The 139,987-nt window shown below is 49.9% G+C and overlaps 6 protein-coding genes across 13 annotated transcripts in view; 3 read left to right on the top strand and 3 right to left on the bottom strand.

The window, feature by feature from the left end:
- LOC128332832 (thrombin-like enzyme elegaxobin-1) overlaps positions 1–7,567 on the bottom strand; it is a 13,013-nt gene extending 5,446 nt beyond the window's left edge. The window contains exons 1-2 of the mRNA XM_053267598.1: positions 7,223–7,567; positions 866–911 (exon numbers count right to left, since the gene is read on the bottom strand). Coding sequence (XP_053123573.1) covers positions 866–911; positions 7,223–7,567 — 391 coding nt within the window. The remainder of the gene's footprint in view (positions 1–865; positions 912–7,222) is intronic.
- LOC128333150 (SCAN domain-containing protein 1-like) lies at positions 6,452–13,046 on the bottom strand. The gene is made up of 3 exons (XM_053268287.1): positions 12,911–13,046; positions 9,935–10,910; positions 6,452–8,811 (listed from the first exon to the last, which is right to left on the bottom strand). Exon 2 carries the CDS (start codon positions 10,812–10,814, stop codon positions 9,969–9,971), a length of 846 nt encoding a protein of 281 aa, XP_053124262.1. The 5' UTR covers positions 10,815–10,910; positions 12,911–13,046; the 3' UTR covers positions 6,452–8,811; positions 9,935–9,968.
- Positions 13,047–14,617: 1,571 nt separating this feature from the next.
- LOC128332982 (uncharacterized) lies at positions 14,618–26,391 on the bottom strand. 3 transcript variants are annotated; one of them, XM_053267866.1, is made up of 7 exons: positions 26,226–26,391; positions 22,692–23,642; positions 20,620–21,737; positions 19,678–19,795; positions 17,396–18,028; positions 15,996–16,156; positions 14,618–15,222 (listed from the first exon to the last, which is right to left on the bottom strand). In XM_053267866.1, the coding sequence occupies exons 2-7, from the start codon at positions 23,293–23,295 to the stop codon at positions 15,214–15,216; spliced, it is 2,643 nt and encodes an 880-aa protein (XP_053123841.1). In that variant the 5' UTR covers positions 23,296–23,642; positions 26,226–26,391; the 3' UTR covers positions 14,618–15,213. The 3 variants fall into 3 exon arrangements, with proteins under 3 accessions (XP_053123841.1, XP_053123842.1, XP_053123843.1); XM_053267867.1 differs by lacking the exon at positions 26,226–26,391 and adding an exon at positions 25,716–26,213; XM_053267868.1 differs by lacking the exon at positions 26,226–26,391 and having other exon boundaries at positions 22,692–24,610.
- A 1,812-nt stretch (positions 26,392–28,203) lies between these two features.
- PSMC4 (proteasome 26S subunit, ATPase 4) lies at positions 28,204–42,487 on the top strand. The gene is made up of 11 exons (XM_053267869.1): positions 28,204–28,353; positions 30,258–30,356; positions 30,909–31,095; positions 31,526–31,672; positions 32,421–32,530; positions 33,661–33,754; positions 36,439–36,606; positions 38,014–38,090; positions 38,946–39,114; positions 41,050–41,105; positions 42,246–42,487. The coding sequence occupies exons 1-11, from the start codon at positions 28,318–28,320 to the stop codon at positions 42,357–42,359; spliced, it is 1,257 nt and encodes a 418-aa protein (XP_053123844.1). The 5' UTR covers positions 28,204–28,317; the 3' UTR covers positions 42,360–42,487.
- Positions 42,488–49,816: 7,329 nt separating this feature from the next.
- GRAMD1A (GRAM domain containing 1A) lies at positions 49,817–106,188 on the top strand. 6 transcript variants are annotated; one of them, XM_053268080.1, is made up of 20 exons: positions 49,817–50,520; positions 68,392–68,418; positions 72,356–72,575; positions 73,873–73,893; positions 79,553–79,637; positions 82,034–82,137; positions 82,240–82,335; positions 86,167–86,247; positions 86,804–86,919; positions 88,135–88,288; positions 89,508–89,700; positions 90,363–90,506; positions 91,815–91,933; positions 93,563–93,705; positions 94,251–94,354; positions 95,712–95,897; positions 97,724–97,811; positions 102,209–102,316; positions 103,777–103,897; positions 104,492–106,188. In XM_053268080.1, exons 1-20 carry the CDS (start codon positions 49,832–49,834, stop codon positions 104,558–104,560), a joined length of 2,868 nt encoding a protein of 955 aa, XP_053124055.1. In that variant the 5' UTR covers positions 49,817–49,831; the 3' UTR covers positions 104,561–106,188. The 6 variants fall into 6 exon arrangements, 4 of the variants coding, with proteins under 4 accessions (XP_053124055.1, XP_053124054.1, XP_053124056.1 ...); XM_053268079.1 differs by having other exon boundaries at positions 91,815–91,939; XR_008310835.1 differs by lacking the exon at positions 104,492–106,188 and having other exon boundaries at positions 91,815–91,939; positions 99,010–102,316; positions 103,777–103,817.
- An 8,821-nt stretch (positions 106,189–115,009) lies between these two features.
- On the top strand, positions 115,010–139,540 carry SCN1B (sodium voltage-gated channel beta subunit 1). Its single transcript, XM_053268296.1, has 6 exons — positions 115,010–115,144; positions 131,134–131,300; positions 133,470–133,719; positions 135,186–135,327; positions 136,419–136,529; positions 138,055–139,540. The coding sequence occupies exons 1-5, from the start codon at positions 115,099–115,101 to the stop codon at positions 136,483–136,485; spliced, it is 672 nt and encodes a 223-aa protein (XP_053124271.1). The 5' UTR covers positions 115,010–115,098; the 3' UTR covers positions 136,486–136,529; positions 138,055–139,540.
- The last annotated feature ends 447 nt before the right edge of the window (positions 139,541–139,987 follow it).

Here is a 139,987-nt window from a genome sequence, read left to right as displayed (position 1 = left end):
TGTGTACTACAGACAGGGCTCACCCCCAATGAAATGGCTTTCAAGCTAGAGGGCAGTGGCCTGGCCTGCGTTCACCCTTTTCCATCTGCAAATGTGTGTTCCAGAGGAGAGGCTGGAGAGAGTAATGCCTACTGACCTGGAACACAGGAAACTGCCATATGCTGAGTCAGGCCATTGGTCTATCTAGCTCAGGATTGTCTTCACAGACTGGCAGTGGCTTCTCCGAGGTTGCGGGCAGGAATCTTTCTCAGCCCTCTCTTGGAGATGCTGCCAGGGAGGGAGCTTGAAACCTTCTGCTCTTCCCAGAGCGGCTCCATCCCCTAAGGGGAATCTCTTCCAGTGCTCACACTTCTAGTCTCCCATTCATATGCAACCAGGGCAGACCCTGCTTAGCAATGGGGACAAGTCATGCTTGCTACCACAAGACCAGCTCTCCACTCCTTGCCTGGCTACTGATAGGCTAACGTAAAACTCAGTGCTAGTCAGTTAGTAAATGCTTTTTTGTATTTTCTTTTGAATTCCTGTTTGTCTTCCTTTACTTCCAGTTTCAACCTATCCCCCTCCCCCCGCCAATTCCTTATTCTGTGCGCAATCCTTGTTTCTTAATACATTTCATATACTTAGAAGTGGCTTCAGTCTGATTTTACAGGTTCTGGGGGGTTACTTGCAAAACTCTTCCCCATGTGCCTGGTTAGGTCATTATTCAGTTGTTTTCAGAATAATGTCTTGTTGTCCAGAGCCGGGTTGTGTGTGGACTCTGGCTGTACAGTGCCTGCAAATCCCTAGTCAGACAACTCTAGGCTGTTGAAGTGTGTCTAAGCCTGGTCAGTGCCTTTAGATCAGTCTTCAACTGGGGTCAGCCTACCTTGAAGGAGCGGTGTGCTCCTAGATTGGGGATCAGCGCAATCTCTCTACTGATGATAGATTCCAGGAAAGCATAGAGTAATTTAACACACAATATAAAATAGAAGAAAAATAGTTTAAATTCAACAAAATAGAGTAAAAACAATTGCCATTGTTTAACCCCTGCTAACTGGGCAAAGAGGCACCTTTTAACGTGGGGATTCTCTTTATTGAGCAGGGGGAGAGTAACCGGCTCTATCCACCCCCAGCACAGGACCTCCAGTGACTGTAACATATTAAACAGTTTAAAATGAATTTCAATTAAAAGCCCAAGAAAACAGGTGCATCTTGAGGGTCCTCCTAAAATCAAACAGAGAAGGAGATACTCTTATTTCAACAGGGAGCATATTCTTGAGGAATGCCGCTGCTACGCGGTCAACAATTCAATGGCACATGAACCCACAACAGGAACTGGAGGTAGGGGTTTGGGGAAAGGGATGCATATAGTCCTTTCCTTCCCCAGTTCACAGACCCCTTCACAATCACATCACTATTCCATGGCTGTTCTTACCAAAAGACAGCAGTAGCAAGATCTTCAGCAATCTGAGATGCATAGCAGCTGGTCTGCCCGCTGGTGAATCCATACTTCTAAGTGGTGAACAAGCTTAGCGATTAGGAAAACACGATTTTAAAAAAGGTCGCTCTGCACTCGGGACCTTCTTTGTCTGGTTTCCACGCAAGAGCCAGAAGACAGGTGTCCAAGAGAAGCCAGGTTCTCACCATCAAACCAGTCCTCCTTCAACCAGACAGCCAGGGGAGTGAGAAGTGAGCAAGACGTTAATGTTAGCAAGAATTTTGCCAGTGCCGTCTAGAAGGGGAAACAGGGAGATGCCTACCTTGTAATCTCAAGATGTGACTAATCTTTTCCACGATGGCTGCCCTTTAAGAAGTCGAGAAACGCCCCAGGGTCCAGATTGCTGGGGCGGGGGGACCAGTTCTGATTTCGGTGGTGGAGGGAGATCAGAGAGACATCGGCCTTGGGGGGCATTGAGATTCACATCAAGTGTCTCGAGGCCTTATCTTGGATCTGGTAACGGCTAATCTGTGAGCATGCCATGCCCCTTGAGAGCATTTGGAGTCACTGCTTGTTTTCAATAGTTCAGGACTGGTCCCAGGTATTGCATTGCTTCAGGCAAGGGGCCAAACGCTGCCTTGCCCCATGGCCCTGGGCCCCATTCACCAACTGGCCCTTGCAAGCGTTGAAGGTGGCACGTGTGCCAGTGAGACTGCTGAGAAGGTAAAGGTAAAGTGTGCTGCTGAGTCAGTATCGACTCCTGGCACCCACAGCACCAGATGGTTGTCTTTGGTGGAATACAGGAGGGGTTTACCATTGCCTCCTTCCGTGCAGTTTGAGATGATGCCTTTCAGCATCTTCCTATATTGCTGCTGCCCAATATAGGTGTTTCCCATACTCCCATAGATACCAGCGGGGATTCGAATTCTTCCTTTTGTCCGAATGCAGATGGGAAAATGGGGTGTGTGTGTGGAACCGCAGGGCCATTGGACCTACAGTTCTGCGTTACGTCTGAAGGTGGTAGTCATTAGTCATATCTTGAGGTTGAAATGTTCAGCCCTGTCCTCTATTGTTGTGGCTGCCTGGTTGAGCCAGGTGGACTCGTGAGACCCGGCCCCTTCTGGACACCTGTGCGCTGACCTTGGGGCGGAAACCAAACAGAAGAGTCCAGGCACTGAGCCCAGATGAGTTCTTTTGCCCTTGTTTTGACCACCACTTATAACATCAGCTTGCACACACCACCAGGCAGATCTGCTGCTGCCATGGAACTCACAAAAGGGCTGGGTATCTTTCTGTCGCTACTGCTGACGCCTCTGGGTAAGGGCCATGCTTTTATGGTGACAAGATCATAATCATGGGATGGGGGGTTTCTATGCCTCCATTCTCTTCTCCTTCAATTCTTTATGGGAATTCCAGTGAAAAGAATCACTAGACATGTCCAGCGAAATCCTGTAAAATCACTGGACATGTACAGTGAAATCATGTGAAATCACTGGACATGTCCGGTAAAATCACTGGACATGTGCATGTGCACTGATTTCATGGTGAAAAGATCATGAGGAAGGAGCGTTTCTATGCACACTTCATATTCTACTCTTTCAATTCTATCTGTGAATTCACCTGGGCAGCGGAATCGTTAGGCAACTGAAGCAGCCATGTGGGTTACACCATCCCTGTTTTTGTCCATAAAGGTGTGAATTTGATGAGGATGATAAATTTGGTTTGTTAACTGTCCCATAACAAATTGTTCTCTGGGTGGCTCACAAACACAGCAATAAAACATCAAGTCAAAACACGTAGCCCACGAAACTGCACGTCTGAGGAAAAGAATGGCAAGTATTCCAATAGTCTAACAATGGCCTTTGGCATCCTTCCCTCTCCTGGTTTTATTGGCTTGTATTGCAGCATCCGCACACCATGCCCGCATCATCGGAGGCGAGGAATGCCTTGAGACGGAACACCCCTGGCTGGGGCAACTCTATGACCACCTAGGGCCCTACTGCTCCGGGCCATTGCTCAACCGAAACTGGGTGATCACCGCTGCTCACTGCAAAGTGGTGCCCAGGTGAGGAAAAGTGGGGGGGGGGGAGTCTGTTTTGAATCCCATTTCCGACCTTTCACATGTGCAATCTAGTGCAGCCTGTGGAGCACCGCTCTTTCCAGGTGGCAAGGCTACATGATAATCAGTTATCCACTCAGTGCTTCCAAGGACAAATCTGTGATAGGTCACAAGAGGAATCAATATCTATAAAGCGCTAAGGCGATGGGTGACCTGTGCATGCATGGCACGCTGGAAGTGCCCGGAGTAGGGATGTACGAACGTGTTTGACGTCGAATCTGTTCGGTTCAACCATTCGGGGTCGAATCGAACCATCCCCTGTTCGGTCCTTTCGCGGATTATGTGTGTGTGTGTGTGTGTGTGTGTGTGTGTGTGTGTGTGTGTGTGTATACACACCCTTCAGAGGAGTTGTTGGAGGCAGCAGCAGAGGTTCCCCCTCCCCCCGCCGGCCTCCTTTTATGTTGCCATCAGCCATTCGGCTGGCTCTTCAGCCCCTTCCCCCGCTGGCCTCCCTTTATGCTGCCATGGGTCATGCAGTGGCCAATTGCACAGGTGTGGCAGCCTCCAAAATGGCCACCTCCCCGGAGGGGGAAGGACCAAACAGTTGGGGTGCTCGCGGATTTATTTTTCAAAATATTTTTTCCCCTTACCCTCTTCGGGGAAGTTGTTGGAGGCAGCAGGGTGTGTGTGCCCCGTGGAGGTTTGTTTACTATATTTCTATTCTGCTCTTCCTTCAAGGTGCTCCGAGTGGCATATACTGTTGTTTATCTTCACACCAACCCTGTGAGGTAGGTTAAGTGTAGAGAGAAGCAACTAGCCCTATCCATCCCCAGCACAGCATTCCTCCAGTGGCTGTGGCTAGGGTCTATCTTGTATTTCTTTTTAGACTGCGGATAGGGAGCCATCTTATCTTGTATATACTTAATTCTCTTAGCCAGCATGCGTGGGGATGTGGAGATGCATAGCAGTGTGTGTGTATGCGGGTGGGGGGAGAGGGAGCGAGAGAGAGGTGGTGGGGCGGAGAGGGCGAGCGAGAGAGAGGTGGTGGGGCGGAGAGGGCGAGCGAGAGAGAGGTGGTGGGGCGGAGAGGGCGAGCGAGAGAGAGGTGGTGGGGCGGAGAGGGCGAGCGAGAGAGAAGTGGTGGGGCGGAGAGGGCGAGCGAGAGAGGTGGTGGGGTGGAGAGGGTGAGCGAGAGAGGTGGTGGGGCGGAGAGGGCGAGCGAGAGAGGTGGTGGGGCGGAGAGGGCGAGCGAGAGAGGTGGTGGGGCGGAGAGGGGGATGCCACAGGCTCTGTGCAGGGTCAGCTAGTTTATTAGTTCTCTCTGTTAACATTAGTTGAAAAGCAGTGTATAAACATCTGGCAGTGGTATTCAGAGGCATCTTGCCTCTGAAGCTGGAGGGGTTTATGGCCCTCAAACTAGTAACCATGGATAGACCTGTCCTCCATGAATTTATCTATAGAGGTGGGCTTGGACCACCCCATATGAACAATATCTAGGTCATTCATCAGGTGTTCTGTTCTCCCTATAGGGCGACTCTGGGGGCCCCCTGATCTGTAATGACACACTCCAGGGCATTGTATCACTGGGGGGCTTCCCTTGTGCCCAGCCAGGACAACCTGGCATCTATACCAACGCCTGCAAGTTTCTTTACTGGATCCAGGAGACTATTGGCGAAGATGAAGATCCATGCAATCCTGAAGAGGGCACTCCAGGAAAAGCTATTTGAAAGGTGCCAATGGTAACTATCCATGATCACATCACCTTCCAGCCCAACACTCTGCATCTGTACCTGCTAGTAGGTCTCATTAATCCGTATGAGTTGACGTCCCTGGCAAAATATGCATAGGGTTGTAGTTCTCAGGTCACACAAATGTAGGAAACATAGGAAACTGCCATATGCTGAGTCAGACCATTGCTCTATCTAGCTCAGTATTGTCTTCACAGACTGGCAGTGGCTTCTCCAAGGTTGCAGGCAGGAGTCTCTCTCAGCCCTATCTTGGAGAAGCCAGGGAGGGAACTTGGAACCTTCTGCTCTTCCCAAGGTGGCTCCAACCCCTAAGGGGAATATCTTGCAGTGCTCACACATCAAGTCTCCCATTCATATGCAACCAGGGCATACCCTGCTTAGCTATGGGGACAAGTCATGCTTGCTACCACCAGACCAGCTCTCCTCTCCTATGAAGAGACTATGAAGACACAATAATCATCCCAGGATAGCTATTTTTCCATCAGCGCTAGAATCATCTGACACTAGCATTGAGGCTTTGTTGTGAATTCCTAGTTCTGGACCAGAAAAAGAAATTGCCGACAGCAATAAAACTAGCCTTAATCACTGGATAAAATCCAGACTATCATTGATTTAATGTTTTAACTTTGATTTAATCTGTGCTGTTTTAAACTGCCCAGAGCCTGAGTTACAGGCAGTATACAGATATGCTAAATAAAATGGTAAGACTAGGCAGGCCTTTTAGGGCTAAAATGCTATTCTGCAGCTGATTTATTGTGTTTTGTTATGTAAATGTTTTATTGCAAGTGATGTAACTTTCCTGATACGAGATCGTCGTGAATTGTTTCCCATGATGAGAGTAGTTGAAAAGTGGGCTATAGACATATTATCCATATCAGGCTTCCCCAACCTGTGGCCCTCCACATGTTGCTGAACTACAATTCCCATCATCCCAGTCACAATAAATTGCAGCTGGGGGTGATGGGAATTGTAGTTCAGCAACATCTGGAGGGCTGCAGGTTGGGGAAGCCTGCTCTATATACCTAAAGTTGAATGTTTGTCGGTCTGTCTCCTATACATTTGAGCTGTCAGGACCAAACTTGGCACAGTGACTGCCTAGGATCCTACCTCACAGGGTTGTTGTACATGGTTATGTTTACCCTCACAATGCTCTGGGCACCTTGGAGGAAGAGCGGGATATAAATGTAACACAAGAACAACACCACAGAGAAGACACAGAATGCTAGGTTCTTGTTGGGCAAAGACCCTTTATTCCATGGGCTCATCCACGGATACACGCACCAGAAGTTTACACAAATATAAAGCAGGGCTTCAAAGCCAGCCCTCGGATACAAGTCAAAAGCGGAAGCTACATCATGTCAGGACATTGGAGAGATTTAAAAACTTAGTTTCCACAAGGAGAAAAACACTCAGCTTGTATCTGAAGCCTCTAATATAAACCTGTGGTGGTGGTGGTAACATGATTCTTTTTCCTTCCCATCCCATCCCTCAAAGCAGCCCTTAAACCAGGGCTGCCCAACTTTGGCCCTTTTGCCAGACTACAACTCCCATCATCCCCAGCCAGAGTAGCCAATAGTCAGGGATTATGGGAGTTGTAGCCCAGCATCTGGAAGTGGGTCCCAGTCGTGCCCGAAATGAAAACCCACATGAAGGCATGCCAATGCTGAGCCAGCAACTGCCTCTTCAATCACAACCACGCACGAAGAAAGCACTGTCAGGGCCAAATCCCCTCAGAGGCATTGACCACCAACTATAAAACGGGAGCTGGCAATGAGGGGAAACACTGCAGATTGGGATATCAGTTGTTACAGTGGGGTACCCATCACAGGCTGTTCTCGGGCGCATCACGGCACTCTCAGCTGGCTTTGTACGTCTTGAGTGCAAAATGGACAAGACGCTTCCCCATGCCAATGATCGGGCAGGACCACGTGGGAGGCAGGGGGCCTAAGATGGGCTCGTCAAACGGCCGGCCCGCGGAGCTCAGCAATCCGGCCCGACAAGCTGCTGCTTCCCTCCCTGGCACCCGGCGGCAGAGGGGAAACACTCCGGGCAAACAGCCAGCTGCTTCTGGCCACCACATTTCTCTTCCCCGCCGCTGCTGCTTTCCTTCCCCCCCGCCTCACCGCGCTCCCAGTCTGCCGGGCTCTGCTTTGGATCGCAGCGAAGCAGTGGGAAGGAAAGCACCAGCGTCGGGGAGGGGAGACGCTGCGGCAGCCAGAAGGCGCTGGCTGTTTGCCCGGAGCGTTTCCCCTTTGAAGCTGACAGGTTGGGATGGCGGCCACTTGCAGGCCAGCCCTTGCTTTGGCAGAGGGGCTCAGCCAAGCCGATTTCCTCCTCCCTCATTCAAGGGTCAGCCCTTGAATGAAGCGTCGTGCTACAAAGCACCAAGTATTATTTGGAAGTAAAAATAATTTTCTCCATTCTGTTGGCGGAGCCGAAGGGTGCAGTGAAAAAACTGCCCGAGGGCAGGAGCCCAGTGGTCAATGCTCAGCCGGAGTGTTTTGGAGGGGCAAACGAGAGACTTCCAGGGTCTTTCCCCACCCTGTGCATTAATTCTCCCACCCCAGAAACTGCAGGTCAGACAGCCCTCTACAGAGGTGGGGGTAACCGCAATAATGCAAGGGGAAACACGGATGCCACCATGATCTTGGCCAGGACTGCATAACTTCGTCCCTCTGGCAGATGTAGGACTACAGGTCCCAACATCCCTATTGGCCACTGCAACTAGGGATGATAGGAGTTGTAGTCCAAAACCAGTTGGAGAGACCAAGTTGTGCAGCCCTGATCTTGGCCGTCGCACACAAGAAGATGGGCAGGATAAGGCCGACTTGCTTACATACCTATGTGGGTGAGTGGAATAATTCACAGCAGGGCACCCTAGAAAGCTGGTTCAGATGCCTGCAGCAGGCTGTGGGGTGTGCGAACCGGCCCGGTTCAAACCAGAACTGGATTCGAACCGGCCCGGTTCGAACCAGAACTGGATTCGAACCGGCCCGGTTCAGAGTTCAAATTGGGCCGGCTCACACATAACTTGTTCTCTTTCACACACAAGACCACCAGGAGGCTCCTCCCTTTTGCGACCTTTCAGAATGCTCTACTACACATACATGCCGCGCTCTTCCAGTTTCCCAAGTGTCTCATCACAAGCCCTCTGCCCAACATGCTGTGTCCTTGCTCCAACCTATCCCTGTGCCACATAGGAGCATCCCAGTGGAGGATGTAGCAACGACCCAACACAGGCTAGGCCAGGGCCACGCAACTTCAGCCTTCCTGCAGATGTCGGCCTACAACTCACATCATCCCCGGCTACTGGCCATTGTGGCTGAGGATGCTGGGAGTTGTAGTCCAAACAGATGGAGGGCTGCAGTTGAGTAGCCCTGGGGCAGGCAATCCCCTTCGCCACCCCTTAATATATACATATGGCGGATGAAGCATAAGGTCCCTCCAAGAATAGGTAGGTCTTGGAGTGAAGAGTTGTGTTATGGTCTTCTCATGCCGAGTAATATGCATGGTGGTTTCTGGCTTGTTCTTGCTCAGCTAGGATTCTCTCTGGCTTGGTAGATAACTAGGTCTTTGATTCTCTCACTCTGTAAGGGAAGCCAAAGATTCATCAGAACCAGAAAACAAACAGATTTGCCACCCACAGTTTAAGCCGGGACTGTAGAAGTCTCCCTCCAACATGGGCAGCCCAAGGCATTATGGGGCTTGAGGCAGAGAATCCAAATGGCATTCTAAGTGGTGCTCAAGTTTTTATTTTAGAAGATTACCCTGGCCTTTAGACCCAGAGGTTTCCAAGGCGACTGAAGAGCACAGTAAACCAAAAGTAGAACCATCTAAAAACAGGACTGCCACCATACAATCATAAACTGCAGGAAAGCACCAAAGAGATCATCACCCATTAAAAGCTCAGGAGAACAATATTGGTGTTGGGTACCGGCTAAGATTTAAGGCCGCACAACGCTGGCCTTCCAGCTGGACTGCAGCTCTCCTCACAGTGGCTGGGGATGATGGGAATTGTAGTCCAACAGCAGCAGGAGGGTCAGAACATTTCTAATGGACCCCACCCCCAAGTCAACTTTCTTTAGTAGCAAAGGCCCTATTCACATGTTCAATGTGTGTAAAATCTTTGTATAGATTCTCAAAATGAGGGTTCCCCTGATGGGATACTCCCTTAGGGGATGGGGCCGCTCTGAGAAGAGCATCTGCCTGCTTACATGCAGAAGGTTCCAAGTTCCCTCCCTGGCATCTCCAGGACAGGGCTGAGACTCTAGCTTGCCACCTTGGAGAAGCCACTGCCAGTCTGTGTAGACAACACTGAGTTAATGGTCTGACTCGGTATATGGCAGCTTCCCATGTTCCTTTGGGAGCTAAAATCCAACATCATCTGGGGGCCCAAATGTGAGAACTCCCAGTGAATAGTACACGGACGCACAGACCTGTGCGAACGTACTGTCATTCACACATTGCATTCAGCACAGATACACTTCTTGTCTGTACCAGGTTCATTTTCAAAATGAACACACACAGTCATTCACTTTAAAAAGTGTACATGTGTACCAGGACTGCAGAACCTCAGCCCTCCAGTTGTTGGGTGTTGTAGTCCAACATCTACTGGAAGGCCGATGCTGCGCATCCGTGACGTAAACCAACACTTTTATGCGTGCACAATGCAATGTCTGAATGAGCAAGGCTTCCTGCTCTTCTACTCACCGATAACCAGTCCTGTCTGCCGACTCGGGGAGCTTCAGCGGAGCCAACTCCGTGCCGAAGCCCTCTGCCTTGCCCTCCCCTCGGGGAAGGGCCGCCTTCCAGGCTCCGGGTGCAGGAACTGGTAGTCTTCTGCCAGGGCCACGGCCTCATCCCCGTTTTCGGGGTGGCGCTCCCGGACCCAGCGCTGGACGTCTTCGGGGAGGAGGTTGAGAAACTGCTCCAGCACCAGCTGCTCAACGATCTCCTCCTTACTGCGGGCCTCCGGCTTCAGCCACTGGAAGAGCAGCTCCTGGAGCCGCTCGTAGGCCACCTGGGGGCCTTCAGTCTCTTTGTAGGCAAAGCCCCGGAAGCGTTTGCGCTGGTTCTCCGAACCCATGTTGGAGTGGCACGGGATGGCCTGCTCCACCTTCGCGCAGCCACCGACCCGGCCAGCGGCCAGGCTGCTGTGGGCCTCCTGGGCCTCCCCAAAGAGATCGGGCAGGAGCATGGCCCTCCCGGGCTCTCTCGCTTCCTGGCAGACGTCGGGCATCTCTTTAAAGGCATCGCCATCGTCCTCCATCATCCGCTTGGACCCTTTCCCTTCTCCCAAGGGGGGCACCGGCACCGGAGCAGCAACCTCTGCAGGGGGAGGTGCCAAGGATGCCTCTGCTTTCGGCAGCTCCTCTGGTTTGACCTGCAAGCTGGCTGCCGGACGCTGCTCGGCGGCTTGCTGTGGCATCTCTGAGCGGTCAGCCACTCCGCCTGAGCGTTCACTAGCCCCTTCGGGCTCACCGCCATCCAAGTCTTCATGCTCAACTGAGAGGCTGCTAGTTGGATCCTTTTCCTCCCCGGGGTCGGCCTGGGAGGTCTCCAGGTTCTGCTCTTGCAGCTTGGTGCCCATTCTGCACAGGGATGCCGATTGCCAAGTCAAAGGCTGTGTCCGGAGGATCTGGAGAACTGCCTCAGGTGCTGCTGCTTATTTCCTTCAAAATGGGATCTGTGGGGAGAAGGAGAGAGCAGCTCTGAAACACACACCATTCTCATGCAAATCACACTCCAGGAGAAGGTTTTGTTTCAGATAATCCCCAAGTCACAGCCATTTGAACAAGGGTTGGGGTCTAGGAGGGAGCATAGCCTGCAGAGTTCAACAATATTGGTGCTGGACTGCAGCTCTCCTCATCCCTCACTATTGGACACAGTGGCTGGGGATGATGGGAGTTGTAGTCCAACAGCAGCAGGAGGGTCAGAACATTTCTAATGGACCCCACCCCCAAGTCAACTTTCTTTAGTAGCAAAGGCCACATTCACATGTTCAATGTGTGTAAAATCTTTGTATAGCTTCTCAAAACATGGGTTCCCCAATGGGATACTCCCTTTAGGGGATGGGGCCGCTCTGGAAAGAGCATCTGCCTGCTTTCCTGCAGAAGCCTCCCTGGCATCTCCAGGATAGGGCTGAGCCTCCTGCCTGCAACCTTGGAGAAGCCGCTGCCAGTCTGTGCAGACAATACTGAGCTAGATGGACCAAGGGTCTGACAGGCCATGTCCCTCCAGGGAGGAGAGCTGGTCTTGTGGTAAGAAGCATGAATTATCCCCATTGCTAAGCAGGGTCCACCCCATTTTGCATCTGAATGGGAGACTACACATGCATGCAGAAGGTTCCAGTTTCCCTCCCTGGCATCTCCAAGATAGGACTGAGATACTGCTGCCTGCAACCCCGGAGAAGCCGCTGCCAGTCTGTGCTGACAATACTGAGCTAGATAGATGGACCAATGGTCTGACTAGGTAGAAGATAGCCTCACACAGACCTCTGCCCAGAGAAGCTCATTTGAAAACCAATTGCTCTGCAGAGATTTTCAAATAAAGTACTGTAGAAAGGGAAGGCCAAATGGTTGGATGTAAGAACAAAGGCTTTCCTGAAGAGGCCCAAGTATGGACCAAAGAAAGAGAGGTATCAGATTTCTTTTAACTAGATGCTCTGGCCATGCAGATACAGCACACCTTCCCACCTCTTTGAAAGGCAAATACAATAAGTGAACAAAGATCGGAGCTTCTTTTCTCCATAAATACCTTGCCCCTTCCTTCTCAGGGGCAACAGTCGATCAGAGCCCAAACCTATACTTCTCCCCCCCCGCCCCCCACAATCCTTTTGGTCCATGTTGCCTCAGCCTAGTCCCCCCAGAGATGATAAACCTCCAAGTTAGACTGCTGCATCTTTTCATGTGTACACACACTGAAACAGCTGCATTTAAAATTCTGAGCCTTTTGGAGGCAGGTAGCCCTCTCATTCATTTATTTTTAACCATTTTTTTTGTCATTTCTTTCTATGGAAACCTCTTCTAAAGCTGGTTGAAAAACGGTATATAAACATTCATAGTTACAGAGAACCCTGCATGGGACCAAACCCCCTAAATCCAGCCTGGTTTTTTGTGTGTTTTGTTTTAAAAGCCACTTTGGCAAGTGGACACCTGCCACCCAGCCTGCTAGACGTCCACTCCGAAATAAGTTCCAGCAGCTCAATGGCGTTTACTCCCAGGTGAGTGCTAACAGGATTGTGACCCGACTGTGACTTGGAGACCACCCTGCCTGCGCCTCTCTCACCCCACGTCTGAATGCAGCTTAACACGGGAGGGGGGGAGCAGAATGCAGGTTCTGCTTCGCAGGCTCTTTGGAGACCCCTCTGGCTCTCAGTCAAGCGATCTCAGCCAGCCGGGGGTGCCCAGAGGAGCCGGCTCCGACCCAAGGCGCTGGCTCGCTCTCGTCCCCCTGGCTCTTTCTTTACCCGCAAACAAACACCCCTGAGCGGAGCATCTGCACGCACGCCACGAGGCCCCAAACCGATTTAAGCCTCTCTACGTGTAAACAGAGAAACTGGATTCCGAACCCGGCTGCCACAAAGGGCGGGGGAAGCCGAGACCGCTCCCCGCCGCCCTGGAGAGAACCTCAGGCCGCCCACTCCTCCTTGGGGAGCCACCAGCGGGACCCCCAAGCAGCACCTACCTGAACCTAGCAACGTCCGGCTGCTAAGCCCGCCTCCGGAACTGCGCGGGAAGGCTTGTTGGCTGCTTCCGCCGCCTCCTTCCTCGAGAGGAAATGCAGGCGTATGCTTCCGGGAAGAAACCAATGGGGCGGCCGGCGTTGCCATAGAGTCAAGAAAGTGAGAGAGTAACCCATCGCGTTGCCTTGATAAGGGATTCTGGGGGCACGTTATCTTCTAATTAATCCCAAAAGTGAATGCCCGGCAATTGCCGATCCATCTCCAGGATTCAGCAGTAGCTCGCCAGGTGACTGCTGAGAGCAACCCTGGAGATTTCCATGTCTTAATATTGTGGGGGAAAGAGTGGCCAAAGTGTTTGGGTTTTTTTGTTTTGTTTTGTTTTAAATCAACGGACTCTAGGCGTATCTGCAGCCAGAGTCCTCAGCTTCTGGCAGTGGGGTGTGAGCTGCAGTTGAGGCGGCCTGGGACAGAGCACCACATTCTGAGATCTGGGTAAAGATGGAAAGCAGCTGGGACACAACAGTCCTGTGTTGCTTCAGGGAGACTGTCAGTATGTGATGAATCCAGGTAAAATGAGAGGAGGAACTGCTGTGATTAAGTGAGCCTGGAATAGTTTGCAGAAAAAATAATTTAGATATATTTCTTTTTGGCTTGGATATCCAAAAGTTACATTTGTGGTAACTAAAGGCACTAATGTTGACTAGAATCATTTATTTATCTGCAGAAGAAGTTTATAGGATATGTTTCCTAGATACTTTGAAATGATTTCAAAGTAGTGTATAAAAATAAATTTAACAATTGATCCAAAGTCTGAATGCTACATTTTCCAGCACCTGTAATTACAGCTTGTTTAGTGGAACACATAACTAAGTTCTCTGGAACAGATTGACAGATGGTTTATCTTTCAGTAGCTGTAGTTCCCACATGAGGTGATATAAGAATTTCTAAGAAAAGGGAAAGATGGATCCTTCTCCTAATCCATTGTATATGGATCACTGGCTAGTATAAAGGAAGCCACTGATGATGACCATGTCTTGAAATGCAAAGGATCTAAAAGACTAATATAAAAACTTGAGAGTGTGGCTAACATTTTGGCACTTTTAAGAGACTTTATCAAAGCCAGCAATAGTACATTATGTATCTATGAATTAGATTATTGGATTTTGTATTAATGTTTTCAAGTTGTTTATTTTGGAGGAATATTTAGTGAACATCTACTCAGATTTATATATTATATTATGAACATTAATTTCTAATTCATTTTAACAGAATATTTTTAAATATTGCATTCTTGATCCTCCTCATTCTATCCAGCTCTTGCTCAGATCAGATATACATCCAGTGAGTTGTTTGACTTCCTCGGAGCAAAGACCTATATTTGTTAAGCACTATGTATATCATTGTCATCGTCGTTGTAGTAGACGACCTTGCCATGTAAAACTTTAAGTGTCTGACAGCGGAAATCACGGGGGTGGGGGTGGAATGTTTAGCTGTAGAATTAAAATGAGAAATATTGTGATTTGGCATCAATACGAGACCAGACCTTTTCAAAACATTTGTCTAGCTCAATATTCCTTCCAAAGGCCTTTCACATTAGAACTTCACCTTTGATTTCAGGCTTGAGCAAAGAGGTGGCACCATGTCCACAGGTATCTGTGTAAACTGGCCCATTATACAAAACATATATTGCCCACAGATGATATACAAAAGACGTTCCCAATTGCTTTATTTAGATCCAAGCAGGAAAGGGAAGAGACAGCTGCTACTGTATAAAAAACAGACAGACAAAATCTATGGTAACATTAAAAAGGCAAAGAAAGTAATGAGAGTCAACATCTGCACCACAGCAGGAAAAGAGCATCAGCTCCTGAGCATCTAAGTCTTGCTGCAGTTTGGACAATTTACATGAGGCTTAAGGAGCAGGGAGGGTGGAGAGGATGAAGGAAGCGAGGTCAGTTGTAAGCAGTGTTCCCTCTAAGGCATGCGCATGTGTGCGCGCACACAAGTTTTCTTGATGTCCACTCAGTTAATTTTAGATCCTGCTCAGGTTGAATCAGGAAGGCCCCATCCTGAATGCATGTACGCACACACTGCCTTGATACTGCCACCGAGAACAAAACTCATTCCACACACAAAAGAAAAATTAGAGGGAACACTGGTTGTAAGTCTCAGACGACAAGAACTGAGGATGTTCTTTCTTTGTTTTCTCCCTCTTTAAATTCAGCTCTTCATCCTAACGTGGTCAGTTTTGCTGCTGAATTTCTCAGTTGCCTTAGCGCTGGGGAAAGTTGAGCCCATTTGACATTCAGAAATGCTAAGGAGAGGGGGAAATCTGTTAGCATCTAAGCAAGTTTTGTGTAATTATATATTTCCACCTTCCCCCCCCAGAGGCTATGGAAACAACTAGCATCTCCTACACTCTACCTACCCACTAGGATCGCCAAAGGAAGCCTTGTTCTGTGTGCTACCACTATCAGAAGTACAGCTGATTGATAGATATTCTTCATTCCAGGCTGCAGAGCCCAAATTATGGAACTCCTTAGTCCAGAATATTCATCAGGCCCCTTTCTGTTTGACATTCTGTGAGGGTGTCATAACATTGCTCTAGACCAAAAGGGAAAGGGAACCCTTTTACCCTCATCATGTCAGATAACCTGCTTTTTCAGAACTCTCTACAGCAGGGTTTCTTAACCTTGGGCCCCCAGATGTTGTTGGACTACAACTCCCAGAATCCCCAGACATGGCCTCTGTGGCTGGAGATTCTGGGAGTTTTAGTCCAACAACATCTGGGAGCCCAAGTTTAAGAAACCCTGCTCTACACTGTCAGAAGTTTGTGCAGGCAGCTACTCAGGAGTGAGGAGAAAGCAGCAGACCCTCTCATACAACATCTGCGAAGTCAAGTGCTTAGGGAATGGTGCTTCCACTAGTCCCTCGAGCTTGCTGCTGAGCTGCCTTCTTTTACCTGCCTGCAATATGGAGAGCTATGGCAATAATACTTTCATTTCCAAAGAACAAGAGGAGGGGCAGATAACTCAGAATGAACAATCTGCTTTTAAAAACAGAAACTACTGAAAAGGGGAGACTTACGTTTCTTTCTCGCCACAGTGGCCTATTGGGGATTTCAGCAACATTCTGGGATGTGTTTGTTATGGACAGGGACCTGCTGTTGTTGAGGATGTGCACAATTGTGCCAAGAGCCTCCGACAGGTCTTGTAAAGAGGTACCACTCAGTCCATACAGTGTGGAAGCTGTGCAAGGAAGAAAAACAAGTTCCATTGATCTGTGGGGTTATCAGTGCATGTGCAGCAACCTTTTAAGACAGCATTACCAACAGTCCTTCTTGGATTCTGGAACCTTCCCTCCTGTCACCTCTTTCTAGTCAACAATCTCTCTCTCTGGCCCTTATGATATACCCCCCACCCTTCTCTTTATAACACTGCACTGGCTGTGTGATTTAAAAAAATGATGTTTTGCATTTTAAAGTCTACCCAGAAGGCTCTCCACTCCAAACTATGCCTTCTCTCTTTTCATTGTTTCCCCAAGAAAAAGTGCTGACTTTTTGCGGTCTGAAAAAACTTACCTGCAATTGTTGGACTCTGTCTCTCTGCACTTCCAATCATGCCATTCCCTACATCGGGAATAGCCTTTCCTTTCCTTCAGATCCCTTCCTCTTCAAAGCATTTCCTAGGCCAGGGCTGCTCAACTTCAGGCCTCCTGCGGTTTTTGGGCTACAACTCCCATCATCCCCGACTACTGGCCACTGTGGCTGGGAAGGGTGGGAGTCCAAAAACAACTGGAGGGCCAAAGTTCTGCAGCCCTGTCCTAGACCATCAAAGCGCGGCTTCTGTGCTTGCTGTCATCAGTGGATTCTCCCCAATTCCATCCTCAGTACCCCTTCATCAAGCTCTGTGCTTGTGTTCACCGGACTTTCGATTACAAGCCGATTACAAGCCCTTTCCATGCCATGACATCTAGGAGCACTCACCATGTCAGTCAGCATCATGGCATTATCTTTCCCCAAGTATTGGATGTGTAACTAGTGTGGTGTGTGTGTGATGCTGGTCGTTGACCTTAACAGACTGAACTAAATTCACTGGTTGCTGCTGATGGGCGTAGTCACTCACAATGCACTGGTGTTGCATCACATTGCAAGTGCGCTCAGACTCTATGATGAGAGGGAACAGGCTTTGGGGGTGCCATTTTCAGTGAAACTCTCAAGGGTCGGCTGTAATACGCAGCCCAACTCTGCATCTTCCAGGCAGAGTCCGTGTGACTTCAGTTCTGTGCTTACCCCTGTGCACTGGTCATGCTACAAAGTGGAAGCAGCAGGAGCAGGAACATCAGGCATTAGCAAATTAAAAGCAGGCCCCCATCTGCCACATAACAATCTATTTGCTATACAGCTGCTGGCAGGCAGGCCTGAGGGATCACATGGCAATCTCCACCATGACGACTGAGGAAGCATCTCCTCAGGCCCATGGAATTACCTTGAGTGACTCGGAGCTCCTCGCGTACAGTGTCCAGCTCCGCCTTCAGCACGGTGCAGCCGGCACAGGACGGTGGCCCCCTGGAGCCAGATGGCCCGTTGTGGGCCACGTCACCGCTGCCATTTCCGCTCCAAGGAGAATCGAGCAACATGTCAGTGCTGTCACTGAGCGAAGGTCCGTCTGCCTCGGGAGACAGGTGGCCATCATGCCTTTGCTGGGGGCTGGACACTGTGCCCTCCTTGTCAAAAACCAAGCGAGATGGCCCACGGCCAGTTGGGGTCTTCTGCTCACATGATGCATTGGAAGAGATTATCCCATTCAGAGTTTCAGAAATGCTGCCACTGCCTTTCATCTTGGCTTCCCCTTCAGCAGGGCTCTCCCCAGCCACAGCCATAGTATGCCCCGACATCGATCTTCCCCGCCCTCTTGCTTTCCCAGCATGCTTTCCTGGCACAGGGGTCGGCGTCTGCTTGGCTTTATCCCCCGCCTCAGTTGCCTCCTGCTCCTCTAAGCTACGGTCCTGCCTCCTTTGCTTTGTTGCGGCCTCTCCACATTCTCCATCTTGCTTGGACACAATCCGTTCCCTCGGACCCAGCTTTGGCCTCTTCCGCAGCTGAAGGTGCGCTTCTGTACCTGAAGATGGAGAATAAGTTTATCTTGAGAGACCTGCCAAGATAGAAAAATAACAGATGGGCTTGTGGTTAAGGCCCTGGGCTGGGAATCAGAAGATCTGGGTTCCGGGGCCACAGGTGCAACAGGCCTCAACTCATCCCAAGACGATCATGTTTCCTTCCATAACAAGCAGCTTTCCAAGGGCACAAATCCTTAGGAAGAGCCTTGATGAAGCAAAAGCATTCGTGAACACAGCCCTTGGAACAAAAACCACTTGAGGTGGTTACCATTATTCCATATAAAGAAGAGGTTCCGAGAAAGAATGACTTGCTCAAGACCCACTAATAAGGGTACTTCGTATATTACAATTTTCTACAAAGAGCTCAATCAAAGTAACAAGCATGTCCTTTAGACCAGGGATCCTCAACATTGGGCCCCCAGATGTTAGTGGACTTCAACTCCCATAATCCCAAACCCCAGTGGCCTTTGGTTGGGGATTATAGGAGTTGAAGTCCAATAACATCTGGGGGCCCAACGTTGAGGATCCCTGCTTTAGACCATTCTCATTGCACTCAAAGCAACTGCCTTAATCAAGATTTCCCTTGGGGTAACTCTGTTGGTATGTTTGATTCATGTCAAGGGGTTAACTGACTGGCCAATGGAGAGTGAGGCAGGATCAGACTAGAAGTGTGAGTACTGGAAGATATTCCCCTCAGGGGATGGAGCTGCTCTGGGAAGAGCAAAAGGTTCCAAGTTCCCTCCCTGGCAGCATCTCCAAGATAGGGCTGAGAGAGATTCCTGCCTGCAACCTTGGAGAAGCCGCTGCCAGTCTGAAGACAATACTCAGCTAGATGGACTAATGGTCTGACTCAGTATATGGCAGCTTCCCATGTTCCTATCAAATTGGCTAGTGACCTTGGAGATATTTTTCTTCCTGTAGTGTGAGGCTTAGCTCATTTATGTGAACCATCCTGAGTTATTTTATTGGCTCATGGTTCTTTCCAAAATTCCTGCCTTCCAGTTGTGGTCTGGATTGTGTGAATTTAGCACAAGGGATTGGAATTCTGAATCCCTTCCAGTTATATCAGAATTACAACTCAAAGTGCCTTTGCAACTATTATGCTAAATCAGATTAATGCTGCAATCCGCACACACTTACCAGGGAGTAAGTCCCATTGGATCCAGTGGGACTTACTTCTGAGTAAACATACTTAGGATTGCGCTGCATGTCAGTGTTGACACTGGCAATCAGCCCAGTGGAAAAGTCAGAAATTCTACATGAGTGCTTTGGTCCTGCTCACCAGAAACAATAAGCAAAATGGTCGCCATCATGTAGTTCCAAGTAGTCTCTGCTTATTTGCACCAGCAAAGACAATAGAGTCTCTTGCAGTATGAAGTGTGCAAAAGCGAAAGTGGTACAGATGGAACATAGCTCCCTTTGGAGTCTTTACAGTATGGCAAAAACACGAGCAGATTTATTGCCAGCAGAACAGAATCAAATATGATTATTTGGGCGTCTCAGAGAGGGAGAAAAGAGCACCACATGGGCATTCACTTGAATGAGAGCCCCTTATAAACGGAGTCTACAGCAACTAATCCTATAAAGCCCAGAAAGATCAAGGAAGAGGTCCAAGACACCACCTAATACAGTATAATCAGCAAATCCTTACCGAGTACACCAGTCCTCCTGGGCTTCTCTGGACTGTCTTTGATGCAGGGTTGTCTTTGATCCTCGTCCAGTTCTCCTTGAGGAGAATCTGTAACCATGTCCTCAGAGGCTACCCGTGTCTGGAACAAGAACACCACACCTGCATTCAGCACTGGCTGCTCCAGGTAGCAGGCCCTTTAGCTCATCAGTGAGCCATGAATTGATATAGTAGACATGAACTTGCAATTTGTTACCAGTGATCTAAATTTTGGAATGCTACTGTGAAAACCACCTTATTCCTCAGTTTCTTTGAAATCCTGGATTCTACTATGTATGCCTCCGAGTCCTTTGGATTGGGTGAAGTGCATTTTATTCAAATTAAAGTCCTGCTTTTTGTTCATGAGAATTTCCAATATTTTTAAAAAGCAGATTCTAACCACCACGAGTGTCTAGAACATGTGATGGTGGCCATACAGTAGGCTTGTTCACACAGTCATTTGAGTCTAGCTTTAATGTGGGGTACCAACATTGAAGTGATTGTGTTAACCCATGCCAAGGTGGTTTATAACCAGAGATTCCCACTTTGCCATGGGTTCACACAATCACTTCAATGTTGGTAACCCATATTAAACCTTGTTCATACAAATCGTTGTGTGAATAAGGCCAGCATTTGCCAAAGGAAGGCATAGGAATAGCTTCCAGTAAACAGAAGGTAGGCTTTTGTATCCAGCAGAGCCTCCTGCTCCGCCCCATGGCCTGAAATCTCTCTCTCTCTCCCATTTTTCTGGAACTAAGGGCTAGAATCTTCCATTGAAAATAGATGGGATTCTCCGGATTCCATCCCAACCCCTGGCCAATCAGAAAGATGTGTGAGGTTTCACATCTCTCCCCCCCCCCCCGCCCCATTTCCTCCTCCCTACCCACACCAGCTCAGAAATAATCTGAGCTCTCAACATGATCTCACCCTGTCCCGTTGCCTCTTGGACTCAAAGTGAAGCTGGAACCTTTCTGCCAAGGCCACAGCCTCCTTGCCGTTTTCTGGCTGACACTCGCGTACCAAGGTCTGGATCTCTTCGGGCAGGATACTCAAAAACTGTTCGACAACCAGCAGCTCCATGATCTGCTCTTTCGTGCAGACCTCTGGCCTCAGCCACTGATGGGAAAGTTCCCACAGGCACCTGTACACCTCTTGGGGGCCCTGGGCTTCCTGGTAGCAGAACTGTCTGAAAGACCGACGGTGTGTCTCTAGGTCTACATTTGCTTCTGGCGCTTTAGCACAGTTGCTGCCACAGAGCTGCTGGATCCTGCTATGAAGTTGTCCTTTACCTAGCTGCCTAGAACTCTGGTAGGAATCACATAACGGATTCAAAACCGAGAGATCTGCCTCTGGACTGTCACCCTTTCCACTTGCTCCTACTTGCCCTCCAGCAGGAGGAGGCCTGAGGGCTGACAGAACCTCTTGGCCTTGATCCCCAGGAGACTGCTGAGACAGCAGCCACCTTAGTATCTCTTCGGCAGTCCAATACTGCACTTCTGGAGGCACTTTTACAGCTCCTCCGAGTGCCTCCTTCCCAGCAAGCCTGCTTAGACCTTTCCCTGAGCCTTCAGCTTGCATGATCTGCTCCAGCAAAGCCTGCAACTGTAAGCCTGGGCCTGTGGTTGTTCCTGCTCCACCCTTAGTGGGCACCTGCGTGGTCTGCACAGCGTTAGTACAGGCAGTGGAAGTAGGACTGGCAGGAGGCCGTTGAGTCAGTGCCTGGACCAGCTCAGTCTGTTTCTGCAAAAGCTTCTCGAAGAGCTGGGCATGGAATTCCCGGTCCTCCCGGCGCATCTCCCTGTCGTGCTGGATGAACTCCACTAAACTCTGCTTCTCCTCAGCTTGGCTGGCCACCTGTCTCTGCATCCTCTGCAACTCCAGCTGATGAGAACGGTTGTATTTCTGACCAGTGCCCCTTTGGTAGCCTGACTGCCCATCCCCCTGAGCCTTTTGCTTCCGGGTTCGGAGGTGAGGGCGTTGGTCGAGCATAGAGATGAGATGTCTTGGCGCAGGCTGGGTCTCCATCACTATAGGAGAGGCCACATCTATAATGAAAGCAACACAACACAGTGAATGACCAGAGAAATGCAACTGTGCACACACGCCCAAGACTTTCTCAGCCTTAGTGACAAAGCAGGATGGTTCATAAGGACTGGAAGCCAACTCAAAATTCAGAAGAAAACAGGATACATTCCTCACAGGACTAAATCACTTCTGAATGAAGGTTAGGAAACCTGTAGTTCTGCTCACCTACATAAAAAAGACTCTCTATAGGCACAAAGCTAGCTTGTCATAGAGAACGGCTCTAGCATTTTCATCTGGGAAAACATCTGGATGCAGGCCTCCCTTACCTGAAAGCTAGAGAGGTCCGGCTCTATGCTCTAGGACTGTACCATTTGCTTTTTTCTTCTAAATAGGCATTTTAACAACTGGAAGTAGAGAAAGATTGTCTGTTGTGGGAATCCAACTGCAGGGCCACAGAAGTTAACTCCTTATATAGAATGCTAATCCAATAATATATGCATCCTTTATCCTCTACTTATTAGGTATGATTGTGAGAGAGCATTCATTGTTTGAAACAATTCCATGAACACATGAAAACACAATGGGATGGAATTGGTTATCTGTGGGGTTTTTTTTGAAGGGTGGGTTCATGGACAGTTTCTCCTAAGATTTCAATCCAATCCTGAGTTACCAACTCAGCTCTGGAAAGTTAAACGGATAGCTAATTCCATGGTATAATTTCTAGAAGAGAGTGTGAAGCTTAGTCTTCTCAGAAGACCCAGAGCCAGTGCTTGAGATATATGTGGCTATCAATGATACAGGAATGCCTAGATTAGAGGTCGTGGAAACTAAAGACCTAGTGAAAGGCTCAAATTGAGCAGACTGAAATAACTGACTGGTATATTCCACAGGGAAAGGATGCCACCTCACCTGAGGTATCCTTCCACAGGGGCTCTCCTCACACAAACCCAGGCAAAATGAACACGGGAGCTTACCGAGCTCAGGTGATATTTCATCCTCCGATTCTTCTTCCTTCACCTGAACTGGGATGACTTGAATCTCACCAAAGGCATCCTGAGACTCTGCCTGGGCATAGCTGAATTCATCAGTCCCTTGGCTTTCTGAAGCAGCAGTCTGTGACAACCAGTGTCCAGAAGACTGGGATCCCCAACGGTCAGAGATGCCAGACTGGGCTCCCCAGGGCTCAGAGATGGGGAGGCCTTCTTGTCTGTCTGCAATGATGCTGGACCCTTCACCGGCCTCAGAGGGAAAGCCTGGCCTGCAATTGATATACTGCGTCATGATCTGGTCGATCTCATCATAGAAGGGACACTTGATGGGTGGCCGCCCCACAGAGTTATTTTCTTTGGCTTTGCGGTAGGCCACTTTCAGGCCTTTCATCTTCTCCCGGCACTGGTCTCCAGTCCGGTAAATGCCCATTTCCGCCAGGCGTTGGGAAATGCCATCATACACTGCGCGGTTCCTCCCATGGGAACTCAGATCGTGAGTGACTGCTGCCTCAGTCCACAGGGCAAGGAGCACCTTGATATGTTCTGCTGGCCAGCTGGCTGCCCGCTCTTGTGGCCTGTCACGCCTCATAATTCTCAAGGAAAGGCCAGGCTTTTCGCTGGTGAAAGTTAACGTGCAAAAGGTTGGGCTTACGAGAGTCCAAGAGCCAGTGATGCAGATACAAGGGAAGGAAAATTAAATGCAAAGAATTTCAGGGTTCCTTCCTAATCTCCATGCAGGGAATGTCAGTAAATGATGCTTGACCCACCTCCATATGTCGTTTATACAGAGGCTGTAGATCACCAATCTACGCAGCCTCCAATCTGAACACAGAGCAGCCACAATAGTTACGACTTTCAGCTCATATTAGATGAAGAGGACTCAATCCAAGGCAGGACACCAGTTCACAAGAAAATGCCATCAGAACACAGCTGCTCCTGTGGGAAGGAGGCTCAGTTTACAACATAAACCAACATTTGTGTAACAATGGCCTTGGTCTTCTACCTCTCACCCAGTTTCAGAAAAGTAGAACTTCATCTGCTCACATTACAGTAGACATTGCTATCAACCAACCACAGTATCTACCTCATTAAAATAGAAAAAGCTGCCAAAGTCTCTAGTCAATAGTGGGGAAAATCCTAGATGCCCAGGTGCCTAAAAGCTTGATACTAATGATAGAAATAGGGGCTAAATATGTATTTATTGACTTTGTGTCCTACTCTTCTTCCAAGGCACACAGGACAGACATTTTACATGTGATTTTCCCCATGTTATCCCTACAACAGCCCTGTGAGGTAGGTTAGGTTGAAAGAAACTGACTAGCCCAGGAACTCCATGGCTGAGTGGGGACTGAAACCCAGGTTTCCCCACTCTTAATTTGACATTTTGCCCACATCAGTAGTCTTTCAGATCCATTCTGCACTACTTTGCCAGTTTAAATTTTTGGCCCTTTCTCCTTTCTCTCAGGTGATTAGCTGCAAAGGAGAACAGAAGGAGTTCTGCACCTTTAATAGTGGTGTAGAGATGGAATTTTCCTAGATGTTGCTTTTTTCTGTGTAACAAGCTAAAGTTGCTACAATCCCCCTTCTAGATAAACAATAAGAGGTGAAGGACCTCTATATTTCTGTCCTTTCTCATTGTTTCTCTTAAAACAAAACAAACAAACAAAATAGTGGCAATGCCACTGGGTACAATCCACATGTGGGTCCTGATCCACCAGTTGAATGACCAACATACTACACCATAACGGCTCTTTTTAAAAGGTGTAATCCACAGTGGCTAATGTTTAACCCACTGAGCCATGTTTTGCTGCATTTGTGAGAGTTTAAACATTAAAAAATAATTCCAGCCATGCCTACAATACATTTCCAACCCTACTAGATTAAGCAGGTGGAGCTGTTTTGCATGCTGTGCTATACTTACATTGGATTTCCCACATGATGCACTTTGAGGTGCAAAGAGGAAGCCAACAGCACACATATTTGATTAGAAAAAGTAGCCTGCATCCCACAGTAAAGCAGAGAAGCCCATCAGAAAATTAACATATTGAAACAAGGCACCATCATGCTTGCTAAAGGGCAAGCTGAATGCAAAGAAGCATACTGCTTCTATATCAATCAACAGTTAATTTGCTATAGGCCACCTCCAGCTTCAGAAGCAAGATGCCTCTCAATACCAGTTGCAGGGGAGCAACAGTCGGAGAGAGGGCATGCCTTCATCTCTTGCCTGTGGGCTTCTCAGAGGCATCTGATGGGCCACTGTGGGAAGCAGGGAAACTAGGACTGAAAAAAGCAAGTACAGTGGTCCCTCTACTTACGAAATTAATCCGTTCCGAATGCACATTTGTAAGTCGAAAAATTCGTAAGTCGAAAAGCGGTTTCCCATAGGAATGCATTGGGAACGGATTAATGCGTTCCGGAGCCTAGAAAAAAGACCCAGTCCCCCAGTAAGGCTTGCAAACTGCACAGGAACATTTCTTTTCAAGAATAAACAGGCAGTAAACAGGCAGGCAAGTCAAGGAAACCGCATGTAAAATTCGTAAGTCGAGGAAACCCCATCTAAAAATTTGTAAGTCGAGGAAACCCCATCTAAAAATTTGTAAGTCGAAAAAACCGCATCTAAAACCGGATCTAAAACTGCCGTTTGTAACTCGAAAAATACGTATGTCGAGTAGTTTGTAAGTCGAGGGACCACTGTAGTCGCACATAATCAATGTGTGGAATTCTCTGCCACAGGATGTGGCAACAGCCAACAACCTGAATGGCTTTAAAGGGGGCCTGGACAAATTCATGGAGCAGAGGTCTATCAATAGCCACTAGTCTGAGGGCTATAGGCCAGCCCCAGAGGCATGATGCCTCTGAATACCAGTTGCAGGGGAGCAGCAGCAGCAGAGAGGGAGCATGCCCTCACCCTCTTGCCTGTGGGCTGTTCACGACAGCAGTAATGGATGTTTTGGTGTAAACCACCCTGAGCCATTTTTAGAAGGGCAGTATATAAATTAAATTAATCACCATCATCTCAGGGGCATCTGGGCGGCAGGAGGGGGGCACTGTGCAAAACAGGCTGTTGGGCGGGATGGGCCTCCTTCGGGCCTGATCCAGCTGGGCTGTCCTCCTGTCCCCTCCCCTCCCACGCCCTGCCTTGGAGGTGCCAGGGCTTGAGATTTTAACTGTGGGGCTACTATTTTTATTTGATCCCCGCCCCCCCTTCGACGCAAGCCTCGTGCAGAGGGCGCTTCTATCTATGGACTGCAAGGGGCCCCCTCGCCTCAGAAAGCGGGCCCCGCCTGGGAGGATGCTCTTTGATGAAGGGCAAAAGGGGACCAGTCCCTTCAGAGGGAAGCCAGCCCATTCGGGCCAGGGAGTCTCCTGCTCCTCCTGCAGCCCGGGGGCCCTTTGGCTGCCTCCCCCATTGGCCGCCCCACACCCGGTCCCTGAGGTAAACAAAAAGATATCTCCTCAGGCGGCCCCTCCCCCTTCGCGCGCCCGCTCTGGGGCAACAAAAACCACCTCCCCACCTACCTGCGGTTAAAGAGCCACCATAAGGGGAGGGGCCGCTTCGGTTCAGAACCCGCCCACAGGGGCCAATAAGAAAGCCGGCTAAGCTCGGATGGGAGGGAATCATTGGTTTGCCTGCTTGTCAGTTACAAGAAAAAGGAGAAGGGATGGGGGAGTTTTCTCCTGGTTACGTCGGGGGAGAATGTGGCGACCGGATTGGATAGGCTCCGGGTCAATCAGAGGGAAGTGAAGCAAGGGAGCCACACACTCGCTGGGCATGCCTAAAGGCGGGAGAGGACGGAGCGTCTCCTTTCGGAATGGGGAAATATAGAGCTAGATTGAAAGAGTGACACACGCGTTATCAGCTCCCGGGGTTAATTTGAGAACTCCCTTTAACGCAGTCAAAGCTGCAAAGCTATGCTCGTTTACCTGGGAGGGAGGCAGGCAGCCCCATTTACAACCCAATCCAATGCGTACATTGTAAAATAAATCTTTTATTTGGAAGGAAATGCCATTGATTTCAACAGCAAGTCTGAGTTAACAGCAAGTGTGGAGCAGCTTGGGGGTTTTGTGGCTCCTTGAAGACACATATTTATTGCAGTAGTCATTTTCCGGGACTGGAAGTGGAACCCACTTCATCCGATGCTCAAAAGCATAAACTGCAGTGGTCGCGAAGTGCTAAAGGAATTTCGCCCTCCCACCCCCGCAAAGAAAAAGCATTGTAACTAGCCAGGGTCAATAGACTTCTTTGACTAGTCTTAAGTGTCGCAAGACTCTTGGTCGTGTATTATGTGATATTATAGAACACAGCCCTAGGGCAGGTGGCTGATGGGAGTTGTAGTTCTGGAGAAGGATGACTTCTGGGAGCTGTAGTCCAAGCCTCCCTTTGTGCTCTAACACAACAAAAGAGTCTTGTGGCTGGTGCAGCCCTAGCCTAAACACATTTACTCTGAAGTCCGTCTCGTTAGCTTTAATGGGACTTACCCCCCCTAGTCAGTGTGTTCAGGACTCCTAGGTATCAGCACGCATTTCTACAAGCCGCTCTTTTTACTGCAAAAAGAAGAATGCAGAATGCGTGGGGCTAACCTGCCCCTTCCATTGTCTGCAGACGGGATTTCCTGCCCCTCCCCCGTCCTTGAGGAGCGAAAGTTGCCCATAGGAAACAATGGAGAAATTCAAGAAGTTTAGCGTGGCTGTGATTGGACAGCTCCGTGTTCCCTCTGCCAACAAAAGACAGAAGCAAAGAGACAAGAGTTCCCGCTCTTTCTAAACCGGCTCTTATTTCCTACGAAAACTGAGCACCAAGACTCCAGGAGGTTCTTTAGTCCTGGCTACTTCTACTATACATATTTATATACCGCTTTTAAACAAAAGTGCCCAAAGCGGTTTACACAGAGAAATAATAAACAAATGAAATGAAACGGCCCCCTGTGCCGAAAGGGCTCACAGTCTAAAAAGAAACACAAGATAGACACCAGCAACAGCCACTGGAGGGATGATGCTGTGCTGGGGATGGATATTGCCAGTTGCTCTCCCCTTGCTAAAGAGAAGAGAATCACCACTTTAAACAAGGTGCCCCTTTGCCCGATTATTTTACTTATTTATTTCATACATTTACACTGTATTTAGTGCAGTTAGCAGAGGCCAGCAAACCGTAATGGTTAGAGTATCAGACTAGGACTGGGAAGACCCGAATTCAAATCCCCATTCAACCATGAAATTCACCGGGTGACTCTGGGCCAGTCACTTAACTCTCAGTCTAACCTACCTCACAGGGTTATTGTGAGGATAAACATAACCATGTACACCGCTCTGGGCTGGCTCCTCCAGCGGGATAGAAATATAAAAATAAAATAAAGCCATCAGTCTGGTCGCCAGTTTTCTTGTGGAGACCTTCGTCTCCACAGCGGGGGTGGTTGCAGCAGAATCAGAAGAAGATCCGGACAGGAAGGGGAAAGGGCGGGGGTGGGGCTCGGGCTCTGGACTACCACTCCCAGAATCCCTCGCTGTTTTTTTTAGGACTACCGCTCCCGTCGTCCTCTTCGCCCGCTCCCGGGAGCCGCTCCCGGAAGCGGCGAGTAAGCAGCCTGGCCTTGGGGTGGGGAGATCGACGAGAATGGAAGAGATCGGCATCCTAGTGGAGAAAACGCAGGTACCGGCGTGGGGCTGAGCAGGGGGCACAGGGGCTGGTAGGAGCCGTCGCATCTTTCCTCTTCCCCCTTCCTGAGAGGCCGGCCTTGGAGCTGCAGGAGCCGGAGCCGGTGCCGAGTCACGGCCCGCAGTCCGGGCCTTGCAGCAGCAGGAGGCCGTAAAGCAGCGCCTCGCCTTTCCGCTGCTGCTCCCGGTCCCCATACTTATATGCCGCTTTCCTACAAAAGTCCTCCAAGCCGTTTACGGAGAAAAATAAGTGGCTGATAGGCAAGACGGACCCCTGCCCATAAAGGAACTCGCAGCCCAAAAGGAGCTCTATAAGGGAGGCCCCAGCCACTGGAGGGCTGCTGTGCTGGGGCTGGATAGGGCCAGTTGCTCTCCCCCTGCTCAGTAGAAGTGAACAAGGTGTTGTAAAGTGAACAGCCTTTAACAAGGTGCCTCTTGGCTCAGGCTACTGCAGGGGTGGCAAGCAAGATGATGATGCCGCTGGCATAGTCTTCTGCTGATATTTACAGGGGCAGGGCCTTCTTGGGGGTGGTGCCGCAGTGGCAGAATTCCACCCCCCACAGGGTAATCTGCCGGCCCCACCCCAACAGTCTACTTTTTATGTTATAATTTTTAAAAAAGAAAGAAATTCATCCGGCCTAGCCTAATAATCTGTTGATGGGAGTTGTAGTGCAGCAACAGCTGGGGACCCAAGTTTGAGAAAGCTTGGGCTGCTGGATTTCTTCTGAGGTGTAGCTTGGGGTTTTGACCCATTAAAGTCAGTGGGGCTTGACTTCTGAGTAAAGATACCTGGGATCAGGCAGCATGAAATGTGACCCCTTGCCTAGGCTGGAGCTTTAAGCTGTTCCCCTGCCAGCTACTCTGCCCACCTGACTGACTGACTGTCTCTGCTGTATTTCTGTACTGCCTTTTGAAATGCAGTTTGCACAAGATGGTGTATATAGAGACAGCAAAAGGGGGAACTATAACATTAGGAGAGCAGATGACAAAGAATATGTGATGATACGGTACAGCCCACAAACCCATTAAATAGTCACTTTTTAAAAGGCCAGGTGATTATTTTTTTAAATTATAACTTAAAAGTAGATTATTGGGGTGGGGGCTGACAGATTTCCCCAGGGATGGAATTCTGCAACTGTGGCACCATCACCAAGAAGACCCTGTCTCTGGTCCCCACAAATGAATTTGAGAAAGTGGCAGGTCAGAGAGATACACCTTAACACTTGGGAAGGTTTGTATGAGTTTAGAAGCAGGCCTGCTCAACTTAGCCCCCACCCCCACCCCCGCAGCTGTTTTTGGACTACAACTCCCGTAATCCTCAGCCATGGTGGCCAATAGCTAGGGATTATGGGGATTGTAGGCCAACATCTGCAGGAGGGCCAAAGTTGAGCAGCCCTGGCTTAAAGGTAAAGTGTGCCATCAAGTCGATTTTGACTTCTGGTGCCCACAGAGCCCTATTTTCTTTGGTAGAATACAGGAGGGGTTGACCATTGCCTCCTCCCATGCAGCATGAGATGATGCCTTTCAGCATCTTCCCATATTGCTGCTGCCCAATATAGTACCAGTGGGGATTCAAACTGGCAACCTTCTGCTTGTTAGTCAAGCATTTCCCTGCTGCGCCACTTAAGGTGACTCAGCCCTGGCTTAGAGAGTCCTTAAAAAATCTGTTGCTCTCGCTGGTATGAAGGAATTACCTTCATAGCTGATCGAATTCTACCTAGTTTTCTCTCTCTCTGTACAATAAGCTTCTTAAAGAGAAGGTCTTGTCTTCCTCTCCAGTTCTAGAGAATGTTTTTCAGACATGTGACTCTGAACAGCTAGGTCTTCCTAGCCGAGCAGATGATGTACTTGGCAGATGGGTGTCCTCAGCTCCCCTTTCTGTGTGTCCTTTCGTCCTAGGATGAGCTTCCTGCACTCTCCATCTCCAGGCCTCAAACTGGCCTCTCCTTCTTAGTTCCCGAGGCTGAGGATGTAGAGGATCTCTACAGTCGTTACAAGGTGAGTTGCCCACTTATTTGGGGGTTGCAGCCTTGTGTGCTGGTTGGAGCTGTTGTGCCTGGCTGCTCTCCCCCTGCTCAATAAAGAGAATCACCACTTTAAAAAAGGTGCTTCTTTGCTCAGTTGGGAAGGGATCTGCTGTGGTTGCGGTGGGGAGGATTATAGGTGTCCCTGTCTGTGACTGGGTTCCGATGTAACGCTCAACTGTGATTAAGCCATAGCATAGCACTGCTGAGAACCAGGATCTGATTCCATTGGTATCCTGCCTTGTTCACAAACAATGAGGACAAACCAGGGTTTGCTGTGTTCATATGCAACGACAAACCACAGTTTGCTTTTATTCAGGAATAGAAGCAGCACCTTTCCTTCTCTGGTACCAAGAGGGGACTGGGGCACACACGAGCCGAAAGCTTATGCTAGGAGCTCTAGTTCATGATGTTGTCATAGTTGAGCATTGCATCTGAACCTGGCCTGCACCTCCCGCATTGCACGGCCGGAATCCCTGCTGATGTAGAAGGCAGCGGTTTTAAGGAGGGCTCCCTGTGTCTGTAGAAATTGCAGCAGGAGCTGGAGTTCCTGGAGGTCCAGGAGGAGTACATCAAGGACGAGCAGAAGAATCTCAAGAAGGAGTTCCTGCACGCCCAAGAAGAGGTGAAACGCATCCAGAGCATCCCGCTGGTCATCGGCCAGTTTTTGGAGGCCGTGGACCAGAACACAGCTATCGTGGGCTCCACCACAGGTACCGTCCACCCCCTCTCGGCTAGGGATGTGCACGAACCCATTCGAAGGCACTTTTAAGGGCTTCCGAACTGGTTCGAACAATGGGCTGTTGGTTCGGTTCGAAGGTGCAGGGGGAGGCCCTGACTTTAAGGGTGGGGGAGGGTGCACTCCCCGCCACCACTCCACCTTCCCCCACCAGCACTCCTTTAGCAAAGACTCCTTCAGGGTGGCAGCATACCTCCCTGCCGCCCCGTCTCCTCTTTGCCCGGAAGTACCAGGAGGTACCTGACACGTGCATGCCCTTAAAGTCGGATCCCTTCTCTCCTCCGCCCCGCCTTCAAGCTTCCCCTGCCCGGTTCCGTGCATATCCCTCCTCCTGGTCCCAGGCAGCATGGGGAAAGGAGCTGGCTTCTCTCGCTGGTCCTGACTTGTGTACGTCCCCGGCGCAGGCTCCAACTATTACGTCCGGATCTTGAGCACCATCGACCGGGAGCTGCTGAAGCCCAATGCCTCCGTGGCCCTGCACAAGCACAGCAATGCCTTGGTGGACGTCTTGCCCCCTGAGGCTGACAGCAGCATTATGATGCTCACCTCCGGTAGGTGACTCTTTCTGTGTTAATCAGAGGAACGAGCCTGGCTCGAGGGCCACGTAGAGGGACTGTATTCGCCTGGATCCAGGACTACGTTTCCCCCACAAGTTCCTTGACGTTGGAAATGGGGGGTAGGGGTCAGTCTTAAATTCAGGGTCCTCTTATAATTGGGTAAATACGGTAGCTCTCCCAGGGTGTCTTTAGGTAGCAGTTGCATGACATGGGGCAACCTAGATCAGAGGCTGCCCAACCTCAGCCTTCCAACTGTTGTTGGACTGCAACTCCCATCATCCTAGGCTCTTGGCCACTTTGGCTGGGTGTGTGTGTGTGTGTGTGTGACGCAAGTTGTGGTCCAACAGCAACAAAGCTGTGCCACCACCAGCTTCCTATCTTCCTTGCTGTGTGTTGCGCTTCTGCGTGGGTAGGAAGAAAGAGACCCAGTGGATGGAAAATTGCTTAGCACTGCCCGCAGGGTGGTACCAGGGTTCCCTCTAACAGAGATGCCCATATGTTGTTGACTACAACTCCCAGCATCCCCAGCCAAAGGCCACTGCAGCTGGGGATGCTGGGAGTTGTAGTCAACAACCTCTGGGAATCCGGGTTGGAGGGAACGGGTGGGGATTCCCCATTATTGTTGGCTATAGCTCCCATCATCCTTAGCGGCAGTGGTCTTTGGCTGAGGATTGTGGGAGTTGTAGTGGTGGCTCCACTCTGGGAAGGGTCGCAGTTCGGTTCATATCTCTTCCCCAAACAGATCAGAAACCAGATGTGATGTATGCCGACATTGGTGGGATGGACATCCAGAAGCAGGAAGTGAGGGAGGCCGTGGAACTGCCCCTCACCCACTTTGAACTCTACAAACAGGTACTTTACATTAAAAGGCCAGGCCGAGAAGCCGCAATCGTGTGTTAAACGTCTAAGTGAAACTGGCAGTTATTAATTTAATGCGACTCGACTACTATTACTGGGCACGTGTTCAGCTCCAATTATAAGCACTTTTCAAGTGCTTCGCACACGTTATTCTTGTAATCTTGCAATGGTGAGGAATAGTATGCCTCTATCACAGATGGGAAGACCGAGGCTGCGATGAAATGGTTTCCCTAAGGCAATCTGGGGAATTCGTAGCCGAGGCAAGGTCTGGACCTGGGACATCCTGATCTGTAGCTCAGTCTCTTCGCCACTGTGTCACACTAGTGTGCTCTCTATGTACTTGTGCCTCTGATTTCCTTTAGGATCCCCCTCCGCCCCCATGGCTTGTATGGGACTCTTCCTCCACACCCCTTAGCTTCAGCAAAGCTCAGTTCTCTGTTCTCGCCACCTGCCTTTAATCTCAGGGTTTCTTGTACTTGATGATTGTCGATTAATCAAGTATTGAATCAATACTTGGTTGCTCGTTGAGTGCAAAGTGCACTCGGATCTTGCCGAACGAGGTGCCTGTGTGGAAGATGTTGCTTGTCCTTCTGAAATATTCCACAGTAGAGCTCTGATCTTGACCCAGTCACTGCTTCTGGGTATTTAAAATGGGCAGCTGCGTACAACAGGAGAGGAGAGCTGGCCGTCGGGTAGCGAGCATATATCGCCCCCTTTGCTAAGCAGGGTCCACCCTGGTTTGCATTTGAGTGGGAGGTATGTGTGAGCACTGTAAGATATTCCCCTCAGGGGATGGGCCTGCTCTGGGAAGAGCATCTGTATTCTTCCATGCAGAAGGTTTCTAGTTCTCTCCCTGGCATCTCCCAAGATGGGGCTGAGAGAGATTCTTGCCTATAACCTTAGATAAGCTGCTGCCAGTCTGTGTAGACAACACTGAGCTAGAGGGACCAAGGGTCTGACTCAATAGAAAGCAGCTCCCGATGTACAAAATGTCAACCTATAATTGACACTGGCAGTGCCAAGTGCCTTGAAGGATTCCCTTGTTGTTAGTGGGAGACTTGATGTGTCAAAGGCCCTAGAAGTGATCTTTCTCACCATGTCCTTGCCTTTTTGACTTTTTCCAGATTGGCATTGACCCTCCGCGGGGTGTACTGATGTATGGGCCGCCTGGCTGCGGAAAGACCATGCTGGCCAAAGCAGTGGCCCATCACACCACAGGTGAGTGGGGCTCCGGCACCTAAAAGGCAGGGCCAGAAGGACATAATTCTGGCAATAGCAGCAGCGATAAAGGTCTGGGGAGTATCCTGGTATGTGTGCAGCCCCACCTGTACACACAGGCTGCAGCCCCATCTAGAAATGGGGTCTAGTACGGACCCTTTCCCTGGGTCTTGGGCTAAGCAGCTAACCCGGAGCTGCAGATATTTATTGATTTATTCTATTTAACACAAAAAATAAGATTGCTCAGTTCAATACTAGCAGCTGTGTGTACTTTGCCTACACACACACACACACGCAGTCAACTGATAAGAACAGATTGACTTTTATTAGAGGAAGTTTAGCATATGATTTACAAAAGCAATACAGCAGTGAATAGAATTTCCCGATAAAACACGGCCGCTATGAAAGAATGTGTGGTTGCAATAGCAGAGAGAAGATCAAAACCAAATCTTTATTGTTACGGTCATTCCACCAGCAAAACACAAGGTCCAGAAACTTTACTTAAACGCAAACTTGGTCAAATAAGTAAGAAACGCGGAGAGAATATAACACTGTACGGGAGTTCCTCCGCGTTTGGGTCTTCTGCCCATTGCAGCCTCTGGCCGTGGGTCCTCGACGGCGGAGGGTCTTCTCCAGGGCCGGGGGGTCCCCCAGCGGTGCTGTCAGCGGGAGTTTCTGGCGTGGTCGGCCGCTGTGCTGACCTGGTTCATCTAGCATGCAAATACGCTACAGGTCACGTTCCCGACGCGGGAGGTTACACACATTCATGCAGGTCAAAACAGCCATAAGAAAACAAGTGCCCGTCGGAATTAGTTGTGAGCTGCAAGGCATCGCCAATGTATGCAAGTCCTCCTTTGGCTCCATGTGTAGGTGGTTTTGGACAGAGTCCAGAGTAGAGTCCAAGCCAGGAGAGCGGGGGAACCGGGCCTCATCTGATGGGTGGGGGGCAGCGTACCGTCTGGGGTGTCCTCTGCGGGCTTTCCAGGCGGTCTGGCAGCCTCCTGCGGGGGCGGGGGGGGGGGGAGAGGGCGGGGGAACCACCCTGGGCTTGCCGGCAGCTCTGGTGGAGCTGTTCCCTACCAGGGTAGAAGGAGCGTGTGGTGGCTTGCCCCCTGTGGGCGTCGCAGGGCAAGCCGTAGCCGGCTCCCCTCCTCTGGGTTTCGGAGGGTGGGCCGTTCCTTTGTGCAGCAGTGGATGGAACCCTACCCTGGATCGTAGCCCAAAGAACTTGGTTCAAGTTTGTTGTGTTCATTCATACACCCCAATAAAAGCGCAATACAATTCGACCAGCTTCCATGATTTGTCCATGTGCACCAGAGGGGTACCTAATGGTGCAGCGGGGAAGCAACCTGCCTAGAGAGCAGGAGGCTGTTGGTTCAAATCCCTGCTGGTGTGTTTCCCAGAAACACCTCTGTCGGGCAGCAGCAATATAGGAAGGTGCTGAAAGGCATCAGCTCATACTGCGCGGGAGGAGGCAATGGTCAACTCCTCCTGTATTCTACCAAAGACAACCACAGGGCCAGGAGTCGACACAGACTCGGCGGCACGTTTCCTTTCCTACACCAGCGGCTCCCAACCTGTGGTTCTCCAGATGTTGCTGAACTACAACTCCCATCACCTCCAGCCACTGTTGATTCCCTTCCTCCTGAGGGAGAGGTGCGACTCTGCACCCCCTCCCATTTGCTGGGCTAGGACCAACTACCGTTTGGCTCCTACACTCTTGGAAATGTGTCCTTGAATGGCCATTTCCTCTTAGCCATTGTGTCATTTAGAAGCGTTGGCACCTGAACTGGCTTCTTTTCCTTTTCTCTCCCTTCTTTCCTTTTCTCTTCTTTTCCTTTTCTCTCACTTCTCCTTGGGTGTCCTGTCTGTTAAACTGTAAGCTTGCAGGCAGGGCCTGTGTCGTCATCGTCCTAATCTACGTGCAGTGCCTTGAAAATGTCAGGCACTAATTATTCGCCGTCTTATTATGTCAACGTCCCCTGCTAACTGAGCCCAGAGGCACCTTTTGAAAGTGGTGATTCTCCTTATTGAGCAAGGGGAGAGCAACTGGCCCTATCCGTCCCCAGCCCAGCATCCCTCCAGTGACTGTTGCTGGGGTCTTTCTTAAGTTTTTTTTTTTAGATTGTGAGCACTTTAGGAACAGGGAGCTACTTTATTCTAACTAACTTTATTCTAACTAACTTTATTCTAACTAACTTTATTCTAACTAACTTTATTCTAACTAACTTTATTCTAACTAACTTTATTCTAACTAACTTTATTCTAACTAACTTTATTCTAACTAACTTTATTCTAACTAACTTTATTCTAACTAACTTTATTCTAACTAACTTTATTCTAACTAACTTTATTCTAACTAACTTTATTCTAACTAACTTTATTCTAACTAACTTTATTCTAACTAACTTTATTCTAACTAACTTTATTCTAACTAACTAACTTTCTTTCTTTCTTCTTTCTTTCTTCTTTCTTCTTTATGTATTTATTTGTAAAGCTTTGGGGGAACTCTTGTTGAAAAGCGGTATATAAATATTCTTGGTATTCCTAAGTGAATGTGGGCAGCCTCTGTGCACACGTTGGAGTCTCCCCCCATGAGCTATAGGGTTGGGGCAAGCCAGCGGAGCGATCCGTATCCTGCTGGACGCTGGGCGGCTGGCCCCTAACGCTGCCTTTCTCTCCAGCTGCCTTCATCCGGGTGGTGGGATCGGAGTTCGTGCAGAAGTACCTCGGGGAGGGGCCGCGGATGGTGCGGGACGTCTTCCGCCTGGCCAAAGAGAACGCCCCGGCCATTATCTTCATCGATGAGATCGACGCCATCGCCACCAAACGCTTTGACGCCCAGACTGGCGGTGAGTTGGCAGCTGGGGATGGGAGGATCGTTGGTCTTGGGGTAGCAAGCCTGGATTGTCCCTTTTGCTAAGCAGGGTCCACCCTGGTTGCCTTTGAATGGGAGACTACAAATGTGAACACTGTCAGATCTTCCCTTAGAGCACTGATGCTCAACTTTGTCCCTCTTGCAGAGGTTGGCCTACAATTCGCATAACCCCTGGCAGCGTTCCCGCTAACAGGGATTCCCAGATGTTGTGGACTACAACTCCTAGAATCCCCAAGCAAAAGCCATTGCAGCTGGGGATTCTGGGAGTTGTAGTCGTCAACATTGACTACAGTGGTTCTAAATTGTGTTGAGTGTTTTATTTTTAATCGGCTTTATGCTGCGAACCGCCCAGAGACAGAGGTTTGGGGCAGTCTGCGAATTTGAAAAATAGATAGATCCGGGGATCTTTATTACAAGGCTCTCCATCTCCCACCCCCACCCCACCGCTCCTGTCTCCCTCCCCCACTCTCGTTAATGTTCGATGACTGACGGGACTATGGGAAACATCGGGCAGCAGCGATATACGAAGATGCTGAAAGGCGGCATCTCACACTGTGCGGGAGGAGACAGTGGCAAACCCCTCCTGGATTCTACCAAAGACAAGCACGGGAGTCGATGGCACACCTTTCCCTTTACCACCAGGGAGGGCTGCTGCAATTCCTGCTGCCTCTAGGTGTCGCTCTGGGCCCGCGCTGTCACAATGCCCTAGAACCCAGGACTTTCTGGGTTCTCCCCCTCCCCGCCCCCAGTCAAGTGCAGTGGACTGCGTATATGGTTGGCCATCTGAACGTCCCATGAAAAACGTGACCCAGGTGAAGGTGGAGATTTTTCTGGGTGTTTGGAGCGATGGGGTATGTGTGTGTGTGTTCTGCATGGGAAAGTGTGCGGTCTGCCTGTAGGGGCATCCAGATCTGTCACGCCGAGGTCAATACTGCACATTTTGCTTATTTTGCACGCTCGTCTTTAAAAAGTTGGGGGTTTCATGGCTGGATTCATTTAGCAAGGAGCAGGATGGTGGGTGGGCACAAAAGGAGGGGGGAGGATTAGTGATGGGAAGTCACAGGGCATGTTGTACCCCACTCCTTGGCTACCAGGTCCTCTGCCCGTTCAGCCCTGATCTCTGAACCCCCCGCCAGATGCTTCCAGGAGCTTTCCCCGTCTTTTCTCTGTAATCATGAGGACTGGAAGCTTGGGTGTCCGTGCAAGCGGAGTCTGTGGGTTTCAGGATGCAGCACTGCTTGTCGAATAGTGGGTTTTGGCCTGGAATGAGGTTCCTGCGGACGTGTGGCATTGCCCCCTTGGCAAGGGGGCAGTGTTGAGGGGCTGGGGCTGTGCTGCAGGGTACTGACGGGTGGCTTTGTGGCTCGCTCGCTCTCTACAGCGGACCGGGAGGTTCAGCGTATCCTGCTGGAGCTTCTCAACCAGATGGACGGCTTTGACCAGAATGTTAATGTCAAGGTATGTTGGAGGTGGGGGAGAAAGGGGCACAGGGAGGAGGGAGAATCAAGGGCGGGGTGGGGGGCAATCCCGCTGCTTTGGACTTCAAGTGTGCTCCATTCAGATCTCATTTTTCCGCATTTGAAGGAGGGAAACTGACAAGTAGCGGGAAGTTCTTGGAGCTTTGGAAGATACTAATTCTGGCTTAGCCATAAGTACATGAGAAAAGGCCCACCTAGTCCGGACCAGCATCCTGCTTCACACAGTGGCCAACCCGGTGCATCTGGGAAGCTCACCAAGACGGCAGCCGTCCCCTCACCCTAGCACCGGGTGTTCAGGGGCATGCCCCCTCTGATCCAGGTGAAAATATACAGCTGTCCAGGCTAGTAGTCGCTGATATCCCTATCCTCCACGAATTTGTGTAGTCCCATCTAGACAAATCTAGTCCCCTAAAACCACCTAGATCGGTGGCCATTGCCACATCCAGTGGCAGGGAGTTCCATAGTTTAACTACATGTTGTATTAAAAAGTACTTCCTCTTGCCTGTCCTGAATCTCCCAGCATTTAGCTTCAATGGATGACCCAGTGTTCTAATATAATGAGAGTGGAAGAACAACTCTGTCCATTTGAGCCACACCTACATTCCCTAGTGAGCCTTGATTTTTTCCCTGTATGGCAGGGCTGCTCAACTTCAGCCCTCCAGCTGTTGTTGAACTACCACTCCCATAATCCCCAGCCACAGTGGCCAATAGCCAGGGATTATGGGAGTTGTCGGCCAACATTTGCAGAGGGGCCAAAGTTGAGCAGCCCTGCTCTAGGGAATCAAGAGGAGATGAATTAGGACTCCTCTTCTTTGGTTGTCCTCCCCTTCTTCAGGTGATAATGGCCACGAATCGAGCAGACACCCTCGATCCTGCCCTGCTTCGGCCAGGCCGCCTGGATCGTAAAATCGAGTTTCCTCTGCCAGATCGGCGCCAAAAGCGGTTGATCTTCTCCACCATCACCAGCAAGATGAACCTTTCCGAGGAAGTGGATTTGGAGGACTGTATCCTTCTTGACAGTTCAACCGGGGGTGCTCAGGACAGCGGGGAGCAAAGGCAGGATAAGGAACTCCCCCACATGGTTGAGAGCTGTCAGTGGCCTGTTATAGGGTGGGCTGAACTCAGAAGAAATCGGGGTGCGTTGTGCCCCGTTTGAGTTTAAAAAATCATAATACTTTCTGTTCAGTGTCCTGCAAACTCCATCATCCAGTGTGGACTCAACTGTAATGAGGTTAAGCATCCTGTGGGGTTTCATCCACACACCCCTTGTAATCTTGTTTAAAATTTGCACTTTAAACTAGTACAGATATTGGGATGTTGATAACCCCTATTGCATTGTATGAAAACTGAAAGTGCTGTACACATACGGTGCTTGGGGTCAAAGAGACCCCCCCCCCAAATGCTGTCTTAATAATATCATTTCTCTTTGTCAATAGATGCTTAGACCAGAACCTGTTCCTTCCATATCTTGTGAGAAGGGAGTATAGAGGCTGAATACGCAATAGCTTTTCTAGATTCATAAAAGACCACGTGCTCCAAGGTCTCAATACCTCTGCAAAGGTTCTTTGGAGTAAATAGTACCCCAAAGATTAACCAGCCATTTTGCAAATCTGTAGACCTCTACAATTTTTGGGCTCGCCCCCAACCTAGCTGTGTCACTGATGATTCCTAAAGAATTCACCTTGGCCCTACTCTAGAGAAGCAATTAATGCACCACTGAGAGACCTCAAAGGCCAAGTCGAAGGCAGATCATCCTGGAGAGGATCTATCTATGTGGTCACTAAGAGTTGACACCGACTTGACGGCACTTAATCAATCAATCAATCACTCTAGAGAGCCAATGTGGTATAGTGGTTAGTGTTGGATTAGGACTGGGTGAGGAGCCCGTCTTGTGGCAGCAAGCATGAATTGTCCCCTTTGCTAAGCTGGGTTTGCCTTGGTTTGCATTTGGATGGGTGGCTCCATCTGAGCACTGTGTGTTATAAGCTATTCCGCTTAGAGGGTGGGGCCAAAGCTCAGTAGTAGAGTGTGTGCTTTGCGGGTGAAAGTTCCCAGATTCAGTCCCTCGCATCTCCAGGTAAGGCTGGGAGAAACTCCTGCCTGAAATCTTGTGGAGAGCTGCTGCCGGTCAGTGTTGACAATACTGAGCTAAGTGGATCACAAGTCTGACTCGGTATAAGGCCGCTTCCAGTGTGCCTCGGACCCAGGTTTGAATCTCTGCCCGGCCACGAAGCTCATTGGGCGTGGCCTTGGGCCGGACTGTCTCTCAGCCTCCCCTAACTTGCCTCATCGGATTGTTGTGAGGGTAAAAGGGAGTCGCCCACATATGCTGCCCTCTGCTGGGAGGAAGGGCGGGATAGAACTGCAAGTCATAATTATAATTGTCATGAGTCATTTTTGGAAGGGCGGTATAGAAATAGAATTAATAATAATAATAGTACCAGTATTAGGTTATTGGCCGCGGCTGCTGCTGCTGCTGCTTCTGCTTCTTCTTATTATTATTTTTATTTATTTATTTATTTATTTATTTATTTATTATTATTGCATTTATATCCCGCTCTTCCTCCAAGGAGCCCAGAGTGGTGTACTACATACTTGAGTTTCTCTTTCACAACAACCCTGTGATGTAGGTTAGGCTGAGAGAGAAGTGACTGGCCCAGAGTCACCCAGGAAGTATCATGGCTGAATGGGGATTGGAACTCGGGTCTCCCCGGTCCCAGTCCAGCACTCTAACCACTACACCATGCTGGCTTCACTGCTCTGGTGCTTTGCTAGTTCAAACGCAGTCTTCTGGACTACGGATCACGATTGATTGACTGATAGTTCAAACACAAGGATGGCATCTCTCCAGGAGATTCCCCGACCACCTATTCCCGTTCTGTACCAGTCAGGTTGGGCCTGTGTTTCTCCCACCTCTTTCCCTTCACTCCTCCTTCCAGATGTCGCCCGGCCAGATAAGATCTCGGGCGCGGACATCAACTCGATTTGCCAGGAGGTGAGTGCCACTTAACTCTGCTGCCGGGCGGCATTCCCTGGCTGTGCGTGTCAGAAGCCTTCACAATTACTGGAAGAGATCCTGGAGGCCGGAAGGGAGGGAAAGGGAGCATGGCATTCCGCGAGGGAGATGATTTCTCGCATCTTGGATGTGAGCTCCAAGGGTAGGGTAGTGCAGGCATCTTCACTACTTTTCAAGCCGGGGCCACTTGGGCAAAAATACCCCTTCAACGGTGAGAGCCATTTCGCCTTGTGCTGACCTCCCCGGTCCTGGCTTTTCTCAGGGCTCGGGAGGGCTTTTCAGAGGGACGGAACCCTCTCTTAGGAGCTCTAGGAGGAAAGCGCCGGGAAGGGCTACACTTCCCAGCACTCCATGCACACTTTCCAAGATGGCGCTGGGCCTCAAGAGGGCTTCACGTGCCGAGTATTCGGCTCTGGCCAAAGCTTCACACAGGCCTAATCAACCCTTGGTCATGGAGCCGAACATGGTCCGGTCTACCCAGGCCTGCCACAGAATGGGGTGGTAGGGTGGGCTGTACCATTTCACTTTGCAGGTGGAGGGGTGGCACTTGGGAACGCTCTCCTCTTCACCAATCCCCCCCCCCACTAGAAGTGTTGGTTACAGCTCAGGAATACGTCACCGAAGGCTGCATGGCCCTCAGGGACACCCATTTCCAGGGTGCAAAGAGCACTTCCAGGCAGAGGGAATATGGTTGGAAATCCCCTTCCCCGCTCACATGAGTGACTGTATTTCCTGCTACCACTGCGGGCAGGCCCCCTTTCGCTGCATTAGTCAAGATGCCTGCCTTTGTTAGTAGTTAGCAATTGGCGTTTAGCTGCCACTAAAGATGGTTTCACGACATCGCTTGAATTCCCCCCCCAAAGTCGTTGCAATTGCCATTCAACTACATGAAAAGTCGCTTAACTACCTGTAACTTTAACTGCTGTCCATCACTAAAATTTACTGAGATAACATCTGTGAACACTTGTATGTGTATACGCTGCATAGAAGTGCTCCATAGTTGCCTCCGTGTTCTGTTCTCTCTCCGTGGCTTCATAAACTGAAACGTATTTCCTCTTCGTTGTTCACACCTTCACCCCTGGTTTTCACCTCTCCTTTTCCCTCCTCCTGTCTCTTTAGGCCGGGATGCTCGCTGTGCGGGAAAACCGCTACATCGTCCTGGCCAAGGACTTTGAGAAGGCCTACAAGACGGTCATCAAGAAAGACGAGCAAGAACACGAGTTCTACAAATAAAGATGGTGCCGGGGGTGGGTGGGTGGAATACTGGACAGAGGCCGTGGTCTCGGTCCTCCTGGGGTAGGGGGTATGTTTTTGTGTGTGCGCAAGTGAAATGTATCCTGCGAATAAATAATTATCCAGGATTTGGGTCGCTTCCTTCTTTGGAGATGATGGCCGTTGGAGATTACTCTCCTCCGGCTGAAAGGATACGTGAGCACTATAAGATATTCCCCTTAGGGGATGGGGGAACTCTGGGGAGAGCATTTGCATGCAGAAAGTTCCAAGCTCCTTCCCTGGCAGCATCTCCAAGATAGGGCTGAGAGAGACTCCTGCCTGCAACGTTGGAGAAGCTGCTGCCAGTCTGGGTAGACAATACTGAGCTAGATGGACCGATAGGTCTGACTCGGTATATGGCAGCTGCCTATGTTTGTTTCCTCTGCTGCAAGAGCCAACAACAGGAGCTGGGGCCATGATGGTGGAAGAGAAGGAAGTAGTGGGTTGGGTGGCAGCGGCAGCTGCTTCCCACAACCCAAAACTAAAATTCAGACATTTTCACCTTGAAAAATTTGAGGCTTCTTCAGGCCCCCTCTGACCTTATCATGGTAGTTGGGGTTAACTTGCTTTTGAGTTCCTTATCAGTGGCCTCTTTGGTAGGCCCTACCTGATTTCAGCACCCCCACCACTTGCCTTGAGAATTGCTTTGCTCTGAGCAGTCCGGGAACTAAAGCCCATTTAATACAAAAACATTTTATTTGATTGAACGGCCTCCTTTAGTGGGTGCAGCAGTGTCTATTAAAGCTAGTGACACCTTGTGGCTGGAGCTGGTACTTGCAGCGGAACCTTTATTTTTATTACCTGCCGGAAGAGAGAAGCTGCCCGATTCTGATTTTTGCCTTGTTGCAAGAGCTGATACGTTCAACGGTATCCTCCCTAGCTACGATGGCTTTGGGCTGTCTGTAGTGTAGTTCATAAAAAATGACCTCAGTGGGATGAGTGCAAGGTGTTAAACTCATAGCCTAACACGCACGGACGTGTGCATGCTAGCTTGTGTGAAGTCTAGATACTGGGTTCACAACTAGTGTTTCATTATGTACGTGTATGTGTGTGTGTCAAGAGTTAACCACCTGTATTCTCAGTTTAGTGAGTTTCTAAAAAGACTGCAAAATAAGCCATCCTGGGGGCCTTATTACAGTCAGACCACCCAGCCCCCCCCTCACCTGGCCTTCTAAAAACCAGGCAAACATGGTAGCCATTTCTTCTACCCCTGCCAGAAGTGCTTCTGGCCTTTACCAATGTCCCTTTACATAAAGGAAAAGTCATGGATGATATCTTGGCTAATGGCGAAGGATTGTTGTGCAGACCCAAAGCTGTTGTGCTCGCTTGTGAGAAGCCTGGAGACTAGGTTCATGACTAGTGTTTGATTCTTGCTGGCATCCTTGCACAATAGTTGTGCAACTCCAGCATGTCCTGTCTGTCTTAAAGGGAACGTTTGCACAAGTGTGCAATGCCCCGTGCCCTGTTTTTCCCCCATTTTTCTATGAGAATGAGAACTCCATGCTATTACTTCTTGTTTAAATTTTATTTTCTTAGTTTGCACCAGTTAAAAGTCAAAATTCAGTACAGCGATCAGTTCCCAGGATATGTGTTGCATTCTCTCTCCTTTTGTTAGAAGAAAACAACATGCTGTTTTTGAGTCCAAATAATAAATATTCTCTCTCACTTTTTGAGCACTGTTGATGGTTTCCATTTTTGACATTTCATTTCTTATCTGCTAACTGGCAAAAATACGTGCTTATCTTATCTTAGGGTGGGCAGAGCCGCCTTCAGTTCTGCCTGATGATTGAATGAAAATGAAGTAATGCATGCTTTTAAAAACTTCATAAATATGCCAAACAGAATTTCTTGGAGGGGCGAATGGTGAACTAAGTTATACATCATGTTCTCCCTAAAGTGGGAACATTTGGATTTGGAAAGAAAGTCAATATTGCATATATTTCAGTTTCCTCCCCAAAATTCCCACTTATGTTTATGACTCATCTTCCTTGGTGGCATTAACGTTTTTGGGGATGTTTTTGGCTTTTCTCGCCAGGAAGGGCCCACAGAAGTGACTCACGCCTTTGGCATCCACTTTCTGAGAACAGCCTGTTCACTTAGAATAAAACGGGTGTACCTTTTTGCTGGGGTCAAATTTTGAAGGAACCATCAGCAGTAGGCACTGGCAGGAGTCCAGCACGGCATGCGCCTGGAGAGTAACAATGTCTGATAAGCTTTCAGGCAAACCTCAGCCTGTGTTTACTTTTCGTTTATTGGAATGTAAAGCAAACATGGCAGATTTCTCACTTCTTTAAAGGACGGAAGGAAGCACCAACCAGGCAGAATAACAGCCAGGATTCGGCTGCCACCCTGTTAAAGTTCAACTCTTCCTCCCACCTTTTAGATAAGACGAGTATGTTCACAGCCTGCCGCCTGGCCTGGATTCAAATCCCCACCCAGCCAGGAAACTTATGGGGTGACCTTAGGCCTGTCACCGAGTTTGAGCCTAGCCTACCTTGCAGGGTTGTTGTGAGGGTGAAAAGGGGGTGAGAATGAATGAATAAACAAACTAACTAACTAACTCTAATATAAATAAATTGTAAATGTATTTACAAACAAACCAACAAACAATGCATGACGCCCTGAGCTCGGTGGAGAAAGGGTGAGAGAAATAGTGATTGGCTGTACTTCTCTGATGTCACAGAAGAACAAGCGGAGAGATTGTGACCGCTGATAAGCAACTCTGGGCTAGCCCAGTGGTTCCCAAACTGGGAGCCTCCAGATGTTGCTGAACCTCAACTCCCGTCAGCCCCAGCCACAATGACCAAAGGGTGCCTCAGCCTCAGCCTCAGCCTTTCCATCTGCAATATGGGGATAACTAGCTGGGCCGGGCACAGAGCATCTGTGCCACCACTTCCCCCCTGCCATCACCATTCCCCGCCACCACTGCCTGCCTGCCACTGCCGTTTCCCTCCTTCCCGCCCACTTGCTCCCACCGTTTTCTTCCTGCCTGCCCACCGCCACCTTTTCCCACTTGCCCCTGCCATTTTCTCTGCCTCCCTGCCGGCTGCCAAGCTGCCATCTCCCACCCTCCCGCCGCTGGCCCAGCTGCCGTCGCCACCGCCACCGCCATTTTCTATATTTACTAAGCACAGTCTGGGAAGCACACCGGCCGGGATTTGAACTCACAGCCTCTTGCACTCTAGGCAACTTGCTTCCCCCGAAGAGCCCACGTGTATTTGGGGAGAGCTCAAGGGTGGCCTCGAAGTATTGTTTGACTCACCAGCTGATTATAATGTCAGCACTTCAGATGTGGCAAGGAAGTATGGAGAGGCTACTGCGGTTGACTCACCCATTCCCTCGGATCATATGATGGCGGGATGTGAGCATCTCAGCTGTAAGCATGATAACAAAGGGATGACTAGATCAGATAAGACTTTCCATGGCTGCTTCCATTGGAATATCTACCTGACGTTAATCCCATCCTTCCAAGGAGCTCAGGACATCCTGTGTGGTTTCTCCCTCCGCCCCCCGCCCCCGTATCCTCACAACAACCCTGTGAGGTAGTGTAGACGGTGACTGGTCCAAGGTCACGCAGTGAGCCTCATTCATGGCTGAATGGATTGCTCCTCTGTATCCAACAGGAACCCACATTACTTGCACAACACCATTCTGCACAACGCTCCAAACCAAAGTGGTTGCACACACTCTGTGTGTGGGGTGTGGACGGGCGCGTGCACAGAACTGCATCTTTTCAACAGTTTGAGTACTGGAAAATGCAACATCTTCCCTACAATGTCCTTGAGGACAGCCCTGGAATAAAGTAAAGTGTGCCATCAAGTCGATTTCGACTCCTGGCACTGACAGAGCCCTGTGGTTGTCCTTGGTAGAATATAGGAGGGGTTGACCATTGCCTCTTCCCACGCAGTATGAGATGATGCCTTTCAGCATCTTCCTATATCACTGCTGCCGAATATAGTAGCAGAGATTCGAACCGGCAACTTTCTGCTCGTTAGTCAAGCATTTCCACGCTGCACCATTAGGTGGCTTGCCCTGGAATGGCCCTACAATTTATTTTTATTTATTATTATTTATTGTTTACACAGTCAGACAGGTGTTATTGACTGGTTTGTTTTATCCAGACATCGAGTCCTTCCCAAGGACCTGGGATGGCTGAATTTTATTATCAGTGTTCTTGCTGTTGTTATTATAGATATCGTCGCAGAATATAGGCTGTTCCCAGTAAAGTTGCTTTTTGTAATTGGCTGATGGTTATTGATAATAATAATAATAATAATAATAATAATAATAATAATAATAATAATTAATACTGGCTGCACAAGAACAGGCACTAAGAATAAATGCAATAAGAGCAAAAGTTGAAAAATCCACAAGAAACAGCAAGTGCCGCCTTTGTAAAGAAGCAGATGCAACAGTGGACCACCTAATCAGCTGTTGTAAAAAGATAGCACAGACTGACTACAAACTAAGGCATGACAAGGTAGCAGGGATGATACATTAGAACATCTGCAAAAAATACAAGCTACCTGTAGCCAAAAATTGGTGGGACCATAAAATTGAAAAAAGTTGTAGAAAATGAAGATGTAAAAATATTATGGGACTTCCGACTACAAACAGACAAACATCTGCCACACAATATACCAGATATAACTGTAGTCGAGAAGAAAGAAAAACAAGTCAAAATAATCGACATAGCAATACCAGGGGATAGCAGAATAGAAGAAAAAAGAAATAGAAAAAATCACCAAATACAAAGATCTACAAATTGAAATTGAAAGGTTGTGGCAGAAAAAGACCAAAAGAATCCCAGTGGTAATTGGCGCCCTGGGTGCAGTTCCAAAAGACCTTGAAGAGCACCTCAACACCAGAGGGGCCACAGAAATCACCATCAGCCAATTACAAAAAGCAGCTTTACTGGGAACAGCCTATATTCTGCGACGATATCTATAACAACAACATTGACAATAAAATTCAGCCATCCTAGGTCCTTGGGAAGGACTCAATGTCTGGATAAAACAAACCAGTCAATAACACCTGTCTGTGTAAACAAGAAATAATAATAAATTTGATTTCTATACCGCCCTTCCAAAAATGGCTCAGGGTGGTTTACACAGAGAAATAATAAATATATAAGATGGATCCCTGTCCCCAAAGGGCTCACAATCTAAAAGAAACATAAGATAGATACTGGAGGTACTGTGCTGGGGGTGGATAGGGCCATTTGCTCTCCCCCTGCTAAATAAAGAGAATCAATATGTTAAAAGGTGCCTCTTTGCCAAGTTAGCAGGGGTTATATGAGGAATGCCTGTGCATTTACTGCACATGCACAAATCTGGAAGAGAGCTGGTCTTGTGGTAGCGAGCATGTCTTGTCCCCTTAGCTAAGCAGGGTCCACCCTGGTTGCATATGAAAGGGAGGCAAGAAGTGTGAGCACTGTAAGATATTCTCCTTAGGGGATGGAGCCACTCTGGGAAGAGCAGAAGGTTCCAAGTTCCCTCTGTGACATCTCCAAGATAGGGCTGAGAGAGATTCCTGCCTGCAACCTTGGAGAAGCTGCTGCCAGTCTGTGAAGACAGTCTGTGAAGATAGACCAATGGTCTGACTCAGTATATGGCAGCTTCCTATGTCATCTGGCGAGGCCCAGTGCAAGCAGGAATCTGAAAGTTTTTGGTGAACGGTTGGACAACCAGCCACTAAATTCCAGCCCTCTTCCAGGCACATCAATATTTAGGATTATGATTACTAATAATATTTTCTATACTGCCCTTCAACAAAAAAGAGTTCATGACGCAGTTTATATAGCAAAGAGAATGAGAAAACGGGTCCCTCTCCCAAAGGGGCTCACAAGCTAAGAAGAAACACAGGGCAGGCCCTCTAGCATACAGCGACTGGGAAAGATGTTAGACCGGGTTGCACAGGGCCGGTCCTCTGGCTAAATTGAAGTCACCACTTTGGAGGGTACATCTTTGCTCAATTAGCAGATATTGCTGACTTTGCCCAGTGAGCTGATATTGACATACTCATCCTGTCCAGGGGAGACAGGAGACCTGATGGATAAGTCAATATCAGCAGCTGACTCAGTGTCTGCCTGTTGCTGTTGTAGTGTGGAGGGTACCTTACAAAGGATACGGGGACAGGTTCTCTGCCCCGAGGAGATAGCAATATGAAATGCTCCAGAAAAGAGGCCATCGAAGGAAGAGAGGAAAATGGAAGTGGGGATAAAGAGGAGAAGGTGATATATTCATAGCTCAGTGGCAGAGCCAAGGTTCCCAGGTTCAGTCCCTGGCTGGCAGCACCTCCTGCCTGAAACTTTGAAGAGCTGCTGCCAGTCTGTGTAGTAGACAATACTGACTTGGTATAAGGTAGCGTCCTGTGCTATTTAGGTGTGTGCAACCCAAGGTTTATGCACGTCTATTATTCAGAAGGGGCTTACTCAGTGGGGCTTACTCCCAGGAAAGTGTATCTAGGATCACAGCTTTAGTTACAGTGTAGGGATGAAAAGCCACCTAATGGCGCACCGGGAAATGACTTGCCTAGCAAGCATGAGGTTGCCGGTTCGAATCCCTGCTGGTCTGTTTCCCAGACCAATATATTGGAAACACCGATATCAGGCAGTAGCGATACAGGAAGATGCTGAAAGGCATCATCTCATACTGCATGGGAGATGGCAATGGTCAACCCCTCCTGTATCCTACCAAAGAAAAACCACAGGGCTCTGTGGCCGACGCTGACTCAACGGCACCCTTTATAGGGATGGAGTGGTCCCCCACTTCAGGAGATGGGTTCCAGATGTTGATTGATTATATACTGCTTCTCTCCAGTTTACTTATATTTACATTTATATCTTGCTCTTCCTCCAAGGAGCCCAGAACGGTGTGGTACATTATGTTATAACACCCTGGTTATGTTTATCCCCACAACAACCCTGTGAGGTAGACTCGGCCGGGAAGGGACTGGTCCAGACTTTCATGGCTCAAGGGAGGGAGAGTTGAACAAGCCCTAGTGCAGCACTCTAACCACTCTACACCACGGCTGGCTCTGCCTAATGAAAGCCTCTGTGGACATCTAAGGCATCACAGGGTCCAGCAGCCAGGGCTTGGTTTTGCATTTGAGTGCTTTTTTGCCAGGGGCATCTTAAAAGCACGAAATCTGAAGTCTGCTGCCTTCATCTTCCATGTTCGGCCTGCCACATCCAGTCTTTCACGCCTCGCTCTCTCTCTCGCTGGATCTAACGGCAGCAGCAGCCGCCAACCATTCCCGACCCAATTCGGAAGCCCAAAAGGAACCCAAATTTTGGAAAGCAAAGCCGAGCGAGCGAGCGAGCGAGCGCGCCGGCGGCGGCTCTGGCACTAACCCCCCGCCACCCCGCGGTTCCAGCTACGAACAAAAAGCCCAGCAATAAGAAAGGTCCCTTTTCTCCTCCCGAGCGGCACATGCCTGGAATCCTGATTCCACCGAAGACGCACCACGTCCGCCCGCCCTCCCTCCCCGGATCTCCCAAGGTCATTCTCCCTCCTGGTCGCGCGCTGGATCATTTCCCCCGAGTCCCCCTCCCAGATCTGGGCCTGCTGGGACCCAGGAGGACTCCTGGCCCCAATCCACAGTGCGAGCCCTCCTTTCCCCCCGGGGGACGGGGACGGACGCAGCTCCCCCTCCCTCCCTCCCTCCCTCCCCCAGAAAGGAGCCCCACGAGAGCCCCGCCGGTCTGCCCGCCTCCCCCCAGCTTCAAGGCCGCCCCCCCTGGACACGGACTGTGTGGAGGGGACCCAGGAGTCCTGGGGGAGTCCTCTTGCCCCCCTCCCCCCCACCTCCGGCCTTCCGCTCTAGCCCCTCCTCCTCCGGCTGGGCTGCGCTGCGCGCTGGCGGCGGAGCCGGGGGTGCGCGCAGCAAAAGGGGCGGCCTCGGCCGACGAGGGAGGGAGGGAGGGAGGGAAGCGGGGCCTGGCGCTCCTTCCTCTTCCTCCGCGCGGCGGCAGCAGCAGCACAGCAGCAGCAGCACCACCAGCAGCAGCCGCCGCCGGGCCGCCGGCCGGGAGCCGCCGCGCTCGCCCCTCCATCCCATCCCGTCCGGTCCCGTCCGGGCGGGGAGGGGGAGCCGCTGGAGCGTGCCGGGCTATGTTTGAGTAAGGAGAAGCGCTGCGCGGGGAGGGCATGCGGGGGGAGGGAGGGAGGGAGGGATGCCGGGCTGGCCGGCTGGTTTTTTTGGTGGTGGTGGTGGGGGGGGGGGTTGGATCGTGGCGCCCAGGCAAGCGGCTCCTGGCTTGCTGCTGGGCGGGCGCGCAGTCCGGCTGGGCAAAGGCGGCCGGCGCTGGCGATCCGGGCTGGCCACTTGTCCTCGGCGGAGAGAAGGATGGAGGAGGGATGGAGGGGGCGGGAGGGGGGTAGAGGAGGAGGAGGAGGGTGGATGCGGGTGGGTGCTGGGGGGGGTCCTTGCAGCCGGCCAGCCCCCTCTCTCTGCCCCCATCCCCAGGGACCCCTCCCTGGCCCCCGCGACCTTCTTTGTCCGGGGGGGGGGGCGGGCAGCGGTCTTGGGTGGAAGTGATTCGCAGGTCTTGCTAATCAATGAAAAGAAAAGGGCGATGCTTTGACGAGGGGGGCGCTCTGTGTGTGTGTGTGTGTGTGTGTGTGTGTGTGTTTCTGTGTCTCTCTCTGTGTGTGCTGGCCCTTCGGAAAGGCTGGATGGATTGGGGGCAAGAAAGAGGGGGCCAGCCCCGGCCTCAATCCCTTCCCGTTGCTACAGGTGTGTGGATTTGTCGGCGCCTGGTGGTGGTGCCCTCCCGGTGCGACATCCGCGCTCACCGCCACCGGCAGCGACGGCATCGTGGTCTTTGTAGCATCGCCGCCTTTGTTCCTCGTGTGTGTGTGTGTGTGTGTGTGTGTGTGTGTGTGTCTCCACGCCTCCATTGGGGGTGGCTGGCGGCGTGTGTGTGTGATGGTGGAGGGTTGAAAGCCCACTGGATGCGTCCCCCCACCCCTTGCTTAAATTGTGGTCCTCCTCCTCCTTACCAGCCCTGGAAAGTCGACCAGGTGCAGGGGGAGGGGGATCTGCCCCCCTCCCCCCTGGCTCAGTGGCAGAGCATCTGCTTAGCATGCAGAAGAAGGCCCCAGGTTCAATCCCTGGCAGCATCTCCAGGTAGCCCTAGGAAAGCTCAGCCTGAACCCCTGGGACAGCTGCTGCCAGCCCGTGTTGACAATACTGAGCTCATAGGAAGCTGCCATATACTGAGTCAGACCATTGGTCCATCGAGCTCAGTATTGTCTTCACAGACTGGCAGTGGCTTCTCCAAGGTTGCAGGCTCAGTGGACCAAGGGTTCAAGATAAGGCAGTTCCATGCGCCGTTTTCCTTGGAAGGTTGTAGCTCAGTGACACAGAGCATCTGCTGTGCTTTTTGTTTATGTTTTTATTTTATTTATTTATTGGTATTTATATCCCAGGGATATAAATCCAGGGAGCCCAGAGGGCATGGTTATAGTTATCCTCACAACAACCCTGTGAGGTAGGTTAGGCTGAGGGATGCATGACTGGCCCAGAGTCACCCAGGGAGTTTTCATGGCTGAATGGGGATTTGAACTCAGGTTCCCCAGTCCTAGCCCAACACGCTAACCACTACATCACACTGGCTTGCAGAAAGTCCCAGGTTCAATCCCTGGTGTCTCCAAGGAAAGCCCAGCCTGAAACCCTGGAGAGCTGCTGCCAGTCAGTGTTGACAATACTGAGCTGGGTGGACCAAGGGTTTGACTCAGTACAGCAGTGTCCAATGTAACCTATAAGAGTGTAATCTGTTGCTCTTGTTTTTTTTAGGGGTGGGGGGAATTGGATGGACAGTTGTTGGGAAGTCCAGTGGGCATTGGTAGAGTCAGATCTGACTACAGCTCTTGAACACCCCTGGGGGTTCAAATGCAACAACTACTGGGCTCTGTGGGTTGTGTGTAAACAAATGGGCGTTTTTGAAGACCCATGTGCTTCTGTCTTGTGATTAAACAGGGGAAGTTGGAGTCAGGACTCCCGAGAACCATTCTGTACTCTAGGGAGAGATTCAACAGTGTGTTAGTAAATGCATCTCAGGCTTCTGAGTTGGTTGATTCATAGATTTTTTAGCAAGGATCTTTTAATTTGAGGAGCTTTGAATAATATTAAATGAAACATCTCCCTAGAGGTGTTGGGTGTGTTATGGCTGCAAGAAAATGCTGGTGGTGGTGGGGGGACAGATGACTGCAAAAGGCCTGGAAAAATAATTTGTTTTAAAAATTCAGGTTGTATTATTTTAAATTTTCAAATCCCAGTCTCACAGTGGTGAATATTTGAGAACCAGAGAGCTGGATGGGGCCAGAAAGCCACCAACAGGGCAATCCTATGCATGTTTAAGGTAAAGTAAAGTGTGCTGTTGAGTCAGTGTCGATTCCTGACGCCCACAGAGCCCTGTGGTTTTCTTTGAGCGAACGAGTCCCATGGGCAGGGGGCTGATCGTGTGGGTCTTTGGCACAGAATTTGCACGCAGTGCCCGTTTTGTGGGAGAGACACACACAGTCGGCCCCTGTCCGCAGGATTTGGTCTTCAGATAGGAAAAGACCAAAGAGAGCTGGTCTGGCAGTTGCCCGCATGGATGGCCCCCTTTGCTAAGCAGGGCCTGTCTTGGTTTGCATTTGGATGGGTGACGACATGGGAGTGCTGTCCGCTATCCCCCTGACCGTAACTCAGTGGTAGAGCCCCGTTGCAAGCAGAAGGTCCCAGGTTCGATTCCTGGCAGCATCTTCAGGTAGGGCTGGGCAAGACTCCCGCCTGAAACCTTGGCTGGAGAAGCCGCTGCTGGTCAGTGTAGACAATACTGAGCTAGGTGAACCAGTGGCGGTCCCAGCCTCCCCAAGCTCTCTGCTGCTTCCACCTCCATAGATGCTGTATTATAATATTAAAGAACTGGCTGGGCTGGGCTCAGAGCATCTGCACCTCTAGTTTCCCCCATCTGCCGTGCTGCTGCCACTTTCTTCCCCCATCTGCCGTCCCGCCCGCTGCCGCCGTTTTCTTGTCTGCCTGCCGCTGCCATTTCCCTCCCCCCCCCCGCCTGCTGCCGCCGTTTTGTTAACCGCCTTGCCTCTGGTGCCGCCACTTTCCTCTTCCCCTGCCGGCAGCTTGCTTGCGAACTCTCGCGAGAGCTGCCACACATGGGATCAGCGATGGCTACGCCTGATATAGATCTAGATTTTAAAAACATACATAATCATTCTTGGGGTGTGTGTGTGTCAGGTTGAATTTAATTTTTAAAAGAGGGACTGTGGGCCAGATCTTTTAAGTCCCTAGCAATGTCCCTGGGATGATTGGAGCCCTCCGGGGTATCATCGTCTCTGTGACCTTCTGTAGGTCCCGGGGAAGGCTGAGTGAGGAAACTGGCTCACGAGATGCTCTGCGGGAGGAGAGCTGGTCTTGTGGCTCCCTTGGTTCCCTTTGCTAAGCAAGGTTCGCCCTGGTTAGCATTTGAATGGGAGACTACATGTGTGAGCACTGTAAGATATGCCCCTCAGGGGATGGAGCCGCTCTGGGAAGAGCAGAAGGCTCCAAGTTCCCTCCCTGGCATCTCCAGATAGGACAAGATTTTTTTTATTGAACCAACAAACTACCAAAGATAGGGCTGAGAGAGACTCCTGCCTGTAGCCTGTAAGCCCTGCTAACTTGGCAAAGAGGCACCTTTTAATGTGGTGATTCTCTTTATTTAGCAGGGGGAGAGTAACTGGCCCTCTCCACCCCCAGCACAGTACCTGCAGTGACTGTTGCTGGTGCCTATTTTATTTTATTTTATTTTATTTCTTTTAGATTGTGAGCCCTTTGGGGACAGGGGTCCATCTTATTTATTTGTTATATCTCTGTGTAAACTGCCCTGAGCCATTTTTGGAAGGGCGGTATAGAAATCAAATCAAATCAAATCAATCAATAAGCCGCTGCCAGTCTGTGTAGACAATACTGAGCTAGATGGACCAATGGTCTGACTCAGTATATGGCAGCTGCCTATGTTCCTGTGTCACTTCCCTCGCCCCCACCCCCAAACCTCCGGATTCTGAGTAGCATCCTGTCCGTCTGGTTTCGGGCTGTGCCACAGCTTTGCCACAGCCTTGCTCTGCCTCCTGCCTGCGGTGCTGAGCTGTCACTGCCTGTTTGCTGACCCACATGGCTGTGGCTGTGCTTTTCGCGGCCGACCTTCCGCTCCCAGGGGCAGGCCCCACCTGCATCCTTGTGGCGCGGGGACGGGGCTGGGTGGGGGCGAGGCAGGCGGACGCAAGGCCAGCCCAAGGTCAGCCCCAGGGGACGCCGCTCTGGAGCATCGGCAGCTGCTGTGGCTGCACACAACATGGGCGGGCGCGGCGCGTGGAGTAGACACCCTCCCTCCGCCATTCCTTGCCATTCTCGCTGGCACCGTTGCCCGGTTCCCCTCCTGCAAAACCCTGAGCTCTCTTTCCGTGGCACCGCTCGCCACTCGCGGTCGATTCTGATTCACATGTCTTGTTTCTCCAGCCCCTGCCCCAGCTCCACCCGAGCCGTTTTGCACAGGGGGACGGAGACTACAGTCTGGATGAGACCAGTGGTGCATCGCTTAGAAAGGGACGGTTATGGATCCGGGGGTTTAAAAGGCAGGAGAAGGCGTCCTCTGACAAGGACAGAGTAAGGAGGATTCATCCTTTCCTCCTGGCAGGGAGGTGGGGGCATCGGAAGCGGCCGTATGCTGAGTCAGACCATTGGTCCACCTAGCTCAGGATTGTCCACACTGATTGGCAGCAGCTTTCCCAGAGAGGGCTGAGAGAGAAGCCGCTGCCAGTCTGTGAAGACAATACTGAACTATATAGACCAATGCTCTGGCTCAGTATATGGCTTCCTATGTTCCTATGTTCCTAACTGTTTTCGGACCTAGGATCCACCTTTAACCTCAACCTGTGGCCCAGTTAGAGAGAGAGAGAGCGAAAGAGAGAGAGATAAAACTGATAATCAATAGACAAACACTTCCAGTTTTAAATCTCCTCCTTTCTCCCCCTGTCATATTCTCTCTCTCTCTCTCTCTCTCTCTTGTTTTCCTCCTTTTCTCTTTCTGTCTACACTCCAGACACACTAATTTAAGTCACTTCTCTCTAGGGATCTCTGGGAATTGTAGGGGTAGGGGTGTGTGTGTGTGTGTGTGTGTCTCTAATGGAAAAAATTTACTGCCTGGACTAAACCATATTTCTCAGGGTTTTCTTTTTTGGGTGGAAGCCATCATATTTAAACAAGTCTATAACTGGTATTATAGGAGGAACAGTATTAGTAGTCACAGTATTTTAAACAAGTTGTTCCAGTAAGAACTCATCTGCCTGCTTTCCTTCCACTATCCATACGCCTGGACTAAATTTGGTCCACATTGGTTAGGCAGTTCTCAAGTTGCGCTTCAAATGTTTTCTGCCATCTTGCATTGGGGTGGATGACATTATCACAAATGATGCGTTTGAGGTGTCCCTTTGTGATCCTACCACTGTACCAAATTTGGTCCAAATTGGTATTGTAAAAAAGCAGTTATTGTGGTGCCTTGGATTTTGCAGACATGACCGGCTAGTTAAAAGAACAGTGACCTAAACCCACAATGGATGATGGGAGTTGCAATCTAACAAGATCTGGGAATCCAGAGTTGGGAACCCCTGACCTAAAGAATTGGCAGCATTTTCTACTTCCGATCAGAGCTGCAATATTTGTATCCTGCAAGACGTTTTGGCAATGTTTGAATGCCATGCGCTCAGAGGAGAGCTGGTCTTGTGGTAGCAAGCATGACTTGTCCCCTTAGCTAAGCAGAGTCCACCCTGGTTGCATATGAATGGGAGACTTGATGTGTGAACACTGTGAGATATTCCTCTTAGGGGATGGAGCCATTCAAGGAAGAGCAGAAGGTTTCAAGTTCTCTCCCTGGCTTCTCCAAGACAGGGTTGCAGAGAGACTCCTGACTGCAACCTTGGAGAAGCCGCTGCCTGTCTGTGAAGACAATACTGAGCTAGATAGACCAAAGGTCTGACTCAGTATATGGCAGCTTCCTATGTTCCTATGAGGCCTACAGTAAACATTTTGAATGATAAATACTCACAGAACATTTCGCCCCTGCAATCAGCAGACTATGGGAGAATGTTCTTCACGCTTGCTCGCTCGCACGTGCGCTCTCTCTCTCTCTCTCTCTCTCTCACTCTCTCACACACACACACACACACACACACACACAATCAATCTTAATTCCCCCAGCTCAGCCACCTTGCTGAAGCTGAGCAGGTCGTGGTGTGTTCAGTGCCAGAATTAATTTATTTTTTAACATTTCTATCCCGCTTTTCCTCTGAGGAGCTTGGCGTGGATGGGAGACCCATGTATGCCATCTTTGGGGCTCGGGCCATAGCTCAGTGGCAGAGCATCTGCTCTGCAGTCAGAAAGTCCCAGGTTCAAGTCCTGACATCTCCAGGTAGGGTGAGAAAGACTCCTGCCTGAAACCAGGAAGCACTGCCAGTCAGTGTGTAGACAATCCTGAATGAGACCAATGGTCTGATGTTGAATGCTGTTCCCTATGTTCCTATGTTGTGTGTCTCCTCCCTGACACACGCGCTGTTGGTAGGGAGGCTTTGTGGCCACAAGCACACACAATATAATATAAAGTTACTTCTGTGCTCTTGGGTAGAGTACCTCTTCAAAGGCAGGCTCCTCTGTTCTCTCTTGCTAAGTGTAAGGAAATATCTATGAGGTAACTATGTCTGTTCCCAGCTTGCGGGAGAATAGCGGCAGCAAATTGGTCCCTAGCAGTGGGTTGGAGCCGTGTGATTCACTAGCAATGAGTTGGCAGGAGGACCAGGTGGAATAGTGTGGACAGAGAAGATAGGAACATAGGAAGCTGCCATATACTGAGTCAGACCATTGGTCGACCTAGCTCAGTATTGTCTTCACAGACTGGCAGCGGCTTCTCCAAGGTCTCAGGCAGGAATCTCTCTCAGTCCTATCTTGGAGATGCTGCCAGGGAGGGAACTTGAAACCTTCTGCTCTTCCCAGAGCAGCTCCATCCCCTGAGAGGAATATCTTCCAGTGCTCACACTTCTAGTCTCCCATTCAGATGCAACCAGGGCAGACCCTGCTTAGCTAAGGGGACAAGTCATGCTTGCTACCACAAGACCAGCTCTCCTCCTTACGATCTCTATTCAGTGGCGATTGCAGGGGAAAATTGTGGGGTGCGGGGAGCATAGAAGGGCTTGCTTGCTTGCTAAAGGTAAAGTGTGCCATCGAGTTGGTGTCGACTCGTGGCAACCACAGAGCCCTGTGGTTGGCTTTGGCAGAATACAGGAGGGGTTAACCATTGCCTCCTCGTGCGCAGTGTGAGATGATGCCTTTCAGCATCTTCCTGTATTGCTGCTGCCCGATATCGGTGTTTCCCATAGTCTGGTAGACATACCAGCAGGGATTTGAACTGGCCGCCTCTGGCTTGCTAGTCAAGTCATTTCCTCGCTGCGCCATTAGCTGGCTTGTTTGCTTAGGTGGCTTGCTGCTATTATTATTTCTTTTTTACACAGTCAGGCAGGTGTTATTGACTGCTTTGTTTTATCCAGACATCGAGTCCTTCCCAAGGACCTGGGATGGCTGAATTTCATTATTAATAGCATTGTTATTATAGTTGTTGTCGTCGTAGAATATAGGCTGTTCCCAGTAAAGCTGCTTTTTGTAATTGGCCGATGGTGGTTTCTGTGGCCTCTGTGGTGTTGAGGTGCTCATCAAGGTGTTTTGGAATTGCACCCAGGGCGCCAATTACCACTGGGATTATTTTGGTCTTTTTCTGCCACAGCCTTTCAATTTCAGTTTGTAGATCTTTGTATTTTGTTATTGTTTATTAATAACAATAACAATTTGATTTCTATACCACCCTTCCAAAAATGGCTCAGGGCGGTTTACACAGAGAAATAATAAATAAATAAATAAGAAAGAAAGATGGATCCCTGTCCCCAAAGGGCTCACAGTCTAAAAAGAAACATAAGATAGACATCAGCAACAGTCACTGGAGATACGGTGCTGGGGGTGGATAGGGCCAATGCCTGATTGCAGTGTAAAGGTAAAGTGTGCCATTGAGTCGGTGTCAGTGTCGATTGCATCGTTTCAGTGCACAAGGAGTTAATTCAGTGTGTATGCCCCTGCCTGGAAGCTTCTAGTGTGAGCTGCCTGAGGCTGTGGGACCCAGATAAGACCAAGCCATAGTTCACAGAGGAGGAAGCAAGGTCAAAGAGTACAACTGGCGGAGCACCCAGAACCGGGTACTCTGAATCAGAATCCAAGGATGAGTAGGAAGCGGGACTCTTCCGTGTTTGTTCTGACAGGCCTGAGTTCATATTATTATTATTATTATTATTACATTTATATCCCGCTCTTCCTCCAAGGAGCCCAGAGCGGTGTACTACATACTTGAGTTTCTCTTTCACAACAACCCTGTGAAGTAGGTTAGGCTGAGAGCAAAGTGACTGGCCCAGAGTCACCCAGCTAGTATCATGGCTGAATGGGGATTTGAACTCGGGTCTCCCCGGTCCTAGTCCAGCACTCTAACCACTATACCATGGCAGTTCGTATGATGCGCTCGGCACTAGGTGGTGTTCAGTGATTAGTCAGAAGACCAGCGTCTTTGGGTTCTCAGCCCTGTTTGTGGTTTAGGCAAGAAACGTAAAGGCTAAACTTTATTTTGGCCAACCCTAAGTGGAGCAGTGGGGAAATGTTTGACTAACAAGAATAAAGTTGACGGTTCAAATCCCCGCTGGTACTATACCGGGCAGCAGCGATATAGGAAGATGCTGAAAGGCATCATCTCGTACTGCACGGGAGATGGCCATGGTCAACTCCTCCTGTATTGTACCAAAGACAACCACAGGGCTCTGTGGGCGTCAGGAGTTGAAATCGACTTGATGTTACACTTTACCTTTAAGGAGCCCTGTGCTGGGTTTTAAAAGTCATAGCCATATAGGAAAGGTAAAGTGTGCCACCGAATTGGTGTTGACTCCTGGCACCGAATCGGTGTCGAATCGGTGTCGAATACAGGAGGGGTTTACCATTGCCGCCTCCTGTGCAGTATGAGATGATGCCTTTCAGCACCTTCCTATATCGCCGCTGCCCAACATTGGTGTTTCCCATAGTCTGAGAAACCTACCAGCAGGGATTCGAACCGGTCACCTCTGGCTTGCTAGTCAGGAAGTTTCCTTATAAAGAGTCAGAGACCCTTGGTCCATCTAGCTCAGTATTTGTCTACACAGACTGACAGCATCTCTCCAAGATTTCAGGTGGGTTTCTCAGTCCTACCTGGAGTTGCTGCCAGGGATTGGAACCTTCTGCATACCAAGCGGATGCTCTGCTGCTGAGCTACAGCCTCATTTCCTAAGGGGAATACCTTACAGCAGACAGCATTCACATGTAGTCACCCATCCAAATGCAAACTAGGGCAGACACTGCTTAGCAGAGGGAAGACTCCATGTTTGCTACTGGAATACCAGCTCTTCTCCCCAATATAAAGAAAAGGCGTGCTGATGCAGGAGCACAGGAAGTTGCCTTATACTGAGTCAGACCATTGGTCAATCTAGCTCAGTATTGTCTACACTAGCTGGCAGCATCTCTCCAAGGTTTCAAGCAGGAGTCTTTCACAGTCCTACCGGGAGATGCTGCTAAGGATTAAATCTGGGACTTTCTCCGTGCAAGGGAGATGCTCCACCACTGAACTAGACCCTGTCCTCTATGGATGTAGGTTGTAGATGTAGAAAGGGACTGAAACCAGTGAAAATGAAGCATTTTAAGGGAGTACCCGACTCTGGATCAAGGCAAGAAAAAATGTGGTTTGATCTGAAGCAGTCTCCTTTCTAATTTTTTTTTCATCTGTGTGCGGGATGAGTTTTGTTCTGGGTGGCAGTATCAAGGCAGTGTGTGCGCACCTGCATTCAGAGTGGGGCCTTCCTGATCCAACCTGAGCGGGATCTAAAATTAACTGAGCGGACATCCGAAAAACTTGTGAGCGGGTGCACATGTGCACGCCTTAGAGGGAACACTGATCTGAAGGTGTGTGAGACAGCAACTCTGCTGAAGACGACGACGATAACAAATATTTATATACCACTTTTCAACAAAAGCTTCCAAAGTGGTTTACATTTGTTTATAGATAGGAACATAGGAAACTGACATATACTGAGTCATACCATTGGTCTATCTAACTCAGTATTGTCTTCACAGACTGGCAGCGTCTTCTCCAAGGTTGCAGGCAGGAATCTCTCTCAGCCCTATCTTGGAGAAGCCAGGGAGGGAACTTGAAACCTTCTGCTCTTCCCAGAGCGGCTTCATCCCCTGAGGGGAATATCTTACAGTGCTCACACATCAAGTCTCCCATTCATATGCAACCAGGGCAGACCCTGCTTAGCTATGGGGACAAGTCATGCTTGCTACCACAAAACCAGCTCTCCTGGTCACCAGTAATTAAATTAAATGGTTTCCCGTCCCCAACGGGCTCGCAATCTAAAAAGAAACGTAAGATAGATGCCAGCAACAGCCACTGGAGGGATGCTGTGCTGGGGATGGATGGGGCCGGTTGCTCTCCCCGTGCTCAATAAAGGGAATGGTCACTTTAAAAAAGGCTTGGCTCCGTTAGCAGGGGATTGATTGAGGGATGCAGTGGAATGGTGCTGCCAGGCACTTCCATCTCCCATAATGACGCGCTCGCTGAGCATGCCTCCCCTGGGCATCTGCACTGGGCAGCCATGCCCTCAAGGAAGACTCCTGCACCATCAAAAATCCCAAATCACAAGGGGATGTTACCGTTGGGGACATGGCTGAAATGCACGATGCTGCTGCCTCCCTCACATGTTGGCTGTGCCTTGGGATCAATGTCTGTGGTGCTTTACGGAAATGGGTAAGCTCCCAAATGCAGGCCTCTGCCCTCAAGGAGTTTACAGTCTAAATCCTGATAGGGATGCCCTGAAAAGAAAACGGGGGGGGCGGGGGGAGAGAAGCCAGTGCAGTGCTTGTTTACAAATGACTCCTTGATTGATTGTAATTCTTAGCTTAGCAAGCGGCTGTTTCCATGATTGGTAGCACGGGATGGATATTATGGGAATTCAGCACTGTGGGCAATGTCCCTTTTTCTCTTGCACGTTCTGAACTGTGTTTAGCTGCTGCAGTTTTCACCCGCGTATTCATGAATGCAGCAGATGGCTCACTTATAACTGATTGACGTGTTGCACTTTTGCGACAGTGCCCTTTTTCGGAATTTATTAACGTCCAGCATGGGAAAAGAGGGAGAAAGAACCAAAACAAAATATGAGTCATCCCTCGAAACGCCTCGGCATATGTTGGATGTGAGCTGCTTTTCGTTTTCCTCCTTGCCACTGATCTGTTGGATTTTTGGTGTGGTCACGTTTTCATATTGATCTCCGATCAAGAGAACAAGAAATTTAGGACTGATCTGCGTGCCCTGAAAAATCGCATGGTACAGCCCATCTTGGGACTGTACCATTTCAGGATGTGAGCGGGGGACAGTATGAGCCCAGTGTGTGTCAAGATAAGGTGCTCTTCATCAGAGATTACTAAAGGGCTAATACAGCTCAGGGCTGTAGAACTACAGTCCTCCAGCTGTTTTTGGACTACAACTCCCATCATCCCAGCCACAGGGGCCAATAATCAGGGATGATGGGAGTATGTAGTACACCGCTCTGAGCTCCTTGGAGGAAGAGCGGGATATACATGTCTAAATAAATAAATAAATAATGGGAGTTGTAGTCCAGCAAGAGGTTGCCGGTTCGAATCCCTGCTGGTATGTTTCCCAGACTATGGGAAACACCTATATTGGACATCAGCGATATAGGAAGGCACCTGAGAAAGTGCCTTTCTCTGTAAGATCCCCACTGCTCGTTAAGATCATCAGGAGAGGTCCGTTTTCAGGTGCCACCAGTTCATCTGGTGGCAACTTGGGATCCGTTGTTGCCTCTAGGCTGTGGAACGCGCACCCTGTGGGTGTGAGAGGTTTGTCCTCTTTGGACCCGGAATCCTTCAGAAGAGCCATAGAGACCCATCTCTTCAGCCTGGCTTTTAATAATATCTAATTGGTTTTAAAAGATTTCAAGACATCTTCCAAGGAGAAGGCAGGAGTCCCTTCCAGTCTCTACCTGAAGATGTAGGAGCCAGCGTGGTGTAGTGGTTAGAGTGCTGGACTAGGACCGGGGAGACCCGAGTTCAAATCCCCATTCAGCCATGAGACTTGCTGGGTGATTCTGGGCCAGTCACTTCTCTCTCAGCCTAACTGACTTCACAGGGTTGTTGTGAGGAGAAAGTTAAGTGTGTAGTACACCGCTCTGGGCTCCTTAGGAGCTGAAGAGTGGGATATAAATGTAAAATAAAATAAAATAAAAAAAGCTGGGGATTGAACCTGAGACCTTCTTCATAGAGAAGCAAAGCAGATGCTCTGCCACTGAGTCATTCATTCATTCATTCATTCATGTATTACATTTCTATCCCGCTCTTCCTTCAAGGAGCCCAGAGCGGTGTACATGGTTATGTTTGTCCTCACAACCACCCTGTGAGGTAGGTCAGGCTGAGAGATATGCGGCTGGCCCAGAGTCGCCCAGTGAGTGTCCTGGCTGAACGGGGATTCGAACTCAGGTCTCCCCGGTCCTGAGTCTTACACTCTAACCACTGCACCACACTAGCTCTGACCCCATCCCCTACGAAGCCGCCTTGTCGAGTCAGATCATAGGTCCTCTCTAGCTCAGCAGTGTCTACCCTGACTGGCCGCGGCTCTCCACGGTGTCAGGCAGGAGTCTCTCTCCCAGCCTGAACCTAGCCTTTCTACATGCAAAACAGATGAGCTATGACCCCATCCCACCTCCTTTTATGGCATGTGTAGTCCAGGCCTCTTTAAAGCCTGATGCTGTCGGCAGCATGCACAGCGATACATTTTTCAGTCCTGTCCCTCCCTCCTCCCCAGTCTCTGTCTCTCTTCCATTTGCAGTCTCTGCTCAGACACATTGCTCCTTGCAACAGATCGCCCCACAAGGTCGCTTGCTGCCTAATGAGCCGTTTCTCTCTGACGCAAACGGTTCCGCCTTCATACGCGGCCCCTGCGCTCTTAACGCTTCCCAGAACCATGCCACCACCCGCCTCCCCCTTACCACCGCCACCTGGTCCCCACATCCACATTTGATCTCCATCAGTATCAACCCCACCGATGTGAGCGATGGGGTGTGTGTGTGTGCTTGACTGCTGGGGCTCCCGAGAGCCGTTCATACCTAGGGCTCAAAACAAAACCGAATCCCAAATTCCGTGCCAAGAAGCTCTGATTAAATCAGGGCGAGCAACAGTTTCCCACGAACACACTGGATCTGCAACCTTTTATTCTGAACATGAACTATGTTCACCTTTTTGCTTTGCTTTGCCTTTCGGGCAGATGCTGGCGTTTGAATGATGAGGCCCATTAGATGGTGCAGAAAATAAATTTGGCTGGGGAAGGGGAAGAGGGCATAAATGGAGACCATGAAGAATGGGTAGCTAGGCAGCAATGCACTGCACAGAACACTGGCGCTTTCAAGAAAAGCTGTGTGGATGTTCTAGAATGTGTTTACTTCAGCCATGAGGTCTAGCAGCTTGCTTTTGAGCAAACTTTGAAAGCTCAGGTGCTCAGGAGTCCAAAACGTAGCATAAAAGAGTTGCCAGATCTTCATTCTGTAGATTTTTGTATGTGAAAGGCACACTGTGTCAGGAGATGTTTTGAGTGTGGGGAGATTTTTTTTTAACGTGAAAGGCACACTGAATCTGTGGGTCCCAAGGACATCAGCACATTGAATCTGTGGGTCCCTGCTAACTTGGCGAAGAGGCACCTTTTAATGTGGTGATTCTCTTTATTTAGCAGGGGGAGAGTAACTGGCCCTCTCCACCCCCAGCACAGTACCTCCAGTGACTGTTGCTGGTATCTATCTTACATTTTTTTTAGATTGTGAGCCTTTTGGGGACAAGGATCCATCTTATTTGTTTGTTATTTCTCTGTGTAAACCGCCCTGAGCCATTTTTGGAAGGGCGGTATAGAAATGGAATAAATAATAATAATATGGCTTAAGAATGGCAACTTGAAGAAAAAAACAGAGGGTTTAATACTGGCAGCACAAGAACAGGCACTAAGAACAAATGCAATAAGAGCAAAAGTCGAAAAATCAGCAACAAACAGCAAGTGCCGCCTTTGTAAAGAAGCAGATGAAACTGTGGACCATCTAATCAGCTGCTGTAAAAAGATCGCACAGACTGACTACAAACAAAGGCATGACAAGGTAGCAAGGATGATACACTGGAGCATCTGTAAAAAATACAAGCTAACTGAAGCCAAAAATTGGTGGGACCATAAAATTGAAAAAGTTGTAGAAAATGAAGATGTAAAAATATTATGGGACTTCCGACTACAAACAGACAAACATCTGCCACACAATACACCAGATATAACTGTAGTCGAGAAGAAAGAAAAACAAGTCAAAATAATCGACATAGCAATACCAGGGGATAGCAGAATAGAAGAAAAAGAAATAGAAAAAAATCACAAAATACAAAGATCTACAAATTGAAATTGAAAGGCTGTGGCAGAAAAAGACCAAAGTAATCCCAGTGGTAACTGGCACCCTAGGTGCAATTCCAAAACAACTTGAAGAGCACCTCAACACCATAGGGGCCACAGAAATCATCACCAGACAATTACAAAAAGCAACTTTACTGGGAACAGCCTATATTCTGCGACAATATCTCTAATAACAGCAGCAACATTGGTAATAAAATTCAGCCATCCCAGGTCCTTGGGAAGGACTCGATGTCTGGACAAAACAAACCAGTCAATAACCCCTGTCTGACTGTGTGAATGAATGAATTAATGAATGAATATCAGCCTCATCAAGGGCAACCTAGCAGTGATGTTCTAAAGCCAGGAATGGTAGTAACTGGATAGGGCCCTTCTTTTCCTTTTTAACATCCTATTTGGTACTTTTCTTCTGGTAGTGCCCTGCTGAGCCAGGTCACCGTGTTGTTTTACACCATAACAGATTTTTATTATGGAAGTTCCAGGCCGTAAATAGGGTTGCCAGACTCCCAGGATTGGCTTGGAGACTCCAGAAATCGGCGTCAGTCTCCAGGTGACTGTTGAATGCAGTCCTGGAGATTTTAATGGCTTGTGTGCAAACAAAAAAAAAGCTCCACAAACAGCTTCAATCAGAGTTGGCAGTCCTCGCCATAACGAGTTTCAATTTCAGATGGGAGTAGCAGAAAAGGCCTGTTTGTTTGTTTGTTCATTTTGTTTTATTTTGCTGCATTTATTTTGCTGCGTATTTTAAGATTTGGTGGGGTTCTTTTCTTTTCTTTGTGTCTTGTCCTGCTAACTGAACAAAGAGGCACCTTTTTAAAGTGGTGATTCTTTTTACTTAGCAGGAGGAGAGCAACTGACCCTGTCCATCCCCAGCACAGCATCCCTCCAGTGGCTGTTGCTGGAGTCTCTTTTATATTTCTTTTTTAGATTGTGAGCCCTTTGGGGACACTGAGCCATTTTCTCTTTCTTTCTTTCTTTCTTTCTTTCTTTCTTTCTTTCTTTCTTTCAAAGTGGTATATAAATATTCATTGTTTGTCATATCTTGCCTTTGTATTTCCTTTTCTTTGTAAGTAAAAACTATAGCAGCGTTGTTGGCACCAACAAATAGCCCCCCCCCTTTTGAAACAAAGGGGTGAGTCTGTGGCATGCATATTATCTACTACTACATACTTCGGCCTGCTTAATTGTTTCACAATAGTCCAGAACCGATGATTCTGTTGTCCTCACCTGGGGAAGATGTCCCAGAGTCATCAGAAATGACCAACGCGTCTCATCATAAAGCAATAATATAGAACAGCCCTGCTGTTTCAGCCCCCAGGCCCATCTAGTCCAGCATCCTGTTTCACACAGTGGCCCACCAGATGCCGCTTGGAATCCCACAGGCAAGAGCTGAGGACATGCCCTCTCTCCTGTTGTTACTCTCCTGCAACTGGGATCTAGAGGCATCATGCCTGGCCTATAGCCTTCAGACTAGTGGCTATTGATAGACCTCTCCTCCATGAATTTGTCCAAGCCCCTTTTAAAGCCATTCAGGATGTTGGCTGTTACCACATCTTGTGGCAGAGAATTCCACAGGTTGATTATGTGTTGTGTGAAAAAGTACTTCCTTTTGTTGGTCCTGAATTTCTTGGCAATCAGTTTCTTGCGATGACCCCCTGGTTCTAGTGTTTTGCGAGAGGGAGAAGAATTTATCCCCTTTCTCCACACCATGCATGATTTTGTACCCCTCTATCATGTCTCCCTGCAGTCGTCTTTTTTCCAAACTAAAAAGCCCCAGGTGTTGTAGCCTCGCCTCATAAGGAAAGTGCTCTAGGCCCCTGCTCATCTTGGTTGCCCTCATCTGAACCTTCTCCAGTTCTACAATGTCCTTCTGAAGGTATGGTGACCAGAAGAGCATTGTAGAACTGGAAAAGGTGCAGAAGAGGGCAACCAAGAAGGCATACAGCAGTCTTAAACCTGCATTGTTTGTAACTCTCCTGATTCAAAGGCAGTCTTGGGATTTGAACGTCCCAATGTTTTATTTTGCAGCCCCACACAGAATGCCGTTCCGTCCAATTTGGTGGTTGTGGCTTGGGGCGCAGACGAGCAGGAAAGGCGTATAGCGGTCTACTGATGGATAGATAGTTGGGGATCAGCAAAATGGCTCCCATTTCCTGTCCAGTGCCTCTGAAGGGAGGAGAGTGTGTTAAGTAGAGGTAGTGTTGTCTTAAGGTCCTTGCCACGGCTGAACAAATTCTGAAGGCCAGCCGGGCCCGAGGCAGAGATTGTGATGCTGGTTACGGTGCGATGTGTCGAATGCTGAGGGCATGGTCAATTTTAGAACTGTGAAAGGAATGGAAACTCGGTTCACATAACTGAACAGCATCAAGTTGGGGGTGGGCAGGATGTATGCTTGAGGAAGGATGTTAAGCCTTCACACCTAAGCTCTTGGGCAAAGGATGAGGGCTGGCAGATCCTTTCCATATTATATCCCCTTCTAGCAATTCCCTGTGGGACATAGGAACTAACAAGTATGGACTCCCAACAAAATATTGCCTGATCATGAAGAAAGCTTTAGGAACCTTTGCCCCCCAGAAGGAGAAGGGGCTGTGACTGTCTTGGGAGAGTATGTGCCATGTCGAGCAATGTCCTGCGCTTTCTGTTCAAGAGCTCCTTCCTCCAGCCCCCGCCGCTGAGTTTCATTAGCTCCGCCCACCTGGCTGTCTGTTAACTGCTCCTGAGTCTGTGAACATTCCGCGCCCCTGAGTAACATTGGAGCTGTTTGTGTGTGTGTTTGCATGTGTGTGTTACCCCCTTCAAGTTTTTTTCTTCAGATTTTTGAGAAACTGACACATCTGTGGGTTACCACAAGGATTACGCTGCCGGTACCTCTCTCCCCCGCACAGGTGCTCCAGTTATGTGTCCAAAAGGATAGTAACATTTTCAGCATTTTCAGAAATCAGATCTCGGTTGGGGGACGGTGGTGACAGCGGCTGGCAGGTGCTGGGGGGTGGGGACAGGTGGCAGAATTGTCCTCTCTGTATAGGCTTCACTGTGGCTGGATGGGGACGGAGGGGGGAAGTTTGGGACACCCGACCTTGCTGAACACTGTGCTGTGTGTATGTTTCTCTTTGCAGCTGTTCAGTGGAACACAACCACCTGCTTCGAGGAAGGCTGCTGGGGGTGGCGGGGAGCGGGGGGGCACGGGCATGTGTGCAGAGGACCAAAATAAGAGTGTGAGCTACGTAGACAGCAGGAAGCAAATGGCCCAAACAGCTCTGCAGACATTTTCTCTCGGGCTTTCGCCTTGGGTGTGTGGATATCCTCCCCCCTTCTTTCTTTCTCTTCCTCTCTCCCCAGTTTCTTATTTTTCATGCATTTCCCTCCGCTCTCTTTCTTCCTTGCTCACGTTTGCACCAGGACACAGGGCCGATCCCTGGGTGGCCGGTAAGTTTCCTACCAGATCTGGGGAGGGCTATGTGTGTGTGTATGCGCGTGTGCATGTGTCAAAGAGGGGAAGGTGGATGTGTTAGGGAGTCGTCTTCGGCCCACAGGAGCCTGGCCCCCACTTAGGATGGACCCCGCGTTCCCCAGCCTTGACCCTCTCAAGTACCACAGGTTGTCACAGAACTTCACTGGGAGCATGGGGGACGTAGGGTACCTGTAGCCCCTTCCCTGCTATGCCCACATCCACCACTAACCCACTGCTTGGTAGTGGCATTTAGCCATGGCCAGCATTGAAGTCAACACCCTAAGGAGTTGCCAAGGTCATCATTGATCCCCGCAGCCTTCGGCCTTGGTGTGGCGATGGCAGGACTACCTTTGAGGAGCACTTGAGTAGGAAGGGGGCCCAGTTCATTGGGAACCCCCCGAGACCTGGAGCCAGCCCTGCATCAAGGGTCAGGAGTTTCTGGCTGGAGAGACACGGGTTCCGTTCACGCAAAGAGTGGTGGTTGATCTTGGGCAGACCTAGGCTTACCAGCAGCCGCTTATTAGCAGGGACGTCCCTTATTTCAGCTTCAAATTGTCTGTCCCTTATGGGGTGCCATTTGCCCCTTATTTTCAGCTAATGGGAAGAAGAACAAACCAGTTCTTTAGTTAATCGCTAAATAACCAATGAGTCCCAACTCCTTCCCCTTCTCCCGCTCTACCAGAATATTCTGTGGTTCTGGTGGGCCGCAGGCTTAGAGTTGCCACAGCAGTCTCGTATTAGGCACATTAACAAAAATATTAACGTTAACAGCCACCGGCTACCTTAGCATTATCCAGGTATCAGGAGCATGAAAACCATGCAAGCAATAACTACTAGATAGTGCTCATGTGTGAATCCTATTTTTATTTATGGGCTAACAAGCTTCCTTTTCTAGCAAACAAAGTTACATCACACCCAGTTTGGCTAACCAGGGCCATATCAATAAGCAGAGGAGAAGCAATCTAAGTTGCAACTTATACTGTAGTTTAAGTTGAAAGTGGTAAAAACATACACAGCACTCAGGCTCCCAATTACTCCTGCATACTCCCTCCTGTCCCTTATTCGGGCAGTGGAAAGTTGGCAACCCTAGGCAGACCTTTCTTTTAGCCTTGCCTACCATGCAGGGTTGTTGTGAGGGTAGAATGGGAACACTTTGTTCAGGGGTGATGCAAACTCGGTGGGTTATAATCCTGATGGTAGATCCCTCCTAACCCACACTTGGGGGGAAATCCACCAAGACGTTTGCTAGTTTTTCTCTCATGTTCCCATGAGAGTAACTCCCGAATTATGTGATTGAGTAACATAGCCTGAAGCCTCAGAGAAGCCACTGCCAATCAGTGTAGACCAGGGATTCTCAATGTTGGGTCCCCAGATGTTATTGGACTTCAGTTCCCATAATCCTCAACCAAAGGCCACTGGGGCTAGGGATTATGGGAGTTGAAGTCCAATCGCATCTGGGGCCCCAAAATTGAGAATCCCTGGTGTGTAGACAATACTGAGCTAGATGGGCCACTGGTCTGACTTAGTATAATGTAGCTTTCTGTGTTTCTATAAGTTTTTTGTATTTGGTGCATGCCCAGCTTTCATTAGGATTTAAATGCTTGGTGAACCACAAACTATCTGGGTGCGTTTGGGCTACTCATTGAGGCTGTTCACATGTGCCTAACCCAGGCTAGGGAACACTGTTCCCTCAGGGATCCCCAGATGTTGTTGACTACAACTCCCAGCATTCCTAGTTGCAGTGGCCTTTAGCTGAGGAGACAGAGATGGGTGCCTAGAGTGCCCATCTCCTGGGGAAATCCCCCTTTGCACTCCACTTGGTACGCAGTGCATTGTGGGATACCTGGAGGCCAGGATGTGTCATCCTGGCCTCCGGAGTTCTGAGCTGCCTGCTGCTGCAGCATCTGGGCGTTTGGTCCGCGCTCCCAGCAACCTTCCATGGCTCATCTGGGGGAAGGTAAACTTTGTGCAGCCTCACTCCCCTTCCTGCCTGGTTGTGTGAATGCCCCCTGAGTCTTTCAGTCTCGATTCTTCAGGGCTATGAATGTTTTACCCTGCAGGGTTTTTGTGGGGCAAAGGTCATAATTGCTGGCAGAGTGCTTGACACAGTATAATCTGCTGTAGCACTGATTCATCATTACATGAATTTTCTTGGGTATGTCCTTCAGATCATTAGCAAAGATTAGTGGCTGACATCCAGACTAATTTTCTTTCGGTGTTACTACTCAGGAGTTACAATGAAGAACTATTAAATTCCAACAGGACTACCTGTAGTCCGGGGCTGCAAAACCTCGGCCCTCCTGCAGATGTCGGGCTCAAACTCCCACCATCCCCGACTGTTGGCCACTGTTTGGCTGGGGATGATGGGATTTGTAGTCCAACAGCTGGAGAGCAGAAGTTGTGCGGCTCTGATCTAGTAAATTTAGTCGGGGTGTCAGCCACTGTGACCCTTTTATATTTCAGTCGCTCTGTCGCAGGCTGGTTTCCACACTCATCCAGAGGAAGACCCAGGGTCGTGAGAAAGCAGGGGTCTCCATGCCTTCCCTGTGTGTTTTGGATTCCTGTGTGATGCAAGCAGGGTGCTCAGAGACCCATTCCACACATTCCTTTCTCCCTCTTTTGAGGGGATCTGCCTCGGAACACGATCTCGTCATTCAAGTTTATTTATTCTCAAAACTTCTGCCATCATGGGCCAATGGAGCCCAGGACGGCTTGCAGACACCATGTTGAAAGATCGTCCAAATATAGAATTAGCTCCGATAATCATCTCCAGGAAAGCTGGTGCAGACGTTAAAAGAAACAGCTGTGCCCAGCCGCAAAAGGCTACTGGTGGTAATAACAAAAGTCAGAAATGAGAGCAGAAGAGAAGCCAGAGTCGTCCACCAATTGTGGGCTAGCCCACAACTTCAGCGTCTCGAAAAACCTGCTTCCTATAAGCATGTAATGGTGAAGGTTGGGACCACTTCTGCATGATTGTGCATACGCACCAGATCTGTGGGACCAGCTGTGTGTGTGGTCACAGATCCGACTCCGGTTGGGTCTTCCTCCCCCTGAGTTTCTTCTGCGTATCCTCTGCTGTTTCTTGAGGCTTCCTCAGGTCACCCGACTCTAGGATTAGGATCCTGTTTCACCCCAGGAGCTGGAACCTTCCTGTTTACATTCCTCAGCTCTAGTAATAGCCTCTGCTTTAACAGGAGCGGGACAGGAAACTGGCAGGCCAGATAGGGTATTCAGGGTCTGAGGGTGCTGGGTCCAGCCCCTGTGAAGGCTCCTGCACCTTTCCAAGAAGAGAGGATGTGGCTTTTCTCATTCTAGTCCTGCAGGCAACGGGGGAAGGTGCAGCGGGCAGAATTCTCCCTTCTGTGCAGCTCTGAAAGGCATAGGAGCTCTCCAGGGGGGGTGGGCATGGCAACCCTCTGGGCCATTGTGGAGGGTAAATCAAGGCAGGGCAGTCATGCCTAGGAGAGGAGAGCAGGTCTGGTGGTAGCAAGCATGGCTCGTCCCCTTAGCTAAGCAGGATCTGCCCTGGTTGCATATGAATGGGAGACTTGATGTGTGAGCACTGGAAGAGATTCCCCTTAGGGGATGAAGCCGCTCTGGGAAGAGCAGAAGGTTCCAAGTTCCCTCCCTGGTGGCACCTCCAAGATAGGGCTGAGAGAGACTCCTGCCTGCAGCCTTGGAGAAGCCGCTGCCAGCCTGTGAAGACAACACTGAGCTAGATAGACCAAAGGTCTGACTCAGTATGTGGCAGCTTCCGATGTTCCTATGTGCCAAGGGTGGGGGGAAATGAAGGCTGTGGAGATGTGGGGCGGAAATGAGTGTGGGGATCTGTTCCTGAGCTGGGAGGCTGTCGGGGGGCGGTGGGATTTGGCTGAGGCCTTGCCTCCTCATTCCCTCTCTGCTTCCCCCCAGCACAGGCACCACCTCGCCACGCACCACCCCAAGCAGCTCCCCCTCTCTGAGGAAGCGCCTGCTGCTGCTGCCCCCACGGCCCCCGCCGGAGTCGCCCCCCGAGACCATGGTGGAGAAGGGCTCGGAGAACAGCGTGGAGCGGGGCCCCCAGCCGGGGCCCCCTCCCAGCACCCCCCTCAACTACCCGCTCAGTGGGCGTAGCTTCATCCGCAACAACAAGGTAAGAGCCGGGTTCCGAGCACCCCGAGCGGTGGGTGCTGAGTGCCATTAAGGGGTGACTGAAGAGGAGGCAGGTGGAGGAATCGGTATGGGGTAGTGGTTAGAGCAGGGGTTCTTAAGCATGGCCTCCCCCAGATGCTCTTAGACTACAGCCCCCATCATCCACAGCCACAATGCTGTGCATGATGGGTGTTGTAGTCCAGCGGGATCTGGGGACCCAAGTTTGAGAACCCCTGGGCTGGAGTGTCAGGTTAGGAGCAGGAAGCTCTTCACTCTCAGCTTTTAGTTTGCATCTCCTCCCGAATGGAGATGTGCATTCACATATCGGCCAGATTTACCCCAACGTCTATCAGCTGTGGTGGCGCAGCAGGGAAGCAGCTTGCCTAGGAAGCCCAAGGCTGTGAGTTCGAATCCCCGCCGGTGTGCTTCCCAGACCGTGCCTCGTAAATATATATTTGTAGTCACCTATATTGGGCAGCTGCGATATAGGAAGGTCCTGGAGGCGGATGCTCACTTTAGTGACAGCAGCAAAGGCGGCATCTCATACTGCGTGGGAGATGGCAATGGTAAACCACTCCTGTATTCTGCCAAGAAAATCACAGCCCGGAGCTGGTTCTGGTGGGCCTCCCAGCTTTTCCCATCTGGTTGCCCATCCCTCCCACGTGCATGTCCATTTCTCTACCTTGCAACCGGCTCCTCAGCTAAGAAGGGTGCAAAGAGACAGGGTAAAAAAGGAAAATTCTAATCACCTCTCTTCCTTGCCCTCGGCTGGAAGGGGAGCAAAAATATGAGGCTGCCTTACAGAGTCAGGCCATTGGCCCATCTAGTCCACTGTTTCCTACACAAATTGGCAGCAGCTCTTCAGGGTGTCAAACCGGCGTCCCCCCCCCCCCCGGTTGTGCCTGGAAGTTACCAGGGAATGAACCAGCTGCTCTATTGCTAAGCTACGGCCCCTATCTCCCGTGCATGCTTTCCTCCTTTCCTTTGCCGCTCTGAGTGGGACCAGGTCTGTGGTCCCAAGACTGAGGTCCAACTGTCTCATCCTTTGGTGTCGAACATGGATATTGGGGAAAATTATGCGGTGGGGGACGACAGACACATATTAGACCTTTCCCAGTTAGACTTTCCCCCGCCCACCCACCCCTGGCCAAATTCTCCTGGGTGCAGGAAAACAGGCCTTCATCAAAGCTCTGATATTCAAAGAGATGTGGGGAACAAATGCACTAGGTATCTGACGGTTAGTTTCTCCGATAGTGAGCTATGCTAATTTCCCCTTTCTCTCTCTCTTTTTCTTTCAGAAAATGCAAAGCTGGTATAGCGTAAGTGGCTTTTTGTGTGTGTTGGTCCTTTGGGATGTATACATGCATAGATAGTCTTGGGATATATACACACACACACACACACACACACACACACACACACACACACATATGAGGAGAAAAATATTGCCAGGGTACAGAGGACGGGTCCCTCAGGTGTGTCCAAAAAAAAGAGATGGCCAGAGGGGGCAGACGTCTCAGCTCCTGGCCTCCAAGTCAACTCAGAGTAGCTGTGAGTCCCACAGGCTGACATCCGGACTAACTTGCTGAACTGTACTACTCAGAAGTCGCTCTAATGTCAGGGCTGCTCAGCTTCAGTCCTCCTGCAGATGTTGGACTACAACTCACATAACGCCAGGTTATTAGCCACTGTGGCTGGGGATTATGGGAGTTGTAGTCCAAAAACAGCTGGAGGACCTAAGTTGAGCAGGCTTGCAAAGCTAGGATTCCCAGCCTTGGGTCCCCAGATGTTGTTGGACTACAACTCCAATTATTCTCAGCCACTATGGCATTGTATCAGGGGATGATGGGAGTTGTAGTCCAACAACATCTGGGGACCGAAGCCTGGGAACTCCTGCTGTAAAGGGCTGCTTAATTTCAGTAGGACTACTCAGGAGTAATTTAGTCTGGATGTGAGCCGCTTTAAGCAACATAGCGACTAAATTGTTCCATGGGACAACTGTATGGATTGGGGCCATGGTTTGTAAGTTGAGAGATAAGCAGTCCAGTCTTATGGAGTATGTAGTCCTGGGGAGCAACATCAGAATTGCCAGTCTAGGTAACATTTTTTAACTTCAACTCCCATCATCCCTGGCCACAATGACCAAAGGCTGGGGATGATGGGAGTTGTAGTCCAAAGTCAAGCAGTTACCCAAGACTGCAGAAGTGGGCGATTATCTTCAAGCCCGGCCTGTGGGCTTCCAGGTCACTGTGCGAAGGAGGATGCTGACTGAATGGACCTTTCTTCCGATCCATTTGGGCTTTTGTGTCCGTACTAAAGGGTGCCTCAAAATGCATCCACTTCAGCTTTAAATAATGAAATAAAGTACTGCTGTGAGTCTTGTGCATGTGAAGCCACTAGCTTAGGCGAGTTTAAAATGCTTTTAACTGAAACTAGTTTTTGTTTTGATTCGATTCAATTCCTTTATTACGATCAGACCCACACAATGTTAGTTTCAGATTTTTAACTGAAACTAATTTTAAACTATTTTTTTTAATCTTATGAGATGGTTTTTATTTATCTTGTGAAATTTTAATTGTCTTTGCTTTGCTTCACATTTGCTATTTTTCAAACTCTGTATACTGCCTAGATATGTACATATCTAGGCAGTATAAAAATATGATGAACGAATGAAGTGGGATTTGTCAGATGCATGAAGGAGAGGTCTCTTGATGGCTGTGCTAGGTAAATGGAACCTCCAGGTTCAGAAGCAGTCTACCTCAGAATCTGAGCTGTTGACAGGGGCAGCAGCAGGAGAGGGTTAATGATGACGTATCCTGCTGGTGGCTTTTCTAGATGCATCTGGCGGCTTCTGTTGGAAACAAAATGCTAGGTTTGATCAAGCAAGGCTCTTGCTTGTTTGCACATTTGTCCAGAGATTTCTGCCCTATCACCCAAGTCTCTGGTCTTGTGAAATGAAGACTTGAGAGATTATTGATCTCTCAAAGAATGGAGAAATTATCAGAATTGAACTCTCTGTTTGTCTGGGCCTCTCTGGGCCTTATGCTTCTGATATCTACTCGTAAGAAGATGTGTTAAGTAGGGGGTTCTCAACATCGTGGGGGCCCAGAAGTTGCTGGACTACAACTCCCATCATCCCCTGCCACTTTGGCAGAGGATGTTGGGAATTGTAGTCCAACACCACGTGGGGACCCATGTTTGAGGACCCCTTTGTTAAGGGTACACTTAAAATATAAGGTAATAATAAAGAGATGTTTGAAACCAAGGACATCATTCAAGCACACTTGTCAGAATCAGGACGGTAGTGTCTCCCTGCAGGGTTCCAGGCAGGGATCTTTCCTAGCCTGACTTTGGCAATGCCAGGATTTGACAGAGGGCCATGGCTGAGCAGAAAAAGCAAAGGGTCTGGTTCAGGGGTTCTCAATTTAGGACCTCGGATATTGTTGGACTACAACTCCCATCATCCAGTGTGGCTGTGGATGATGGGAGTTGCAGTCCAACAATATGCAGGGACCCAAGTCCGAGAACCCCGTCTAGTTTATTTTTCTCCACCTTGTTTGTGAGTTGCTTTTGACTTCTTCTTCCTCTTCCTCTTCCTCTTCCTCTTCTTCTTTAAACAAAGCAAAACAAATCCTTGAAGGTTGCTTTCCTATCTGCTTTGGCCACGCTGTGATTAAGTGTAGCGAATGGAGACACACCGCCTCCCTTCTGGGGCTCAGTTCTGCAGTGGGGCTGCATTCAGGCCTGTGGGGGGGGGCTGCAGAAACCGGGCCAGTCCTTTCCCCCTGGCCATTGAGCTACCCGCCACCTGCCCCCGCCCTGTGCAGTTCAAAGGAAGGGCGGTGTTTCTGCTGTGTGTGTCTGTGCCCCAGGACCTTCTTAGCGCTCCAGCAGCTCTTCTGCCTTTGGGCTTCCGTCCCGTCCCCCAGGCAGAGTCCCCCGCCTGGGCAGGATAGGGTTAACTGCAGCCTGACACCCTCCTCCCCACTTCCCACCCCCCACCCCCTTTGTTTCCTGTAAGGGACACCCAGGCGCCCGCAGCCAATGGCTGGGCAGCGTAACTGGAGCGGCCGTAGAGCCCTCCCTGGGGGAGGCCACTTCCCCCTCCGCTCCTTGGATGGGCTGCTCCGACTGGGGACACTTTCCACCACCCCCTTCGCTATCGCCTGCTGCCCCCCCCCCTTTTCCATTCCCTGCAGGGATCCCCCCCTGCTGTGCCCGGTCTCCTCCAGCACCCACCCTCACCCCCTGCCTGCAATACTTCTGCATTCCCCCCCCCCGTGACCCCCCCCCCCTTTCTCCACTTCTGCTCTTTTCTGGTCTTGCTCTCTGAGCCGCAGCTCTGTAACCCTTTCCTGCCCTGCCTCTTGCCCTCGCCACACTCCTGCACCCACCCACTCCCTGCGCCCAGCCCCCTTCCTGTGCTGATCTTGTACCTTGCCTTGGCTACGCTGGCACTGCCCCTTACCCCTGGCGGCTGGGGCAGTTTCTGAACCCGGCCAGCCAGCTCTCCCCTGCTGCCGCGCCGGCCGCCTTGCTGTGCACCCTCCTGCAGACCAGGGCTGATGCTGCCTGGACCCCGCCTCCGCCTCTTGGGTCGGAGCTGCCCCTGCTCCCTGTGGTAAAGCGAGGGACTGCCCCCTCACAGCTGATTCCGTCGGGACAGAGTAAGAGACCCTCGTCCTCCCTCCTTCTCTCTCCTTCTCTTTGCTTCTCCTGCTCTCTGGGCAAAGAGGCACTTTTCACAGTGGGGATTCTCTTTGTTTTGTAGGGGGAGAGCGACTGACCTTGTCCAACCCCAGGACAGCAGCCTTCCAGTGGCTGCCACTTCTACTTTGTGTTTCTTTTTTAGATCGTGAGCCCCTTTGGGAGCAGGGTGTCTTCTTCTTCTTCTTCTTCTTCTTCTTCTTCTTCTTCTTCTTCTTCTTCTTCTTCTTCTTCTTCTTCTTCTTCTTCTTCTTCTTCTTCTCCTCCTTTGGGGGCAGGGTGTCTTCTTCCTCTTCCTCCTCCTGTGCAAACTACTTTGTGAACTTTTTGCTGAAAAGCAGTATATAAACAGTCGCAGTAGTAGTACTCCTCTCTTATCCTTCTGCTTTTCAAAGCAGTGCCAAAGCAAATAACATGTCTTCCCTGCCCCCTGCATCCATGTTGCTTGGTTAACCCCTGTAACTGGGTAAAGAGGCACCTTTGAAAGATTTAGAGGGCGGGGGGAGCGACTGTCCCAGCATAGCATCCCTCCCGGTGGCTGTGGCCGGTGTCTCCCCTGTGTTTCTCTGTGAACCTTTTGGGGCCAGGGAACCACCTTCTTCTCCTTCTCCTTCTTCTCACTTGAAGGATTTTGTTGTTGTTGAAAAGCAATATATACATCATCATTATTAGACTGGGAGCTCCATTGGAATAGGGAACTGTTCTCTCATTTCTTTTGCTACATTAGCCACTTTAAGGGCTTCTTTTGTTGAAAAGTGGTATATAAATATAAAGAATGAGAATAGGTTCTGCTCCTTTGCCCGGGTGTGGGCAAGAATCCCCTGCCATGCAGTCCAGATGCCACGGTCTCCTACAACAGGGGTTCCCGACCTGCGGTACTCCAGGTGCTGATGGGAGATGTAGTTCAGCAACATCTGGAAGGCCACAGGTCGGGAACCCCTGCCCTACAACTCTCCCAACATGCCTCTCCAACCCTCTCCAACCAGGCTACAGCCCAGTACATTTCCTCTGAAGCTGTGGCCCCTTGATTCTCCCCACCCATCCCCTCTTCTCCCCCCTGGAGCAATTCCATGCCCTGTGAGTCATTCCGGAAGCATGAGGCCATCCCACTCTACTCTGTCCCCTTGAGATATCAGCTGCCCTCTTGAAGCTAGAAACTTGCCCACATTCCAGTGTGGTGTAGAGATTCCAAAGCGGAATACTCTACACACCAGGGCTGCTCAACAATGGCCCTCCTGCAAACGTTGGCCTACAACTCCCATAATCCCTGACCACTGGTCACTGTGCCTGGGGATTATGGGAGTTGTAGTCCCAAAACTGCTGAGGGGCCAAAGTTGAGCAGGCCTGGGTTAGCGTATTGGACTTCTTAGACTGGGTTCGGTTCCTTAGAGCCACCACACTGTCCTGATGACCATAAGCCAGTCAGCAGCTCTCAGCCTAAGCTCCCGCACGGGGTTGTTGTGGGGATGAAATGCAGGGGGAACATTGGAAGCTGCCTTATTCCAGGTCAGACCATTGGTCCATGTTGTTTACACTGACTGGCAGCAGTCCTCCAGGACTTCGGGCAGGAGTCCCTCCCAGCCCTACTGGGAGGTGCTGCCGGGGTGTGAATCTGGGACCTTCTGCATGCAAGCATGTCGGTGCTCTCCCACTGAGCTATGGCCCTGTCCCCCTTTAAGGGGAATATCTTACAGCGCTGACATGTAGTTTCCCATCCAAAGGCAAACCAGGGCAGACCCTGCTTAGCAACGGGGACAATTCATGCTTCCTACCACAAGACCATGCCACTCTTCGGAAGATCTGGAGCTTTTTGGAAGAAGGATGGCCTACAAGTGCATTCATGAAGGATGCCATGAGCTAGGTGCCCTCCAAACGGCAAACCCAGCTGACACGCGGGTTTGCAGTTTGAGTCTGGAGAGCCACGTGTGCTGCGGCATCACAGCACGTGACACTCTCCATACTCAAACTGTGCCCGCCGGAGAGAAGCCCGTGCACTGGCCAAGGTGTGGGAAGAAACCCATTGCCACCCTAGCGGTGGTTTGCTCCACTCGGCTCACCCCCCCCACCCCCCAGCGGTGAAGATGCTCCTTGGAGAGCTGCTGCCAGTTAGTGAAGACAATACTGAACTAGACGGAACAAGGGTCTGACTCCGTATAAAGCAGCTTCCTCTGTGTCTGAACTGTGTGCGTCTTGAGGTTGGAGAAGGGACATTACCGGGGATGGCAGAAAGGGAAGAAGGGCCGATCCTGACTAGCTGATTCTTGTTGGCAGATGCTGAGCCCCACGTACAAGCAACGCAACGAAGACTTCCGCAGGATCTTCAAGGGGCTGCCGGAGGGTGAACGGCTCCTTGTGGGTGAGATGCAGCCGGAAGGTGGCAGGGAGTTGGGCGGGGGGGGGGTGGCTTTGCTGGGTGGGTGGACCCAAAGTGGGTGGATGGATGTTGGAAGACCCCTGTAGAGCAAAGAAATACAGAATCCTGGGATCTAAGCACAGATACCACAAGAAGAACCAAAAAGATCCCCCACCAAACTGTCCATTGAGGAAGAAAAGAATGGCCACAATATGATACGAGTGTTACTATTATAGAAAATGTATTCGGTCTAGATCAGTTGATGAATATGGATAGAACAATTGTATTTTCAACAATGGAATCCGTAGCAGAAATGAATAGATGGATGATAAGCGTCCACATAGATGAGGGAGTCCACAAACTATATATCAAAACAGAGCCATGGAGTCCGTAAGGTGAAAATATGAATGAAGAAGTCCACACACTATGGTGACCTCTGTTTCGAGACACTTCTTTGTCAAGTGCCAGCAACATCGGTCTTGTGAACTGACATTGGTCAGCCTACTCAGATGTCTTGATCTTAATTGACTGGTTATATTGCCAGAGGTGGTGGAAACATATTCCTGTCTCAATCCCAAAGATAAAGAGCGATTTGAGCTGGAAAAACACTCAATGTTATGTTTCCTAGCAAATTCTCTTATAAAAGTGGGTTCAAGGCGCTTTTTGGTTCTTTTTGTGGAAGACCCTGTAGGTCAGGGTTTCCCCACCTCGGGTCCCCACATGTTGTGGGATCACAATGCCCATTGCCCACAATGGCCAACGACCAGAGTGGCTGGGGGTGATGGGTGTTGTAGTCCAACAGCACCTGGAGACCAAAGCTGGGAACCGCTGCTGTAGGAGACAAATGTAGAAGGAAGTGATCTCCACCTCTTGCTTGTTTTTATCCAACACACAATCACAAAACGGGAGCACACTCAACTCCCAAAACTGGACTCTTCTCTTACCCAGTTTATGGCCGTGTGAATTGCTCTATAGCATTTCCAGCAAATCTGGAAACACAGATGAAAATATCCATTTCCCCTCTGCTTTCTGTGTGTGGAATGCAGTTGGAGGGAACTTTTTTTTTTGTCTAATGCCACCTTGCACTATCATTATTTGATAGCTCCCTTCCTAAAACTACAATTCCCAGGCAAAGTTCCCTGAATCAGGGATTCCCAAACGTTTGCTGACTACAACTCCCATAATCCCCAGCTGCAATGACCTTTGGCCAGGGGTTATGGGAGTTGTAGTCAACAACGTCTGGGAATCCTTGTTACAGCCAACACTGTTCCTAGGAGCTTTCCCAGACAGCAGGCTTTACTGTGAGTTTGAAGTTACCCCCCAAAAAACTGATGCAAAAGGTGGATTTTTTTACCCCAGATATAGATCGGGCTGCACTCTTAATGTGCAATGAAAAACCCGAATCATGTGTGAAGTGCTCCCTCATAGCTTATATGAACTTCGGGGTAAATCTGGCCAATATGTGGATGCACACTCTCCATGGCGGAGGAGATGCAAACTAAAAGCTGGGTGTGAAAAACTTCCAGGTATTTCTGGGGGAAGGGAATGCCACTTAAACCAACTAAAGTTAAATAACAAATACAAACAATAAAGTCAAAGGGGCAGATACACTCTGTTTTGCCACTGGACATCCTCCTGGTCTCTTGCCTCTGGAAGTCATTATTTATTATTATTATTATTTATTTAAAATATTTATACCTCCAGTGCAATACTGCTCGGGGCGGCTCACAACAATAAGATAGACACAGATACAAGTAGTAATATTATATTTTTTTAAAAAGTCAGATTAAAAACAATTATTAGTTTCAAACTAAAACTGAAAATTATAACCAGCTAAAGAACCTACCAGATATAACAAAATAATGTTAATGTATATAACAAATAATTTTAAATAATGTTAATTTAATAATGTTAAATTTCTATTTAAACTATTTGCTCACTAATCCTAATCCGGATGTTATTCATATTGTGGCCAAATACTGTTATATAATATGCCAAATGTGTATAAATGTAGTCTGATTTTATATTATCATCTTATTATTATTATTATTATTATTATTATTATTATTATTATTATTATTATCATCATTATTTTAATATTGTTGTATTGCTGGTCTACGACCGAAATAAAGTTTTACTTACTTACTAACAAAATAATGATATTAAAAAGCCTCCTTAAAACGGTGTGTTTTAAGATGTTTTTTAAAAACACCAAGGGAGGGAGCATGACGAAGCTCTTCAAGTCATGCCACCGTCTTTGCCAGTACAAAACAGTTGTGGCCCAAAGTCCCCTGGCAATGGGTCTACTCCTCGCACCCATCTCAACTTGCCACCCCGCAGCCCCGCCGTCCCCTGCCCAGCTCCTTGCTCACGATCCCTGACGTGTCCCCTCTCCTCAGATTATTCCTGCGCCTTGCAACGCGACATCCTTCTTCAAGGGCGGCTCTACCTGTCGGAGAACTGGATCTGTTTCTATAGCAACATCTTCCGGTGGGAGACCACGGTGAGTGCCTGGACCAGGGGACGTGGGGCGAGGACCCGAGAAGCGAGACCCTCTGTCCTTCCTCCTGCGGCTGCTGACCTCTGTCCTGCCTTCCTTCCATAGATCTCCATCCAGCTCAAGGAAGTGCAGTGCATCAAGAAGGAGAAGACGGCCAAGTTGATCCCCAACGCTATTCAGATTTGCACCGAGACGGAAAAGGTGAGTCTGCACTCTTTGGGGCCCCCTTATTTTCAAAGATCTCTCAGGGCTACTTCAGTCCAGAAATGGCCCCAGTTTTAGCATCACATTAGGAACACAGGAAGCTGGTCCAGCTAGCTCAGTACTTTCTACACTGACTGTCAGTGACTCTCCAAGGTTTCCAGGCAAGGGTGTTCCTTTCCCCGCCCTTACCGGGGCATTGTCCACACAGCAGACTTTACCACAAGTTTACTGCGAGTTTGAAGTTGCCCCCCAAAACCGACACCAAAAAATGGATTTTTAAAAAAAACTTTGGATATAAATCAGGCTATACTCTAATGGGCGATGAAAAACCCAAATCATGTGTGAAGTGCTCCCCAATAACTCATAGGGACTTCAAGGTAAATCTGGCCAATATGTGAATACACATCTTCTATTCCGGAGGAAATGCGAATTAAAAGCCCTGTGTGGAAAATGCCCTGGAAATGCCTCGGATTGAACCTGGGACCTTCTGTATGCAAAGCAGATGCTCTATCGCTGATCTACAGCCTTATACACAGTATACTGAGTAGATTCTATCTATCTATCTATCTATCTATCTAGGAACATAGGAAGCTGCCATGCACTGAGTCAGACCCTTGGTCCATCTAGCTCAGTATTGTCTTCACAGACTGGCAGCAGATTCTCCAAGGTTGCAGGCAGTCTCTCTCAGTCTCAGCCCTCTCCTGGAGAAGGATGCCAAGGAGGGCACTTGGAACCTAGATGCTCTTCCCAGAGCGGCTCCATCCCGAGGGGAATATCTTACGTTGCTCACACTTCTAGTCTCCCTTTCATATGCAACCAGGGCAGATCCTGCTTAGCTAAAGGGGCAAGTCATGCTTTCTACCACAAGAACAGCTCTCCTCCCTGTCTGTCTGTCTATCTATCTATCTATCCATCCATCCATCCCACAGAAGGCTGAAATTCACCCACCCTCTTCGAGCAGGCATCCTGCTCTGTACTACTTGGGTGATGAATGTATGGCTGGCTTTCCAGCACTGTTTTTCCAAATGGCACTGTAGATAAGGACAAGTGTACCATGCCCTCCGATTTACAGCTATATAATGGCCAAGCTCTGCATGAGTGCCCATGTGAACAGCATCTGGGTAGATCTGGTCCTGATCTTCCGGCATGTGATCTGTTTCCTAGTCACCTTTGTTCTGCAGAAAACTTGAAAAAACAAGGGCCCAGCAGACAAAGGAACACCTTAGCTGCCCTGCTAATGTAGTGAGCTTGTGCTCATGGTTGCAAACCAAGAGAGGCAGTGTGGCAGAGCAGATAGAACGTTGGACTAGGACCAGGGAGACCTGAGTTCAAATCTCCCTTCAGTCATTGAACCCAGGTGACTCTGGGCCAGTCACTTATCATATTAGGTGTGAATCTAATATACTGTAAATAGGGGTTTTTTTTGGTATTTATTATGTCTGTTCTCACATCAACCCTGTAAAGTAGGCTAACCTTTAAAAAAGGTTAAGCTTCTTAAAAACAATTCAGGTTTTTAAGTAACTTAACCTACTTTACAGGGTTGTTAGAATAAACATAAGAAATTCAAAAAACAAACAAACCCCTGTTTACAGTATATTAGATTCATAATATGCTTAACTCGAAAAGAATCCAGACATAATATACTAATGTATTTAAGGTTTAAAGTGATGTCAATTATGGATAATAATTATATAAGACCATATAACACACATCAATTCATCCAACTATGGGAAATATTAAAATACATGGCTGCACATAATTCTAGGACTTTAGAGTCCTTAAAGAATAAATACTTCCAAATACGCCAAGAGATGTGTTCTTTCTGGAGAGAAGTAAACATCCTGTAACGTTCTAGAAAAGTTGGTTCCAAAAAAGTCTTTCTGAGCCTGGGGTGTGGGGGGGAGGGGGGGAAATCAAGGATATTCTATTCTATGGTTCCAAAAAAAAGTCTTCCACAGGCCAGATGCATTGAGACCAGTTGCTAGTCTTCCTCAGTGGTAGTAGCTTAACCCAAGTTGTTTGTGGGAAAACTTCTATGATAGCCAGGAAGTTCTTCACACCCGGCTTTTAGATCACATCTCCTCAGGAATGGAGGTGTGCGTCCGGCCAAATTTACCCCCAAAGTCCCTGCAAGCTATCGGGGAGCACTTCACACACAATTCGGGTTTTCCATTGCACCTTAAGAGGGCAGCCCGATTTATATAGCTAGCGTAGTGTAGTGGTTAGAGTGCTGGACTAGGTCTGGGTAGACCCGAGTTCAAATCCCCATTCAGCCACGATACTAGCTGGGTGACTCGGGGCCAGTCACTTCTCTCTCAGCCTAGCCTACTTCACAGGGTTGTTGTGAGGAGCAGCATGTGGTGCACCGCTCTGGGCTTCTCGGAGGAAGAGCGGGATATAAAATGTAAAAATAAATAAATAAATAAATTACATGCATACATACATACATACATACATACATATCTGGGGTAAAAATAATCCACTTTTTGCATCTGGGTTTTTTAGCAACTTCGAACTCGCAGTAAAGACTCACAGAAAAACCGGGGTAAAGCCTGCTGTCTTGGAAAACTCCAGGCTTTACAGGAGTAAATATCAGCTTAAACCTTAAATACATTAGTATATTATATATGGATTCTTTTTGAGTTATTTGTGAGAATAAACATGACCACATAGACCACTCTGGGCTCCTTGGAGGAAGAGTGGAGGAAGAGTGGATCTAAATAAATAAATAAAGTGTGCCGTGCCCCATCGCGCTTCTTCATTCCACAGCTGCTGATCTGTGCTCTCCTGGCCGCTGTCGGGGAGACTTTAATCCTTCCTGGCTAGTGCTTCAGTTCTTGGGCCGTCTCTGCTGTGCCGAGCTTCGTCTCTGCAGAGGGTGCGGCTTCTATCTCTCCAGGCATCTCCTCCCGTCAGGGACTCTGGTCCGCTGTCCCTGCCAGGAGTGCAATGTCCAGGGAAGAACACAGATCAGTGCAAAAGTGAACTAGCTGTAACCCGTGTCGTCCAGGGTACATTCGCCAAATCAGCCACCGGGAGTTAAGTCCCTTTGAGTAGTGCGTCAGCCACCTGTTGTGAGCGTGCTTGAAGACTAGTGAAGGAAAGGATTTCCTCTGTCTCTCGCTTCCAGTGCATGCACTTTGGGGATCTCGGGATTCTAATCTTCATGGGTGATTGTTGGGGGATTGTAACTATTCTGGGTTAAATAATTTGCAACGCAAGGATCGTTAGGAGGAAGGTCGAAGGGAGAACTTAGGTGGTCAGCGTCACTGGGAGGAAATGGAGCCACTCGTAGCATTTGACAAGGGAGAGAGGGAAGAGCATATGGCATGGGGTGGGAAAGGCCATAATCCGGTGGAAAAGCATCTGCTTTGCACGCAGAAGGTCCTAAATTCAATTTTTAAATTTAATTTTTTTTAAAAAAAATTATATCCCGCTCTTCCTCCAAGGAGCCCAGAGCGGTGTACTACATACTTGAGTTTCTCCTCACAACAACCCTGTGAAGTAGGTGAGGCTGAGAGAGAAGTGACTGGCCCAGAGTCACCCAGCAAGTCTCATGGCTGAATGGGGATTTGAACTCGGGTCTCCCTGGTCCAAGTCCAACACTCTTAACCACTACACCACGCAATCCCCGGTATCTCCAGTTAGGATTCTCTCGAAGTTGAATTCTGTGGCTGTTCCCACACTGGGTCTTTGCTTTTCCCTCCTATGCTCCTACTGAATTGTAGCATCAGTGATAATCTAGAGTTAGAAACTATTAAGATACCTCATGATCATATATATCTCGGGAAGAATGTCTCATGGTTTCTTCTCATCTGCCATCCCCAGCATTTCTTCACGTCATTCGGGGCCCGTGACCGCTGCTTCTTGCTGATTTTCCGCCTCTGGCAGAACGCACTCCTAGATAAGGTATGGACCTGACCCATAGAAGATGCAGGGGGCAGGAGCACCCCCAGATATGGCAGCTTGCATCTCAGTCCCCGTCAGGCTATGGGGCCAAACCTCGTCATGTTTCAGGGTTTTTCAGCGGGGTTTGCGAGTTGGGCTTTTTTGCGTTTGTATGACCGGTGTGAAGCTTGCGCCCAGCTCTGAAAGAGGAATCTCAGATGGGGATGTATTTTTGAAAGCTTCGTGTGTGTGTGTGTGTGTGTGTGTGTGTGTGTGTGTGTGTGTGTATTTCAGCCCAGTTGAATCCCTGTGGAGCTAGGTTTCTACTTGCAGGGAGTTGTTTTGAAATGCAGGAAAATGCTCACAAATATTATCCTCCCCCTGCAGTCTGAAGTTCTAAGGTTCATCCTATCACCCCAGAATGCTATTACCGATTTCCCACCTTGTTCTGCAAGTGTTTCTCTGCCTTAGTCCTGGTCAGGTTTTGCACCGAGAGCCTAAACTCTACAACAGGAGCACCTCACCTCTGCTTCCCCGCCTCACCCCCCCCCCCCCCTTTGCCATTTTCTCTCCCCAGACATTGTCCCCCCGAGAACTCTGGCACATTGTCCACCAGTGCTACGGCTCCGAGCTTGGCCTCACTAGCGAGGATGACGATTACGTCTCTCCCGTTGATGAGATCAACGGCTTGGGGTAAGCATGCATGTTGCCCTGCGGAGGCCAGGATCCCCCCTGGCTTGACTGAGACCTGCAGTGCTGCAGAAGGTTCTGGAGTGCAGCTCTTGAGATGGCGAAGCTAAGCGACCGGCACGGTGGAACCAAGGAACTGGTATTTAGAGCGATGCCACCTCTGAACCAGTGTGGTGTAGAGGCTAAAGTATTGGGCAGGCCTAAGTGCAAATCCCTGCTCAGCCATGAAGCCCAGTGAGTGACCTTGGGCTAGCCACTATCTCTCAGCCTAACCCTAGCTCGCAAGGTAGTTGTGGGATAAAACCCGGGAGGGAAGAACCACAGACTGCCCTGAGCTCAGTGGAGGAAGGGCAGGATAAAAAAGTAATGAAGAATGAATGAGCCCGAGGGTTCCATTTAGCCTGGAAGTTCCATTTAGAATGAACGAACCTGGAGGTTCCATTTTGCTAGTATGCCTGATACCCATTGATAAATCCAGCTATTGGCCAGTGCATGGGACCCTAGGGTGCATCTCTTGGTTCTCTTGCTCTTACCTATCTATCTATCTATCTATCTATTTATCACATTTGTACACCACTCTAAACTTTCGTCTCTGGGCGGTTAAGAAGAACATAAAACAAGCTAAGACATACACAAAAATCTTAAAACAATGTAGGCAATCTAAAAATAAAAAACAGGTTAAAAATTAAAAAATTTTTAAAAACCCAGAAAAGGTTCAGGTGAAGAGGTGGGTTTTCAAGTGCTTTAAAAAAAATGTCAGAGATGGGGAGGATCATATTTCAGTAGGGAGGGCATTCCACAGTCTCGGGGAAGCAACCAAGAAGGCCTGTCCCCGTGTTTCTGCCGGCTGAGCTGGTGACAACTGGAGACAGACCTCTCTAGACCAGGGTTTCTTTACCTTGGGCCCTCAGATGTTGTTGGACTACAACTCCTGGAATCCCCAGCCACAAAGGTCATGTCTGGGGATTCTGGGAGTTGTAGTCCAACAACGTCTGGGGGGGGCAAGGTTAAGAAACCCAGCTCTAGATGACCTCAGTGGGCGGTGGGGCTCAAAATGAAGAAGACGTTCTCTTAAATACTTTTGTTGGCAATCCTGAGGATGCTTCCATTGCAAGCAGCCACATGAGTTGTGCATCCTGCAAGTCAGGACTTCAGGGGGGGATTCTTCCCGTCCTTGCTCTCCCTCCTCACCCCCTTGCCCTGCTCTCATCTCCACAGAAGCCCTAAAGAGATTGGGGACATCATTGACCTGAGTGACTTGACTTCTCGCTGCAGCACAGACTTCAAGCTGGACCCCAGCCCCTTGCTGGAAAAAAGGGACGCCAGTCAGAGTATCAACTCGCTGGCCAGCAGTAGTGATGGGACCACCTCGGTGAGCAAAGTGTTGGAATGCAGAATAAGGATTTGAATTCTGCAAATAATCTCCAGATTCCACTGCTGTATAGAACTGCACCTGGGAGAAGAAATGGGGGAAGTGGGGGCGGGGGGGGGGGGGGGGAAGGAATATTTCCACGTACTTCCTTTCTTTGCAAACTCCCCCTGCCCACCTCCCTGGAGCTTAGTTTTTTGTGTTATTTTGTTCCATTGATTTGCCATCTATCGATCTGTCTGTCTATCATATTTTTATACCACCTGATATGCATATCTCTAGGTAGTGTGCAAGATTTAAAATGTTTAAAAGTCACAAATTAAAATACATGAGAATAAAAGCAGTAGAATAAAATGTTTCAAACAAGTTTTTAAAATCATTAAAATCAATTCTAATTAAAAGCCTGAGAGAACAGGATTTTAATTACATATCCCAGAATTCCCTGCAGGACACAGTGGTGTCCCTGCAGAAAAAAACAGGGAAGACAGAATTCCCTAAATTGGTTTGAAAACCATTGGACTAGAGCCATTGTGGACTTAGCTACATGAATATGTTCCACAGAAATATAGTGTTGTACTGAGTCAGACCATTGATCCATCTAGCTTAGTATTGCCTACTCTGACTGGCAGCAGCTCTTCAGGGTTTCGGGCAAGAGTTTTTCCCAGCCCTCTCTGGAGATGCCAGGGATTGAACCTGAGACCTTCATCATGCAAGCATGCAGATGCTCTACCACTGAAAAATGGCCAATCCCCAACTAGACTGTTGGAAGCTTCCTTTTTGTCACTCTCTCAGTCTCCAAGGACTGGTCTGTTTCCTCCCTCCTGCAGCTGTTGGACTACAACTCCCATCATCCCTATTGGCCACTGTGGTTAGGGACAATGGGAATGGTCGTCGAACAACAGTTGGAGGGCTAAAGTTGTGCAGTCCTAATGTAGAGTTTCCCACCCTCTGTATTTCTTGAGGTCAGAAACTTAACTGTGGGTGGTGATCCACAGGGAGCCAGAGGAAGAACTGAGAGCCAGAAAAGAGAGTGAACCAAAAACCCACTTGCACCAAAAGACCACTGCTGTCCAGACAAGGTCCCAGTGAACTAGGAAGCCTAGTATCTAGCTAATACTGCCCATTATACTGCCCTAATACCAGACCCTTGTGGCTCGGGCAAGGTCGCAGCCAATCAGGAAGCCTAGAGTCTAGCTAATACTGCCCATTCACTTCCCTCAAGCTGGCCGAGGACCCCGAGGAGAACACTGACAGCCAAATGGATGCCTCATCCAGCCACACGGTGACTTCAACGACGGAGCCCCCTGGAGATGAGTTGCCTCGAGGGCTGACGTCCCCCCTGGAGGGGGACCCACTTCCCAGTGAGGAGCTCCCCACTGACATGAGTAATTCCTCCTCTTCCACGCAGGATGAAGGTGAGAACAGCCCACATCCCGCTCTAACCACTGAACCCATTTAGTTTGGTCCAGGGGAGGAAAGGAAGACCGGTAGATTTAAAAATGTGACCCTGAGCCGAAACGGTGTTCTTGTATCAGAACTGGTGTTCTCATCAGAATTCCCCCTTGGAGAGTTGAGTACCTTAAGAGGAGGATTCTGATCACTGCTCCCTGTTAATGAGGATTCCCAGATGTTGTGGACTACAACTCCCATCATCCCCAAGCAGAGGCCATCACAGCTGGGGATTCTGGGGATTGTAGTCAACAACATCTGGGAATCCCTGTTAGAGGGAACACTGATTCCCAGATGTTGTTGATTCCAACTCCCAGAATCCCCAGCTGCGATGACTTTTGCTTGGGGATGATGGGAGTTGTAGTCATCTGGGGATCCCTGTTAGAGAGAACACTGCTGGAGACTGCATTAAAAATCTCAAAGCATGCTTGTCTATTAATTTGTCTGACAATCAACCCTGTTCTGCTTTGCCATTGGACCTGTACACTGTACCCGTATCTGCCTGCCATTGAACACAATGCTTACCAGTATACATGCTAAGGGGGAAATCCCTCCTCCCGCCCCACATCTCGGCCCCAAACGCAAGCGCCCTGCACCTCAACCATCTGTCTTCCCTTTCCCTCCCCAGCTGAGGTGGACGCCTTCTTCTCAGACCTGCCGGGGCGATTGCTCATTAACACCGTTTATCACGTTGGCGCCGAGAGGCTGCAGCAGATGCTCTTCAGTGACTCCCCGTTCATTCATGGCTTTTTCGGCCAGCGCAAGTTCACAGGTGAGGAGGGGTTTTGGGGAAGTGGCTTCCCCATCAGGAGCTGGGGAGGGAGGGCTATTTGAGAGGAGGGTTTGCCAAGGGGAAGTTGTGGAAGAAACCGTGATTTCTGTTGATCTCCGTCATCTAGGACAAAATCGGTCTGCTGATGTTTGACGCCCGGCCCCCTCAGCTCAATCTGCACATGTTTTTGGTTTCTGCAGGCTGAGATCTGCATCAGAACCAGCCTGTGCTTTGTGGCCTCTCTATGGAAACTGCTTGGAATAGTCTGTGTCATGCTGTTAGACAGAGCCACTTGCCACGTGACTAGGAGATGGGGCTTTAGCGTCTGCTTTGTATGTAGAAGGTCCCGGGTTCAGTCCCTGGCAGCGTCTCCAAGTAGAGCTGGGAAGGAGCCTCACCTGAAACCTTGGAGAAGCTGCTGCCAGTCTGTGAAGACAATACTGAGCTAGATGGACCAGTGGTCTGATTGGTACCGGGCAACTTCTCCTTTCCACGTAGAGGGTTCTTTTCAAGTGTGTGTGAGTGTTTCCCATGTGGCCAGCAATTGTTACAAGCAATCTCCCATAGTGATCTGGAGACCAATGTTCCTTGTAATGGATTCCCAGATGTCGTTGACTACAACTCCCATCACCTCCAGCTACAATGGCCTTTGGCTCGGGTTTTTAGCCTGGTCTTCTACGTTTTGAAATTTTTATTCTAAATTGTATCTGTTTTATTAACGACGTAAGCTACTCCGAGCGGTGGTGTCCTGGAGGGGTTGATAATTAATTAATTAATTAAGAAAGAAAGAAAGAAAGAATCCGTGTTACAAGGAACTCTGTTGGAGACATACACCTCCCATATGATGTGGGGTGACCCGTGTCCTGAGGTGATGTTTTTATTCTAAATTGTATCTGTTTTATTAACGACGTAAGCTACTCCGAGCGGTGGTGTCCTGGAGGGGTTGATAATTAATTAATTAATTAAGAAAGAAAGAAAGAATCCGTGTTACAAGGAACTCTGTTGGAGACATACAACTCCCATATGATGTGGGGTGACCCGTGTCCTGAGGTGATGTTAAACCTTTCTCTGATGATGTGTTCACACATGCAGGCTATCAAGCAGTGGATGTGCATGTGTGAACAAGGGCAACTGGTTGGTTTTGCTCGGCGCTCAGAGAGCATGAGATTCCTTACTGGTTTCAGACTTCTAATTGGTCACATCCCGAGAACACAGGGCAGGTGGCAGTACTTAAAAAAAGAAGAGGAAAACCAGCACTGCCTAAGAGCTGTGGGATCTTTTTCTGAACACGTCCTCCTTCCCTTCCAGATGTGACGCTGACCTCGTGGAACGGTGACAACAAGTGCCACCAGAGCCGTGTGATCTCCTACACCATCCCGATCAGCAACCCTCTGGGCCCGAAGGCTGCAGCGGTGGTGGAGACCCAGGTGCGGGTGTGTGACGGGGACCCTTTTATACAAGATGGGGGCTGGAGGCCGGTTATGGGGAGGAGGAGCCTTCTTCTGCTGAGAGCTGGTTGGACTAGAATCAGGGGTTCATCCCATGAAATTGATGGCCAGGAAATCTAGGACCAACAAACGGAAGTACTTTTTCACACAACACATAATCCGCTTGTGGAATTCTCTGCCACAAGATGTGGTGACCGCCAACAACCTGGATGGCTTTAAGAGGGGTTTGCATGACTTCATGGAGGAGAGGTCTATCATTGGCTGCTAGTTGGAGGGCTGTAGGCCACCTCCAGCCTCAGAGACAGGGTGCCTCTGAGTACCAGTTGCAGGGGAGTAACAGCAGGAGTTGAGGGCACGCCCTCAACTCCTGCCTGTAGGCTTCCAGCAGCATCTGGTGGGCCACTGTGTGAAGCAGGATGCTGGACTAGATGGGCCTTGGGCCTGATCCAGCTGGGCTGTTCTTATGTTCTTATGACCAAGAATGGTGGTTCTGCAGCTGCTTCCTTGGAACTGGTGGATCATGGGCATCTGCAAGAAAGAGGAGGCATCTCTTGAAGTGGTGGCTCCCTTACCTTTAGTGGGTGGTTAGCAACGGTCCTTGTTCATCCTACCCTCGTGTTTCTCTAGAGTAGAGCTGCTCAACTCCAGCCCTCCAGCTGTTTTTGGACTAAGCCCCAGCCACAGTGGCCAATAACCAGGGATTATAAGATTTGTAGGCCAACATCTGCAGTAGGGCCATAGTTGAGCAGCCCTGCTCTAGAGCAGGGTTGAGCAGCCTTGGCCCTCCAGCTGTTGCTGAAATACAACTCCCATCATCCCCGGCCACAATTTAGGGTGGCTGGGGATGATGGGAGTTGTAGTTCTGCAACAGTTGGAGAGGGCCAAGTTTGCCCACCCCTTCTCTAGAGCCAGGGCTCTCAATCTTGGGTTCCTAGATGCTATTGGACTGCAATTCCCATCATCCCCAGCCGCAATGGCCAAAGACTCTAGTGGCTGTTTCTGGTGGCCTCCTTGGTTTCCTTTTTCGATTGTGAGGCTTTTGGGGGTATGAAACCATTTCCTCATTCTTTTTGCTATGTAAGCCACTTTGAGGACGGGTTGTTGACAAACGGTATATATAAATACTATAATATTTATATACCGCTCGCCAAACAAAGTTCTCAAAGCAGTTTACATAGAAAAATAAATAAAGCATCAAGAAGATGGCTCCCTGTCCCCAAAGGTCTCACACGCTAAAAAGAAACATAAGGCAGACACCAGCAACAGCCACTGGAGGGATGCTGTGCTGGGACTGGATAGGGCCAGTTGCCCCCCCCCCCCCCACCCACTTTGAAAGATGCCTCTTTGCTTAGTTATCAGGGGTGACTCAACGTCACCATCCTTCTCGAGGGACGGCCCTTCGCTGGGGCGAGGTGAAGCTATCACTTCATGCACAGATTCTTGGGCCACAAGCAAGACGACAAGATGGCCCCCCTCCCTGTTTTTTAAAAAGAGAGGAAGTATAGGAGGTTTCGGCACCCTGCCTAAGGTGCAGAGAGGTCGTAAGCTGCCGAACGTGTTAATGGAGAACTCCTCATTCTCACTTTCATCCTCCTCTGCTCCTTCCAGACTCTGTTCCATGCCAATTCCAAGAGCAGGGGCTGTGTGGTCGATTCGGAAGTGATCACGCAGGGCATCCCTTACCAGGACTATTTCTACACCGCACATCGCTACTGCATCACCGCCGTGGCCAAGAGCAAGGCCCGCCTCAGGTACTGCTCCTGAACCTCTTCCCCCAGCAGAAGGCAAGCCGAGGGCCCGGCCCGGCTACCATTTTCTTTCTTTGGGGGGCGTCTCTTGCTCGAATCTCCCGCAGCAGAGCCCAGAAATGAGCCCGGAAGTGGCTTGTGTTGGGAGTTCATGTAGGCTGGAGCCTGTTCATCTCACACAATGCCCAGTTTTGGCTAAGCAACCTCCCCGAGGGCACCACAATTGGTTTGACATTCATTCATTCATTCATTCATTCATTCATTTATTTTACATTTTATATCCCGCTCTTCCTCCAAGGAGCCCAGAGTGGTGTACTACATACTTAGGTTTCTCCTCACAACAACCCTGTGAAGTAGCTTAGGCTGAGAGAAGTGACTGGCCCAGAGTCACCCAGCAAGCATCATGCCTGAATGGGGATTTTTGAACTCGGGTCTCCCCGGTCCTAGTCCAGCACTCTAACCACTACACCACGCTGACTCTCTTTTCCTTTGGGGAAAGCTGGGAAACCGTGGTCTGACCTGCCCTGGGCAATTGGGCTGTGTTGCAGAGTTTCTTCTGAGATCCGGTACCGGAAACAGCCCTGGAACCTGGTGAAGGCACTCATTGAGAAGAACGCTTGGAGCGGTGTGGAGGAATATTTCCAGCACTTGGGTAAGTGAAGGGGAAGGGGAAGCCAAGATGCTTCTCCCCTGCCAGGCTTTCAGGGGCTGGGATCTCCCCCTGCCCTGTCTTCTGTGTTCCCTGGAACAAGGATTCCTAGACGCTGTTGACTGCAACTTCCATCATCCCCAGCCAAAAGCCATTGCAGCTGGGGATGATGGGAGTTGTAGTCAACAACATCTGGGCATTCCTGCTACAGGGAACACTGCCCATCCATGAGGAAACTGATTACAGCAGCGGGGCGCCAACCTGGGTCCCCATGTGGGGATGGACTACAACTCCCACCATCCCCTGCCACAATGTCTCTTGTGGTTGGGGATGATGGAAGCTGTAGTCCAACCACATCTGGGGCCCTAAATTTAAGGTTCCCTGAATTACAGTATTAATGGGAATAGCTCTGGGTCTTGGCTGTTTACCTGAAGTAATGCACAGCATAATATTATAAGAAAAAAAAAACACCAGGAAATTGTTGCTGTTATGATGTGCCCAAAAAATAAGCCTCTGCACAAACTTAAAATTAATGCCCAGATGCTGGCCACACGCTTTATGTCCAAACCGTTGCAATGGGATTTATTTCTCTAAAGGGAAAGTGTGCCGTCAAGTCGATTTCAACTCCTAGTGCCCGCAGAGCCCTGCGGTTTTCTTTGGTAGAATACAGGAGGGGTTGACCATTGCCTTCTCCCACACAGTATGAGATGATGCCTTTCAGCATCTTCCAATATCGCTGCTGCCCGATCTAGTATCAGTGGGGATTCGAACCGGAAATCTTCTGCTCGTTAGTCAAGCATTTCCCCCGCTGCACCACTTAAGGTGACTTTCATTCTAGTTATATGTATATCCCACTTTTCACCCATTGCGGAACTCAAGTTGGCTTACAGGAAGCTTCACTGCGGTCACTCCTCCAGGCATTGACCAGACCGAGGCAATACAAAAGGTCAGGGAAAACTCTAATATGGTTCTAGGTCAGGCCTGCTCAACTTTGCCCACCCCCCGCAGCTGTTTTTGGACTACAACTCCCATAATCCCCAGCAGCAGTGGCCAATAGCCAGGGATTATGGGAGTTGTAGGACAACACCTGCAGGCGGGCCAGAGTTGAGCAGGCCTGTTCTAGGTTCATAATCTATAGCGGGGGGTGGGGGGGGGGCGGTCTAAGTGGAGCATGGCTGGTTTCTAGGTATTGTGTGCCCTCAGGCCATGTCGTGGGACCCTGGGCATGAGACCCTAGGATGGGACCAGGCAGTACGTGTTTTCGAGGCTTTGCATGACTGAGACAGTGACTGCCCCCCCTGCTCTTGTGAGATCCCACTCCCGGCCCTACATCTCTCTTTCTCTGTCTTGTCTCTTGCAGAGCTGGCGCTGGTGCAGGCGGAGAAGGGTCTGTTGGAGGAGAGCTGCCACGGGAAGGAGCCCCGAGGGCTCTTGTCTGGGCTGCGCCGCCGGAAACGTGCCCTGAGCTGGAGAGCCCCCCACGTCGAGGCCCCGATCCCCTCGCTACCCGAAGGCGAGGGGACAGCCCGTACCATCCACGCCTCAGGTCAGCTCAGAGCCGGTGGCAGGCTTTGTGGGGTCCTCGGTGATATGCTCTCGATGGGGGCCCCCGGTCCTCCTCTTCGCTCGCAGGCCCAGTCCTCACCAGTCTTAACAGGGATTCCCAGGCGTTGTTGACTACAACTCCCAGAATCCCCAGCTGCCGTGACTTTTGCTTGGAGATTCTGGGAGTTGTGGGTCAACAACGTCTGGGAATCTCTGCTAGAGGGAATGCTGGTCCTCACTGCTGCAGCACTTGGAGGGACAGATGTGCGAGCTGAGGTGGCAGGAACCTGGCACGGAGCGGGGAGGCCCCCCACATCTCCCAGGGGTCCCAGTTCTCACCGTTGGTGGCTGCTGCTCTCCACCGGCAGCACTTCAGGGGTTGGGGCGGCCCTTTCGTGTGGTAAGATGAGGCATTTGCCTCCGGCAGCAGATTTCTGGGGCGCCACTAGGACAGCAAGAGGACCCCTGCTGCCACCATCAGAGCAGCTTTTTGGGACCCATCTGACCCGCGCAAACATTGCAGGGAGCGCCTCTCCTCACACCCCTTGCAAAGCTTGCAAGAAGACAATGAATACGAATACGACAAATATCTATCTACGGCTTTTCGACCAGAGTTCCCAGAGTGGTGGTCATAGATATAAATAAATAAATGAAAGGGCTCCCTGTCCCCAAATTGCTCACAATCTTAAAAAAACCCAAAAAGAAACATAAGAGAGACAGCAACAACAGCCACCGGAGGGATGTTGTGCTGGGGATGGAGAGGGCCAGTTGCTCACCCTGCTAAATAGAAGAAGATCCCCACTTCAAAAGGTGCCTCTTTGCTCAGGCAAAGAAAAGAAGAGAAGGCTGCTGGCAAGCATCCCTCCTCCCTGTGCCCCATGTGCTTGCCAAGGGTTGGTCTGGAAAGGGGGCTGGCCCTGGCCACCACCAGGGGCAAGGCAGCATTTTGCACCTTGGACATTGCAATACCTCGGGGGCCCCCTGTCGGGTTAGCACCAGCGGGCCCTTGGCAGCTGCCCTGCAGTGCCAACCCTGATGCCGACCCTGGGCAAATACCTACCATAGGATAGGTGAGCTGGGGTCCAACCAGCTTGATTGATTGATTTGATTTGATTTCTATACCACCCTTCCAAAAATGGCTCAGGGTGGTTTACACAGAGAAATAACAAATAAATAAATAAGATGGCTCCCTGTCCTCAAAGGGCTCACAATCTAAAAAGAAACATAAGATAAGACACCAGCATCTAAGTCACTGGCGGTACTGGGCTGGAGGTGGAGAGGGCTAGTTACTCTCCCCCTGCTAAATAAAGAGAATCACCACATTAAAAGGTGCCTCTTTGCCCAGTTAGCAGGGGTATTAGAAGAAGGGGTAAATTAGCAGGGGTATTAGAAGAAGAGGAATGAGGTGGGGATGATGCAGCCCCAAGAAGTCGAAAGGAGGGTTGGAGAAGACATCCCAACTGTGCTGGCTGCATTGATAATTGGTTTATTCCGTCTTGTCTGGTGCGTTCCAAGCAAGATGCTCTTCAGAGGCAAATGTCTTTCTGGGAACAGCGGCTAGATTGCGTCTCCCGCATTTTCTTTGCCTGTAACGGGGATTCCCAGAGGTCGTTGACTCCAACTCCCATCATCCCCACCTGCAGTGGCCTTTGGCTGGGGATTATGGGAGTTGTAGTCGACGACATCTGGGAATCCCTGTTACAGGGGACACGGGGTCCGGCACCACCACCACCCCGCTTTCCCCTCCCCGCTGGACTGGCTTCTCGGGTGCATTAAGAGCGTGACCTCCGGCAGAGCCTGACCCCCGGCTCTTCTTCCCCACTGCAGGCAGCCTGACCTCGCGGCTCTCGGAACAGTTGTCGGAGCACGGACAGGGCCAAAGCCTCTCCAACGTGATCCTCATCATCAGCCTGGTGTAAGCAGTGCTGCTGGAATGGGGTGGGGTGGGGGGTGTTTGAGCCGGATCTAGACCCTGCCGTGAGTTGGAGGGAAGGAGTAGGGGCAAGGAAGAGTCCAGGGGGCTGTGCTTGGCCTCGTCCCTGGCAGGCCCCAGTGGGAAGGAAGGATGCGTTCTCTGTCTTTCAGAGATGGGGGTTCCTGGGGTAAGCAGGGAGGAGCGGAGCATGGAGGTGAGGAGCAAAGGGGTAGGAGGGCCGGTGCTCCCTCTAACGGGGATTCCCAGATGTTGTTGACGACAACTCCCAGAATCCCCAGCTGCAGTGGCTTTTGCTTGGGGATTCTGGGAGTTGTAGTCCACAACATCTGGGAATCCCTGTTAGAGGGAACCGTGCTGGGGAGGCCCATTTTTTTAGTTGGCCCTCTTTTTGTGCCTTTCTCCGTCACCGCAGTGCCCAACTGCATGATACATTCAAGCAGGGCTTCCCAAGCGTGGCCCCCTAGATGTTTCTGGACTAGAGCTCCCATCGCCCCCCAGCTGCAGTGGCACTGGATGATGGGATTTGTAGCCCAGTGTAATCTGGGGGCTCAGGTTTGAGAGTCCCCGCATTAAGAAAAAACAGCAAATGCCTAGTTAACTCCCACTCCCGCGCCACAATATAAGGCGCGACATCACCACCTCCTGATGTCACAACATGGGCGTCTCTCTGCCTGCCCCACATTGCAAGCAGCAACTGTCGGCGGTCTCTGACGACGGCAGCGAGAATGTTGTGATGTTAAGACGCAGGTATGTTGTCCTAGAATGTATTGTGGCTGGGGCAGATGGGAGTTGTAGTTCGTCAAGAGCCGGAGGGCCGCGTTTGCCCACCCCTGCCCTAGAGGTTGGGGGGCAGGAGGCATGGCTTCAGCGATGGCCCTTTTATCCACACGGATTGTGTTGTTAGGGGAAACCTGCTTCCCCTGCTGCATTTCTGAATCACAGGCAGCTGTTAAAAGATACAGGAACCGATCCGGCAAAATAAATAAATAAATAAATAAATAAAAATTGGCCGCCCTGCTCATCTCAAAGTCGGGAGAGGATGTGGGGGAGGAAGGCGGTGAGGGAAGGGCCCCGTGCGCGTTTGTGCAGGGTGGTTGAGTGGGCGGAGCCAGAGGCACAAGCAAAGCTTCACGCGTCTCTTTCTTTCCTTCTTCCACCTCTGCCTACCTCTGCACAGGATCTGTGTGAGGTATTGTATGTGAACGTCCCTTCACCGCTGACCACGCGACAGCCTCTGGCGCCCTATGGACTTTGCCCTTCACCCAGCTCCCATGCTGTGTTGGCAGTGCTCTTTGACTCAGACCCCTCCCTCCCTGCCTGCCTCAAACATTTGCGGATCACGTCTTGCCTCTTCTCCCCCCGCCCCGCTCTGTCCTGGTCACAAAGGCTTTTATCCTGGCTTCCTGACCTGCTGTCTCACTCCTCATCATCTTTATGGTCTCCTCTTGTTCTTTTGCCCTGGTCCCGACTCCCGTCACCCTTCACTTTCCCCTGCTCTCGGCTCTGCTTGCTGTTTCCCCTCTGTGGTTGTCCCATACTCAAGGCTGTGGTGTATTCTGCATTAGAAAGAAGAGAAAAACTTTAAAAAGCAAGTGGGAATCCAGGTTTTTAAAAACGAGACCGAGGTCCTGAGCTTGTCTAAACAATGCCAATAGATATATGGCTCTTTATCTGGCCAGATTTTGTCTGCTCACAAGAGTTATGGGGAGGTATAAAAGGTTATGCAGCGCACTAAAGTCAAGGCCCTTGACTCTTGGGTGACCAATTCCGAACCACTCTGCCCTCACCCCTACAGCTTCTGAGATTTTACCTGTGGTTTCCTACACATTTTCAAGCCTATGTTCAGTCCCATAAGGGCTAGAAACTTAAGAAAAAGAAAATTGAGAATCCCAGAATGCAGACACGCCCCCCCCCCCCAAAAAGCTGGCTTAGACTGAATAAGGCCAATTAGTCCATCTATTCAATATAATCTATGTTGCTTCTCCAGGGCTTCAGACAGAGGATTTCCCCAGCCCTACTTGGAGACGCCAGGGGTTGAAGCTAGGGGCCTTCATGCAACGCAGGTGGTCTACCACTGAGCCCACTTTAATGCTTATGTGAAATGGTGGACTATTCTCAGCTCAGCTCTGGCTGTATGTACCTGTCTTTCAGCTCAGGATGAGTTCACCTATTCCATCTGCAACACGGTGCTTTGTTCTCGGTATTAGAATTCCAGCTGGAGCTGCTAACCTGGAGGATTTCTCATATAATAGTTGCCTCTTATCACCCGAGGCCGTTTCCTATGTAGCAGAGGGGAGGTGCTTGCTAACATTTAAGTCAGAGGTTCTCAAATTGGGTCCCCAGATTTTATTAGACTACAACTGGATGGGGTCACACTTCCCCAAAAGGAACAGGTACGCCCTCTGGGGGTGCTTCTGGACACAAAACTCTCCCAGGTGTCCCAGGTTGAGGCAGTGGCCAGAGGTGCCTTTTATCAGCTTCGGCTGATATGCCAGCTGCGTCCGTTTCTGGAGATAAATGACCTCAGAACAGTAGTACATCTGCTGGTCACCTCCAGACTTGACTACTGCAATGCGTTCTGTGTGGGGCTGCCTTTGTACGCAGTCCGGAAACTGCAGTTAGTCAAGAATGTGGCAGTCAGGTTGGTCTCTGGGTCATCTTGGAGAGTCCATATCACTCCTTTCTTAAAAGGTCGATACTGGCTGCCGCTAAGTTTCCAGCAAAGTACAAGGTTTTGGTTATGACCTAGAAAACCCTAAACAGCTTAGGCCCTGGGTATTTAAGAGAATGTCGTCTTTGCTATGAACCATACCGCCCACTGAGATCATCTGGAGAGGTCCGTCTGCAGTTGCCACCAGCTCACCTGCAGTTGCCACCAGTGGCTACTCGGGGATAGGCCTTCTCCATTGCTGCCCCGAGGCTTTGGAACACACTTCCTGCTGAAATAAGAGCCTCCCCATCTCTTACAACTTTTAAAAGGGCTGTCAAGATGCATTTGTTCACCCAGGCTTTTAATTAGAAATGTGTTAAATAGGTAGGTAGGTAGGTAAGTAAGTAAGTAAATAAATAAACAAACTCCCATCATCCCCAGCCACAGTGGCCAAAAGGATGATGAGAGTTGTAGTCCAACATCATCTGGGGACCCCTGATTTAAGCTAAATAGTGTGAACTCGCCCTCTGTCCCCCCCACCAATTATCATCCCTCCCCCATCCCCGTTAATTCTTGTGTTTTTTGTCTTTTATTAATCCCCCCCCTTTCTCCTTTTATTAAAAACAATGGGTAGGATCCAGATCAAATTAGTCATGACAACATCCCATCAACATTAATGTCACGTCTTGTCTGTCTATCTATCTATCTATCTATCTATCTATCTATCTATCTATCTATCTATCTATCTATCTATCTATCACGTTTACAAACCACCCCATCCAGAGGCTCTGGGCGGTGTACAATTATACCTAGACTAACTTGTCTGGATCTCACTCACCGACTGACATCCAGACTAAATTGCCTCTGAGTCGTCCTGTTGAAACCATTTAGAATGCCTGCCGAGTTGTGCGACTGGGTAACTTTGTCCAAATGCTGGCATCCTGACTAAATTTACTCAAGGAAGTCCCAAACTTTTCCTTTTGATTTCCACGGGACTTCCTCGAGTGAATTTAGTCAGGATGCCAGTCACCATTTTCGGAAGAGTGTTGATGTTCCAGGGGGAGATGCCGGACATCAGCACCAGCCAGTCAATACACATATGGCAGGTCATGCCCTCTATTCATATGTATGTTCATAATGGAGAAGAAGTGTTCCCTCCATACAGAAAGCAAACAGGTCAGGGAGAAGCCTGGGCCAGAATCCTTCTGACAGGCTAGTTTACTGTGTGGAAGGGTGTTTTTTTTTTTTTTTTTAAATGGAGGAACACTTATTTATTTGCTAGATGTATATCCCACTTAGAGATGTGAAGGACTGGGGGAGAACCAGGGAAAAGGTGGGGAGAAACTGGGGGAAACCACAAGATTTTTTCTGGGGGGAAATTGTTTCCCCCACCCCACCTTCACACCTCTAATCCCATTCTTCCTCCAAGGGGCCCAGCGTAAAACAGTTATGATTATCCTCACAACAACCTTGTGAGGTAAGTTAGGTGGAGAGAAAAGTGACTGGCCCAGAATCACCCAGTGAGTTTCATGGCTCAAAGGGGATTTGAACTCGGGTCTCCTTGATCCTTGCCCAACATTGTAACCACTACACTGCACTGGCATTCAAATAGATGAGCCCACAGCTGTGTCCTGAGCAGCTCAGACGCTGGTTTGCCACGTCACCAAGACCCAAGCCTGAGTGGCCTCTTTTCTTTCCGAATTCCAACCCATTTGTCTCTCCACAGTCTGGTGGTCTTGGTCATCCTCAACATGATGCTCTTCTACCGGCTCTGGTCGCTGGAGCACACGGCCCGGACCTTCGAATCCTGGCAGGCCTACGCGCTCTCCAACGGGTGAGAAGTTGGGAGGACAGGAGGAAAGCGAGTGTGCGATGTTTTGTGGGATTTTTGGAGATGTCTGCTACTTTTCAGACACAAAACATAGAGCTTTGGCCCCATATTTTGTTAAAATTAGGAACATAGGAAGCTGCCACATATACTGAGTCAGACCATTGGTCCATCTAGCTCAGTATTGTCTAAAGCTGCTCAACTTCAGCCCTCCACCTGTTTGGGGACTACAGCTCCCATAATCCCCAACCACAGTGGCCAGTAGTTAGGGAATATGGGAGTTGTAGGCCAACATTTGCAGGAGGGCCGAAGTTGAGCAGTTCTGGTCTACACAGACTGGCAGTGGCTTCTCCAAGGTTGCAGGCAGGAGTCTCTATCCGTCTTATATTGGAGATGCCAGGGACGGAACTTGGAACCTTCTGCTCTCCAGAGTGGCTCCATCCCTTAAGGGGAATATTTTACAGTCCTCACACTTCTAGTCTCCCATTCATATGCAACCAGAGTGGACCCTGCTTAGCTAAGGAGACAAGTCCTGCTGGCTACCACAAGACCAGCTCTCTTCTTAAAATTAAAAATGCTGGAAACAGTGCTGACGTTCTCAAATTACTGTGAGAAGGAAAGTGGGCAAATTCACCTCTGCATTGGGTAACATGATGGCAGGGGTGGCTCCAGGCGTCTGAGGGTCTGGGACAGGGTACCAAATACAGCCCTTCTTATGGGCACCCTTCTCCATAAGAACGGCCCTGCTGGATCAGGCCCAAGGCCTATCTAGTCCAGCGCCCAGCTTCCCACTGTGGCCTTCTAGATGCTTCTGGGAAGCCCACAGGCAGGAGGTAAAGACATGCCGTGCTGTTGCTCCCTTGCAACTGGTATTTGGAGGCATCCTGCTTCTGGATACGGACATGGCCTATAGTGGTCAGGACTACTAGCCACTGATAGACCTGTCCTCTGTGAAATTGTCTAAGCCATCCCACTTAAAGCCATCCAAGCCAGAGGCCATCATCACATCCTGTGGCAGAGAATTCCATCGATTATGATCAGAACCAGTGCTCCCTCTAATGGGGATTCCCAGACGTTGTTGACTACAACTCCCATAATCCCCAGCCAAAGGCCATTACAGCAGGGGATGCTGGGAGCTATAGTAAACATCATCTGGGAATCCCTGTTAGAGGGAACAGGGATCAGAACCTCTTGTCGTAATTTGCCCCCTTTACGCCCCCTCCTTTAAAAATGGGAAACAGAAGTTCATCTTGCCACCTTTCTGGAGCCCCAATAATTGCTGCCCGAGGCAACTGCCTCGCCGTGCCTCATGGAAGGGCCGCCCCTGCACAAGGGCTTTGGTGGGCAGCGGGAGAGGAAATAGTTGGTATAGCTTGGGGAATGCAGCAGCTGCTGACAGGTGCGGCCTAGGAGACACATTTCCTGCCAGCCCCAGCTAAGAGTACTCCACCCCTCTCCCCTGGCAGAAAGCTACCCCAGACGGCGTCTGAATGGGCAGAGATCCTGGAGCTGCAGAAGCGCTTCCACAGTGTGGAGGTGCAGAAGTGGAAACAGATCCTCAAGGCCTCTGTAGAGCTTCTCGATGAGGTGAGCCCTGTAGCGTGTGGGACTTGCCCTCTGAAACAACCATGGCTCTGTGGTCATAAGAACAGCCCTGCTGGATCAAGCCCATGGCCCAGCATCCCGTTTCACACAGGGATGTGGCAGTGGCCTGCAGCCTTCAGACTGGTAACCATTGATAGATTTATCCTCCATGAATTCATCTAAGCCCTTCTTAAAGCCGTTCAGGCTGGTGGCTGTTGCCACATCTTGTGGCAGAGAACTCCATAGGTTAATTAAGTGTGGTTGAAAAAAGTTCTTCCTTTTGTCAGTCACTGGGAGAGATGCTTTGATGGGCTGGAAAGGGACAGCCCACCCCCACCCCCGCTACATATCAAATAATCACCACTTTTAAAAGTGCCGCTTTGCTGAATTTTCAGGGATTAATAGCAAGCATACTAAGGAACTGTCGTGTGTTGGCCAGGCCTCGAAACATGCTTTCCCTTTATTTATTTAATAAAGGGAAAGCTAGGAGTCTACGAATGTTGAACTGAGTACATCAGGCTCTGGCGTGGTTCCTTGTTGTTCATGCCAGCCCTTTGAATTGCTTCTGGGAAATAACATTTGCTTTCTGTCCCCCAGATGAAAATCTCCCTCGAGAAGTTGCATCAAGGCATCACGGTGGCTGAGCCCCCGCTGGAGCCAGAGTGAGACCACCACGACTCTCTTTCTCTCTCTCTCTCTCTCGAGGACATTGCTGGGTGTTTGGGAGAAGACCCCAGACCCTCCTCCGAAACTGCTGCTGGATCAGTGGCACCCAGACCTTGTGGGTGGGGGTTGGGGTGGGGGGAGACGATGCCACACTTCTTGCCAGATCACCACCTGGACCTTCTCCTAAAGAGTGCCACTGACAGCGATGGATTTTCCTTCAAACCCCCCCCCGCCCCCGCACCCCTTTCCTGCTTCAGGTATCCTTTGGCCTGAAGCATCTCTCTTCTCTCTTCCTCTCTCTGAGGGTCTCTGCAGTAACTGAAGTCTATCCCCTCCCCTTTTAAGTGCTATTTATATTCCTCACAGGACCCCAGAGGACTTTTGACTTTCTGCTACCCCAGCATCCTCCTTTCCTTTCCAGCTTTTGTTCCCGGGGGGGAAGGATTTAGGGGGGCGCAATCTGGTCCTTTCGTCCAGCCTCTTGCATTGAGACGTTACCCATCAGCGGGGACAGGTGTGATTTCCCTCCGTGTGGAGGACAGCGAAAGACCTACGATTCTCTCCCTGCCGCACATATATGCTGGTGGTTGGGACTCTTCGAAAGGAAACCAGAGGCCTCAACGGGCCCCTTCTCTGCCCCCTCTTTTATTTCCATCCTCTGCAGGCCCGAATATTTTGTTAAAGGGATCTCATCAACAACGATGCCTCCAACAGAAGGGGAAAGGGTGACGATGATTTTAATCCCATTTTTCCTGGCGAAATCGCATTCCCTCCCGCATTCCCCCACTTGGATAGGGGGGAATGGGTTCTGCGTTCCTCTTCCAGCATGGAAAGCAGTCTAGGGATCGATCGAGGCCATGGATTCAAAGGCAGAGGGAGAAGCAGTTGGGTGGGGCGTACCCGTCAGCTGGAGCAGTTTGGTTGTAGGCATGAAATAAATGCTGTAGGGGGCGCCAGTGAGGCTAGGTCTTGGGAAGACAGGTGCTGCCCCCCTTAACTCCCTTTGCTTCAAAGCTGCCACAGAATGGCTGGATGTTTGAGAAGCCCATATCCAGATCTGCCCTGAGTGTGGAATGGGGGGCGGGGGGGTGGCCCTAGGAGTCAGAGCTCGTGGGTTTTATTTTTATTATTTTTTAAAATTATTTTTTTTGCTCGGATGTCGTGAGCCTTGCAAACCCCCCCCCCCCCCACCGCCGCCCAGCAGCATCCTTGGCCTAATGCCAGACTCGTCTCGTACTTGTCTCCTAGGCAACGGTGGGCTCCCACCCCGCCTCCCCGCCCCGAAGCCTAGCTGTACCGTTGAAGATGAGGTTTCACTGCCAGTCTGGGTCTGCATGCCCCTTCCGATACTGCCTGTCTGGGGGGGTTTCCCGTCCTGAAATCTGCCCCCTCCTGGGGAGGGGTGTGTGTATGTCCTCTGCCCCCGAGAACTGTGGAGACCCAGGTTTCTGACCCCCGACCCCCCGTTCTCCCTTCCCCGCTCCCGTTAATGTTGGGGTGGGGGCTCAGACACCCCACCCCCCCAGTTTTGTAGCTGTGTTCAGTGTTAATGATCCTGTGTGTTCAAAGTTCCACAGTGGTGCTGGGGTTTATTTATTAGGGAGCTGAATAAAGACCGTGGAGCGGAATGTGTCCCTTTGTGTATAGATGTGTTGCGTGACAAAAACGGTGAGAGTGAACATAGGGGACTGCCTTATGCCGAGTCAGACCTTTGGTTCATCTGGCTCAGGATTGTCTGCACGGACTGGCAGCAGCGCTCTGCGGTTTTGGGAAGGCGTCTTTCCCAGCCGTACCTGGAGATGCCGCCAGGGATTGAACTTGGGACCTTCTGCATGCCAAGCAGATGCTCCACCATGAACTGCTGCCCCGTCCTTTCACCGTGCCCACTTAGCATCACCTGTCTCTCCCCTTCCTTTGGCTAAGCCCCTCCTTTAAAGAAACATCTGCAGTAATACTTATTATTAATATTAATATATAAATTATTATATCCCTCCCCTCCAGTACAATACGGCTCAGGGAGGCTCACAACAATAAAAGCGGTATAAAATTTTAACACAATAAAACATGCAACGTAGGATAAAAGCAATTACAATGGACACAATTAAGATTAAAAACCCAGCAGGCTGTAATAAAACATGTTAAAAAGCCTCTCTGGACAGCTGGATTTTAAGATATTTTTTTAAAAAGCGAAGGGAGGGAGCATCGAGAAGCTCTTCGGGGAGGCGGGGGATTCTCGAGCCGAGGGGCCATAACTGAAAAGGCCCTGCCTCCTGTCCCTGCCAACCAAATCTCAGTCAATGGCGAGGCTGTGAGCAGAGCTCAAGATGATGAGCAAAGGGCCCTGGCAGATTTGTGAGGGTGAATGCAGTCTGACAGATACCCCAGTCCCAAGCAGTGTGGGGCTTTAAAGGTCAAAAGCAGCAGTTTTGAATCAAGCCCAGGAGCAAACTGGCAGGCAGTGAAGCTGGATGAGTGTAATACTTGATCAGAGACTAGCACCCATGAGCATCCTTGCAGCAAGATTCTGGACCAGGTGAAGCCCCATGTAGAGCGCATTGCAGTAATCCAATCTGGATGTTACCTGTGCATGAGCGACTGACCGGGTCCGACTCCTCCAAGTAGGGTCGTAGCTGGCTTAACAGCTGAGACTCCAAGGACAGCGTTGGGTCCGGAAGCACCCCCAAGCTGTGAACCTGGTCTTTCAGGGGGGGTGTAACCCCATCCATGCCTGTATTCCACCAAAGACAGCCCTCTGTCTTCTACCAAAGACAACCACAGGGCTCTGTGGGTGCCAGGAATCGAAATCAACTTGATGGCACACTTTACCTTTTACTGCAAGAGCAGCTCTATTTTCCATAGGCAAGCTTTGGTGTTGCCCGATTCTGCAGGGTCCTGAGAGACTTGCAACTTGGAGGACATTGGCAAGGTGGTATCTTCAGATTTTGGCAGGGGTGAGAACATAAGAACAGACCGGTTGGATCAGGCCCAAGGCCCATCTAGTCCAGCATCCTGCTTCACACAGTGGCCCACCAGATGCCTCTGAGAAGCCCACGGGCCAGAGGTGAGGGCATGCCCCCTCTCCTGCGGTTGCTCCCCTGCAACTGGTATTAAGAGACATCATGCCTCCGAGGCTGGAGATGGTCCACAGCCACCAGACTAGTAGCCATGGAGAAACCTGTCCTCCAGGAATTTGCCAAAGCCCCTTTTAAAGGCACCCAAGCTACTGGCCATCACCACATCCCGTGGCAGAGAATTCCACAGAACAATTCTGCGCTGTGTGGGAAAGTACTTCCTCTTGTTGGTCCTAAATTCCCTGACCTTCAGTTTCAAGGGGTGACCCCTGGTTCTAGCATTGTGAGAGGGGGAGGAACATTTTTTTCCTATCCACTCTCTCCATACATAATTTTATACACCTTGATGTCTCCCCTTAGTCATCTCCTTTCCAAAGTAAAGAGCCCCAGATGCTGTAGCCTAACCTCATAAGGAAGATGTTCCCGTAAGAACAGCCAGATGCCTCTAGGAAGCCCACAGGCAAGTGGTGAGGGCATGCCCTCTCTCCTGCTGTTGCTCCCCTGCAACTGGTATCGAGAGGCATCTTGCCTCTGAGGCTGGAGGTGGCCCACAGCCAGCAGACTAGTAGCCACTGATAGACCTGTCCTCCATGAATCTGTCTAAGCCCCTTTTAAAACCATCCAGACTGGTGGCCATCACCACATCCCCAGTTGCACTCTCTCTTTCCAGTTTTTGGCTATGATCAATTTAGCTGCTATCAACATAAAGGGCAGTAAAACCTTAGATGTTAGTGCCTCTAACTCTCCTAACTGCCAAGAGGGGATCTGGCCGAATCTGTTAGTCAGCGATTTTCACCATCTCTATAAAAACCAATTTCCAGAAATCCCTAACTCTTTGACCAGTCCTATGTCAGTTTCCACCACCTGACATAGTTGTGTTGAGACAGATGCTGCCAGTGGGCGGGAAACAGGAACACTAAAAAGGAGTGAACAGAACCGGTTCCCTACACAACAACAACAAATATTTATATACCGCTTTTCAACAAACGTTTCCAAAGCGGTTTACATAGAGAAATAACAAACAAATAAGTTGGATCCCTGTCCCCAAAGGGCTCATAATCTAAAAAGAAACACAAGATAGACACCAGCCATAGTCAGTGGAGCTACTGTGCTGGGGGTGGATAGGGCCAGTTGCTCTCCCCCTGCTCAATAAAAATAATCACATTTAAAAAGTGCCTCTTTTTCAACTTCAAAGCTGGAGCTAAGCCAAGGCAACTAGGATGCAATCCTAGAGTAGCAATCAGGAGCTCCAAATCACACCCTCTCCATTTATAGAGGCTGCTTTCCTGTGTTCCCAGCACCTCTGGATCTGCTTTAACTGATCACTAGGAAGCCACTTAATGGCTCAGCAGGGAAATGCTTGACAATCCAGCAAGAAGTTGCCGGTTCGGATCCCCGCTGGTACACCTATATCAGGCAGCAGCAATACAGGAAGATGCTGAAAGGCATCATCTCATACTGCACGGGAGGCGGCAATGGTCAACCCCTCCTGTATTCTACCGAAGACCACCACAGGGCTCTGTGGTTGCCAGGAGTCGACACCGATTTGAGGGCACAACTTTACCTTTAGTAGGCAGGGGGGCACGTCAGCAAGGGTGTTGCAACTTTCAAAGGCCACTGAAGCCGGGCATGAGCAGCTGAGTTTATGCCTGGCAGGTTCTGCTTGCTTTCCATCAAAGGATCTGCAGGCCAGGCCCTGAGTCACTCAGGACGTGCACGGAACCGTTGACTGCCGGTTCGAAGGTGGTGGTGGGGATAACTTTAAGGACTGGGGAGGGTCTCTGCCCCCCCCCCGACCGACACTGCCATTAAAATTGGTCCCGGCAACATACCTCCTACCTGCCTACCGTTATGTCGTGGACCAGAAGTGTCCGCTGCACATGCACATCGTGCTCGCACCGACACTTCCGGTCTGTGACAGACCGAGGCGGCAAGCAGGTATGCTGATCAGAAGGTGCCCACAAATCCTCTACGACGCTCAGGCTTCTCAGCAGACACAAAGCTGTGGGAAAGGTCCAAGGTCCGTTGAAGGTAGAACGTTGGACCAACACTACCCTGGGCCTCTCTGCTGGTCCAGCATTGACCCCTTTCTCCCTTCTAGGTCAAATGTAGGCCTGGCCCACTTCTGACATGGAGGCCATAATGAAGGGCAAATCAAAGGACATGGAGTGTCCCAACACCCTGCCTTCTCCAAATTTTTGTTGTTATTATTATTACTACATTTATATCCTGCTCTTCCTCCAAGGAGCCCAGAACTACATACTTGAGTTTCTCTATCACAACAACCCTGTGAAGTAGGTTAGGCTGAGAGAGAAGTGACTGGCCCAGAGTCACCCAGCAAGTCTCATGGCTGAATGGGGATTGGAACTCGGGTCTCCCCGGTCCTAGTCCGGCACTCTAACCACTACACCACGCTGGCTCTGAGCTTCCACCCCACAGGCTGGGCACCTCCTTTCCCCTCTGTCTGGTTGACCTCAGTAAATGATAGAGGGAATCATGTGACGAGAGACATCATTAAATGCTTTTTTGAGCTTTGAGGGCCTCCTGGTCCCCACCGGCGGCTGCATGCGGCTCCCTTCAACCTCCACTGGCTACGGGATTCGGCTTCTCCAGCTCCCTTCTTGGGGATGTGAGATTTGTCACTCACTGGGAGCAGAGTCAAGGCCCCTTCTGTGTCTGGCGGAGCAGATCAGCCAATGGGAAGCTCCAGGGAGGGGCGCAGGAGGGAAAGGAGATCGCGATCTATATTACAGCGCTGACACACAGATATCCTTCCCTGCCAACTCCGCTGCTATCATTTCAATGGAAGAGCACCTGCTTTGGCATGCCGAAAGGCCCAGGTTCCGTCCCTGGCAGCATCTCCAGGTAGGGCCGCGGAAGGCCTGGGTTGGAAACCTGGCGAGTTGCTGCCAGTCAGTGTACTGTGTCAGGTGGACCCATGACAGGCAGCATCTTGTGTTCATTTCCCCCCTGAAGGGCTGTAGCTTAGTGGTGCTGGTGCAGTGCCTGCCTTGAATGCCGAAGGTCCCAGTTTCAATCCCTGGCACTGGCAGCATCTCCAGGTAGGGCTGGGAAAACTCCGGGGTTGAAAAAACCCGGATTGCTGCTGCCAGTCAGTGTAAACTGGATGTGTCTACATTGGGTCCTCAGATGTATTTGGGCTACAACTCCCATCACCCCAAGCCCAGTGTAGATGATACTGAGCGAGACGGACCAAAAGTTGCCATATATAGCAGCTTCATTTCTACATGTATCTCTCTCTTCCTCCTTTCAGTTCTGAGCTGCGTCGTTAGTGAGGAGGGACAGGATAGAAAGTGTAAATATGTGGGAAAGGCTCAAGGTAACCAGCCCCGATGTACATATGCAGATGAATGCTCCTGCAGTGTCCATGCCTATGGCCTGAAATGGTACATAGGAAGCTGCCATATACCGAGTCAGAACTTTGGTCCATCTAGCTCAGTATTGTCTACCCAGACTGGCAGCGGCTTCTCCAAGGTTGAAGGCAGGAGTCGCAGCCCTATCCTGGAGATGCTGCCAGGGAGGGAACTTGGAACCTTCTTCATGCAAGCAGGCAGGTGCTCTTGCCAGAGCGGCCCCATCCCCTAAGGGGAATACTGTACAGTGCTCGCACATGTAGCCTCCCATTCAAATGCAAACCAGGGTGGATCCTGCTTAGCAAAGAAGTCAATTTGTGCTTGCTATCGCAAGACCAGCTCCACAGCTGACAATGTGAAAGTTTTACAGGAGAACTGGAGGCCTCTGGCCCCTCACCAATAAGGTTTTTTTCCCATCTCTGTGAGGAATGAGTTTTGTTCTGGGTGGCAATATCAAGGCAGTGTGTGTGTGCACCTCCATTCAGAGTGAGGCCTTCCTGATTCAGCCTGAGCAGGATCTAAAATTAACAGAGCAGACATCAAAAAATGTGTGAGGGCGTGCACATGCACACACCTTAGAGGGAACACTGCCCCATATGTGTTCGTTTTTCCATAGGGGGCGTCCAGCAGCAATGGTGAATTCATGGCCAAGCTGGATCTTGAACGGGGAGCTTTTTCCAGCTCGCATCTTGCGTTTTAGCTCTGTGTTGCCGGAAGCAATGGCAAACCCTTTGACTTCCAACAGCACTTATGGCTCCTCTAAGCCGTGAGAAAGGAGCGTCCTAAATGCTCCAATGGAGGCTATCAATGGGGCAGAGGAGAGAGAGTGGAGGCTGATCCTGGAGACAGGAGAAGAGAGGGAGGGGATAGCCTCACTGCGCATCTGCAGGGAAACACATTAGCCCAGCAAAAGGCAACGACAATTTTAGGGACCTTGAAATAAGGCTATAAGGAGGACCCCTCAAGGCAGAGGAACTGTTTGAAGGACAAACAGGCAATGAAGGGGAGAGCTGATGGCTGGTGCTGAAAACTTCCTTTATTGATCCTGAGTAGCTGCTGTCTAGCCACCAAATGGCGCAGCGGGGAAGGAACTTGCCTAGAGAGCAAGAGGTTGCCGGTTCAAATCCCCGCTGGTATGTTTCCCCAGAAACACCTATATCGGGCAGCAGCGATATAGGAAGATGCTGAAAGGCATCATCATCTCAGACTGTGCGGGAGGAGGCAATGGTCAACCCCTCCTGGATTCTGCCAAAGACAACCACAGGGCTCTGTGGGGCACAACTTTACTTTAGCTGCTGTCTGCAGGTGTCACTTACCCCTGCTAACTTGGCAAAGAGGCACCTTTTAACATGGTGATTCTCTTGATTTGGCAGGGGGAGAGTAACTGGCCCTCTCCACCCCCAGCCCAGTACCTCCAGTGACTGTGGCTGGTGTCTATCTTGTGTCTCTTTTTAGATTGTGAGCCCTTCAGGGACAGGGTTCCATCTTATTTATTTATTATTTTATTTATTATTTCCCTCTGTAAACTGCCCTGAACCATTTTTTGAAAGGGTGGTATAGAAATCAAATAAATAAATAAACAAACAAACAAATTAACACACACACACCCAAGATTATAGTTCATACCTCTCATTTTCCTGTCCTGAAAGGAGGAAACTACACAGTTTCAACACTCCTGGAACCCCTCTTTTAGCAGAACTGGAGGGAAAAAGGAAACACATAATATGCCCTATATATGACCTCGATTCTGGGCTAGTGTTAGAATGAAAAAAACAAAACTGAATATCTATCTAGCTCAGGATTGTCTTCACAGACTGGCAGCGGCTTCTCCAAGGTTGCAGGCAGGAATCTTTCTCAGCCCTATCTTGGAGATGCTGAACTCCAGCCCTCCCTAGGGAAGGGACAGCAAACATGAGAAGGTCAAGGATTTAATCTCAACAGGGATTCCTGGCAGGTTCTGTTTCTAGCCTCTGGTTTAGGACCCCAGGAAGCTGCCGTCTACCGAGTCAGACTATTGGTTCATCTAGCTCAGAGTTGTCTACTCTGGCTGGCAGCGGCTCTCCAGGCAGGAATTTCCTGCAGCCCTACCTGCAGATGTCAGGTAGATTGAACCCCGGACCTTCTGGATGCACAGCAGATGTTCTGTCACGGAGTTGAGGCCCCGCATCCCCAGTCAAGTATGGACTTGACACACGTGCCCCCCCCCCCGCACCTTCACACGAACGGCAAGAGTGCCTCTGATCATGTGCAAAATGCAATTCAGCACTCCTAAGAAGCCATGCGGGCTGCGATGTATGGAAAGCCCGCCGCACCTCCTCCAAACACCTTTTCTTTTTTAAAGGGACCGATCTGCGGGTTGGGGGGGGCGAGGCGCAAACGGGGTGCGAGGGCGCCATGTGGGCGGGACGAGGGCCTTGAAAAAGCGCTGGGGAGGGATGGGGAGCACGACTCGAGTCAGGACGGGCTGCGGGGCTCGCTCGGTGCCCGCAGCCACTGCAGAGAGTGACGCATCCTCCCTCCCTCCTGCTGCTGCTCCCCCTCCCCGGTGGCTTCTTCCCTGCCTCCCGCGCCTGTCGCCCGATCAGGGGAGGGAGAGCTGCGCCCTGCCCGGCCCACCCGTCGCCCGCTTTCCCCGCGCAGAGGAGCCTGGCTTGCGCCTCCCCATCCCCCGCGGTCTCTGCCCAGTGCCCGGGCTCCCAGCGCCGCCGCCGCCGCCGCTGCTGCAATGCATCAAGTTTCGCTGCGCCCTCCTCCTCCTCCTCCCCCCGCTCCGAGTGGCGCACGCTTTGATTCCTTCCCAACCGCCCTCTCCAGCCAGCCTGAGCCCCTGCCGCCGCCGCCGCCGGCCCGGGCTCTGCCGCAGCAGTGCGCGCCGCCCGCCGCCACCGGGCAAGGCTGAGAAGAAGGGGAAGGGATAGGGGCAGCGGCCAGCGCGGCGCGGGTGGCGGAGAAGGGGAGGGCCCTCCTCGGGGAACGCCTGATCCCACGCCCACCGCCGGCCTCGAGCCGTTTTTCCTCCCCGCCCCTCTCCTCTGCAGCAAGCCGCCGCCGGGCTCATCATCACCAGGCAGAGCCCTCCCGAGGCGAGTCCTCCTCCTCGCTGCCGAGGCCGCTCCAGCGGCGGCAGAAGGAGGCTTCCCGATCGCGATCCGACTCCATCCCCAAGGGCGAGGCGGGCAGCTTCCGAGGTGCGCTCCCGCAGCCATGGAGCCGGTCCTCTGGAGTCCCGGGCAAGCACCTGCCCGTGGGGGCGGATAGCTCCTCCTCGAGCGCGCCGGAGACGCTGCTGCGCTGCCTGCGGAGTGGTTGGGCGGGGGGGAGGGGGCATTGCCCTCTGCAGAGAAAGCGAGAAAGGATGCGAATTCGGATTGCGCTCCGGATCGGGGACCTCGAGTGACTCTACGAGGCTGCAGCAACAGACCCACCTGCCTCTCCCCCCCCCCCCCTCTCTTGGGAATAGCGGGATACCGTCGGGACACCTTGTAGCCTGGAGGACGCGCCTCGCGGGGCCGGGAGGAGCTGTTTTCCCCTTCCTAGCGGGAGACCGAGAGCTGCCGGGTGGAGAGAGGGGAGGCTTGCGGGGCCCGCGGCAAGCAGGACCCCAGATCGCCACCGGGGCACCTCCCAAGCAGGGTCGCCTCTTGGAGAGGAGGAGGAGGAGGAGGAAGGGTCCCCTCCGCCATTCCCCGCGCTCGCTGGGCCCTTCCCAACTTTTATGGCTCCACCAGCCGGCCGCACCTCCTGCTTCTCGGCCGTCTCTCTGTCCCCGGCTCGGGCGCAAGGGGCCGCCGTCGGGGCAAGTCGCCACGGAGCGCCCCCTGCCGCTGCCGTCCGCTGCGGGGCCAGGCGGGATCGACTGTCCGAGGCTGAAGCAGCCGCATCCGGCTGGGACATTCCAAGGCGCTTGGGTCTTGGGCGGGCGCTAAGCCCCGTGCTATAAATACCCTCCCGAGAAGATTCCTCCCAAGGATCGTCTGTCTGTTGACCGCAAGAGGGGCTGCAAAAGGGCCCGAGCAGCGAGCCGGTCACTCGCCCCGGACCCCCGCCCCAGGCCAAGGAGGGCGCCGCACACCCTGGATCCAGATCGCCAAGCATGGCCACCCTGCGCCCCATCTCGCTTCTGCTCTGCCTTGCCCTAGGTGAGTTAGACCTACCCTGGGCGGAGGGAGGCTTGGTGTGTGTGTGTGTGTGGGGGTGCTTGCGTGTCGTGGTTTTGAAGTGCGACCTCCCAGGGTGATGCAGAAGCAACCTGCCGAAAGAAAGGCCCCGCGTTAGACATGCAGGTGGGAAGCAGGGAGCTGGCCGGGTCCTTGATGGGGGAGAGAGAGGAATCTTGCCCCCAGCGCTCCTTCGGGCCTACCAAACCAGTCCCTGGCTCGAAGGATACCTTGGAAGCCCTCTTCATTTGACCTCACTTCATGGACCACCCTCTCTCCTCTCCACAGGGTCTCAAAGGGTTTCTCCTACTAGCTGCTCCTAATTTGATATAAGATCGAAACTGCTTTTCGATAGAAGTTCTCAAAGCGGTTTACTAGGAAAATGAAGTCAATAAATAGGATGGCTCCCCTGTCCCCAAAGGGCTCGCAATCTGAAAAGAAACACAAGGCAGACCCCAGCAACAGCCCCTGGAGGGAGGCTGTGCTGGGGACGGATAGGGCCAGCTGCTCTCCCCCTGCTAAATATATTTATTTTATTGTCTTTAACGCATTTGTATACTGCCCCAAACACAAGATATAAGAGAACCGCCGCTTTAAAAGGCACCTCTTTGCTCAGGGGATGATTCCCTCTGGAGTATGCAGATCAGGTCTGTGCTGAGATCGCTGGTCCCTATTCTTCGGGCTTCCCGAATCTGCTGGATGCTTTCAGACATGCACGTCTACTAAGAGGCTTCGAAATATGCTCCCGGGACCTTCTTTTAAGGAGGCGGCACCAACAGCCCATTCCAAGATGCTCTGAATCCTGGCCTCTTTTTTGGAGAGCTTGCAGATAGAATCCACCCTTCGCCCCCGGCTTCTGTTTACAATTGTAGCTAGGGTATCTTCTCATCTATTCCGGCTCAACAAGGATAATCTCAGAGGGACCCGAGCAGCCTGCAAGTGGATGCAATAGTGTTAAGTAGGGGTGAGTGCTTTCAGAAAGAGAATGGAAAGGGAAGGGGAGGAGGAATTGGTCCTGTGACCCGAGGAAGGGGGTCCCAGTTTTTTTTATTTTTATTTTTATTTTTTTGCATTTATATACCGCCTTTCGTTAAAAAGATAACCCCAAGGCGGCAGTTCAGGTGTGAGGCTTTTGTATGGGGGATGAATAAGGCTGACGATCCACCCAGGGCCCAAGTGAGCCCTGCTGAACTCCCTGGGACTTCATAGGAGCACGCCGCCGATGCTGTTGCCTTCTGTTGAGTCAGACCACTGGCCCAGCTGGGTCAGTATTTCCTGTGCTGACTGGCAGCAGCTCTTCGGGGGGTCTTTCTAGCCCGGCTTGGAGATGGCAGGGAGCAGTCAAGCGGGGACCTGCTCCAGTGAAAGAAGGAGTGCATATCATAGGCTTAGGCTGCAGATGTGTGTGAGAGAAAGCAAGCAAGTCAGTATGCAAGATTAATAGGCAAAAGCATTTCAGTGCACAGGGATATTCTGCGAATGAAATGTATTCATGGATGTCTGGAGTGGGGAGCGAGGGCCCCCCCCTGTTGCCCTCTCCCAGGATTGTTCCAGTCCCATTGAATTCAGTGGGGCTTATTCCCAGGTAAGTGTGTCTAGGATTGCAGCCTTTGCCCTGCCCCCAGAAAAAGTCCCGAGGATGCCCATGCAGGATCGGTGCTGCCATTAGGCCAACTAGGCAGCTGTCTAGGGCGCAGACCTCAGAGGGGCGCAGAGTGTAGAGTGTCAATGTGTTTGCCTAGGGCACAAAATAGTCTGGCACCGGCCCATGAATGTCGTTTCAAGGAGCAGACCTCTCGCCCCAATTCTATAGAGGGGGGAAACAACTAAGCAGTCTAAAAGGAAGGTGCAGAATGATTTCTGTCTGTCTGTCGCGTGCTGCTGATCTTTCTTTTTCTCCGATTCCCAGCCCAAAGAAAAATCCCTTTCCATCTGGCTTGAACCTCTCATGCCAGCTAGGTGCCTGTAACTCTTTCCATCAAGTCTCTCTGGGTCCTCTGCTTTGGCCCCGAGGGACACACCTTCTTCACTTGCCATAATATATTGGAGAAATTAATGCCCTTAGAAACTCCTGAGCTAATGAGAGCCGTGAGCCAGCATGTGTGTTTGTTTCCCGGATTGGGATTTCCAAAATAATTAGACCCTGTACAGCAGGATCTGATCCCAAGTTACGTCACCTCCTGGCCCCGGGAACAGGCGATGATGGAAAAACGGGTAGATTTCATAGCAGCCTTGCAGATCTGACTGCAGCTTGCATTTCTTTATTTCCAGAGCTCTGTGCTCTGCTTTTGTCACCGAAAAGACAATCAAAGTGACGAACAAGATTTAAAAAACAACACCACCACACAAATAAAACCACAATATTAAGGGGACAGGGTAAAGCAAATTGCATGGCACAGCATAAAGCTGAAGTCAAAAGAACCAGAAGTCTGTTGGCATAGAACCGTTTTTACCTCCCCTACTCCCTGGAAAGGAAGTAACGATGGAGCCTGGTGGGTTTCTCTTGTGAGGATGTCCCAGTGCCTTGGTGCCATGATATTTATGTCATTGTTATCCTGTTCTTCTTCCAAGGAGCTCAGGACATGGTGGGTGGGTTGTGGCCCAATGGTGGAGCATTTGCTTTGCATACAGAAGGTCCCCGGGTTCAATCACTGACATCATGGTGTAGTGGTTAGAGTGCTGGACTACAACAGGGGAGACCCGAGTTCAAATCCCCATTCAGCCATGAGACTTGCTGGGTGACTGGGCCAGTCACTTCTCTTTCAGCCTAACCTACTTCACAGGGTTGTTGGGAGGAGAAAAGTATGTAGTACACCGCTCTGGGCTCCTTGGAGGAGGAGCAGAATATAAATGTTAAAAACAAAAGATAGATAAATAAATAAAAAAAATATCTATGGGCATGTGTTCGTAACTCTGTAATAGAGCATCTGCTTTGCATACAGAAGGTTTTAGGTTCAATCTCTGGCATCTCCAGGTAGGGCTCTTATCTGAAATACTCTTATCTGAAACCTTGGAGAGCTGCTGCTAGTCAGTGTAGACAGTACTGAGCTAGATCGACCAAGGGACGGACTCAGTAGGAAGCAGTAGGAACTCAGTAGGAAGCTCCTATGTAGGGCAGCATACAAACTGCCCTCCCCTCCTGCCCTCCTTTTATCCTCACAGCAAAATAGCTCAGATATTTGAGATATAGTGACTGGCCCAAGGTCAAGTGAAGATTTGAAGCTGGTTCTCCCTCATCCAAGACAGACGCAACCCAGGGTTGCTCAACTTTGGCCTTCCTGCAGATGTTGGCCTACAACTCCCACAATCCCTGGCCATTGGCCATTGTGGCTGGGGATAATGGGGGTTGTAGTCCCAAAACAGCTGGGGGGTGGTGGCCTAAGTTGAGCAGGCCTGCCCTAATCACTACCCCACAGAGCTAGAAGAAGCTGCCAAAGACGCTGATGGGCCTGTCCATCTCTCCACACTCCCCTCCACATGCCATTTGTAGAGGATCTAAGAGAAAGTGCCAACTTCCTTCCATACCGTTTCCGAATGCTTCCTGGTTGCCTGGAGGTGACTTTTATTCACCCTAGGTGAAGAAGACCAAGAAGGGGCCCATTTGCAAGCCTGCTTCAGTCAAATAATCTGGATGTTTCCTGGACAGAATGAAATCTGTCCACATTCTGAAAATTCGCCTAGGGTATTGCTTTTTCCTTCTTCTTCCTATGCTTGGGCAGTGCTGGAGTATTTTATCCCAGTAAAGGTAAAGTGTGCCATTGAGTCGGTGTCGACTCCTGGAGCCCACAGAGCCCTGTGGTTGTCTTTGGTAGAATACAGGAGGGGTTTACCATTGCCTCCTCCCGCGCAGTATGAGATGATGCCTTTCAGCACCTTCCTTTCCTATCCTAACTGGGCAAAGAGGCACCTTTTAACATGGTGATTCTCTTTATATAGCAGGGGGAGAGTAACTGGCCCTATCCACCCCCAGCACAGTACCTCCATTGACTGTTGCTGGTGTCTGTCTTATGTTTCTTTTTCAAATGTGAGCCCTTTGGGGACAGGGTTCCATCTTACTTGTTTGTTATTTCTCTGTGTAAACCGCCCTGAGCCATTTTTTGAAGGGCGGTATAGAAATCAAATTAATAATGACAATAAATAATAATATATTGCTGCTGCCTGATAGAGGTGTTTCCCATACCAGCAGGGATTCGAACCAGCAACCTCTGGCTTTCTGGTTTCCCCGCTGTGTCATTAGGTGGCTTTATTTTATCCAGTAGCTAGCTCTAATTTGGAATGGGTGGGTGAAATACAACAGCCTCTTGAGAAATTTAGTGGGCCTTTTGCCAGGCTTGCAAAATGTTTGATGTTCCTAACACTTACTGGGAGACCATCTGCTTTGCATTCAGAAGGTTCTGAGTTCAATCCCTGGGAAAGAGCCCTGCCTGTAACCTTGGAGAGCTGCTGCCAGTCAGTGTAGTAGACAATACTGAGCTGGTATAGACCAGTGGTCTGACTTAGGAATGTGCACAAAACCGGTTTGCCCAATTCGGTTTGAATTCAAACCGGGTTCGAATCGGGAGGGGGAGGTTTGGTTTTGCTCGGAAACCGCCCTCCCCAGTTTGGTTTGAATTTGAACTGGTTTGAACAGGTTTGAACCTCCCAAAGTGGGTGGGGTGGTAGTTGGCACCCATGGGTGCCTACCACCCAACCCCCAGAGGAATCGGACACTCGTACAATTTTTTACGATTTTTTGAATGTTTTTTTCTCATAGGGTATAAAGGAACTTGAGCCAGCTCATTATTCCCTATTGTGGAGTACCCATGGGTTCCAACTACCACCCAAACCCTGAAGCAATCGGACACTCCTACTATTTTTAATGAATTTTTGAAATATTTTTAATTATTTTTCTCATAGGGTATAATGGGACTAGAACCAGCCCATTATCCCCTATTGTGGAGCACCTAGGGGCACAAAAGTGGAGTGGGTGGCCTACCACCCACCAATCCCCAAGGCAATCTGACACTCCTCCGATTATTGGTGAATTTTAAAAGTATTTTTGAATTCCCCATAGGGAATAATGAGGATTCCAGCAAATTCCAGTGGTGGATGGATTCCAGCAAATTCCAGTGGTGGGTGGTAGTGCCCAAGGGGGGCAAGGAAGCTACCAGAATTATTTCAAAGGAATTGGGCAAAAGGCTGATTTTAAAGTGATTTTTGAAGTTTACGTGTCTTTAAGGTTTTTCTCCATAGGGAAGAATGGAGGTTTCAGCAGCCCCATAACTGCACTTGGGGGGCACTGGAATGGCCCAGAGCGAGTGGTGGTGTAGTGCACAGAGGGTGTCAACCTGGGTTTGTTGTTTCTGAGGTGTTCTGAGTGTAGATTCTCTGGTAGCATATGAAATTTTCAATGACAAACCATGAATCCACTCTCATTTGCTACCAGAGAATCTACACTTAGGGCAGCCCTGCCTGCCTATTTCAAAAATGCATACACAAATAATAGAACAAGTTGTTCTGGTAAGACCTAATCTGCCTACTTTTCTTTCTCTGTCTCTGCAACTGGACTAAGTTAGGTTCAAATTGAGGTGCACAAGTTAGCAAGCAACACATGTATTTTATAGAGATAACTTCCTTAATCCTTGCCCAATGAACCATAACCCCCAGTGGGCATATTAATGTTAGAGAGACTTGCCACAATCCCAAGAAAACCCTGGTTAGCTCTCTGCTTCGCAAATTGATTTTTAAAATTGTTTTCCTTCCAACAGAATCCATTTCTCCTCTACATCCACCACATCCACATGGAAAGCCACCTCTGCAATTATTTGAAAAACAGTTTGGACTCAGAAATCCACGCACATGCCCTAAAAGAACTTTCTGGCTCCTTATGCCAGTTTCTAGCCTAATTAGTCCAGTCTTACAGTTTGCTGTCCCTTCTAGTGTTTTATGCCAAGTCATTTTGGGAATGAGTCATAATGCTTTGCATGCAGATCAGATCAGAGAGCAAGGGAGAGAAAGCAGAGGTTGCATTCCTCCCCTCCAAACAATCAAGTGAGTAAAGAAGCCAGCAAAAGATCAGACCTACCAACAGCCAGCCTGCCTGCTTGCTCTCCAATCAATTTCAGAAGATCGAGGTCTTCTGAGTATCTAAAAGAAAAAGACTCCACCCCACCACTAGTGCTCCCTCTAACAAGGCTTCCCAGATGTTGTTGACTACAACTCTCATAACCCCCAAGCAAAAGCCATTGCAGCTGGGCATGCTGGGAGTTGTATTCAACAACATCTGGGAAGCCCTGTTAGAAGGAACACGGCCCAACACCACCGGGCACTCTGATTGGCTGCCTGAGGATTCAAGCAGCCTCGTCCTTCTCCGATTGGTTTGTAGGGCAGTCCTAGGACTGCCCACTTTGCAAAACAAAGGTAAGCATGCTTATTGGCTCCTGCCTTATTAATATTAATATTGTAAAAGAACTGGGGCTTTTCATTTGTTCTTTGAGGTCGATGCTTCCGTCGCCCACCTCACAGCCCTTAAAGCAGGCTGCAGGCAAGAGCATCAGGGAACAACCGAGGGAGACAAGTAGGCACACTAAATGGAGGCAGAGACAACATGACTGACTGAGAAATTTAAGGTGAGCGATGCCCACTTTGCTCATAGATAAGATCCACCCCTGGCTTGAGTCATTCCGAATCCTGCTTGGAGAGATGCCAGGCATTGAATTGAGGACCTTCAGTATGCAGATCATGGGGGTCTAACACTCAGCTACAGCCACTCCTCACCCCTAATCAACCCATATACTCAACCATTAGGCAGTGTCCCCTCTGCCCATGCTCAGAGATACTCTTTTCTTTGCGATTACTTGCATGCTTAATAAGTTCTAGGACTCTTCTACAGCTCAAACGGAGCCCTGGGACATCATCGAGCTGATTGCCTTAGAGGCATTTAAGGATGAGCATTTTCAGACGGAGAATATTACAGACATGAAAGCAGCACGATCAGTAGCCGCGGCTTGTGCCCTGCACGGTGTTCTGTGCAAATGACACACAAATGATACTTTTTGACACATAGCTATATATTTGCATGAGGCGTGGCCCTCAAAGGTTCCTGGAGTCACTTGGGGTTTTCGACGCCCTAGACAAAGTTTTGATTTGGGTGTCCTTCAGCCAAGATGTGCAGAGCTGCGGCTTTAACTTGAGCGGCACAGGCTGTTCATTCACTAGACTGGGTGACTAGTAAATGCCCGGCCTGCACGGGTTTGAGGATACATATTTTATTTATTTTACGCTCACTAGCACCCTTGAACCTGCCTGCCCACTGCATGACTTTCAAAACTTGCAAAGGTTGCTTTGGAAAGGGGACAGGCCCCCAACAAGGGGCATGGGGCAAGGCAGAATCAAGCATCTCACCTCCGATGTCACAGTACATTGGCCCACCTCAGTTTTCGGGGGGAGGGAATGGTACCCTCCTGATGCCGTGGATCCCTAGCCTTGCCCCCTGCATCAGCATCTGATGTCAGATGCAGGGAGCGGTTAGCCACGCCCCCGCCTCTGACGGCAGACGCGGGGGCGTGTCTGGGGCACGAGGCACGGCTCCTGAGGGGCGGCGGCCAGGTTTCTTGGAACCCCTTCGCTCAGTGGTGGCTCCACCCCTGCTTCCCGCACGATGCCGTGGAGCGACACGAGCCCGATACGGACACGATGCTGTATGAGGGTACGGATGTCTGCAGCCTTGTACATGTATGTGTGTGAAAGTCTGTACCTGGGTTCATTTCAAAAGTGAACCTGGCTACAGGTCCTTCAAATGAGAGGAATAGCATTTATAGATCGGAAATGTAGCTCTGCCGGTGTGGAACATAACATGCGAAATGGGTCTACTATCTCAGGATACTGTGGGAGATGTTTACGTTGTGGGCAGTTTATACCCTGACAGCCAGGTGCCCAACACTGAGCAGAGTACCAAGGGGAAGTTGTTATTTTAAAGTGGGCGGAGGGAGGGGAAGATCCTCCATCAGTGATGAGCCTCGACAGAGCACCGAAACCTGGCATCTGCCCGAGTGTGCTGTATGCTGATGATGCTCGGTCTGATTTGTTGCCATGGCGCAACAGCCTGGTCTCCCTCAACCAGATACCAGATTCAGTTCCCGGCGGAAATGTTTCCTCAGGCCTGATTATTGGCTGCAAATGGAAGTTCTGTTGACTCCCGTTGGAAACAAAATGAGATCTGGAATGTGGTGTGAACGCCAGCAAGAACAACAATCCATGCGCAGGAACATCCTGTGTCGTGATGCAAATCGCGAGATTTGGAGGTAGTCTGGAGATGTTAATGCCCGTGATCGGCAACGCAGCTCCCACTCTTTACCTAACCCGGCGGGAGGGGGGGGGCGCAATCTTGGTCCTCCTCCTTGTTGAACTACAATTCCATCATCCCCGGCTGCAATGGTGGGAGTTGTCGTTCAACAACAGCTGGAGGACCAAGACTGCCCACCCCCACCTAACCCGTTAATCCAGGGCTTCTCGACCTTGGATCCCCAGATGTTGGACTACAACTCCCATCACCCCCTGCTGTGGTCCCTCTAATTTTTCTCATCTCTGTGTGGAATGAGTTTTGTTCTGGGCGGCAGTTTCAAGGCAGCGTGTGTGCACGTGCATTCATAATAGGGCTTTGCTGATTCGACCGGAGCAGGATCTAAAACTAACTGAGTGGCCATCAAAAACCTTGTGAGTGTGTGCACATGGGCACGCCTTAGAGGGAGCAGTGATCCCCTGGCTGAGAACTCCTGGATTAAAGGCATCCTAATCTTCCCTTAGCCGCCTTGAGTGGCACAGCGGGAAAATGCTTGACTAACAAGTGGAGGTTGGCTAGTTCGAATCCCCACTGCTACTCTGTCGGGCAGGGGCAATATAGAAAGATGCTGAAAGGCACCATCTCATACTGCGTGGGAGGAGGCAATGGTCAACCCCTCCTGTATTCTACCAAAGACAACCACAGGGCTCTGTGGGAGTCAACACTGACTCGACGGCACCCTTTACCATTACCTTTAATCTTCCCTTGGTCTATACTAGAAGTATACCTATACAGAACAGCCCCATCTGAGGAGCTGGTCTTTCCTTACAGTGTTTAAACTGAATTTTACGAGAAAAATAAACCCCACTGACTGCCTCAGGCGAGCAAGAGGGCTGGTTTGGTGGTAGCAAGCATGGCTTGTCCCCTTAGCGAAGCAGAGTCTGCCCTGGTTGCATATGAATGGGAGACTAGAAGCGTGAGCACTGCAAGATCTTCCCCTCAGGGGGATGGAGCCGCTCTGGGAAGAGCAGAAGGTTCCAAGTTCCCTCCCTGGCAGCATCTCCAAGATAGGGCTGAGAGAGATTGCCTGCCTGCAACCTTGGAGAAGCCGCTGCCAGTCTGGGAAGACAATACTGAGCTAGATAGACCAATGGTGTGACTCAGTATATGGCAGCTTCCGGTTCAAGATAGGAAACTGCCTTATACTGAGTCAGACGCTTGGTCCATCTAGCTCAGTATCGTCTGCCCTGGCTGGCAGCGGCTCTCCAAAGCTCCAGGCAGGAGTCTTTCCCACCTGCAGAGATTAAACCTGGGACATTCTGCATGCAAAGCAGATGCTCTGCCACTGAGCTATGCCCCAACTCCCCATCACATGTTTGAAAGGGTTGCTTTGCATTGCAGTCCTTGTGTGGCTTGCAGCTTTATTTATTTACATTTATAAATGAATGTAATAATAAATGCTTTCCCTCTGCACTCTCTTCCCAACGCCACCTCCCTTTCAGCGGCTCCTTTTAGCGGTTTAGATTCCATCCAGAATGCAAAGGTATTGCAAGGGTGTGCCTCTCGCCTGTGTATGGTAAACCCATTACGTATTCCTACAACTATGAGATAGCTGCATCCATTAAGTCAGTAATCCTTTGAGCTACCCTGTGGCATCTCGATCATTGCCCCAATTGTGGATGAAAAGCCGGCTGAGAGAAAGTAACTTGCTGAAGGCCAACAGTAAATACATCTTAATTCACGCGTTCTCAAACTTGGGTCCCCAGATTATGTTGGACTACAATTCCCATCACCCCCAGAGGCCATCGTGGCTGGGGATGATGGGAGTTGTAGTCCGACTAGGGTCCCAGGTTTGAGAAGACAGGGTGTCATCTGTTTTTCTTTATCTTGTTTGTAAGTTGCTTTTGACCATTGTGGTTGCGGATGATGGGAGTTGTAGCCCAATAACATCATGTTTGAGAGCCCCTATTCTAACTCATTTGGGTATTTAAATAACTAGGGATAAGAGGAGTTTTAAGATAAGATTCAAATAACTAATATAAAAGGAATTTAATACAATGCAGTATAATATAATATAATATAATATAATATAATATAATATAATATAATATAATATAATATAATATAATATAATATATGAGTTTATAAGAAGATGGTATGATAGGGAGCTTCATAGGCATTTGTGTGTGTTTGGGGAAAAATAGCAATTATAATTTTAAAATAATAGGAGAATATATGATTGCCGTATCCTCATAGAAGGAGCAGCATATATGGGGATTATCTGCTTTTGCATGCTACTTAAAATCCTAATGGTCAGCCCATTTCGGATCATTAAAATTTCAGGACTTGCTTGGGTGCCGTGCAGTTGATTGCAAGGTCCTGGCCAAATTGCAATGCTCAGGAAGATACTTTCCGTCTTTTGAAATCCCCTAAGCTTGGCAGTTGGAGGCAACCTCCTTCCAGAACTCCTGCATTCCTGGGGCAGCTAGAATTTGACTGCCCCAGCATTGTAACATTCCAGGTTTGGAAATGTGGGAGGGCAAGGTGGTGGCCTAGATTAATGCCCTGAAAACTCCAAATTCTGTGACATGAAAAAAAAAAAATCAGCAATGAGAAGGAATTCTTTATACAGAGTAAATTTGCATACTAGGACTCAAGTTTCATGTTTTAGCCTACTTTCCTTAAGGAAAGTAAGCTTATGAGATCACCCAGCTGGTGTGTGTGTGTGTGTGCGTGTGTGTGTGTGTGTGTGTTCATCCATGTGTCCTGCCCTCCATCAACTTCTCAGTGCCTGGACCAATATGAACCAAAGTTGACACAATTGTAGGGACACCTCAACGGCGGCATAGTTTGTTATGATGTCATTCACCCCAATTAAAGATGGTGGACGCATGAACTTTGTTTGAGGCGCAAGTGGGCTAACTTGTGAACCGCATAACGGATCTGAACGAAATTTGGTACAGTTGTCGTGAGTGACACAAAGGGACACCTCAGTGGCGTAGTTTGTGATGATGTCATCCACCCCGATTCAAGATGGCGGACGTATGAACCAGTGTCCCCTCTAACAAGGATTCCCAGATGTTGTGGACTCCAACTCCCCTAATCCTCAAGCAAAAAACCATTGCAGCTGGGGATTCTGGGAGTTGTAGTCAACAACATCTGGGAATCCCTGTGAGAGGGAACACTGGTGAGAACGTCTGAGATGCAAGTGGGAACCGATTTGGACCAAATTATTAGGGGCACATAGGGACACCCCAAGGATGCAGTTTGTGATGATGTCATCCACCCTGACTCAGCCAGTAAATCCTCAAAAGTTACAAGTTCACCTTCTCACACGGGTCTCTGTCAGTGATTTGTGGCCAACCCTCTCCCCCGCCACCAAAACCCGATTTTCATAAAACCGGTTGCCTGGATATATGTCTTACTTGCTGTAGGTGAGCGGCTGTTTATAAGCCTGTCATAAATCCTTTGAGTTTGTGGCCTCGGAGAACGGAGCCTAAACTGGGGCTATTTTGTTTAGAAAAAAGATGACTGCGGAGAGACATGATAGAGGTCTATAAAATCATGCATGGTGTGGATAAAGTGGATAGAGAGAAATTCTTCTCCTTCTCACAGAACACTAGAACCGGGGGTCATCCCATGAAATTGATTGCCAGGAAATCTAGGACCAACAAACAGAAGTACTTTTTCACGCAATGCATAATCCACTTGTGGGATTCTCTGCCACAAGATGTGGTGATAGCCAACAACCTGGATGGCTTTAAGAGGGATATGGATAACTTCATGGAGGAGAGCTCTATCAACGGCCACTAGTCTGAGGGCTATAGGCCACCTCCAGCCTCAGAGAGGCAGGATGCCTCTGAGTACAGCAGGAGGGAGGGCATGCCCTCAACTCCTGCCTGTGGCTTCCATCGGCATCTGGTGGGTCACTGTGTGAAACAGGATGCTGGACTAGAAGGGCCTTGGGCCTGATCCAGCAGGACTGTCCTTATGTCCTCATGTTATGTTCTTAAACGGCACACACTGCCCAATAGGCCTCTGGTGGAACTGGCAGCAGTGCGTTCCTGCTGAGGCTAAATGATTGGTCAGTGCTGAAGCTGCTGCAAAAGAGCGACTGGTACTTTGGATGCTGCAGATGGTGTTGCTGAGGTCAGCAAGATCTGTCCTTCAGGCCTGCCGGGCGCTTGGAGGATGGTCGTTGCTGATGCCTGGAAACTGGGGCTGGGGAAATCACTACCTGCCATGCAGGAGCAGCATCTCCCGCCCCCTCCTGCTGACACATGCCACAGCAACACGCAACACACATCCCTCCGTGTGCTGCCAGTTCTCGGTCACACATGCTCCCACTCAACTATTCACACCCACGGGTGTTCAGTCACGTTTGCCGATGTCGTTCCGAGGCACTGATCTCGTCTCGTTTCCCCCCCCCCCCGCCCGCCCCGGCAGCTTTAATCAGAGCCTGCGGTCAGAGGCAGGACGCCCTCGCGGCAAGGAGATACCGGGGCCAGCTCTCAAATGACGAGTGCTGAAATGGGGGCAGGAGGCTGGTGGTGTGTATGGAAGTGCAGGCAGGGACAAGCGACCTTGAAAGGCCCGGGGTCGTAGCTGTGGTCGAGCATCTGCTTTGCATGCAGGGTCAGCCCTTGGCATCGGAGGGCTGGGAAAGACCCCTGCCTGAAACCTCGGAGAGCTGCTGCCAGTCAGTGTAGTCCATACTGAGCTAGAGGGACCGGTGTCTGGACTCAGCATAAGGCAGCTTCACGCGTTCATTTTCCCTGGAGGGCTGTTGCTTGGTGGCAGAGCATGTGTTTTGCAGGCGGTTTGTCTCGGGTTCATTTCTTTGTGTCTCCAGGAGGCTTTACACACAGGGCTCTATCTATCTATCTATCTATCTATCTATCTATCTGTCTGTCTGTCTGTCTGTCTGTCTGTCTATCTATCTATCTATCTATCTATCTATCTATCTATCTATCTATCTATCTATCTATCTATTTGCTTTCTATACCGCCCTTCCAAAAATGGCTCAGGGCGGTTTACACAGAGAAATAACAAATAAATAAGATGGTTCCCGTTTTCCCAAAGGGCTCACAATCTTAAAAGCAACATCAGATAGACACCAGCAACAGCCACTGGAGGGATGCTGTGCTGGGGATGGATAGGGCCAGTTGCTCTCCCACTGTTCAAAGAGAATCACCACGTTAAAAAGGTGCCTCTTTGCCAAGTTAGTAGGGGTTTCTATTGTAATTCAATTACATTACAATTACATATGTAATTCAATGACACATACGCCAATGATACTCAGGCTCTTGATTAATCTCTCTTACAGGGAACGTTGGTAGGGGCACACTTATGCTTGTGTGGATATCCAGGGCATCTTGCTGTCCTCTTCCCTGTTGCTTCTCCAGCCTTCTCTTGAAGCAGAATCAGGGTCCAAAGGGGTGTCTTGTCCCTACCTTGATCTCAGAGAGCCGTTTCAGAAAAAGGAGCTCAAGTTGAGAGCCATGATATGCACATGTTACATCAGAGGCGGCCCTTTCATGAGGCGGGGTGAAGCAGTGGCCTCAGGCGGTGGATTATTGGGGCACTGGCCTGGCCATCAGGGCAGCTCTTTGGGGCTGATTTGACCCTCGTGAGCTTTGCAAGGAATGCCTCTCCTCACACTTCTTCCAAAGCTTGCCAGAAACCCAGGGAGCAAAGAGGAGAGGCGGCTGTCAACCCCCTGCCCCACCCCACACGCAATTTAAAAGTTTTTAAGGGTTGGTTGTGAAATCAAAGGAGAGATGGCCTCACCCAGCCCAGTTCCTGCTCAGAAAGGAAGCTAAGGGCTTGGTGTGGCCCCTGGGAGGCTGGAGGAGTTTCCTGCCTGCCCTGCTGCACCGGCTTCTGCTGCCTATTCGAGGGCAGAGTTGTGAGTGAAAGAGGCTTCTTTAAACAATGGCTGTGAAAATAATTAATTCAGGCTGCAGGGCTGCAATGTACCAGGACTCTGGACTGTCTGACACTTTGCTGTAAAGTTCCAGTCTGGCAGAGGGGGGAGTGAAAGGGGGAGCAGGAAACATTGGGGGGGAGCATCCATTTCCCCTTGCTATGCGGAGGAGCACCCACTACCCTTTGGTACCCTTTGGAGTACAGTACTTACCTGAATAGAAGGCCTCTGAATGTAAGATGATGCCTTAAACAGGGATTCTTACCCTTGGGTCCCCAGATGTTACTGGACTTCAATTCCCATAATCCCCAGCCCTAATGGCCTTTGGGTGGGGATTATGGGAGTTGAAGTCCAACAACATCTGGGGACCCAAGGTTGAGAACCCATGCCTTAAATGATAGAGGCTACCTGCATTTACCCACATGAAAGAGGAACCTGAATAGAAGACAACCAGCCCACCCCATATTTAGCAGGAAAGAACTGGAGGGGGAAACCTTGTCTTAGATCTGGGTAAATACAGCATTTCGCATCTCGCCTTGGGCACCGCCATACCTTGAGCCTCCCCGTGTGACGTCCTGCTGACAGTGTGCTTCAGCACAGCAGTATCCACGGCTGGCACCGTCCCCTCCTCTGCCGTCCTCCTCTCCTTCCCTCTCCAATGGATCCTGTCCCACTGGGCAGTTTTCCATCCCTCCCAAGGCATTCTGGGAGCACTGCTGTGCCCGTAGCCCTCTCCTCCAGCCAGCCACAGGCTAAGCTCCAAGCGCAGGCTTCAGGGGAATGGTGGGAGCTGGCAGTGCAGGTTGTGGCCGCATTAGTCCGAACGCTCACCAGAAGGCCTCGCTGTGCACTGTGGATTGATGTCCACCAGCACCTTGTGGGAAGACAAGAGAGGGAATCTGAGGCCTTCCCCAGAACGGTGAGCCAATGTACGGGCAAAAGATGGCACCTTTCCCTGCTTCGAGGTTCCCCAAGCAGTGTTCCCTCTAACAGGGATTCCCAGATGTTGCTGACTCCAACTCCCATAATCCCCAAGCAAAAGCCAATGTAGCTGGGGATTCTGGGAGTGGTAGTCAACAACATCTGGGAATCCTCGTTCGAGGGAACACTGTCCCCAGCCCTTCTCCTCTGAAGTTTTCAGAGAGCAGCTTCTGTTGTAAATGAAAGATGGCCAGTTGGGTTTTAGGAACATTGGAAGCCATTGGTCCATCTGGCTCTGTGTTGTCTACACAAGAGATTCTCAACCTTGGGTCCCCAGATGTTACAGGATTATGGGAGTTGAAGTCCAACAACATCTGGGGACCCAAGGTTGAGAACCCATGGTCTACACCAGTGGTTCCCAACCTGCGGTCTGCAGGCCACCAGTGGTCCATGAGGGTACTGCAGGTGGTCCATGGTGGGGGGGAAAGATAAGATAATAGTATAATTCAGTGTACCTCTTATGCATCATATTCTTTTTCTTACTGCTGCAGGTAAATGTACTGTGATGAGTGCAATATGTTTGTGAGTGAGCATAATACATTATTAGAAGTAGCTGTGTTTTTAATACCCCTTGATGTTTATATTTGACTCCCGTAAGCCATAGGCTATGTTACTACTTACTACAAATATTTATATACCGCTCTTCAACAAAATTCTCAAAGTGGTTTACATAGAAAAATAAGTAAGATGTAAATAAGAGGGTGGTGGTCTGGTCGGGTGTCATGTCCTTATTTGATGGGACTGGATTGCTTTTGGATGGGGTGTGTTTCTGTGACCTCTCCGATATCCCCGGCTTCCTTCCAGCGACACTATGCCAAGGTGGCTGTGTGGAGGTGGACTCACTCACAGAAGCGGTGGTCGGCAATTCCTTCAGACTGCAGTGCATCTCCTGTAAGAAGCGCAGCGAGACTACGGCCGTGACCTTTGTGGAGTGGTACTTCAAGAATAAGGAGATGGACGAACACATCAAGGTGTGTGCTGTGGCGAGGGAGGGGCAAGGGGTGGTGGGGAGGAACTACGGACAGGAGGAATGGGAGGACAGCCTGGTCCCTCTTGGACAAGGACATCCCACAGGCACCTTCACCGGCATCACAAATGCAGACAAATAGGTCCCAGTGTCTAGACCAGTGGTTCCCAACCAGGGTTCCTCCAGATGTTTTTGGACTACAACTCCCAGCATCCTCATCCTCCCAGCATCCCCCTCATGGGGATGTTGGGAGTTGTAGTTCATCAACATCTGGAGGAACCCTGGTTGGAACCACTGGTCTAGAAAATGAGTAATCTTGCTAGGAGAGACTTACACACACACACACACACACACACACACACACACACACACACACACTGTTGTCCATTGGAAACGCGATTTTTGGTCCATCATTAAAGCTCACAGAGTTCAGATTGTGCCTTTTTGTTGATTGGTTTTGGTTATTAAAAGTTCACTGCTGAAGTCCTGCCTTAACTGTAAACTCGCTAAGCCACAGTGTGAACATATGAGGTTGCTTAATATTGAGTCCAAGTATTGTTTGGTATGGACTTCATCAGAGCTCGGTATGGACTACATCAGAGCTTGGTATGGACTACATCTTGGGTTCCCAATCTTGTGTCTCCAGATATTACAGTGAGAAGCCTCCTCCCCTAGTTTGGGAGCTGCCTGATATCTGTTTTCTGATTGCCCATGAGTTTAAAGCAAGTTCGGAGGCAGGAAACTTTCTCGGAATTAGGGAGTTCCATGACATCAGGAGTGCCACAGGTTGGGGAACCCCTGGACTACCTACCTGGACTGGGAGTGGCTCTCCAAGGTTTCAGGCAGGAATCTCTCCCAGCCCTACCTGGAGGTGCCAGGGATTGAACCTGGGGCCTTCTGCATGCAAAACAGGTGCTTTCCCACTGAGCTGTGGGTGCCCCTGATGAATATAGGAAGCTGCCTCCTACTGAGTCAGACCATTGGTCCATCTAGCTCAGTACTGTCAACTCTGGCCGGCAGCAGCTCTCCTAAGTTTCAAGCAGCAGCCTTTCCCAATTCTATCTGGAGATATTGCCAGGGATGGAAGCCGGGACCTTCTGCATGCAAGCATATGTTCTACCACTGAGTTACGGCCCCATCCCCTAAGGGGAATATCTTACAGCAGAGAGCGCTTGCATGTAGTCACTCATCCAAATACAAACTGGGACAGACCCTGCTTAGCAAAGGGGACAATTCATGCTTGCTACTGCAAGACCAGCTCTCCTCCACAACATGCAGCGTTCACGGAGAGTTTGATGTTTTGGGCAAAGCAAACCCAATTTCCCCAGCGCCCCATGTTAATTGTATTTCTTTATCCCTTTAAAATGGCCTTGCCGACGTACCGTATCTGGATTTCCAGGTACTTGGCGTTCCAAAGAGCTGTTCCCGGGGCTGTTTTTACTAGCTGCATGAATGATTAACCACGTTACAAGCAGCTGTATAGGTCTCCTTCTAGAGAGAGAGAGTAAACAGAGCCCTCTTGACCAGCGATGGGATGGCAAAAAGACATCCTGACAGGTTGTGCCACAGACCAGGGCGGTGGAGGGGCGGGGGTGGCAAAAGGCAGATCAGGATCTACTGATATATCTCTTAGAGATTTGCAGTCTTGATCAACCAGGGCTGGCCCAAACTATTGCAGCACATGAGGCAGGGCACAAAAGGCTGATCTTGCCCACGCCACTATGGGGCCAACTGCCTTTCAAGACTGACCCTCATGGGAGGCGGGGAGGAGGGAGGGCTGATGATGATGGGAGTTGTAGTCCAAAAACACCTGGGGGTGTCAGAAACCCTGGCATAGAGGGCAGACGGTATGCAAGCGCCGTTTGCGACATTGCACAACATCTTTACTGATCGCACGGCATATGTGGTAAGGCATCAGCCTTAGGTTCCATCGTAGTGGAGCTTGAGCCAAAATGAGCGAGCCTTACCTTCAATGGGTGGGTTTCTTGACCATCAACTCACACTGCATTCCAACCAACTGCATCGTGGTCCATGTGGGGTGGAGCCACATGCAAACTGGTGGCGAAGGGGGCGGAGCCAGTCCCCAACGCCACCCTGCCGCGAGCCAGGGGGACGACCTGCCTACCCAAGTTCCTCCTGGGTCTGACCTGGCCCTCCCCCATCTTCCTTCCAGTTCCTTCACTATGACCCAATGGAGCATGATAAGCCCATGGTCTTAGACGACCGCTTTGAAGACCGGGTGAGATGGGACGGCACCAAGAAAATTGCGGACCTGCAGGACGTTTCCATTATGCTGACGAACGTGACGAACGACCACAGGGGCGACTACATCTGTAGCGTCAACCGCACCCTTGAATTTGATGGGGGCTTCACGCACAACGTCATGGTGAACAAGACGATCCACCTTTCTGTGGTCGATAAGGGTAAGTGCAAGCATCACTTTTAAAGGCTTTTTGCCCAGGCATTTATTTGATTCTCTGCTGCTGCTCTTTATAGTTTTTATTGCTTTTATGCTTTTGTTTTAAAATTTTTAATCAGATTTGTTTAATATTTCCCCCCCCACACTTAATATTTTCTGTCTTTTTTACCATCTTGTGTTAAAAAATAATAATATTTTTTTTGCTGTAAACTGCCTTGGGATTGCTTTAATGAAAGGTGGTATATAAATTTAACAATAACAACAACAACAACAACAACAACAACAACAATAATAATAAAGTCCGGAAGGGTTTTAGTAAAAGGCTAGGGTGCGGGAAGGGGGGGAAGCACCAACAGAGATCCAGTTGGCGGGGGTTAGAGTCATGGCCTTTTTGGTCATGGCCCCTCGGCCCCGGAACGCCTTCCCGGAAGAGCTGCGCCATGCTCCCTCCCTTAGGGTCTTTAAAAAAATAACTGAATGCCCACCTTTTTATGGATGCATTTTAAATTTACCTACAGCTGCTTCAGATCTGACATAACTGTCCAACTTGCAATGTTTGAATTTGGTTTTAAGGGGTTTCTGGTTTTAGTAGTGTGAATTTTGATGTTGTCGTCGTTGTTTTATTAATGTTGTGAGCCGCCCTGAGCAGTATTGTAGGATATAAATATTATAAATAAACAACTAATAGTATGGCTAGGGGTATACGGGGAAATCGAGACAGTGGTTCCCAACCAGTGTGCCGTGCTGACGGCTCTCTTATATACCAGGCCCTTCCTGGTGCATTATGGGACAAGCCAGCTCCAAGAGGAATGTGAGGGATGGCTATGAATAAGAATAAAAAATGTACAAGTGGAACAGCCACAAAATGTTGCAGAATATCCCTGGTGTGCAAGTGTTACCTGAGCCTGTGGCTGAGCATGCTGAAAACATGGAATTTAGCAACAAAGACAGGAGTCCCTGCTCTAACTTGGGTCTTACCTTAGGGAGGTAAAGGAATCGTGGAATAGGGATGTGCACGAAATTCACTCAAATCGATTCGAATTCGAAAGTTTTGAACAGAGTGAAGATTCACTCAAACTGATTCGAATTCACCCAAAGTCAAGTCAAATTTGACTGAATTTGATTAGACTTTGGGCGAATTCAAATCTATTCAAACAAACCTCTACTCTATTCACTGGTTTCAAATTCAAATCGATTCAAATTCGATTCAGATTCAAGTTGAGGGGATTTTGTGCACATCCTTGTCGTGGAATAGATTATATCTAATGGTGGATATTTTGAGTTTATTGTGTGACTGTGTGTGTGTGTGTGTGTGTGTGTGTGTGTGTATGATGGGAGTTGTAGTCCAACACCATCTGGGAACCCAAGGGTGGGGACCCCTGGCTTAGAGGGAGGGCCGGTTTGCCTAACAGAAGCGCGTGAGTCAATGCTCCTGCTTCTCGTCATCGGTGTCCTTCCTTCCTCTCATAGCAAACCGGGACATGGCGTCCATCGTCTCCGAGATCATGATGTACGTTCTCATTGTCGTCCTGACCATCTGGCTGGTGGCTGAGATGGTCTATTGCTACAAGAAGATTGCCGCGGCGACAGAAGCAGCTGCTCAAGAAAACGCGTAAGAGGCAGGGGCAGGGAGAGGGGGGAAGAAGGCCGGAAGCGGAACAATGGTGGGGGGCGGAAGATGTGGGGTGCAAGATGGGAAGGGAGGGGAACTGGGCCAGGAGCAGAAGAGGCTGGAAAGCGGGGAACTGAAACCAGGAGGTGGATTCACACCTCCAAACTGCAATTCCCAACAGAATCCCAAAAAATGCAATTACACCTACTTTTAGAATTCCATAAAGACATTAACAACATATTTTGGAGCCCTATAAAATCTTCACACCAAATCTTACTAATTATATATTTAATCCGGAATCACTAATATAAAGATTCACACGTCATGTTCAACACTCGTACAAAGATGCACACGGATACAGATCTGTACACAGGTACAGTCATTCTCATGAATGTTGGGCACAGGTGCAGCAGTGCACTTCCTAGCTGTCCCATGCATTTGAAGGGACAGTATCCAGGTTCACTTTGAAAAGGAACTTTTTTGCCTTTTTCTGAAGAAGGTAAAGGATATAGACCTACAATTTATTATTTATTTACACAGTCAGACAGGGGTTATTGACTGGTTTGTTTTATCCAGACATCGAGTCCTTCCCAAGGACCTGGGATGGCTGAATTTTATTGTCAATGTTGTTGCTGATATAGGCTGTTCTCAGTAAAGCTGCTTTTTGTAATTGGCTGATGGTGATTTCTGTGGCCCCTCTGGTGCTGAGGTGCTCTTCAAGGTCTTTTGGAACTGCACCCAGAGTGCCAATTACCACTGGGATTATTTGGGACTTTTTCTGCCACAGCCTTTCAGTTTCAATTTGTAGATCTTTGTATTTTGTGATTTTTTCTATTTCTTTTTCTTCTATTCTGCTATCCCCTGGTATTGCTATGTCGATTATTTTGACTTGTTTTTCTTTCTTCTCGACTGCAGTTATATCTGATGTATATTATTTATTATTATTATTATTATTATTATTATTATTATTATTATTATTTATTCGATTTCTATACCGCCCTTCCAAAAATGGCTCAGGACGGTTTACCCAGAGAAAAATGGGAAGGGGGATCCTCTTCTTACATCTTCTCCTTTTCTCTGTGTCCCGACAGCTCCGAGTACTTGGCCATCACGTCGGAAAGCAAGGAAAACTGTACAGGGGTGCAGGTAGCTGAATAGCCCGTGGAGGGCCGTTGGCAGGCACAGGGATTCCTGGTTGGCAGGTAATTTGCAACCATTATCCATGCAGGCTGTGTATGGCTTGGGATGATGGGAGTTGTAGTTCAAAAACAGCTGGGGTGGGGCTAAATTGAGCAGGCTTATAAACCAATCTTGAAGAACTATCCAATATATTCCCTCTCTTTTTGTCACCATGTCGCATCAAGAAGCGGCTTTCAGAGACTGTAGCTGTGGATGATGGGAGTTGTAGTCCAACGACATCTGGCGACCCATGACTAGGAATGGCTGGAATATGAAATAGGGCTGCCCTCTGGCACAGCCCCAGAGGTGCATTCTCCCCAAGGACATTTTTGCAGTGTTGGATGTAATAGATGTTTTAATCCATTACCCAAGAAGGCCAAAATTAGATCTTCCAATCTAAAACACTGTACTAGTGGGAATCATTCTGGCAGACTTCAGAGGGAAAAGGTTATTGTTCCTCTCTTGCTTCCTCTTGTAGGTTAAATCGCAGGGGAAAGGCTGTGAGGCTTAAAGCGTGCAGAGTTGTGGGGGGGGGGTGACCTGTGGGGGGGTGGAACAAGAAAGCTCCTGTTCCTTTAATAGCTTCTCCAAAGGGAAAAATCCAGCTGATACACCTTCTTCTCTCGACAATGTTATCATAAGAAAAGGTTTGCAGGATCAGGCCCATCGAGTCCAGCATCCTGTCTCCGCAGTGGCACTCCAGGTGTCTCTGGGTAGCCCACAGGCCAGCGATGAAAGCATGCCCCCTCTCCTGCAGTTGCTCCCTTGCAACCGATATTCAGAGGCATCCTGCCCTTGAACCTGCAGGCAGCCTATAACCATCGAGACCAGTAGCCATTGACAGACCCCCATGGATGTGTCAATGTCCCCTTTAAAGCCACCCGAGCTAGTGGGTGTTAGCATATCTGGTGGCGGAGCATTCCACAGACCAGTTGTGCGCTGTGTGAAAAGGGGCTTGCTTCTGGTGGTCTTAAAGGTCAGGAGAATCAGCACATGTGGAGCCCTACATCATCATCATCATCATCATCATCATCATTATTACATTTTATATCCCACTCTTCCTCCAAGGAGCCCAGAGCGGTGTCCTACATACTTAGGTTTCTCCTAACAACAACCCTGTGAAGTAGGTTAGGCTGAGAGAGAAGTGACTGGCCCAGAGTCACCCAGCAAGTCTCCTGGCTGAATGGGGATTTGAACTCGGGTCTCCCCGGTCCTAGTCCAGCACTCTGACGATCAGCCCCAAGGCCTAACTAGTCCAGCATCCTGTTGCACACAGTGGCCCACCAGATGCCTCCGAGAAGCCCACAGAAGAGCTGAGGGCATGCCCCCTCTCCTACTGTTGTTCCCCTGCAACTGGTATTTAGAGGCCTGTGGCAGGAGGTGGCCGATAGCCACCGGGCTCAGAGCCATCGAATAGCCACCAGACTAGTAGCCACTATTGCCAAGGACACCAGCAAGCCCTTTGGGCAGGCGGATCGGCCGGCTTCATTTCAAATTCTCATTATGCGGCGGGGTTATCTAACACTGTCTTCGTTAACATTGTTCCAGGAAGGAGGCTTCGAGGAGGTGGCAGCACGGAGGCGAGGGAGAGTGACTCAGCAGAGGCGTCAGCAGCCCCTACGGAGAGTTGAGCTGGAGCCAAGCAGCCCCTCCCCTCCCTGAACGGCCCCTTTCCCTTCACCAAGCATGCTATTTTTAATAACAGAGCTCTTTATCCAGCCCCGGCAGCCACCCGGCGATGGACACAGGCCTTTCGGCGGGCTGGGGTGGCTCGTTCCGGCAGGTGCCTCGCTCTTTTTAGACACACACACACCCCTCCTCCACTTTTGGCGAGCGAGAGTCGCCCCCGCCGCACTGCATGATGGGAAGGTGGCATGCCTGCTTGCTCACGCGACGCGATGCTTGGCGCCCCCCCGCTCCGCCCCCCCACCCCACGCGCCGTGGCCCTGCGCCAGCCTGAGGCCTCTTTCCTTTACGGGCACGCACACTTGCGCTTTCTGGGTTCTTTGCACATTTCTTGCGCTTCGGGTTCTTTCGGTTAACTTCGCTACCAGCACTTTCGACGGGTCTGAGGAGAGGGGGCCCCCCCTCTGGTCGGCACGATCTGCCCCCCCCGTCCCACCCTTTAGTCCCACCAGTGAAGCCTCCATTCTGGCCTCTCCGTTCCCAGGGTGGTCCCAGAAGGAAGCCGAGAGATGTGCCCAAGCTGACCCCTGCCTGAAAGTGACTAAGGCCGCCTGACCCACCGTGGACTGGGGTGCTAAGTCCCAAAGTAGCCTTGAGGGGCGAACTCTCTTGTTGGGCATTGAACGGTGACAAAAAGAGGCAGGTGCTCAATTTTCTGACAAGCTTGTTGTCAGCTTGGCTGAGGGTATGTGGGAGACCCTTCTGTCTGTCTATCTATCTATCTATCTATCTATCTATCTATCTATCTATCATCTATCTATCTATCTATCTATCTATCTATCTATCTATCTATCATATTTTTATACCACCTGATACGTACATCTCTAGGCGGTGTACAAAATTAAAAAAACCAGAGTAAAACAGATCAAAATACACAATAAAAACAGCCTAAAACAGTTACTAAAACAAAATTGTTTAAAAATTATTCTAACGAAAAGCCTACGAAAACAGGAGAATCTTGAGGGTCTTCCTGAAAGCAGACAGAGAAGGAGATGCTCTTATTTCAGCCGGGAGCATCTTCCAAAGCCCTTTTGCTGAAGAGAGAATCAAAATCCCATTGGAGGCCCCTTGCGTCCTTCCACCCCATATTACCGTTGCACCCCTCTTGTCTCTTGTCCAGTTTGCTTTCTGATCTTTGCCCCTCTATGTGGTACAGACGGGTTCTCCCCACAATGCCTCTGTGCCTGCCCCCTTCTCAGATTTTCTCCACCCGGATCGAACGCCACCGGGGCTCTTCAGAGAACACAGTGCCCTCTCCTCTCCTCAGACCTTGGGGGCTGGTTCCAAGGATCAGCCCCTTATCACAATAGAATAGGGTTTGTTCATAAATAAAGATGATTGAATTTCACCTGTTTGGCTTGGAGTGAGTCATTCCATTTGTGTTGGGAACAGAGACTGCTTAGAAAGGCACGATGAAATGTGGGATTTGGAAGAAAGGGTGGCAGGGAAAAGACCCCAGGGACTTTTCACTTCAGGGAGCTTCTGTGTCCGATTCAATCCCATGGTAATGCACAGGCATTGTGTGGTGAATATCTGCAAGATATTCCCTCAGGGGATGAAGCTGCTCTGGGAAGAGCAGAACGTTCCACGTTTCCTCTCTGGCTTCTCCAAGATAGGACTGAGAGAGATTCCTGCCCGCAACCTTGGAGAAGCCGCTGCCAGTCTGTGAAGACAATACTGAGCTAGATGGACCAATGGTCTGACTCAGTATATGGCAGTTTCCTATGTTACTATTGTCCTATTCTACTGAGATATTGTACCTGTGTTCAGGTGTCTGTACATGTTTTTGTGTGAA

The sequence above is a fragment of the Hemicordylus capensis genome, chromosome 7 (assembly GCF_027244095.1).
Source record: "Hemicordylus capensis ecotype Gifberg chromosome 7, rHemCap1.1.pri, whole genome shotgun sequence".
Classification (NCBI taxonomy): domain Eukaryota; kingdom Metazoa; phylum Chordata; class Lepidosauria; order Squamata; family Cordylidae; genus Hemicordylus; species Hemicordylus capensis.
Note: the sequence above shows the minus strand (reverse complement) of the source record. Positions and strands in the feature narration are given on the sequence as shown.

What these genes read in the sequence shown, in the direction of transcription:
- LOC128332982 (XM_053267866.1), bottom strand. Translation starts at nt 23,295, where the DNA reads ATGAGGCGTGACAGGCCACAAGAGCGGGCAGCCAGCTGGCCAGCAGAA. An exon ending in TGAAATATCACCTGAGCTCG is followed by an intron (nt 21,738 to 22,691) that starts GTAAGCTCCCGT and finishes CTTTCATTATAG; the next exon opens with ATGTGGCCTCTCCTATAGTG. An exon ending in CAGGAGGACTGGTGTACTCG is followed by an intron (nt 18,029 to 19,677) that starts GTAAGGATTTGC and finishes CTCCATCTTCAG; the next exon opens with GTACAGAAGCGCACCTTCAG.
- SCN1B (XM_053268296.1), top strand. Translation starts at nt 115,099, where the DNA reads ATGGCCACCCTGCGCCCCATCTCGCTTCTGCTCTGCCTTGCCCTAG. An exon ending in AGATGGACGAACACATCAAG is followed by an intron (nt 131,301 to 133,469) that starts GTGTGTGCTGTG and finishes TCTTCCTTCCAG; the next exon opens with TTCCTTCACTATGACCCAAT. An exon ending in CCTTTCTGTGGTCGATAAGG is followed by an intron (nt 133,720 to 135,185) that starts GTAAGTGCAAGC and finishes TTCCTCTCATAG; the next exon opens with CAAACCGGGACATGGCGTCC.
- LOC128333150 (XM_053268287.1), bottom strand. Translation starts at nt 10,814, where the DNA reads ATGGGCACCAAGCTGCAAGAGCAGAACCTGGAGACCTCCCAGGCCGAC.
- PSMC4 (XM_053267869.1), top strand. Translation starts at nt 28,318, where the DNA reads ATGGAAGAGATCGGCATCCTAGTGGAGAAAACGCAG. An exon ending in ATCTCTACAGTCGTTACAAG is followed by an intron (nt 30,357 to 30,908) that starts GTGAGTTGCCCA and finishes CTGTGTCTGTAG; the next exon opens with AAATTGCAGCAGGAGCTGGA. An exon ending in TATCGTGGGCTCCACCACAG is followed by an intron (nt 31,096 to 31,525) that starts GTACCGTCCACC and finishes TCCCCGGCGCAG; the next exon opens with GCTCCAACTATTACGTCCGG.
- GRAMD1A (XM_053268079.1), top strand. Translation starts at nt 49,832, where the DNA reads ATGCCTGGAATCCTGATTCCACCGAAGACGCACCACGTCCGCCCGCCC. An exon ending in GCTTCATCCGCAACAACAAG is followed by an intron (nt 72,576 to 73,872) that starts GTAAGAGCCGGG and finishes TTTTTCTTTCAG; the next exon opens with AAAATGCAAAGCTGGTATAG. An exon ending in GTAGTGATGGGACCACCTCG is followed by an intron (nt 88,289 to 89,507) that starts GTGAGCAAAGTG and finishes ACTTCCCTCAAG; the next exon opens with CTGGCCGAGGACCCCGAGGA.